General features: G+C 61.3%; 13 protein-coding genes and 2 long non-coding RNA genes across 25 annotated transcripts; 4 read left to right on the top strand and 11 right to left on the bottom strand.

Annotated features, from left to right (window-relative positions):
• Positions 1-5127: 5127 nt before the first annotated feature.
• On the top strand, positions 5128-7297 carry LOC103166595 (keratinocyte differentiation associated protein). 2 transcript variants are annotated; one of them, XM_029065350.2, is made up of 6 exons: positions 5128-5255; positions 5996-6034; positions 6284-6325; positions 6669-6713; positions 6970-7017; positions 7198-7297. In XM_029065350.2, exons 1-6 carry the CDS (start codon positions 5160-5162, stop codon positions 7234-7236), a joined length of 309 nt encoding a protein of 102 aa, XP_028921183.1. In that variant the 5' UTR covers positions 5128-5159; the 3' UTR covers positions 7237-7297. The 2 variants fall into 2 exon arrangements, with proteins under 2 accessions (XP_028921183.1, XP_028921184.1); XM_029065351.2 differs by having other exon boundaries at positions 7105-7297.
• Positions 7298-14049: 6752 nt separating this feature from the next.
• FFAR2 (free fatty acid receptor 2) lies at positions 14050-16371 on the bottom strand. The gene is made up of 2 exons (XM_029065294.2): positions 15914-16371; positions 14050-15302 (listed from the first exon to the last, which is right to left on the bottom strand). Exon 2 carries the CDS (start codon positions 15299-15301, stop codon positions 14066-14068), a length of 1236 nt encoding a protein of 411 aa, XP_028921127.1. The 5' UTR covers position 15302; positions 15914-16371; the 3' UTR covers positions 14050-14065.
• A 1958-nt stretch (positions 16372-18329) lies between these two features.
• LOC107547526 (free fatty acid receptor 3-like) lies at positions 18330-19283 on the bottom strand. The gene has a single exon (XM_029064922.1). The coding sequence runs from the start codon at positions 19281-19283 to the stop codon at positions 18330-18332; it is 954 nt and encodes a 317-aa protein (XP_028920755.1).
• Positions 19284-21939: 2656 nt separating this feature from the next.
• Positions 21940-37819, bottom strand: CD22 (CD22 molecule). 2 transcript variants are annotated; one of them, XM_029065208.2, is made up of 14 exons: positions 37637-37819; positions 29252-29660; positions 28541-28927; positions 27995-28300; positions 27108-27374; positions 26545-26808; positions 26182-26445; positions 25692-25955; positions 25089-25352; positions 24494-24590; positions 24303-24384; positions 24088-24212; positions 23886-23985; positions 21940-23796 (listed from the first exon to the last, which is right to left on the bottom strand). In XM_029065208.2, exons 2-14 carry the CDS (start codon positions 29283-29285, stop codon positions 23656-23658), a joined length of 2595 nt encoding a protein of 864 aa, XP_028921041.1. In that variant the 5' UTR covers positions 29286-29660; positions 37637-37819; the 3' UTR covers positions 21940-23655. The 2 variants fall into 2 exon arrangements, with proteins under 2 accessions (XP_028921041.1, XP_028921042.1); XM_029065209.1 differs by lacking the exon at positions 37637-37819 and having other exon boundaries at positions 29252-30147.
• A 130-nt stretch (positions 37820-37949) lies between these two features.
• MAG (myelin associated glycoprotein) lies at positions 37950-43713 on the bottom strand. Of its 4 annotated transcripts, none has more exons than XM_029065249.2 (12): positions 43627-43713; positions 42571-42608; positions 42375-42473; positions 41795-42163; positions 41213-41509; positions 40793-41050; positions 40063-40323; positions 39533-39850; positions 39277-39373; positions 39074-39170; positions 38618-38657; positions 37950-38451 (listed from the first exon to the last, which is right to left on the bottom strand). In XM_029065249.2, exons 3-11 carry the CDS (start codon positions 42418-42420, stop codon positions 38625-38627), a joined length of 1776 nt encoding a protein of 591 aa, XP_028921082.1. In that variant the 5' UTR covers positions 42421-42473; positions 42571-42608; positions 43627-43713; the 3' UTR covers positions 37950-38451; positions 38618-38624. The 4 variants fall into 4 exon arrangements, with proteins under 4 accessions (XP_028921082.1, XP_028921081.1, XP_028921085.1 ...); XM_029065248.2 differs by having other exon boundaries at positions 42375-42446; XM_029065252.2 differs by having other exon boundaries at positions 38618-38633; positions 42375-42446.
• A 930-nt stretch (positions 43714-44643) lies between these two features.
• On the bottom strand, positions 44644-45465 carry LOC114812134 (hepcidin antimicrobial peptide). The gene is made up of 3 exons (XM_029065354.2): positions 45276-45465; positions 45126-45191; positions 44644-44913 (listed from the first exon to the last, which is right to left on the bottom strand). Exons 1-3 carry the CDS (start codon positions 45387-45389, stop codon positions 44803-44805), a joined length of 291 nt encoding a protein of 96 aa, XP_028921187.1. The 5' UTR covers positions 45390-45465; the 3' UTR covers positions 44644-44802.
• Positions 45466-48253: 2788 nt separating this feature from the next.
• USF2 (upstream transcription factor 2, c-fos interacting) lies at positions 48254-54347 on the bottom strand. The gene is given in 11 exon segments (XM_029065311.2): positions 48254-48476; positions 48591-48719; positions 52086-52180; positions 52399-52457; positions 52701-52788; positions 52883-53033; positions 53130-53153; positions 53155-53250; positions 53402-53520; positions 53785-53831; positions 54272-54347. Coding segments are annotated over 11 exon segments (963 nt in total). The 5' UTR covers positions 54337-54347; the 3' UTR covers positions 48254-48386.
• A 1227-nt stretch (positions 54348-55574) lies between these two features.
• LSR (lipolysis stimulated lipoprotein receptor) lies at positions 55575-60427 on the bottom strand. Of its 2 annotated transcripts, XM_029065246.2 has the most exons (10): positions 60005-60427; positions 58973-59317; positions 58408-58527; positions 58038-58097; positions 57557-57703; positions 57182-57361; positions 56887-56943; positions 56639-56767; positions 55936-56519; positions 55575-55697 (listed from the first exon to the last, which is right to left on the bottom strand). In XM_029065246.2, exons 1-10 carry the CDS (start codon positions 60126-60128, stop codon positions 55662-55664), a joined length of 1782 nt encoding a protein of 593 aa, XP_028921079.1. In that variant the 5' UTR covers positions 60129-60427; the 3' UTR covers positions 55575-55661. The 2 variants fall into 2 exon arrangements, with proteins under 2 accessions (XP_028921079.1, XP_028921080.1); XM_029065247.2 differs by lacking the exon at positions 58038-58097 and having other exon boundaries at positions 60005-60425.
• Positions 60428-60811: 384 nt separating this feature from the next.
• Positions 60812-72238, top strand: LOC120638409. Its single transcript, XR_005660061.1, has 3 exons — positions 60812-60946; positions 63765-63859; positions 72198-72238. It is a non-coding gene; the product is annotated as an uncharacterized LOC120638409 (long non-coding RNA).
• Positions 70039-71708, top strand: FAM187B (family with sequence similarity 187 member B). The gene is made up of 2 exons (XM_029064918.2): positions 70039-70817; positions 71340-71708. The coding sequence occupies exons 1-2, from the start codon at positions 70057-70059 to the stop codon at positions 71689-71691; spliced, it is 1113 nt and encodes a 370-aa protein (XP_028920751.2). The 5' UTR covers positions 70039-70056; the 3' UTR covers positions 71692-71708.
• A 138-nt stretch (positions 72239-72376) lies between the features above and the next one.
• LOC114812135 (FXYD domain-containing ion transport regulator 5-like) lies at positions 72377-79415 on the bottom strand. Of its 2 annotated transcripts, XM_029065356.1 has the most exons (6): positions 79383-79415; positions 78903-78996; positions 73627-73662; positions 73084-73158; positions 72617-72662; positions 72377-72521 (listed from the first exon to the last, which is right to left on the bottom strand). In XM_029065356.1, the coding sequence occupies exons 1-6, from the start codon at positions 79392-79394 to the stop codon at positions 72515-72517; spliced, it is 270 nt and encodes an 89-aa protein (XP_028921189.1). In that variant the 5' UTR covers positions 79395-79415; the 3' UTR covers positions 72377-72514. The 2 variants fall into 2 exon arrangements, with proteins under 2 accessions (XP_028921189.1, XP_039768169.1); XM_039912235.1 differs by lacking the exon at positions 72617-72662.
• A 483-nt stretch (positions 79416-79898) lies between these two features.
• LOC103165600 lies at positions 79899-83437 on the bottom strand. Of its 2 annotated transcripts, XR_005660058.1 has the most exons (6): positions 83421-83437; positions 81042-81077; positions 80804-80878; positions 80528-80561; positions 80289-80323; positions 79899-80015 (listed from the first exon to the last, which is right to left on the bottom strand). It is a non-coding gene; the product is annotated as an uncharacterized LOC103165600 (long non-coding RNA). The 2 variants fall into 2 exon arrangements; XR_003759768.2 differs by lacking the exon at positions 83421-83437 and having other exon boundaries at positions 81042-81164.
• Positions 83438-84044: 607 nt separating this feature from the next.
• FXYD1 (FXYD domain containing ion transport regulator 1) lies at positions 84045-88816 on the bottom strand. The gene is made up of 8 exons (XM_029065349.1): positions 88725-88816; positions 87020-87095; positions 86128-86181; positions 85725-85799; positions 85298-85334; positions 84522-84571; positions 84354-84411; positions 84045-84176 (listed from the first exon to the last, which is right to left on the bottom strand). The coding sequence occupies exons 2-7, from the start codon at positions 87090-87092 to the stop codon at positions 84389-84391; spliced, it is 312 nt and encodes a 103-aa protein (XP_028921182.1). The 5' UTR covers positions 87093-87095; positions 88725-88816; the 3' UTR covers positions 84045-84176; positions 84354-84388.
• Positions 88817-90259: 1443 nt separating this feature from the next.
• LGI4 (leucine rich repeat LGI family member 4) lies at positions 90260-107557 on the top strand. Of its 3 annotated transcripts, XM_029065253.1 has the most exons (9): positions 90260-90938; positions 91409-91480; positions 93101-93172; positions 94045-94116; positions 94424-94495; positions 94614-94783; positions 95251-95415; positions 105844-106364; positions 106618-107557. In XM_029065253.1, exons 1-9 carry the CDS (start codon positions 90772-90774, stop codon positions 106930-106932), a joined length of 1626 nt encoding a protein of 541 aa, XP_028921086.1. In that variant the 5' UTR covers positions 90260-90771; the 3' UTR covers positions 106933-107557. The 3 variants fall into 3 exon arrangements, with proteins under 3 accessions (XP_028921086.1, XP_028921087.1, XP_028921088.1); XM_029065254.1 differs by lacking the exon at positions 91409-91480; XM_029065255.1 differs by lacking the exon at positions 94424-94495.
• A 358-nt stretch (positions 107558-107915) lies between these two features.
• On the bottom strand, positions 107916-111492 carry LOC103166966 (FXYD domain-containing ion transport regulator 3-like). The gene is made up of 8 exons (XM_029065358.2): positions 111379-111492; positions 109075-109146; positions 108919-108951; positions 108791-108814; positions 108598-108672; positions 108475-108511; positions 108200-108240; positions 107916-108056 (listed from the first exon to the last, which is right to left on the bottom strand). The coding sequence occupies exons 2-8, from the start codon at positions 109130-109132 to the stop codon at positions 108037-108039; spliced, it is 288 nt and encodes a 95-aa protein (XP_028921191.1). The 5' UTR covers positions 109133-109146; positions 111379-111492; the 3' UTR covers positions 107916-108036.
• Positions 111493-119253: the final 7761 nt, after the last annotated feature.

The following is a 119253-nucleotide window of genomic DNA, read 5'->3' as shown; positions in this document are numbered from 1 at the left end:
CTAATGTGTGAGCTGAATGAAAGAGATGAGTCGAGGAAAAAGGCAATTCTTTCTTTCCTTCTTGCTTGCTTGCTTGCTTGTGAGACTGAGGATGTGGTGCTTTCAACAGTGATGGGAAAGTCGGCGGGAGTCGGTGTCAGGGTTAGAGTTGGAAAATGAGTTCTGTTTGGGGAATGTTAAGTTTAAGGTGTCTGCAGGAAATCCGTGTAGAGATGCCCTGAAGGCAAGGCGAAATCCGATGCTATAGGGGAGAGAGATCAGGGCCGGAGACGTGGATTTGGGGACCAACTGCACAGAGATAGTAGTTGAAGATGTGGGAGAGAATGAGTTCTCCAAGGGCGTGGGTGTAGATGGCCCTTCAAAGCCTTATTGAAGACACATCTCCTCCAAGAGGCCTTCCCTGACTAAGCCTTCCTTTCCTTTTCTTCCAGTCCTTTCTGCATCGCCCTGATCACCCACCCTCCCACGCCCCGCCCCGCCCCGGTACACACCCAGTCCCACACTTACGTACATATCTGTAATTAATTAATTAATTAATTAATTTATTTATTTATTTATTTATTTATTTATTTATTTATTTATATTGTCTGTCTTTCCCTCTAGACTGTAAACTCGCTGTGGGCAGGGAATGTGTCTGCTTCGTGGCTCAGTGGAAAGAGCACGGGCTTGGGAGTCAGAGGTCATGAGTTCGAATCCCAGCTCTGCCACTTGTCAGCTGTGTGACTGTGGGCAAGTCACTTAACTTCTCTGTGCCTCAGTTACCTCATCTGTAAAATGGGATTAACTGTGAGCCTCACATGGGACAACCTGATTACCCTGTATCTACCCCAGCGCTTAGAACAGTGCTCGGCACATAGTAAGTGCTTAATAAATACCAACATTATTATTATTATTAGTGTACTCTCCCAAGCGCTTAGTGCAGTGTTTCACATTCATTCAATCGTATTCATTGAGCGCTTAATGAGTGCGGAGCACTGTACCAAGCGCTTAGTAATAACACTATTTGTTAAGCGCTTACTATATGCCGTGCACTGTTCTAAGAGCTGAGGTAGATACAAGGTAATCAGGTTATCTCACGTGGAGCTCACAGTCTTAATCCCCATTTTCCAGATGAGGTAACTGAGGCACAGAGAAGTGAAATGACTTGCCCAGGTCACACAGCGGACAAGCGGCAGAGCCGAAATTAGAATCCACGTTCTCTGACTCCCAGCCCTGTTCTCTTGCCACTAGACCATGCTGCTTCTCCATAAGCACTCAATAAAGACGATTGAATGAACGAATAATTTCAATATTTTCGATGAAATAGGTGGCAAGATCATTAGCCCATTTTGATCGAGTGCCCACTGGGGTTGGGAGAGTACAGCGGACTCAGTAGACACAATCCCTGCCCTTAAGGAGTTGGCAGTTCTGGCGCGGGAGTAACGAATCCCATATGAGGAATTGTTCTTCCGAGGGAAGGCGGCGCGGCCGCCCCGCCGACAGACAGCCGACGCCAGGGAGGGTCAGCGTCAGTGTGAGGATCTGGTTGGCGCTGATGCCCGGTGCCACCGGCCCCGGGGCGGGCCCACCCTGGTGAACCCCCCACCCTCACCCCGGCGGAGCCCCTGCTGGCTCCCTGCCGCTGGGGTCAGGCCTGCTCAGCCTCAGCACCGGATGGCGAAGACGGGGAGGTGTTGTCCTCCCTTCCCCTCCCCTCCGCCAGCAGGACCGACCAGCGCTCCACTTGGGATGGCAGCAGTGGGGAGGGTTCTCACAGAGCCACCCACACTCCCGCCGTGCCCAGAAGCCGCCCCACGAGGCAGGAGCCAGGGGGAATGGGAGGGGTGTCAGGCCCGAAGGGCCAGGACCTCAACAGCAGAAGGCGCCTCTAATACCTTCTTGAGAAGCAGTGTGGCCTAGTAGCTAGACCCCGGGCCTGGGAATCGGAAGGGCTGGGAGTTAGGACAGTTCTAACCCCGCTCAGCTCCTTGTCTGCTATGTGACCTCGGGCGAATTACTTCGCTTCTCTGGTTTGCAGTGACCTCATCTGTGAATTGGGGATTAAGACTGTGAGCCCCATATGGGACATGGACTGTGTCCAACCTAGTTAGCGAGTATCTATCTCAGCTCTTAGTACAGTGCCAGGCACAAAGTAAGCCCTTAACAAATAGCATTAAGCAAAACAAACAAAAACCACCTTCTCTGAACCACTGCTGAGTGTGATGCTCGCAGGGGCTTAACGATAAAGAAGCAGCATGGTGTAGTGGATAGAGCACGGGCCTTCAAGTCAGAGGTCATGGGTTCTAATCCTGGCTCCACCATCCAGCTCCACCACTTCCCCCTCTAGACTATGAGCTTAACGTGGGCAGGAATGTGTCTGTTGTTATAATGTACTCTTCCAAGAGCTTAGTGCAGTGCTTTGCACACGGTAAGTGCTCCGTAAATGCTATTGAATAAATGGATGCTGTGTGGCCTGGACCAAGTCACTTCACTTCTCTGTGCCTCAATTACCTCATCTGTAAAATGGGGACTGAGACTGTGAGCCCCACACTGGACAGGGACTGTGCCCAATCCTAATTGCTTGTGTCGACCCCAGCGCTTAGTACAGAGGCGGGCACATAGTAAGCACTTAATGAATACCACAGTTATTATTATTATTATTATTATTATCATCACCAGGTAGTCACTTCCTCCTCTGGGACAGCGTTTTGCATAAGGGAGGCTCCCAGACGGTGCTCTGCCCCCAACAGGGCACCGGTCCAGGACTCTGCCCTCAGCATTCAAATACAATTGAAATGAGTGAATGAATGAAAGAATGAATGAATGAAGACAGTGTCTGGCACATAGTTGGTACTTAAGAAATATTACAATTATGAACATGTCGTGGCTGGTGCAGATGGTCTGTAGGTGAACTGGCCGCTGGTAGGTTAACCAGGCCTGGTACTCTGTCCTGAGTCAGTTCCCTCTAATAATAATAATGTTGGTACTTGTTAAGCGCTTACTATGTGCAAAGCACTGTTCTAAGCGCTGGGGTAGATACAGGGTAATCAGGTTGTCCCACGTGAGGCTCACAGTCTTCATCCCCATTTTAATAATAATAATAATGTTGGTATTTGTTAAGCGCTTACTATGTGCAGAGCACTGTTCTAAGCGCTGGGGTAGACACAGGGGAATCAGGTTGTCCCACGTGGGGCTCACAGTCTTAATCCCCATTTTATTCATTCATTCATTCATTCAATAGTATTTATTGAGCGCTTACAGATGAGGGAACTGAGGCACAGAGAAGTGAAGTGACTTGCCCACAGTCACACAGCTGACAAGTGGCAGAGCTGGGATTCGAACTCATGAGCCCTGACTCCAAAGCCCGTGCTCTTTCCACTGCGCCACGCTGCTTCTCTGCAGATGAGGAAACTGAGGCCCAGAGAAGTGAAGTGACTTGCCCACAGTCACACAGCTGACAAGTAGCTCTAGACTCTAAGCTCACTGTGGGCAGGGAATGTGACTGTTTATTGTTATATTGTACTCTCCCAGGCACTTATTATAGTGCTCTGCACATAGTATGCACTCAATAAATACGATTGACTGACTTATTGGCAGGCTCCCGGCCCAGGGCCCTGCCCACAGGTGACGACCAGTCAAGTTGGGCAGATTTGAAGGCCTGCTCGGAGCATTTATCTGACTGCCATCTGGCCCGCCCCACCATACCACCTCATCAGCTACTGCTCGGAGAAGGTAAAGCCACTGAGAAAGTCCCCCGGGGCCTGTGGACTCCGACTCCATGAACCGCCGCTGTCCCTCATCCCCTTGGCCAGGCCAAGCCAGGCCGCCTGGCACCCCGTGCCCAGGGCGGAGACACATCGCCGGCCGTGCTACAGTTGATCCTGCACGTTAGGACTGATGAATGAATGTTCTTGGGCAGGCTGGTCCATGGACAGAGGAGGTCCCGCGTGGAAATGTCACTGGTGGCGTGCGCACACCTTAGCCAGGAGATGAGCAGTCCCCAGCTCCCCCCGCGAGAACGTCTGAGCCTTCGCGGGGCCGCCAGGTTCCTGGGTTCCTTCGTGGGGCGGGAGCGGTGCGCGCCCTCACCCCCAAACTCTCAAAACTCTTCCCTCCGCCTCAGTGGCCTCCCTCCGCCCAGGAATCTACCCGGGAAAACCCGGGGGCCGGGGCGGCCGCGGGCTGGGGGCGCGTCTCCCAGATAAGGCTGGACCAGGCCCGCCTCCGCTCCCTCCGCGCCCCAAACCGGTCCGGCCGGGAGAGGGGATCATAAACAGGGATAGGGACGGGCGGGAGAATGAGGTAAAGGGGACATGGGAGGGCGGGCCCTGGCCCCTGGGGTTGGGGGGGGCGGACCCCTGCAGCCCGTCCCGCCTCAATACCAGGCCATGGCATCGGAAAGAGGTCAGGAGGTCCCAGGGCTATGGGCCGGCCGACAAACCGGTCCAGTCCCTCGTGTCGCCCCTCTGTGTTCGGCGGTCCCTCCCCTGTCCCTCGGGGTCGCCCCTCTGTGTTTCGCGGCCCCTCCCTCGTCTTTCGGGACGAGGAGGTCCCTTCTGCCCCAGCATCGCTACCGCTTTCCCTCGGCGCTCTCATCCGCCGCCAAGCAATCTCCCTTCCTCCGTTCCTCAGTTTCTCCCGTCCCTGCCCCGTGGCCACCTCTTCGTCCCTCGGCCTCCCTCACGCAGCCTCCTCCCCCGGTCCTCAATTTCCCCCCTCGCCCCCAAGATGCCCCTAGATCTTCCCCCGGTTTTCGGGTTCCTCGACTGGTGGAGCCACCCCCTTCCCCTCCAGTTCCTTCCTTCCTTCCTGCCTCCCTGCCTCCGGGACTAGTGGAGACGGGACTGGGGTCGAGGGTCTCCTGTGGCTCAATCGCCGACCCCGCCCCTCGGCCCTCCCGCCCCGGCTCCCTTCCCCCCCCCCCCCCCACCCCGTCCCCTGCTCGTCCCCGATCCCGGGGGTCGGGCCCCACGGCTCCCCGCGCCCAGTTGGGAAAGCGCCCCAGCGGGTGTAACGCGGGCCGGCCCCCGCTCCCCCGCCCGCTGCGCCCCGGGGAGGAGGCGTGTTGGGGTCCGGGTGAGTCAGCGGGGCGGCCCCTCCCGAACGGCCCCCACGTCGTGAGCGCGGAGAATAAAGCGGCGGGGCGGCGGTCGCCGCTCACACCATCCCCACCCGCCAGCATGAAACTGTCGCTGCTGCCCGCCGCCCTGCTGCTGGCGCTCAGCCTGCTCTGCCTGCCCCGAGCCCGGGCGGCCACCCTGGGGAAGCCAGCGCAGGTCAGTCCGGCCGGCCGGCCGGCTGGCCGCCGCGGGGAGGGGGAGGGCCGCCCCGGGGAGCCATCCCTGCCCTGTGGGACCCACCCCCACCCCATCTCCCCACAGATCCTCGGGGCCTTTCCTGGCACGGAGCCCGCACGCGGGGCCGGGGACGCGGGGCCCGGGACGCGGGGCCCGGCGGGGCCGGCGGTGGGGGGAGTCAGCGAGAGGGGAGCGGGTCGGGAGAAGGGGTCGGGGAGGCGGCGGGGAGGGGTGGCGGGCCGGGGGAGGATAGGGGAGGGGGGGGATGCTACTCCCTCTCTCGGAGCTGAGCTGGACAGGTGCGGGCGCCCGCAACCCTGCAGCCTCGTTGCCTCGGGCAAGACGGAGGAACCCGAGTTTCTGTCACTTCTGCGGCGAGTTAATCCCCCGAAGAGTTGACGCTATCGGTCCGGCCCGATGCTCCCCTGTCTGCCCCGTGTAGCTCGAAGCAGCAGGCGGGAGTGGCAGACTGGGAGTAGGGAAGCCCGGGCCCTTCCCCTCGTCCGAGACCACGGTCTCGGGACTCGCTTCCCCCTCAGGACTGGGGCACAGAGTCGGCTATGAACCGCTCTCAAGCCCGCAGCCTGCTCGGGGTAAAGAATGGGGAGGGGGCTTTTATCGAAGCCCCGATCCCAGGAGCCTCGGCCCGGCGCCGGCCGGGCGAGAGAGGAGAGAGGGCGAGAAAGGAGAATCTTCTCTGATCACTCTGTCATTCTCAGGGAGAGACCACTTTGGCCAACTACGCTGACGGACCGCAGGTATCCCCTCCTCCCTCCTCACTCCCCCCGGGCTCGCTGCCTTTCCCAGCCTTGCTCCCCTCGGCTCCGCTCTCCCCACCTTCAAGCCCCGCCGTCCCCGGGCCCGCTGCTCCTCTCGTCCTCGTTGCTCCCCTCATCCTCGCTGCCCCCGGGCCCGCTCTCCCCCCACCCCACCAGCTGCGTCCCCCGAGCCTCCGGCCACTCTTCTCCAGCGGATTCCACTCACCCTATCTCCCTATCTCTATCCAGGACTCGGACCTCCAGTTCCTGAACGTGGACAGGCTGCGGGCGGTAAACTCTCCCCGCTCCGCGACTCGCGGGATACACAATTAACCGCGACCTGTCAGCCCCACTCTCTTCATGAAGATCCGCTCCCCATCCCAGTCAGCTCCTCCATCTTCATGAATATTCAAGTACCTAGGCGACGGTTCCTCATGCCCCTTTCCCTCTCCCCCTTTGCTTCCTCTGGGCCACACCGCCCCCCGTCGCGGGCTCCCACGCTCGCTGACTTCCTGCCGCCTCCTTGCCCCCCTCCCTCCACGCCCCCCTGTTCCCCTTTGCTGCCCTCCCCAGGGGGGTCGCGGCGGGGGGGAAGGGGCGGATTTCCGCCCTGACCGACAGTCCTCTCCTGCAGGCCATTCAACCGAATGAGTTCTTCAACTGGCACGCGCTTTTCGAGGTGAGCGCCCCCGGCCCCGCCTCGCACCAGGCCCTACTTTGCTTATTAGCCCCCGCCCCCCGGCCACCGTCCCGGCCCCGTTTTCGGTCTCCGCCCCCTGACCCCGCCAGGCCCCGCCCCCTACCCCTGCCCACTTTCGGACTCCACCCCTGGCCCCGGCCCCGGCCCCGCTCCTTGCCCCGAGTGCAGCCTCGGGAGGGGGCCGTGGTTCGTCATGCACTTCTCCTCCTTCCTCTCTTTCCCCTGTCCTTTCCAGGCCATCAAGAGGAAACTTTACTTCCTGAACTGGGATGCCTTTCCCAAGGTACAGGGCTGGGGAGAGGGTGGGGGCGGGGCGGGGCGGGCATGGCTCTGGGGTGGGGACTGAGGAAGGGACGAACTCTTCCTCTAGTCACCCTGAGCCCCTGGGACTCTGCCCTCGCGAACGGAGGGGAGGCCGCGGCCCAGATTTCCGGCTCCCTCTCGGCTCTCCTTGTCTCCGCAGCTGAAGGGTCTGAGGAGCGCGATTCCCGATGCCCAGTGAAACCTAGTGACCCCCCCCCCCCGGACCTCAATAAAGGGGGTGTCCCCCTCCGAACCGAATACATCTGGCTGTCCGTCCGTCCGTATGTCCTTGCAGACCTGCCGCCGGTCCGTAGGGAAGTCGGGGCGCGGGGAATGGAGGGACGGCGAGAGACATAGAGACAGAAGAAGTCAGTGAGGCAGACTCAGTGCCACTGAGAGAGATGCAAAGAGACTCAGAGACAGAGCCATGAAGAGAGATAGAGACCCAAGGAGACGAAGAGGCAACCCTCCCCCCTCCCCAGCCCGCCCCCGAGACTGACTGCGCTGACCTGCTGCGGTCCGGCGCTGTCAAGGCCAGGGGTGTTCTCTCTGCCGGCCGCTAGTTCCCCGCTACCATCGCCGCTGTCATCATCCTCAGTGGTATTTAGTGAGCGCTTGTTGTGTGCACAGGACTGTACTAAGCCCTTGGGAACTTGGGAGAGTTGGTAGACACAGTCACTGTCCACAAGGAGCTTACGAAACTTCCTTCCCTCCGCCCTAACTGGCGTGACTTGGGGAACTTGAGTCCCACATGGGGGAGGTGCGTCCGGGGGCGGAGACCAGTCGAGACCCCCGTAGACCTCTAGACCGGAAGCTCGTTGTGGGCAGGGAACGTATCTGCTAACCCTGTTGTAGTGTGCTCTTCCAAGCGCCTAGTATAGTGCTTGCACACAACGAGTGCTCAATAAATATCATTGATTGATTGATTGATTGACTGACTGACTGAAAGATCAGGCACCAGAAAGCGGGGAGCCGTTGCTGGGCCAGGTCTGTCTGCAGCGGGGAGGGCGGGAGAAGAGGGAAGGGGATGAGAGCTGGGCCAGAGACCCCAGGGACACCCGCGGGGCCAAAGGCGCAGATTCCTTCGGCGGTCTGAGAAGGGGTTTCGGTCAGAGTCCCGCCAGCCCAGGACGCCGAGGGGCTATCGCTCGGCGCTGGCGGGTCGCCGCCCTCGGGGGACGCGGGTCGGGCCGGGGCGCCCCGCTCAGGCGCAGTCTCGCTCTGCGCCCAGCAGGGGGCGACCGAGAGCAGAGGCAGCGTGGCTCAGAGGCGAGAGCATGGACTGGGGAGTCGGAGGTCTTGGGTTCAAATCCCGATTCCGCCGCTTGTCAGCTGTGTGACTTTGGGCAAGTCACTTGACTTCTCTGGGCCTCAGTTACCGCAACTGTAAAATGGGAATGAAGACTGTGAGCCCCAAGTGGGACAACCTGATCACCTTATATCCCCCCCCCCAGAGCTTAGAACAGTGCTTTGCACATAGTAAGCGCTTAACAGATGCCATTATTATTTCCCCGATTAGACTGTGAACCCGTAATTGGGCAGGGATTGTCTCTATCTGTTGTCGAATTGTACATTCCAAGCGCTTAGTACAGTGCTCTGCACATAGTAAACGCTCAATAAATACTATTGAATGAATGAATGAGAGCGCCTCCCCAGCGCCAGCGGAGAGGGCCGCCGCCTGGCCGCCGGGCCGGGAGTCGCAGAAGAGCCGGACCAGTCAATCAATCGATCGATCAATCGGGCCAACACCCGGACAGCTCTCCGCAGGGAGCCGGGCTGCACCTGTCCCGGGCCGGCCGCACGAGCCCGAGCTTGTGGCGCCCCGAGCAGGATCCACCCTCCCCGCGTCTTCCCAGATCGCTTCCCTGTCCCATCCTAGTTGTCCGCATGGCGCCTCGGAGCTGCAGGAAGCTTTCCCAGCTGCTCCGATATGGGCCCCGGGGGGGCAGAACCCCTCCCTCCCTGCTTGCTCCTCCCCCCCCCCCTCCCCGGCTAGCATCCCCTCACCGGCCCGGCCCCGCCCCCGCGCCGGCCTTGGTGCGGCTTCAGGGTTGGCGCCAGAGGTGTCCCTCGCCCCTGCCCGTCTCCTGTCTATCAGGAAGAAAATAAGATAACAGCCGAAGCCGGACCTACGTTCTCGGCCTTGCAGAACTTTATTATATAAAGGGGGAAACAGACAAAAATTATTTGCAAACAGTGGGAGCAGAAGAATGAAGGAGAGAACCGAGAAGCAGGGTGGCTCAGTGGAAAGACCACGGGCTTGGAGTCAAAGGTCGTTGGTTCTACTCCAGGCTCCTCCACTTGTCAGCTGTGTGACTTTGAGTAAGTCACTTCACTTCTCTGTGCCGCAGTTACCTCATCTGGAAAATGGGGATTAAGACTGTGAGCCCCACGTGTGACAATCTGATTACCTTGTATCTCCCCCAGCGTTTAGAACAGTGCTTGGCACATAGTAAGCGCTTAACAGACACCATCATCATTATTATTATTGTCGTAGCCCGCATGACGGAGTGAAATAGCTGCGCAAAGAACTGAGTGTACAGAAATCAGTGCAAGGGCGTACACGGTGTGGCTCAAGCATCACGGCGCTTCGAGACCTGGACCCTGCTGCCGCCAGGACGAGGTCTCGTGCAGAGGCAGCGAGCGGCCAGCGGGGGGCAGCCGAGCGCCCAGACCGGCCGGGGCGAGGTCACGTTGCAGTGGCAGCGAGCGACCAGAGGGGGGCAGCGGAGCGCGCAGATCAGCCGGGGCTCGGCTCGGCCTCCCGGCCAGCTGAGCTAAACCTTCGGCGAGGCCCAGCTGCCGCTCCCTCCCCTCCGCCGCCGCCTCCCGCTGTCGACTCGAGGAGTTTCCCAGTCCCCGAGGGGACAACGGTATATCTCTTCCCGGTTATCAGCCAATCATCAGCACGTTTTGAGCCCGGCCTATTCCCACGTGCCAGGCTCCTTGGCAGAGGTAGAACCAGGCACTGCCCGGGAGGCAGGCGCCTCGGGCCCGGGAGGAGCGGCCCCGAGGAAAGGGGGAGGAAAGGGGGATAAAAGGGGGAAGGCAGGAGCGGGAGGAGAGGGCCAGTGCAGCCTTCGGCTTCCCCTCCGTCTCCGGGCACTGGGAGTGGCCGCGGAGCTCGGGGCGCCCGGGGCACGTGGTCTGAGAGCGTTGGAGCGGGGCGAGCCACGCCACCAACGGCCCGCGCCGCCAACAGAGCCCGTCCTCCCCTCGGTGCCGGCCGGGACCCGCCAAACGGTAAGGACTGTTTCTCCGTTAGAGTGGGGCCCCGTCGTCGAGGGGAGATGGCTGGTGGGGCCGGAGAAGGGAGGGGGAGACGGGGAGGCCGAGCTGGCGGAAAGCGGGGCCGTCGCTCCGTCTGGGCTTAGGGGCCCGAGTCGCGGGCGAGGGGCGGGGCCCGGGGCGAGGGGTGGAGCCCTGGGTGAGCCTTGGCGTAGTGGATAGAGACCGGGCCTGGGAGGCAGAAGGCAAGCGGTTCTAACCCCGGCTCCGCCACTCCGTCTGCTCTATGACCTTGGTTAAGTCACTTCACTTCTCTGGGCCTCAGGTACTTCGTCTCTAAAATGAAGATCGGGATTGCAAACCTCCCGTGGGACAGACACTGTGTCCAACCTGATTTGCTTGCATCCACCCCAGAGCCTAGTAGAGTGCCTGGCACATAGCGTTTGACAAATGCCATTATTATTATTATTATTATTATGAGGCGCCGGCCCGGGGCAAGGGGCGGGGCCTTAGAATGAGGCAGGAGCCCAGGATGAGGGACCAGGAGCGAGGCTCAGGGCGAGGCGAGGGGCGCCGGAAGACACATGCGGCTTCTTGGGGTGGCCCAACCAATCTTCTCCGCACCTCTCGCGTGACCCCCTCTTCCAGCCAGACCCTTTTCAGAAGTCTCAACCCTGGCTTGCGGGGGCTGCTCCAGGCGACAGTGGACGCCCCCATGCCCACGGTCCGAGAAGCAATTCACAATCCCCTCTCCCGGCCCCCATCGCTGTCACCCCGATGCCTTTTGACATGCTAGGACCCCGGGGCCCCACCCGGTCCTGACCACAAGCCCACAGAAATCGTACTCTGTGCTTTGGCCACAGCTTCCTTCTCGGTCGCCCTGGAGCAAGAGCCGCCAGAAGAGAGCCTGGGGAGGCCTGCGGAGGGGGCAGCGACAGGCACGGCCAGCCCCAGGCCAGGCGGTTCCTTCTTTTAGCTCAAAACGTGTGAAGGTCTGACCTGAGCCCGGCCGCGCCCCACCGGCCGCGCCCGGGCCACCTCGGTGGGGTGGGGGAGGGCGGGCGGGTGCGAGGCGCCTCCTCCAGCCTCGGGGACCGGCGGGGTCTGGGCCCGGGAAAGGGTATCTAGGGGACAGAATTTGGGTTTAGCCGGTTTAGCCTAATGCTGATGCTGGTTTAGAAGCAGACGAAGCCCGGTGGCCTATCAGCGTTTGGGGATATAAAGCGGAAAGAAAGGGGGACCTCCCCGGCGGGCACAGGAGGTGCAGCGTGGCCTAGTGATTAGAACCTGGACCTGAGAGTCGGAGGACCTGGTTTCTAATCCCAGCTCCGCCACTTGTCCTCTGTGTGGCCCTGGGCAAGTCACTTTACTTGTCTGTGCTTCATCTGGAAAATGGGGCATAAAACTGGGAGTCCCATGTGGGACATGGACTGGGTCCAACCTGATGAGCCTTTGTCTACTCCAGTACTTAGTACAGTGCTTGGCACATAGTAAACGCTGAACAAATACCACAAAAAAAGAAGCCCTCGCGCCTCCGGGGCCAAAGAACTGCGGGTCGCAGGGGGTCGGGTTCTCAATGCCCCAGATGTCCTCAGCGGCCGAGTCTGGGGACCACTCCCCGCCCGCCACGGAAGCGGGGGCTCGGAACCCCGAAGGTGTGGTAGACTCCGATCGTTTGAGTGGGAGACAGTTTCCTGGTGGCTGCCGGCCACCACAGGTGTCAGCACAGGGTAGTGAAGGAAACCCCGGGACAGAGCCCAGACCGACTGTGCGACGCCCCTCCCCCCTCCAACCCCCAGTCCTCCTGTACAGTGACATTTTCGAGGTGTCCTGCTGCTCTCTGAAATTTCCAAATACTCTACCCACCCCCACTCCTACCCCCATTTCCTGGATGAGGGACAGATAAATATGGTCAGTTCCCGTCCGGGAGAAGGAACTAGGTGGGGCAGGGGGTGGGTGAGGAAGGCGGGGAGACAAGACACAGAGAGATGAATCCAGAAACATGAAGTTTGTGGTGGGCCCGTCGAACCTCCGAAGGTTGACATTCTGTCTCTTGATTTGTCTACAAATCCCCGGAAACCCCCGGCGCTGAACTGCTTTAGGTCTAACCAGGGTTGGTGCTACTAACTCTATTGTAAGCTCCCAGGCGCTCTGCCCAGAGGAAGCTCTCAGTAAACACTCTTGATGACTATGACCGGCAGACTGGCCCACCAACCCCTTAGAACGGCAAAAGAGCCACCTGCGAGAAGAGGGGTGGGTGCACGCCGTGAAGGGGGAGGGGAAGGCATATGCACACTCCCAGTCCGTCGTCCGTCCGTTCCCCCCGCCCCCATCTGACAGGAAATAGGACGGTTGGAGAGGAGACCCCCCACGCTGTTGTGGGGAGGTCTGGAGCAGACGGGGTGTGGAGAGGAGATGCAACCAGCCCATAAATGGCTACGGAGCGGTTAGAGGCTTGGATTCCTGCTCCGGAAGACGTATGGGACCCGAGAGCGATTGGCGTTGGGAACCGAAGTGTGTCTGTCTCTCGTTTGACCGTGTCCTGGGGCAGTCTGATTACTGGCTGGCTGTTCGACCAGCCCCGATCGCTAATTTACGTGGTCACTGAGGTACCCCTCAGTGGCCTCAGTTCGAACGGCTGCTGCTTCTCTCTCTCTCTCTCTCTCTCTCTCTCTCTCCTGGTGGCCTGAAGCGGAAAGCCTGGGGGTCCTCGGCTGCTGGGCTGGCTGGCCCTCCCAAACGAAAGGCCCCCGCCCTGCCCTCCCGTGCCCTCCCCTGCCCTGCTGAGGTGGGAGCGGGAGACAGAGGGGGCAGAACAGAACTGGCCTCCGGGCCGGCCCTCGGCCTAGCTGGTCCCCGGGCTGGGCCTGAGGAAATCCTGAACCCTGGCTCATTCCCCGGCTCAGCGGGCAGAAGTGGGGAATTCCGGGGAGGCACCCGGGGGGTGCTCGAGCCGGGAAACATTCCCTCAGCGTATGGAAGCCCGGGGTCTCGAGATCGGCGTCAGCCCCTCCCGGGTGGGGACAGGCCAAGCTTGGCCAGGGGGAACCAGAATGAGGTTCCTCACGGCCCCTCACGGCTCTACCCCCTTCCCACTGTTATCCATTAACGCGCCCCGCGCCGGTTCCCTCTCTGCCCATCTGTCTGCCCGTTCCCCCTCGGCCGGCATTTCCAGTAAACAAGGCTGGCCCTCCCCATTTCCTGCCCTCCCCCGTTTCCCTCCACTTCCGGCCCTCCCTACTAAGCCCCGTCTCTCCCCCCGCCTCTCCCCCCCCACCGCCTCCCTCCTGCTTCCTGCCCCCGAGCCCACTTCTTCCCCTTCACTTCCCCCACCATTCCCCCTCCGAGCTCTGCTCCTTCCTTCCCCCTACCTGCGCCCACTGAACCCTCCACGCTCCCTCCCGCAATGTCCCTGGTTGTCTGTCCCTCCCCCCTCCACCCCCCCGACCGTCTGCCCGGGGCTGGAGAGCCCCCCGGAGCGCCCCTCGGGCCCCGCCGTTCGCGGAGCCAACGGCCTCTCCTCGTCCCGCGCCCAGGCTCCAGAGGAGGGCCTGGGAAACTGCAAGAAAGGGGGCACGAGGGTTCTTCCCGCTGGCCCGCGTGGGCCTCGGGACGTTTATTGGAAGCCTCCCTGCCCCACCCGTGTCCACCCTCCGCGGTGCCCAACCCTCGAGGGCCGGCGCCTCCTCCGTCCCGCGCCGGCGGGGCGGCGGCTGCCGGTGACTCCCGTCTTCCCCCCGTCCGCCCCCCGTCGGCCCCCCGTCGGCCCCCCGTCGGCCCCCCGTCCTCCCCCGACGGGCTCAGGTGGTCGAGGTGTCCTCGGACGGGCCCAGCGACACCGCGGGCGGCTGCGGCGGCTGGGGCATGGCCCGGCCCAGCAGGGAGGCCCCCCGGCGGCGCAGAGCGCGCAGTCCGTCCCCAAAGGCCCGGCGCACGACCGCCGAGGAGAAGTAGAAGAGCAGCGGGTCGAAGCTGGCGTTGAGGGTGCTGAGCAGCAGCGCGTAGACCCGCCAGGTCGGGCTGCGGCCGGTGTGGAAGCCCACCACGTGCGACACGTTGTACGGGCCGAAGCAGACGAGGAAATTGAAGAGGGTGACGACGGCCAGGCCCACGGCGCGCCAGCGGCGCGGAGCCCCGACCTGCGTCTGCGCCAGCATCAGCTGCACGAAGCGCCAGTAGCAGAAGACGGTGACGACCAGCGGCAGGCAGAACAGGACGAGGAACAGCTCCAGCCGCACGCGCAGCACCACCTTCAGCTGCTGCTCCGTGAAGTTCTCGTAGCAGAAGATGCTCTGGGGGCAAGTGCCGGTCAACTGAGCGCAGTCGTCCAGTTTGGAGGCGACCTCGACCACGATGGACTCCGAGCAGGTGTCTCTGAGCTCCTGGGCTAAGGCCTTCAGCCGGGCGGCCACGGTCACGCTGGCGTTGAAGGAACAATTGGCGGCGATGGTCAGGTTGCTGGTGAAGGTGTTCACGTCAGAGCAGAAGGTGGGCTTGTTCGAGCTTGCGGAGCAGGACGTGGCGGCCAGACCATTTTGGAGGACTGTGGGGCAGACCTCCTTCTCGAACTTGCAGCCGTCCTCGGGCAGGTACTGGACGATGACCACGAGGGTGCAGTGGCCGAAGGACAGAAGCCAGGCGACGAAGGCGGCGGCCACGCCGTGGGCCGGGCGGCGGGCCATCTTGTAGCGGACGGGGTAGGCCACCCCCAGATAGCGCTCCACGCTGATCCCGGCCAGCAGCCAGGTGCTCATGTAGATGCTGCTGTAGAAGCCGAAGCCGGTGATGGCGCACATGTACTCGGGCAGGATCCAGAGCTGACCGGACGCCTCCTCCACCATCTTGAAGGGCAGCAGCAGCAGCAGCAGCAGGTCGGCCAGCGTCAGGCTGAGCAGCAGGATGTGCACGGGCGCCGGGCGCGGCTGCCGGACGCGGCCCACGAACGCCTTCAGGGCCAGCAGGTTGGCCGGCAGGCCGACCACGAAGGTCAGCACGTAGATGGACAGGACCAGGGCGTTGGAGACCGAGAGGCTCATCCTGCAGGGGGTGAAGGGGCGGGGGCCGGGCTCAGGGCCCGCGGTGCCCAACGCCCCCGCCCCCGCCCGCTCCCCGTCTCTCTCCCTCCCTTCCCACCGCAGCCACAAATCAGGCCCGCGGTCTCCCCTCCCCTCCGCCCCCCGCGCCGCTCCCGGCCGCCCCACTCCGGACCTAGGCCCCCAAGGCCCCCAGCACCTGTCGTCGCCCTCCCGCAGGGTAATTATTGACTAGCCGAGGGCGGGAAAGCCACCTCCGCGGCCGCCGCCGCCGCCTTTGGCCATTTACATCTGCAACTGGGAGCTGGCCCCGGCCCCGGCCCCGGCCCCGCTCCCCGCCCCGGCCCTCCTCCAGGCCCCCGCCCCGCCCCGGCCCTGGCCGTGCTCCCGCCCCCGCCATCCCGGCCCCTGCCATCCCCTCCCGCCTTCCTCCCCTCGGGGGCCAGGAAGGGCGGTCAGCTGCCTTCCCCCCCCCCCCTTTCCCCTCCCCCCTCTCCACCCGAAGGGAGGGAAGGCCAAGGATCCGAGGGAACAGGCATCAGGATGGTGTGGAGCTGAGATGCTCCAGGCGCCCCCTCCCCTCTCCCCTCTCCCCTCTTCTCTGGCTTGTCTCACCCTGGTTGCCTGCGTCCCGCCGGGTGCGGCCCGAGTTTGCAGCCCCTAAATCCGTTAGGTCGAAGAGCGAACAGGGGAACGCGCGCCTGCCGGTGGCCCAGCTCCCTCCTGGCCGGCCTCGTCTGGCCCTTCAGGCCCCCGAGACGGCCCGCCTGGACGCCCGCGGACTGGTTTCAGCCCCCCGTCCGGGGCTTGTTCTTGCAGGGGCCGGGGCAGGTCAGGGGGGCCGGGCCGGGGGCTGAGTTATGGGTTTGCGGCTGGCAGAGGCGGCTGGGCCGCCTGCGGCTTTATACCGGGGCCGCCGGTCACGTGCTCCGAGAGGGGCTGATCCCCAACCGGGCTCGGGGGCCCCAACTCTGGCCCCGGCCCCCCCAGTCCCGGCTCAGGGCTACCTGCGAGTGTCCGCGCTGGGCCGCTGACCACTTCCCCGGCCGGCCTGCGGGAACCCACGGGGCCGTAGAGCCCCGCCCACCCGTCGGGGAAAAGGAGAAGGGCCGGCGACCAGAGGAAAGACGTGGTTGCGTCAGGTGGGGCTGGCCCACTGGGCAGAGCCCACCGCCAGACAGGCGTCCTAGGGGGGACGAAGCGGACCAGGAAATTGAGCATCGTGGCCGCCGCTAGCCCCGTGACCCGCCTGAGCGTCTCCCGGCGGCGGCAGGGCCCCCGGCTCCGGGGCCAGACCAGTCGGGCGTAGCGGTAGTCGCTCGGGGCCAGGGGCAGGCCGAACGGCTTCGCGGCCGTCTCCAGCCGCATGGCCGGCCAGCAGGGCGGCCAGCTGCTCCAGGCCAAAGTGCGTGTAGCGGGGCCCTTTGGCTCCCGAGAAGGCGCCGGCTGCGGTCTCGGTGGCGCAGACTACGCCGCAATGGGCGCCGGCCGGCAGCCAGCACAGCGCGCTGACCGCCACGGCCTGGCCGGACCTCAGGCGGGTGCCGTACCACACGGGGTGGGCGGCCCCCAGCCGCCGCTCCATGCCCTCCGCCGACAGGAACAGGGTGGACAGGTAGATGATGGTGAAGAACGGGAAGATGGGGAGAGAGCACAGGAAGGGGGGCAGAAGCCAGAGTAGGCCGCTGGCGGCCTCCACCGTGCGGAAGGGCAGGAAGAGCAGCAGCAGCAGCACCAGCAGAGCGGACATGGCCGGGCTGAGCCGCAGCGGGTGGTCAAGCGCTGCCGCAGCCCGGGGCCGGACAGTTTCGGGGGAGGAGGCCAGGAGAAACCAGGTGAGAGTCTTCTGCAGCCCAGCCCCCCAGGGCCCGCCCTCGCCGCATCCCGGCTGCTGCTCCCCAGCCCTCGTGGCCGCACTCGTGAGCTTGGGATGACCTGACCTCAAGGGGGAAATATGCAAATAGGAATCAAATCGGGAAGCCGGAACCAGACTCCCCCGTCCTGTCCCCAACCTCGAGCCCCGCCCGTCCCAAGCCGGGAGCCGCGCGCGGCAAGAGGTCGGGCCAAGCTGGGGAGGCAGACTGGGAGGGCCAGATGGAGGAGGTGGCAGAGGACGGGAGTGGGCGCGGGGACCCAGTTGTAGGCGTAGGCCTAGGCCACCGGGCAAAACCAAGGAAGCTGGCGAGGTCCCGGGGGTGGGGGCCAGAACGGCGGCTCGCAGCGGCGAGGCTCCGGGGATCCGCTCTCGGTAGCATCCAGTGCCCCCGGCCCGCCCCGGAGCGCTGGACCTCTCCGGCCTCAGGTCTCGCCGGCAGGAACAATGGCAGGGTGGGGAGAGGGGCGGTTGGCTTCCCGCCTCCCGCCCCTACCCCGACCCTCATGCTATCACCGGGGAGCCGGGTCTGCCGGGCCCCCGGGGACAACACATGCCCACGGCGACGTCCGTTGTGATTTTCATTGCAAGGTTCACCGATGTTCATGAGGTTCCGATTCCGAAGATCACTGGACGGTTATCGGGACCTTGTCGGAGGGGGCTCAGGGAGGTCTCACCCTGCCTCCGCCCCGACCTGATCCCCTAATTCCCTGACCCAGATCTGACCCCAAGGTCAGATGTTCCCGGCCTGCAGGCTCGGCTCAAAGCTCAGCTCCAGGGGTGGAGGCGGCTCCTGGGATGCGGTGGCTGGAACTTGCCCTCTCCCCCACTTCCTTCCCTCCCCCCAGCCCCCGCCCAGCTCTGACTTCTCCGACGGTCCTTTCCCTGGAGGTGCCGGACGAGACTCTCCGCCCCGCAGGGCTCAGCTTTCGGAAAATTTCCAGGCTTCCCAAACCCGTTGTGGCTCCCCAGCCCTTCCCCAACCCCTTTACGAGCTTCCCTCTCTTTCCCCACCCCCCGCATCCCTCAGCCTCTCCTCGACACCGTCCCCCCCCCCCCCCCCCCAGCCTCCACCCCCACCCCTGGACCTCCCCAGGTCTTCGTGGTCGGGTCCCTGTCCGGTCTGGTTTCCCTCCTCCGCCAAGTGGACGGGGCCTTTCACTGCCGGGGCCCCTCTCCGGTCCCCTCCCCGTGGCTGCTCTCCCCCCGCCGAGGACACCAGCGAGATCGCATCCGCGCCAGCAGGTCCCGGCAGCTGGTCTGGAAGCCCGCTGAGGAGAAATAGAAGACCAGCGGGTCGACGCAGGTGTTGAGGGTGCTCAGCTGGAAGGCGTAGTTGCGCCAGGTGGGGCTGGCCCACTGCACGTAGCCCACCACGTGGGAGGCGTTGTAGGGGCCGAAGCAGACCAGGAAGTTGAGCATCGTGGCCACCACCAGCCCCGTGACCCGCTTGCGCGTCCGCCGGCGGCAGGGCCCCCGGCTCAGGATCCAGACCAGCCGGGCGTAGCAGAAGCCGCTGATGGCCAGGGGCAGGCCAAACAGCACCACGGCCATCTCCAGCCGCACGGGCAGCAGGACGGTCAGCTGCTCCTGGCGGAAGTGCATGTAGCAGGTCTCGTTGGCGCCCGAGAAGGCGCCGGCCGCGAACTCGGTGATGTAGACCACGCTGCAGTGGGAGCCGGCCAGCAGCCAGCACAGCGCGCTGACCGCCACGGCCTGGCCGGATCGCCGGCGGGTGCGGTACCACACGGGGTGGGCGGCCCCCAGCAGGCGCTCCACGCTGACCGCCGACAGGAACAGGGTGGACAGGTAGATGGTGGTGAAGAACAGGAAGAAGGAGAGCGGGCACAGAAAGGGGGGCAGAGGCCAGCGCAGGCCGCTGGCGGCCTCCACCATGCGGAAGGGCAGGAAGAGCAGCAGCAGCAGGTCGGACAGGGTCAGGTTGAGGAGCAGGATGTCCACGGCCGCCGGGCGCTGCCGCAGCCTGGCCACGAAGATAACCAGCGCGGTCAGGTTGAGGGGGAGCCCGACCAGGAAGGTGAACAGGTAGATGCAGAAGAGCAACCAGTGGCTATCCTCGGGGTCGCTCGGGCCGGCCCGGGCAGCGTCCATGGCGGCAGGAGGGGGCGTGCACCGCCCCCACTCTGGCTCCGGCCTCGGCCCCGGCTCCGACTCCGGCCCCGGCCTCTGCCCCTGACGTCCCGCCGCGGGACCGCTCCTCGGGTCTGCCGGAGCCCCCGCCGCCAGCCGGACCTCGACAGCCTGCCCGCCGGCTCGGCTGGGCCCAGCCTACTGTTCGGCGAGGTTCGAGCGTTCCCTCTCTCCTGGCGTCACGGAGCCCAGAATGGCTCTAGCCACAACTGGCCGGTATGCAAACAGGAATCAAATTCCTGCCCCTGGCCACCCCCACTAGCTCAGGGTGACCCGTCCCGCTCGCCCCGCGGCTCCCCCTCCTTCCCGGCTCCCTCTCCACCCCACCCCAGCCTTCCCCCCACCCTCGGCCTTCCCCCCACCCCCGGCCTTCCCCCTCTCCCCCGGCCTTCTCCCCACCCCCAGCCTTGCCCTGTGGCCTGGGGCGGGAGAGGACGGGGACGGAAAGCTCTGGGCCGCCCGAGCCCCTAGGCCACCCGCGCTGGGCAGCGCCACCTGGTGGCCACGTGGCCGGTGACTTGCTCGGGGCGGGGGCCGGGGCCAGGGCCAGCGACCCCCGCCCCCCCGGGAGCCACCGGTTCTCGGAGCGGCCCCCACCCCCACCCCCATCCCCGCTCTTATCGTCTTTACGCACCGATTGCACCCCGACCCTCTGCCGAGCGCCGACCTGCACTCGGGGGATGAGGCAGGACAACCCCATCGGCAAAGCTCTGGCCCACGAAGAGTTCACAATCCGATACTAATAATGGGGGTGGTATTCGTTAAGACCTTCCTTACTATGGTGCCGAGCAATGGACTAAACGCTAAGTACAAGATAATCAGGTCAGACACACGGGGAGGGCAGGGATCTTCTCCCCCTTTTACAGAGGAGGAAGCTGAGGCCCAATGAGCTTCGGTGACTCGCCCAAGGTCTTAGAGCGGAGCCGGGACTCGAATCCCGTTTTCCTGACAAGCAGCCCCAGCCTCTTGGGGCACCTTCTCCTTCTGGGCCAGAGCCGGAGCGGAAGCTCGGTTTGCCCCTCGATCTTCACCCCGAGGCTGCCCTCTGGACGGGGTAGGTTGCAGGGCGCGAGGCGGGGGATGATGACCACGACCACGACGACCACGGCCACCACCACGACGGGAGGGGCCGAGCCGTCCCGGCTCCTCTAGCCGCTATCGTCTCTCGCCTATGGGGACCGGGATTCGAACCGTGTCTCCTGCAAACAGGGCTGGGTCCCGCGCTCAGCCGGTCTGGCGGACAGAACCGGGTCGAGGGGCAGAGGGAAAACTGTTTGCATAGGCCAAGCCCAGGCCGTTGCCTGGTTGCAGTGGGGCTTTGGGAACAGGCGTCTGCAGGACGGCAGGGTCCTGGGAACGCGGCGACATCGCTGGGGCCCAGCCAGGAGTTGTTCGGGGCCTGGATCGGAGCTGGACACAGGGGAGTGCTTCAGTGGCTCAGGGGCCCGGCCGCGATGCTCTTCCCTGAAGGGGGTGTGCCAGTGGGAGCCGGGGAGAGGGGAACGCATCGTAGGTGGGAGGCAGAGTCCGGCTGCCCAGCGCAGCCCGGGAGATCAGGGGCCCTATCTGGAGGCAGCTCAGACCCGGGGCACCCTCGAAGCGGTCGAGGACGCGTTGGACGACCTCACGGAGTTTGGAGTTGTCCGGCTCCGATTGCGGGCGCCGGGTTTACAGAATAACTGAACTCACACTTGCCTCAGTTAACTGCACTGCTCTTTATTTATTTTTTCCTCTCTCTCTCCCCACCCACCCCCACCCCACCCCGAAGGGGAAAACCTGGGGGCAGATGCTGCCTGCTGGGCCGCCCAACCGAATGGCCCCCACCCTGCCGAAGGAGGGGCAGAACATGCGTTCGTCTAAGCTCACCCATTGCCCGGTTGGGGGAGAGTGGCTGAGGGGGGGCCAATTTTTTATATTGAGTGTGGGGGCGGGGCACGCAGTGTGGCGCCCCGCGCCGAGGGGGCTCCTGGCCCTACCAGCTGCCCCTAACCGGCGCTCAGGAAATGCTGTTGAAGAGGAGGCCAGGTGGGTTGGAATCCCTTTCAAAAGGGACGGGGGCAGGAGGAGCGGGGGAGACGTATCTCTGGTGAGAAAGCTTGCGCTCTCGTTGGAAAACGTGCCCCAAACAGTGTGGAGGGCAGGGGCCTTTGCCGTGACCACGTTGCCGCCCGGCTGAGGCAGACAGAGTTAGGTTTATCTTGGAGGAAGCAGAGGGCGGTAATGGAAAGGGTAGGGCTGATATGAATGTGGGGACCCACCCCCCCTCCCACACACACAACTGCCTCCCGGCCACTCAGCCTAAAGCCATCTACTGGATTGCTTGGGTCCGGCGGAAAGGAACGATGCAGGGAGAAGGAGGACCTCCGGAGGCGAGTTGGGGGGAAGGGGGTGAGGGGGGAAGGGAAGTCGGGGGGAAAGGCGGGGAGGCGCGAAGGCCGAGGGAGGGGCAGTGTTTGTTAAACACTTACTCTATGCCAGGCAATGTATTAAACGCTGGGGTGGACACAAGTAAATAGGGTTGGACACAGTCCCTGAGCCACATGAGGCTCACCATCTCAATCCCCATTTTACAAATGAGGTAACTGAGGCACAGAGAAATCAAGTGACTTGCCTAAGGTCACACAGTGGCAGAGTCGGGATTAGAACCCGTGACCTTCCGACTCCCAGGCCTGTGCTCTATCCACTCCCCCAGGCTGCTGCTTTTGACTGACCGGGACCCCTGAGGGGGACCCGGGCACTGCGGCCCAGGGAGTCCTTGGCACCTTGGCAAAGCTGTGATCCGAAAGTCTGTCTAGGGCCCGGCCGGCCTCAGAGGAGTGTCGCCTACCGGCGTTCGGCAGTGAAGTTTCTGCGCGGGGAACCCGGACCTCAGATGGCGGGAGAGCGGGGAAGCGGAGGGCGGATCAAACTCGGGTTTTCGGGAGGCCTGTGGCCAGCCCCCAGGGCTCGCAGGAAAGGGGGGGCCGGACCTCGGTCGGAATGGCCTGGCGGGGCCTGGAGAGGAAGCGGGGCGGGCGGGGCCTGGCCTCTCGCTGGCCGCGAAGGCCGCAATCCTCGCTTGCAGGGGCTGCCGGGCCGGATCGATTCCGGACCCTTGCTTCACCTCGGCGGCTGAGGCTGCTCGAGGAGGGAAGGAGCAGGGAAAAGAGCCGGGACTTGCAGACCCGGGTGGCGCGTGGGGAAGGATTAGGCGTGGTCGCGCTTTGAGCGCACACAGCTCGGCTTCCACCGCTGGATAGCGGGCCGGCCGGCCTCTTCCTGCGGGGTCGGGGTTGGGGGACGGTGGGCCGGAGGAGGCGTCCAGACACCCACCCCACCGTGAAGACCCTGGGGCAGGCAGCTCCCGCTGACAGCCGCGGTGCGGGAATCGGGGGCCGGGGTGAGGGCGGGGAATTTGCAGATCCAGTGGCCCCTAACACCCGCCTTTCGGTTGGCGCCCGTGGGACAGAGGCCCCTGGAAAAGACCCCAGTTTCTGTCCAGACAAGCGGCTCTCGCCCCACTCCTCGCCGTCTACGCTCATCCCCTCGAAGTCCTCCCCAAACCTCGATCTCACGGGCTTCGGCTCTCCCGGAGGACCCAGCTCCCCGAGCACTGGGAGCGGGGGATGGGCGATGGGTGTGGGGGTTGTCCCCCAGACCCCGCTGTCCTGCACTGATACACAAGGCCCAGGGTGGTTTACTGCTCTCCAGGTTGGGGTGAGGTGGGGGGCGGCGGCAGCAGCAGCAGCACGGGGCTGGGGTGATGACCCAGTGTGGAAAAGAAGCGAGCCCTCTTGACCTGCCCCCACAGGGAGCTGGGCAGCCGGGGCCAGCAGCAGGGAACCAGAAGGGATCGGACACGTTCAGGGACGACAATATGAGTCGAGTCACTGGGGGAAGGGTCCGGGGTGGGGGATCACTTGTGCTGGGTCACTGCAGGGAGTCAAGGATGGAGCGAGGAGAGTCCGGAGTGTGAAACAACCTGTGCCGGGTCACTGGGGGGATCAGGGCTGTTGGATAGCCCTTGGTGGATCCTTTAGGGAGAGCCCGGTGGTGTTGGCCGGCTTGCGCTGGGTCACTGAGGAAAAATTAGAGATGGAGCAGAGAGAGGCCCGCTGTGGGATGACCTGTGCTGGGTCACTGTGGAGTCAGTTTGGAGCGAGGAGAGGCCAGGCTGTGGAATGACCTGGGTCACTGCGGGGAGTCAGCGGAGGATGGAGGAGAGTCACAGGTTTTGGATGACCAGTGCTGGGTCACTGGGGGGAGTCAGGAATGGACGGGGGAGAGTCAGGGGTTTGTGATAACCTGTGCTGGGGCGGAGCGGGGCTAAACTGGACGTTGTCTCCACGAGCGGTTAGTGGCGCAGGGCAGCATACTCCACATGATCTTGGGCTGGGGGCCGCGGGCCGCCCCGAAACTGCAGCAGCTCTGAGTAGTGTAAACCCTCGTCGGGCGGCGGCGGTGCGGAGGGCCCAGTTACGTTCTCGTAATCGTCCTAGGGATGGGAAGAGGGGAAGGACACAGAAAGAGTCCCTGGCCCGAGGCCCTGGTCATCACCCCAGGCCTCCCGCGCCCCTCACTTACCACTGGGCGCCGGGCTCCAGGGGGAATCTGTAGAACAGAGTAGGTGACGCAATCGCCTGGGAGCTGCAGGCGGATGGCGGCGGCCGCGTCCTCCACGGTCCTGGGAGAGAAGCAAGATGAGGAAAGGCCCAGGAAACCCGCAGCCCCTCCCCCAACACCTCCCCCTCCTCCCTCCACCCCCCGCCATCCGCCGTCCTCGTACCCAAGTGGCTGCCCCGCGGAGCTCCCGGTGGGGAAGCGCAGGGTCGCATAGCTGATGGTGTCCTCCAGTCCGGGGTTGGAACAACCCAACGAACGTGGGGCTTCTGGGCGGCGCGGGCCCCGGCTCTGAAATATGACTCCAGCGGTCCATCCCGCCCCCACCCTGTCCCCACCCGTCTCCGGGACCCCAGCATCCCGGCCGCCAGCCCTGCTCACCTTATTCCCTACGAAGAAAGACGCGTGGCCTCGGGGGGGTCCCTGAGCCTGCACCTCTCCCCAGGAGGACCGCTTCACCCATCTAGAGAGAGAGGAGAGAGAGAATGAGGAGGGGAGAGGGTTGGGCCGGGGGAGGGGAGGGTAGAAGAGGGGATCTTGGAGGTGGAGCCGGCGCTCGACGCTCGCCTCACCGCTGCACTAGCCGAACACCCAGCACGCTCAGCACGAAGACAGCCAGGCTGGCACAGATTCCCATTGCCGCTCTCTTGGCGATGGTCTGGGGACTATCTAGAAAACGGGGGGATGGGGGTCGAGGTCACTGGGGCTGCAAGGTCTTCTTGGTCCTGTGATGTGGCACCCGCACCCAGACGCCCCCTTTTACCCTTTAGCTTGTCCTGCCCTCTCTGACTACCACGCACAGCTTCACACAACTGGAAGTGGGGCCGGCTGTGGGCGACCGAGGCCCCCATCCTCAGCACCGTGCGGTAGTAATGAAAATAGTAATAATGTTGGTACTTGTTAAGCGCTTACTATGTGTCAAGCACTGTTCTAAGCGCTGGGGTAGATGCAAGTTTATCAGGTTGAACACAGTCCCTATCCCACATGGGGCTCACACTCTTAATCCCCATTTTACAGAAGAGGTAACCGAGACTCAGAGAAGTGAAGTGATTCGCCCAAGGTCATACAGCAGACATGGGGCGGAGCCGCGATTAGAACCCAGGACCTTCTGCCTCCCAGTCTCGGGGGTGGGGGTGAGCGCCGGGAGAGCGGGCTGGGGACACTCACAATACACGGTGAGGGTGCTGGGGGGCGACTGCCCCGTGCCCAGCCCGTTGGTTCCCTGGCACCAGTAGGCCCCGGAGTGGCCGGCCCTGGCGGCCGCCAACGTCAGCTTCCGACCTGAGTAGGGCAGCTCCTGGCCCCGCTCATCGAACCAGCTGTAGCGGAACACGCCGGGGTTGGCGTCCGCCTCACACGTCAGAGCCACCGCCGTCCGCTCGATGACCGTGTCGTCCGGGGAGATGGACACGCGGAGCCGTCGTGGGGGATCTGGGAACGCAGCGGGGGTTCAGAGAGCCGGGCAAACGGACAGGCCGCCCCCTTCACGGCCCCGCCCTCACCCCCCCGGCCCCTGACCAAGCACGGCCCCGCCCTGACCCCCCGGTCCTGGCCCCGCCTCCCGACCCCTGACCGAGCGCGGCCCCGCCGTGACCCCCCTGGTCCAGGCCCCGCCTCCCGACCCCTGACCGAGCACGGCCCCGCCCTGACCCCCTGGTCCTGGCCCCGCCCCCCGGCCCCTGACCGAGCACTGGCCCTCCGTGACCCTCCGGGCCTTGGTCCTGGCCCCGCCCCCCGGCCCCTGACCAAGCACGGCCCCGCCCCGCTCACAATGCACCACCAGATGCAACTCCTGGGAGCGGCTGGAGCCGGCGGTGTTGGTCACCGAGCAGGTGTAGCGGCCGGCCTCCTCGGGCTCTATGGCGGCGAAGTCCAGGTTTTCCCCGGCAGCCAGGGCCCGCTCGCCGCGGCTCCAACCGTAGGACACCTCCGAGGGCCGGCTGGACGAAAACTCGCATCGCAGACGGACGCGGTCCCCGGCCCGCACATGGGGCTGCGGGGGGTCGAGCACCACTCTGACGTTTTGGGGAGCGTCTGGGGGCGGGAACGAAAGGTGAGACGGGCTGGCTGAGACGCCCGAGCGCGCAGACAGCCAGGCTGGGCGCGGGGCAAGAGGGAGGGGGTGCCGGGGCAGGAAGGAGGGGAGGGGTCTTAGTCGGGCCGGGAATCCGAGACCCGGGAGGCCCAGAGCCCGGCCCCGCCGCCGCCGGCGGCCTCCCTCCCGGCCCCGGGGTCCCCCTTCCCGTCCAACCCCACTCACACTGCACATCCAGGTGGAGCGGCTGGGAGGAGGTGGAGCCGCGGGGGTTGCTGACGGTGCAGGTTACCGGCTCCGGGTTCCAGGGGACCCGGAAGATGTACAGGACGCCCTCGGACGAGCTGGTGTGCGGCAGCGAGCCGACGTCCCACGCGTAGCTGGACACGGGCGGATTGCTGCGGTTGTAGGAACAGGCCAGCGTCACCGCGTCTCCCTCGCGGATTGGGTTTGCCTTCTGGGGCCGCACCTCCACCCCGACGGGGGGGTCTGCAGGTAGGAAGGGCACTCAGCCCGAGGAGTCGTCCCCCCCACCCAACTCGCCACGCCCTCGTTCCCTCCCTCCCCCCGGACTCCTGGCGCCCTCACACTGAACGTCCAGCTGGGCCCCCTTCTGCGAACCCCCCCAGCCCAGACTGTTTTGGCCGCTGCAGGTGTATAGGCCGGAGTGGTGCGGTCGGAGATCCTTGAGCGTCAGGGTTCGATTCATCTCTTGAAGCACCGTCTGTCCGTCGTGATACCACTGATACTGGAATACGGCTGGGTTGGCCACGGTCTCGCAGGTCAGCGTCACGGTGGAGCCTTCGGCCACCACCGTCTGCGGAACTTGTACCTGAGCTGGGTCGGGGAGGTCTGGGGAGAGGGAGAGAGACAGCGACAGAGAGAGACACTGAGGCCTAGTGGGAGCCACGGACAAGAGGGGCCGTCAGAGAGCACCGTCCCATGCCCTCCCTCTCCTCCCCTCCGCCCCCCACCTTCCACCCCTCTTCCCGTCTCTCGTCCTTGACTCCTCTAGCCAGGTCCTGCTTTCCACCCCTCTCCCCAACCCCTGCCTTCCACCCCGTCCTCTTTTCATCCTCTCCCCTCCCCCACATCATCTCTCGGCCCTGCACCGCCCCCCCACCTCTCCCTTCCCCTCCCCTGCCACTCACGTGGAATCTGCAGTTGGACCTTCTCCGACTCATTCTCCCCAAGGTTGTTCTGGGCGCGACAGCTGTAAGCACCGTTGTCATCCTTGCCCACGTGGACCAGGGTCAGGGTATCTCCCGTGGACCCCAGAACCTTCCCTTCGTCCCGCAGCCAGGAGAAGTGCCAGGGTGGAGGGTGGCTGCTGCCCACCAAGCACTTCAACGTCACATTGCTGCCCGCGGACAATGTGAGGCCTGGCGTGGCCATCACGCTGAGGTTCCTGGGGCTGTCTGCGTGGGGAAAGGCAGGGATGGAGCTGGCAGTTCAGCGGAGCCGGGGTGGGCGTTCCAGTGGGGAGGACAATATACTGGGGTGGGATGAATCACAGGGAAGGCAGGGGGAGGGACAGGGCGTGCAGATGAAACATGTAGTTTGTCAGGGCGGGGCACAGCCAGGATGGACCCGGAAGGGAGGTTTGGTGGACGGAAGCACGGCTGGGATTGACAGGGAAGGGCAGTTCAGATGAAGCGGGCGGTTTGGTGGGGCAGGGCATGTTTGAGGTGGACCGGATCAGAGGGTGCAATCAAAGCGGATGTTGAGCAGGTCAGGGCCTGGCCGGGATGAACCGGGCAGGGGGGTGCAGGTGAAGCGGACAGTTCAGTGGGTCAGGGCACAGCCAGGATGGACTGGGCAAGGGGGTTCAGATAAAGCAGGCGGTTCAGTGGTCAGGGCCCGGCCGAGGTGGACTGGGCAGGGGGTGCAGTGAAGCAGATGTTTGGCGGGCCAGGGCATGGCCAGGATGTCCCGGACAGGGGGGCGTAGTTGAAGCAGGCCTTTTGTCATGGCCGAGATAGACCAAGCAGGGCAGTTCAGATGAAACGGGCTAGACATATCACCTCCAAACACTCACGTTGTACATTCAGAAACACCTGGGTCTCAGTTAGTCTCTGGTGGTTGTGGTCGTACATCCTGCAGTGTAGACAACGCCTGTGATCTTTCCAGGTCGGGTGCAGTCTGAGTGAGAGGCTGGTTTTCCAGGTGCTGGGATCAGTGGGCGGAGGTGTCCTCGAGACCAGATTGGTCCTTTCCAGGTCGTTAGTGTCCCACTCCAAGTGGACAGGATACGAGGGGCAGGTATAGGGCAGTGAGCATGTGATAGACGCCTCCTGGTTTTCTTGGAGTTCAGGAACTGTGACCTGGGGCTTCGGGGCTGTCGCTGCAGCAGAGAGAGCTGTGATTAGAGAAGGGCTGGGGGGGGGGCTGTAGGGGGGAAGAGTGGGAGATGGGGAAGGGGGCCCCCAGGGCCCAGGAGTGCAGAGGGCAGGAGGTGGGGAGGAACGGTCCCATTCCCTCTGTGTTGTCAGCCAGCCTGGGGGCGGAGGGAGGGAGGGAGGGAGGGAGGGAGGGAGGGAGGGTGAGTGTACTGGGTAGGGTCACCCGTACCGCAGCATCTCACCAGTGATGTTAACTTGTACTTTTTCAAACCATTTGAAGTTGGGCACGCCCACCAGCCTCAGCCCGTACTGGCCACCATCAGCCTCCTGCACATCCTCCAGGATCAGAGAGCAGTTTCCTTGGTCTTGAGAGCCCCATCCGTGGCCCCGAAGGCGTGTGCCTGGGGGTGTCCCCTGGCCCCACCCCCACTTGTACAGCACCAAGCCTTCGAACTCCTTCAGTGTATCATTGAACCGTGGCTTGTGGAGCCAGGTCAGGGAGTTGGTGGTGTGGCCTCGGGGAGCCGTGTAGCTACACGGGATCCACACGCAGGTGCCGCGCCAAGCCCACACCTCCTGTGGGAGGATGAACTTCCACTTGAGTTGATGTACTGTGGCGGCCTGGTGCCCTGTGGGTCGGAAAGGTCAGGCGGGGTCAGCAGGGCAGAATGGCCACCCAGCGGAGACACCCGGATAGACAGTGAGCCCGGAAGAGAAAGAGAGAGTCCACTGTGTGGATTTGCACATGAATGAGTGTGCCCACGTGCGGGGGTGAGTCCCCGGAGTTTCAGATGAAGACGTGGAGAGAGGCAGAGTGGGAGGGACAGAGAGATGGGCATGGAGCTGGGCGGATTGTCCAGGCCTGTCGGGCTGCTCCTTCCCTAAAAGGCTCCAACCTCCCTCTCCATCCCTCCCCTGCTTCTCAATGTCCCAGCCCCCTCCTGGGTCCTTACCGAGGAACAGGAGTATGAGGGCGAGGGGCCTCATGGAGTGGGGGTCGGTGTGGCCCACCGCCGCCGTATGGCCTGGAGCTGCTGTCTGTGAGGCTGCTGATCGCCGTATGGCCTGGAGTTGGGGGTCCCGCCGGCTACTGTACCGCCTGGAGTTAGCAGTCTGCGTGGCTCACTGGCCGCCTTACAGCCTGGAATCGAGGGTCTGCGTAGCCCGCCAGTCACTGTACAACCTGGAGTTGGTGTTCTGCGAGGCCCACTAGCCACTACATGGCCTAGTTTTGGGGCTCTGGGTGGCCTGCAAGCCACTATGTGGCCTGGAATCGGAGTCTGTGAGGCCCACCGGCGCCGTATGGCCTTGAGTCAGGGGTCTGTGTGGTTTCTGTATGGCCTGAAGTCGGGGGTCAGAGAGCTGAGAGGCAGCAAGAGAGTGATCGATCAGTCAGACGTCCAGTCAGCCAGTCAGCCTGGCAGCCGGCCACTCAATGGTATGAATGGAGGTGAAGTGGTTGGGAGAGCGCCACAGCAGCGAGAGCCACAGTCCCTGCCCCCAGGAGCGCCCAGCTCAGCCCAGAAGGGGAGGCGACTGGCCAGAAATGATGTCCGTACAGTGGGAGTGGCTTGGCCCAGCTGGTCCCGCACACTGTCCTACTCCCTATCACATCTGCTTCATTCCTCTCCAGTCAACCTACTCACTGCGATGATCATGATGATGATGGTATTTGTTAAGCACTTACTATGTGCCAACCACTGTTCTAAGCATTGCGATAGATACAACTGTGCCTTGCTTGCATCTCTCTCACTGTCAAGCTCTTGCTCATGCCCTCCCTCCCAAAACTTCCTAGCCCCTCACGTTTAACAGGCCACTGCTCTCCCCATCTTCAAAACCCTCCTGAAATCCCATCTCCTCCAAGAGTCCTTCCCCGACTGAGCTCTCATTTCCTCTTCTCCCACTCCCTTCTGTGTCACCTTCGCACTTGGACTTGCACCCTTTATTCAACTCATATTCAGGCCCGTAGCACATATCCATAATTGATTTGTTTATATTAATGTCAGTCTTCCCCTTTAGGCTGCAAGGTGTTTGTGGGCAGGGCACGTGTCTACCATCTCTGTTATATCGTATTTTCCCAAGCTCTTAGTTCAGTGCTCTGCACACAGTAAGCACTCAGTAAATATGATTAATTGTTTAATTGAGATCATTTCTTTTGGGTACTTGTTACAAGCTTACTGTGTGGCAAGCACTGTACTCATTGCTGGGGTAGAGACAAGATAATCAGGTGATATATCCCATTATATCCTTCAACTTCCATTTCAGTACTCTCAATCAGTTGTATTTACTGACTGCTTAACTGTGTGCAGGGCACTGAACTAAGCATTTGGGAGAGTACAATATCTCAGAGCTGGTAAACACATGCCTCCCCTCAAGGAGTTTATAGTCTAGAGCAGGAGACAGACATTAAAATAAATTATGGATGGACACAAAAGTGTTTCGGGGCTGACGGTGGGGTGAATAAAGGACACAAATCCAAATGCAATGGTGACAGAAAGGAGAATGGAGTTGGGAAAATGAGGGCCTAATCAGGGAAGACCTTTTGGAGATATGCTTTTAATAAGAATTTGAAGGTGGGGAAAGTGATGGTTTGTCAGAAATGAAGGGGGAGGGAGTCCCAGGACACAGGCAGGACATGGGCAAGGAGTCAGTGACTAGGTAGATGAGATTGAGGTACAGTGAGTTAGTAGCTTGGTGTTAGAAGAGTGAAGCATATGGGCTGGGCTGTAGTACCGAAGCAGCATGGCGTAATGGATAGAGCAAGGGCCTAGGAGTCAGAAGGTTATGGGTTCATTTATTCATTCAGTCGTATTTATTGAGTGCTTACTGTGCGCAGAGCACTGTACTAAGTGCTTGAAAAGTACAATTCAGCAACAAAGACAGTTCCTGCTCACAACGTGCTCACAGTCTAGAGGCAGGGAGACAGACATCAAAACAAGGAAATGGGCCTCAGTAGCTAATCCCGGCTCCGCCACTTGTCTGCCATGTGACCTTAGGCAAATCACTTCACTTCTCTGTGCCTCAGTTACCTCATCTGTAAAATGGGGAATAAGACTGTGAGCCCTTTGTGAGACAGGGACTGTGTCCAACCCAGTTTGCTTGCATCCACCCCAGCGCTTAGTTCAGTGTCTGGCACATAGTAAGTGCTTAACAAATACCATAATAATAATAATAGTTAATAATAATAATCGTTATTATTATTATTACTAGATCAGTGAGGTAACGTAGGACGGGGCAGGGTGATGGAGTGCTTGAAAGCCAATGGTAAGGAGTTTCTGTTTGATGTGGAGGTCGATGGGCAACCACTGGAGGTTCTTGAGGAGTGGGGAAACATGGACTGAATGATCTTTTAGAAAAATGATCCAGGCAGTAGAATGAAGTATGGACTAGAGTGGGGAGAGTCAAGAGACAGGGAGGTCAGCAGGGAGGCTGAAGCAAAGTAGGATAACTGCTAGATCAACGTGGTAGCAGTTTGGTTGGGGAGAGAAAGGCGGATTTTAGCGATGTTGTGACAGTAGAACCGACAGGATTTGGTGACAGATTGAATATGTGTGTTGAATGAGAGCGATGAGTCAAGGGTAATGCCAAGGTTATTGCCTTATGAGACTGGGAGGATGGTGATGCTGTCTACAGTGATGGGAAAGTTGGAAAGTTGGGCAGGATGGGGGACAGGGTTTGGATGGGAAGATGAGGAGTTTCTGTTTTGGACATGTTAGGTAGAGGTGTCGAGCAGGATATCTGAATACAGGAAATGCGAGACTGCAGAGAAGGAGTGAGATCAGGTCTGGAGATATAGATTAGGCAATCATCCACATAGGGATGGTAATTGAAGCCATGGGAGCAAAGGATTTCTTCGAGTGAGTGTAGATGGAGAATAGAAGGGGATGCAGAACCAAGTCCTGAGGGACTCCCATGGTTAGAGGGTAGAAAACAGAGAAGAAACCTGTGAAAGAGACTGAGAATGACTGGCCAGAGAGATAGGAGGAGAATCAGGAGAGGACATTGTCTGGGTACTTAAAGGTTCATAGCCCTGGAGCGCTTAGGCACATATCTTAGGTACCCTATTACTTACTCTTATCTGTAATTTATTTTTGTGCCAGTCATCCCTGCTAGATTATAGACCCCTTGGAGGCAGGGATCATCTCTACCAACTCTATTTTACTCTCCCAAGTGCTTGGCCAGTGCTCTGCACAGAGTGGATAATCAATAAATATTATTGATTAATTGACTGAAGAGAGGAGAGGTGTAGGATGGAGTAAGCTGGTAGTGAGCCTAGAAGCTGCTGGGCAGGAGTTTCCCCTTGACACCTGGGGAGAGGGAAAGCCACCGGTGGTTTCGAGGAGTGGGGAGATGTGTGCTGAGGGGCACTTCAGGAAGGTGATCTAAGCAGTGTGTGTGGAGCCTACACCGGGCGGGAGGAAGAGCTGGAGTGGAGAGACCCGTGAGGAGGGCGAAACAGTGCTAGCAGTGGGCTAGGGACCAGGGTTGGGGAGAGGAAGGGGCGGAACCGGGAAATTTTGTGTAAGAAAAACTGACACGATTTAACAGGTGCAGGGAAGTGAGAGCCAAAAGATGGGGAGATGTCACCGATGACCCCAAGACTGAGGCCTTCGGGCCCCGGGAGGATGAAGGTGTCATCTGCCGAGATGGGGTCGGGGGAGTGGAGCAGGCCTAGGGCCCAGTGGGGGAAGACTTCAGTTTGGGCAAGGTGAATTGGAGTTGCCTCCTCGACTCATCTCTCTCATTCAACCCACATATTTGATCGGTCACTATAGCCTTTTGATTCAACCTTCTCAAATCACTAAAATCCACCCTTCCTGTCCATCCAAACTGCTACTACGTCAATCCAAGAACTTATTCCTATCCTGACTTGATTACCACATCAGTCTCCTTGCTCACCTCCCTCCCTGCCTCCTGTCTCTCCTCACTCCAGTCCTTACTTCACTCTGCTTCCCAGATCACTTTCTATAAAAACATTCAGGCCATGTTTCCCCACTCCTCAAGAACCCCCAGTGGTTGCCCATTAATTCCTGCATCAAATAGAAACTCCTTACCATGGACTTTAAAGAATTCAATCCCCTTGCCTCTTCTACCTCACCTACCTACTCTCCTTCTACAACCCAGCTTGCGCACTTCACTCCTTTAATGCCAACCTTCTTACTGTATCTTGATCTCATCTGTCTTGCTGCCAACCTTTCATTCATTCATTCAATAGTATTTATTGAGCGCTTACTATGTGCAGAGCACTGTACTAAGCGCTTGGGATGAACAAGTCGGCAACAGATAGAGACGGTCCCTGCCGTTTGACGGGCTTACAGTCTAATCGGGGGAGACGGACAGACAAGAACGATGGCACTAAACAGCGTCAAGGGGAAGAACATCTCGTAAAAACAATGGCAACTAAATAGAATCAAGGTGATGTACAATTCATTAACAAAATAAATAGGGTAACGAAAATATATACAGTTGAGCGGACAAGTACAGTGCTGTGGGGATGGGAAGGGAGAGGTGGAGGAGCAGAGGGAAAAGGGGAAAATGAGGCTTTAGCTGCGGAGAGGTAAAGGGGGGATGGCAGAGGGAGTAGAGGGGGACGAGGAGCTCAGTCTGGGAATGCCTCTTGGAGGAGGTGATTTTTAAGTAGGGTTTTGAAGAGGGAAAGAGAATCGGTTTGGCGGAGGTGAGGAGGGAGGGCGTTCCAGGACCGCGGGAGGACGTGACCCAGGGGTCGACGGCGGGATAGGCGAGACCGAGGGACGGTGAGGAGGTGGGCGGCGGAGGAGCGGAGCATGCGGGGTGGGCGGTAGAAAGAGAGAAGGGAGGAGAGGTAGGAAGGGGCAAGGTGATGGAGAGCCTCGAAGCCTAGAGTGAGGAGTTTTTGTTTGGAGCGGAGGTCGATAGGCAACCACTGGAGTTGTTTAAGAAGGGGAGTGACATGCCCAGATCGTTTCTGCAGGAAGATGAGCCGGGCAGCGGAGTGAAGAATAGACCGGAGTGGGGCGAGAGAGGAGGAAGGGAGGTCAGAGAGAAGGCTGACACAGTAGTCTAGCCGGGATATAACGAGAGCCCGTAATAGTAAGGTAGCCGTTTGGGTGGATCTTGGCGATATTGTAGAGGTGAAACCGGCAGGTCTTGGTAACGGATAGGATGTGTGGGGTGAACGAGAGGGACGAGTCAAGGATGACACCGAGATTGCGGGCCTGCGGGACGGGAAGGATGGTCGTGCCATCCACGGTAATAGAGAAGTCTGGGAGAGGACCGGGTTTGGGAGGGAAGATGAGGAGCTCAGTCTCGCTCATGTTGAGTTTTAGGTGGCGGGCCGACATCCAGGTGGAGACGTCCCGGAGGCAGGAGGAGATGCGAGCCTGAAGGGAGGGGGAGAGGACAGGGGCGGAGATGTAGATCTGCGTGTCATCTGCGTAGAGATGGTAGTCAAAGCCGTGAGAGCGGATGAGTTCACCGAGGGAGTGAGTGTAAATGGAGAACAGAAGAGGGCCAAGAACTGACCCTTGAGGAACTCCAACAGTTAAAGGATGGGAGGGGGAGGAGGCTCCGGCGTAGGAGACCGAGAATGATCGGCCAGAGAGGTAAGAGGAGAACCAGGAGAGGACAGAGTCCGTGAAGCCAAGGTGAGATAAGGTATGGAGGAGGAGGGGATGGTCGACAGTGTCAAAGGCAGCAGAGAGGTCAAGGAGGATCAGAATGGAGTAGGAGCCATTGGATTTGGCAAGAAGGAGGTCTTGTCCTGTCTCTAACCTGCAGTGCCCTCCCTCGTCATTCCCAACAGACAATCAAAACTTATTGAAGGCACAACTTCCCTGACTAGGCCCTCCTTTCCTCTTCTCTCGCACCTTTCTGTGTTGCCTTTTTGGACTTGGATTTGCTCTCTTACATCACTCCTCCCTCAGCCCCACAGCACTTACATATCTATAATTCACTTATTTCTATTAATGTTTGCCTTCCCGTCTAGGCTGTAAACTCACTGTGGGCAGGGAATCTGTCTACCAACTCTGTTTTATTGTTCTCTCCCACGTGCATGGTAGTGTTCTGCACACAGTAAATACTCAATAAATACAATTGATTAAGAGGAGCCGGCGATAGAAGCAGAGGGGGAAGAGCCCTCATCTTCTCCTGCAAATTCAGTCCTGACCCCGAACCTGGCCTTCTGCTGGTCCCCCAAAATCAGTCCTCACCCCACCTTGCCCTCAGTCTCTCCCCTGAAGTCAGTCCTTACCCCTACCCTGTCCTCAGCCTCTCCCCCAAATTCAGCCCTCACCTCCCAGTGACCTCTGATCCCACTCCACCTGTTCTAGACTATCTCTCCCCTTCCAGACTCTCTTCCCTGCCACAATGACCAAATCTTTGCTGTCCATGCTGTCCTGCCACCAAAGCACTCGACCCCATCTCCCTGGCATCTGCCCATCCTTCCGTGGTTCTCACCCCACCCCCCAATCCCTGGATCACACTTCAGGTCGCTCCCTCGGCTCCGGCACCCCTGCAGCTGAACACGGCCGCCGGGATCCTGGCGCCGGCCCCACTTCTATCACCACAACCTCTCTCTGTTTTGCTAGAATTTGGCCTTCTCTTCCGCTCACCTGCTCCTCCATCCTGCCCTCGTGGACTCCCTCGTCCGTGACCCTTGCCCGCCGACCATTCTGATCCTTTAATTTCCAATTCCTCTGATGTGTTGTCTACATCCGCTGTCTCCACTGCTTCTCCAGCTCTTGTCTCGACTCACTAGACCCTTCCCTCCTCTAAGACAGCTCCCTGCAACATCACGGAAGACCACCTCATAACCACTTCCAGTGGGCTCCGCTCTGACTCAATCCCTGCTCAGACCCCCTTCAGCCCAGGAGCTCCCTCTTCTGCCGGAACGCCATCAGACTTTGGTTTCCTCCATGCGGTTGCTGCTTGGCTCCCCTCCCACCACTCAAACCATTCTTCCTCATTTGTTTCTTTTGCCGGCTCCTTTAATGTCTCTCCCCGCTAACTGAGGGGGTCCCGCAGGGCTCTGTCCTTAGTCTCCTACTCCTTGCAGTTGACTCCCATGCTCTCAGGAAGTTCACCTCCCACAGCTTCGGCTACCATGTCTGTGAGATGACTTACCTCTCTAGCCTTGACTTCTCAACCTAACCTAAAATCCTTCATTTCCTTTAGCTTTCAGGACTTGTCCATCAAGCTGTTACCGCGTCCCTGCCATGTGCAGAGCCCTGTCTAGATGCTTGGGAGAGTACAATTAAGTTGGAAGACAGTCACACTCACACTATCCTTGAGAAGTTTACAGTCAAGCGGAGGAAACAGACTTAGAAATGGGGAACTGGACATGTGTATCAGGTTGGTGGTTCAGTAGTTGGATCTGTGAGTCAGTGTACATCAACGTGTACCAAATGCCAGGGCAGTCGTGACTGTGCTACTGTGGAGTCGGCATCCAAAGCACTAAGGAAGTATTGGTCAGATGTGACCTGAGCGTACCTGGGAACAGTCGACATCTGTGGGCCTCACTGGTTGGACCGGAAGTAAGTTCCTGGGGGGCAGGCGCTGGGTCTCCTCCTCCAGCGAACACCCTCCCCAAACGCTCAACACTGTGCTCTGCCCGCAGTAGACGTTCAGTAAATACCACCCTTGCCCTGCTGCGGTCAATTGTTAACCGACTAAGTTTCGCTGTGGGGTAGTTTTAGCTGGGGTCCTGCCATGATGATTAGCAACCACTTCCCTTTCTAGGTCCTGCAACACCCCCCCCCCCCCCCCACACACACCTACGCACCCATGCTCGAAGACTGGAACTGATTTGCCTAGCTGCACCGGGGCAGCCCCGGGGGACAGGGACAGACATAGATGAGAAAACCTGCCAAGTGTGTCTCCTGACTCCCACCCGCACCACCCTCGCTTCTCCCCACACCAACTCATCAGTGGAGGTGAGGGGGGCAATTCGGGAGGACTTGGTGTGCGGTGGGCTCGAGAGATATGATGGGCACTGAGGTGGGGGGGAGCCAGTGGACCTGGGCATCGAGGAGCAAGGGGGACCGTGGACAAAGGGGTTGGACCACAGAATGGGTGATAGACTGTAAGAAGCAGGCAAGCCGGGGGGGGGGGGGCAATGAGCAGGGGCTGTTGATGCTGAGTGTATGGGGAGGAGGGGGCCGGGGCTGGAGCATGGAGGGGGCAGCAGGCAGTGAGCCAGGGGCCTGGGGAATACGGTGGGTAGCAGAGTACCAGGGTTCGGGATCTGGGGAGCAAAAAGAGGGCAGGGGGTTCTGGGGAGTGGACTGAGAGGGCAGCGGGCCGGGCGAGGGAAGTGGGGGGGGGGGTTGGGGGAGGGGGTTCCGGGAAGCGGGTTTTACCTGCAGCTCCGGTCCTGGCCGCGTCTGAAGGGGAAAAGGGTCCTGGACTCGGCAGGGTAGGGAAGGGCGCCAGGGAACTGCTAAAAGGGGCGGGGTTCGGAAACGGGGGGGCGGAGCTGATTCTGGGTGTATGGGTGATTGCGAACCACTCTGGATTACTGGGTCTACCGTGATTGTGTTTGCACATCTCTATGTGGATGCCGCGTGTCGTGTGTGTTAGTGTGTGTGTACCCAGAGGCGCGCGCGCGCGCGCGTTAAATGCCCCCATCTCCCCGCCCGCCCCTTCCCCCGCGGTGCGGCGGGACCACACGGAACCGAGCCGCCTCGGACGCCTTTACTGTCGAACGGACTCCATCCTGCCGCGCGGGGGGTGGGGGGCGGGGGACACGGCGGACACGGAGGGAGGGGCGGGGGCGGGGCCAATAAATATCGCGGAGCCCGCTGCCGGCGGGACGGACAGTCGGGGCTGGGAAGGGCGGGCTGGGCTGGGCCGGTGGGTAGGTGGGTCGGCAGGCAGGCAGGCAGGCAGGCAGGGACGGTCCAGGGAGGCGGCGGAGAGGCCGAGGGACAGGCTGCCTGGGGCCCTGCCTAAACCCAGCGCCCCGCCGCCGGGGGTCGCGGCCGGAGCTAGGGGCTCTGCTGCCTCGGCGCTGAGAAATGGGGCGGCGGCGACCTGAATCTCCGCGGGCTTGACCACGGCGAGGGGGTTTGGGCACAGAGCAGCCCGAGGTCCCCGGCGCCGTCGTTCCGGTCCCGGTCCGGGGGCTCCTCCCGCCGTTCTGGCTCCGCCTCTTCGGACCCTGGCTCCAGCCGGCCTGCGGGAAGGGAGGGAGACGAGCGGGGCGTCGCGACCCGCCTCCCGAGCCCCTCCCCATCGCCCCCCATGACGGCCGGGGTCCGGCTCCCGCCCCGCAGCCCGGCTCCCGCCCCGCCGACCCCCAGTCCCGCAGACCCTCGCGCCCCCCGCGCCCCGGGACCCACCTGCCGTTTAGTGGGTCTGCAAGGGAGAGATGTGCTGAGGCTGACGGAGAAGGAGGTGGAGTCACGGGGGCAGGGGGCCGGAGTTGCGGGGAGGGGAGGGGGCGAGGGGGGGCGACGGGGACGGGACTGGCCTAGACACTGTTTGTACGGTAATGACCGATTGATCAGTTTCCCCAGAGTAACAGGGGCTTGCGTTGGTCAGCCCGAGGTCACCATAGCCTCACGGAATTAATAATCGGGATCCTGGGGCCATGTAATAACGGGGAGGGCCCTGCTCCCGGCTCCTCTTCCCGCTTCCCCCCACTCCGCATCCCGCATCCCCTGCCCCTCGTCCCTCTTCCCTCTCCTCCCCCCACCCTCCGAACTGTCCCGAACTGTCTCCCGGCCTCCCCCTCCCCAAGGTCTCTTCCCATTCCCCTCCCCTCCCCAAACCCACCCACACCCATCCCCGCTGACCTCGCCCTTGCCCCGTCCCGGGACGCGGAAGTCACTGCTACACAGAACCGGCGGGAGCTCGGTGGGGCCGAAGCTGGGACTTTCCGGTAAATTTTTCCTTGGGAAGGGAGGAGGGATGGCCGGGGTCAGCCGGCGGCCCTCTCCCCTCCGGAAGCCCGCGCCCAGCCCGCCCGCCGGCCGCCCGCCCGCGCCCGGGTCTTCACCTCCGGCGGGTCTGGGTGATGTAGCAGACGACGGCGATGAGGATAGCGAAAGCGACCACTGCCCCCACGGGCCCGATCTTGGCCCACATCAGCCGGTCTGTGGCGGAGAGCGCGGGACTGGGGCGGGGGGCGAGGGCTCGGTGGGGTCCGTGCCGAGCCCGAGGGCCGCCGGGGGTGCTGGACAGGGCCGGACGCCCCCTCCTCCTCCTCCTCCTCCCGCTGCCCGCCCCCGGCCTCGCCCCCGGCCCCCGCTCACTGGCTCCCTGCAGGGGCAGCTCCAGGGTTTGCGTGCCCAGGCGGTTGTGTGCGGAGCAGATGACCCGTGGCGGCTGGGCCAGGCCGCGCAGGGTGAGGACGCTGGTCAGCAGCAGCCCCGCACGCTCCGCGTAGACGAACTCCCGCTCCGTCTCGTTCATCGTCACGTTGCGCAGCGGCAGCTCGAAGGCCACGGCGGCGGGCGGGTTGGCCCGCACCGAGCAGACACAGCGGAGCGCGTCGCCCCCCGCCGCCGCCCCCCCCGCCGCCGCCGCCGCCGCCGCCGCGCAGTGCGAGTCCGGCTCGATCACGGGCGCGACTGCGGACGGGCGGGAACGGTCAGGCCAGGCCCCGCGCGGGGACGGGGACGGGGACGGGGACGGGGACGGGGCGGCCAGGCGCCGGGGGCACCGGGCGTCAAGGGCGCGGGGGCAGGGAAAGGGCGCGGGGGCACGAGGCGGGAGGGGGCGTGTCGCGGAGGCCCGGGGCCGTGCGGGAGCGGAGCTGCGGAGAGCCAGGCGCCGTACTCACACTCCACGGAGATGTTGAAGGCGCTGGCCCTGCGGCCGAACTGGTTCTCGGCCACGCACCAGTACAGGCCTCCGTCCTCAGCCGTGACGGCCGGCAGCTCCAGCAACAGGTGGCTCTCGTAGATGCCGGTGGCCAACACCTGGTCCTCGCGGACGATACTCAGGATGGGGTCCGGATTGCTCTGGGTGGAGCACAGGACCGACACGGACTCCCCCTCCGCAGCCACCACCGACCCGTTCACCACCGGCGTCCAGGGCGCGTCTGAGGGTTGGGGGTGTTGGGGGGGGAGGGGGCGGCGGGGTGGAGGAGGGGTCGGGACGGGGAGATGGGAGGAGGGCGGTGGAGATTAGGGAAAAGGGACTCCTTTACACGCCACCGCCGCTTCCCTCCTGCCAGCCCCCTAATAATAATAATGATAACATTTATAATTGTGTGTGGTATTTGTTAAGCGGTTACTAGGCACCGGGCACTGTTCCAAGAGCTGGGGTGGATCCAAGCAAAGCGGGTTGGGCACAGCCCCTGTCCCCCACATGGGGCTCACAGTCTTAATCCCCGTTTTACAGCTGAGGAAACCGAGACCCAGAGAAGTGAAGGCACTGGCCCAAGGTCACGCAGCAGACAAGTGGCAGAGCCAGGATTAGGACCCAGGTCCCTCTGACTCCCAGGCCTGTGCTGTACCCCCTAGGCCACGCCGCAGACCCTCTCCCCCCCCCCCCCCGCCCCAACGTACACATGACCGTGAGCTCGAGGGTCTGGTTGGCGTGGCCGAAGGCGTTCTCCGCCAGGCAGGAATAGAGGCCGTCGTGCTCCGGGGTCACCTCGCCCAGCTCCAGGGCCAGGCTGGCCGTGACGGCCTCGCTCAGCACGGTCTCCTCCCGCAGCCACGTGAGCAGCGCGGGCGGGTTGCTGTCCGCCGCGCACAGCAGCGTCACGCGGGAGCCCTCCGTGGCCTCGACGGACGAGTTCATCTCCACGATCTGCGGCGGGTCTGGGGGCGGGGGTGGAGGAGTCGAGGGGGCGGCCCCGACTCCACCCAACCGTCCCTCCACGGCTCCCCTCCGGCCCTGGCCCCGGCCCCGGCCCTGGCCCCGGCCCCGGCCCCGGCCCCGGCCCCGCCGCCCACCCCGGCCTCGTCGTCGGCCCCACTCACACTTGACGTCCAGGCTGGCGTAGCCCTCGAACTGGAGGGTCGTGTTGGGGTAGGAGACTTGGCAGCCAAGGCGGTAGCCGTTCTCCGCCCGGCTGGGCACGAAGCGGAGCAGGGAGGTCTGCAGCCACGTCCCCGCGTCTTCCCGGACCCGCGCCAGCACGGCGGGGGTCTCCAGTCCGTCCTGCCCCAGCCAGGTCAGCGAGGGCCGCATCTCCGGGCAGTTGTCGGGCACGACGCAGCTCACCTCCACCGCGCTGCCCTCCACCACCTCCGCGGGGACCACGATGCTGGGCGTGTCTGCGGGGGCAGACGCACGTCCTCGCACTCACGGCAAGCCCCCGCCCCGGGCCGGGCGATGGCAGGGGCGAGGCCGGGGGGCGCCCTAACTCGCCCTCGGCCCCTGGGGTCCGCGCCTCCGGGACCCGCCCCTCTCGCTCTCCAGACCCGCCCCCGCGCAACCGGGCCCCGCCCCCGCGCAACCGGGCCCCGCCTCCGCCATCTCCAGACCCGTCCCCGCGCCCCCGGGCCCCGCCCCCGCGCTCTCCAGACCCGCCCCCCGCGGTCCCGGGCCCCGGCCCTCACCGATGACGGCCAGCGTGCTGTGCTCCGAGAAGCTGTACTGGTTGTAGCCGCCCAGGTCCCCGCGGAAGTAGTACTTGCCCCCGAGCTCCGGCGTCAGGCGGCTGAGGTGCAGCGTGCAGTCGCGGAGGCCCAGCTCGCCCAACAGGCGGCTGCGGCCCTGGAAGCTCTCGTGCACCACGTGGGTGCGCGACTTGAAGACCACGGGCGGGTAGTTTTTGGGGTACGGGCTGTTGAAGTACCAGACGCCGTGCACGACGGCCGGCCGCAGTTCGTCCGGGAAGTCGAAGCGGCAGGGGATGGTCACGCAGGTGCCCTCGAAGGCGGCGATGGACGCGGGCATCCAGGCCCCCCACTGGCCGCCGCGAGAGGCTGGGGGCGGGGCCGGCCCGGCGCGCTCGAGGGGGGCGGCGCGGGACACCCCCGCACCTGCCTGCCCCCCGCCCCGGCCCCCGCCCCCGCCCCCTCCCCGCGCGCCCGTTCGCCCCTCGCTCTCGCCGACGCGGGCCTCCCCCCTCCCGCGCCCCCCCAGCCCTGCGCCCCCCAGCCCTGCGCCCCCCAAGCCCCAACCGCCCCCGGCTACCGGCGATGATGATCCAGAAGAGCGGCAGGGTGGTCAGGTACATCATGGTGGCGGCCGAGGGCGGGGGGCAGGCTGGGGAGGAAGGGCGTTGGGGAGATTCTGGAGGGATGGGAGGTGCGCCTGACAAACGCCTCCAGACTCGGACCCCGACCCCCGACCCCCGGCCCCCGGCCCGGCCCAGTCCCCGACCCCTCACCTGTGGCTTTTGAACTGCGGTTCCCTAAAGCCTCCAGCCTGGAGAAGCCGATAGAACGGGGGTCTGGAGAGGAGCGCCCCCCGCCCTCCGCCCCGCCCCGGCCCGCCCCAGCTCCGGGGCCCAGGCGCCGGGGAAGCCGCCCACGGGGCCCGGCCCGGCCCGGCCCGGCCCGGCTGCGGGCCTGTCCGCCCGCCCGCCTGCCTGACCGCCTGAGGCTCCGGCCGGGCCGGACCGGGGCCGGGCCTGGGCGGCCGCGACCGTCTCCTCAATGGGACCGTTTCACGGGGCGAAATTCCCCGCGTGCCGAGGGCATTGTTACCGACTCCTCCCCTCCCCCCCGGACCCTCGGGGCCCGCACAAAGGAGGCCTGTTCCCCGAAGTCCGCGGGCAGGGCCGGCGGTCGGGAGTCGGGGAGAGAATCCGCCGCGGGGCGGCCGTCGGGGGGGCGGGGAGGGGGGTGGGGGAGCAATGCGAGTCCGCGGTGGAGGGGAGAGCGGGGCGCGTCCGCGGCCGTCGGGGGTTGGAGGGCGCTGCGCGTCCGCGGTGGAGGGGGGGGCGGGGCGCGGCCACCTGGCCGTCGAGGGCTGCTGTAGTGCGCGTCCGCGGCCTTCCGGCCGTCGGGGGGGGGGGGTGCAGTGCGCGTCCGCGGCGCGGGGGGGTGGACGGGTGCATTGCGCGTCCGCGGCTGGGGGGGAAGGGGGGCGGTGCGCGTCCGCGGCCTCTGGCCGTCGGGGATGTGTGTGCAGTGCGCGTCCGTGGCTAGGGAGCGGGTGTGCGGTGCGTGTCCGTGTCCGTCGGGTCTCGCATGGAGTCGGACCACGGGCCCGGGCCCAGCCGCTCCGGGCGGAGGTCGGAGGTTAGAGGGCAGAGCTGCTCATCCCGGGAGGGCTCCCCGCCCTCCCCTCCCCCAGCCGTCCAGAAGCCCCTCGGGGAGGCCGCGTGCTGCTGGCCCCGGGGAGCCGCTCAGCACCCGGCTAACGGGAACCAACCCGTCGGACTCCTCCTGCCGCTCGCTCCGGCCCGCACCCCGGCCCGGTCCGGCCCGGGCCCACTTACCGCGCCGACTCGCAGGCTGCTCGGTCCCCGGCTCCGGCTGCGCCGACCTCGGGGTCTAACGGTGCTGCTGCCCCTCCCCTCCCCTGCCCTCCCTCCCGGGGTACCAGGGGCCGCCTGCCTCCGGCACGGCTCCTCCTCTGCCCCGGGGGAGCACAAAGGGGCCCTTGTGCCATCCTGAGACTGGACAGCCGGACGCCTGGGTCCCACCGCCCGCCCCTCCCCGCCCCCCCACCGGCCGCAGGATGAACACGGGCCTAGAGGAGTCGTTCTGGGTCGGGGGCCTTGGACCCTCTCATGCCGCAGCCCCTGCCCCGCTCCACTCCCGGCAGCCGCCATTCAGCAGAACGCTGGCCCGGGTGCCTGGCCCGGCTCCTATCCTGAGCATAACCCGGATAACATCTCATCTTCTCACCCGTCATCCCCCTCACACACGCACACAAACCCGCGCCCTGACTCCCACCCAACCACTTGTGGGCACTAGTGCTTTGTGTGTGTTGTGGTAGGGGTCCGGGGGAGACGTTGCGATTACCCATCCCTGTTCTCTGGTACCTTCTCCTGCCCCAGCACTCCTCCACGGCAGCAGTCCCTGCCCGGAACTACTGTCCTATTCCCAGCAAGTGCTCAGTACGGGTTCCTGTGCACACCCAAGGTGCTTCCTCAGTCCTGTTGCCTGACTGACCAGCTGACAGACTGGACCGGGCCCTCAGGAGAGGTCCATCAAAGTAAAAGATACCATCTTTCCTGAGACCCTTTGGTCCCGGGCCCCTTCTGGGCTCCGTCCGGTCCGAGTCGGGGCCGTTTCTAGGCTGAAGCGGTTTCGGGAGACAGGCAGGCCGCGGGGCTCCAGAACACTCACTGGGTCTCGGCGATGACCTCACTGCTCTTGCCATCGCCTCTCTCGGCGCAGACTCCTCCCACTCCCCGAGCTTGGCACTGTGCCCCATTCCTCCCCTCCTCACCCCCCAACCCTCCGCCCGACTCTACCGCCATCAGGGTGTGAGGGGAAACGAGACGAAGCATCTGGAAAAATCTTTATTGCTGAGGCTGGGCTGGACATATAAATATGGACTGGGACGGGACAGGGCGGGAAGGGCAGCGGGGGCCCGGGTTCGGTCCAGGCCGTGTCGGGGTCGATATGTGTTCGGTCTGCATCTGGTTCTGTTCTGTCCCGTCCGGTCAGGTTCGGCAGCAAAAGCCACAGTCTCGGTTCCGGCAACAGCCGCAGCAGAAAGAGCAGATGGGGAAGTGGGAATTGTGTCTCCGGGTTCTCTGGAGCCGGGCCTGGGGCTGGGAACAGTGGAAGGGGTGATTGGGGGGTGGGCGGGGACAGTCAGCCCCCTACCCCAACCCCTGCCCCCGCCACATCCTTGCCCGGGCTGCCGGGGGGTCCTCTCTGCGCCTCTCGCCCCCACCTTATTCAGACCCCGTCTCCACGTCTGCCCCTGCCCATCGGGCCACGGGGGTCGCGGATCATGTCCCGGGCCCGGTTCGGGACTCACCATGAAGTCTTGTGGGACTCCTGGCGTCTCTGAGATTGGGGCCGGCCTGTCTGCGGTCTCCTGCGCCTGAGTAGGGAGCAGCAGAGTGAGGACCCCCGGTCCCCCAAGACGCGGTCCCCCCTCAGCCCCATCTTCCCGGCACCCCCTTACCTGCTCGCTAGAGGTGGGTGCGAAGCCAGAGCACAGTGGGAGCAGGAGCAGCAGGAACAGGAGGAAGAGGAGGAAGGGGCGGCCGTGGGCGAAGGGTCTCGTGGGTTGAGCCATCGTAGTTGTCGTATCTGTCTCGCCGGGTCTCTGTGCCTGACTCTGGGTCTCCTCCAGCAGCGAAGTCCCCTTTTATGAGCCCCAAGCGGTAGCCCCCCCCCCCCGACTCCCCCTGTTTCCAAGAAGGCCAGGGCACCAGGGCAGATAAGCGAGAACCAGAGACCACGTCACCCCCGGGGGCGGGAGTGACCCAGAGTCACACACAGACACCCGCGCACATGCCGTCATGTCTGTCCCTCGAGCCCTGATAGTGCCGTGGGCTGGAGGGTGGCTGGGGGGGTGGGCACAAGTAGGGCACAGACCCAGGTGTTTTGTTGACTGGATGCTGGAACATTTGGGGAGAGGGTGAGGCTGTCCCCTGCTCCACAACTGTTGGCCCATGTGCTGTTGCCACCTTCCACCCCCTGTGCGCCCTGGGAGATCTGGGAACTGACCCCCTGCTCCCAACCCCCCCGTCCTGGCCCAGGGCCCTGTAGACAGACAGGCGGCAAGGTGGGGGCAGAGGGATGGACAGGTGAGGGGACGGGCAGCCAGGATCTGGGAAATGGATAAACACGGGGTGGGGGGAGTGGGGTCAGATGGACAGGGAGGCCCCTAGGTTTCCAGTCAATTTCACAACTCCCAGGACCGGGGTCAGGGGTCGTAGCCAGAGGCGCCAGGCCTGAAGCTCGAGGCGTCAGGCAGGCGGGCCAAACCTGCCCGGTCCTTCCCCACCCCAGACTCGGGGTCACGGTCCAGCGACAGGGGGCGGGCCGAGTGTGTGTGTGTGTGTATGTGTGTGTATTGGGGGTCTGGGTATGCAGCCCTCCCCACCACTACAGCCCTGACTCCGGGACTCAGAATGGGCACAGTGGTGAGTGGAGAGGGGATGGGGATGGAGCTCCCTCCCTTCCAGCTAACTCCATGACTGACCAATTCATAGCTGGGAAATTGTAGGGGTGGGGAGGAAGAGAGACACCAGGGGTAGAAACCCTCTCTCCTTGTGACTGTAGGACTCAAGGCTGGAAGACTGGAGTGGGTTAGGAGGGGAGTGGCAGGGAGGGGAGGTGGAGACTTGAGGATACAACCACCCCTCTCTCCCTTTCCCCACCCTATCACTGCAGGATTTAAAGGGGGCACAGAGAGGGTCACAGAGAGGACACGGTTCCCTCCCGATGCATGCAGGATGGGATGGGCGGGGGGGGGGGGGGGGTTAGTGGGTGTCACAGTGAATGGGGAGGGAATGGGCAAATTGAGACTCTCCTATTTTTCCCATCACTGTAGACACCACCACCAACCTCCCTGTCTCACAAGCCCATAAATTTAGGATTGTCCTCAATTTATCAATCTCATTCATACCCCCATATTCAGTCTGTCACAAATCCTGTCCTTTCTACCTTCACAGCATCATTAAAACCCACCCTTTCCTCTCCACCCAAACTGCTACTATGCTGATCCAAGCACTTATCCCATCCTGCTTTGACTATTGCATCAGCCTCCTTTCTGACCTCCCTACCGCCTGTCTCTCCTAACTGCAGTACTTACTCCACTCCGCTGCCCTGATTTTTCTAAAAAAGTTCACGTCTCCCCACTCAAGAACCTCCAGTGGTTGTCCATCCACCTCTGCATCCAATAGAAACTCCTCACGATGGATTTTAAAGCACTCAAATAGCCCGCCCACCTGCCCCTTCAATCTTAACTCACTGATCTACTATGGCCCAGCCCGCGTACTCTGCTCCTCTAACACCAACCTACTCACTGAATCTCAGTCTCATCTATCTCACCACCAACCCCTTGCCCACATCCTGCTCCTGGCTTGGCATTCCCTCCCTCTTTCTAATAGCCAACAAACCACCACTCTCCCCACCTTCAAAATCCTCGTCAAGTCCCATTTCCTCCAAGAGGCCTTTCTTTATCTAATATCTAAGTCTTCCTTTCCCCTATCCCTTCTCCCTTCTGCATCACCTATGTACTTGGATCTGTACCCTTTTAAGGACTTGATATTCACCCTAACCTTAGCCCCACAGCATTTATGTACGGATCTGTAGTTTATATTAATGTCTGTCTCCCCCCAGCTAGACGGTAAGCTCTTTGGGGACAGGAATCATGTCAACCAACTCTGTTGTATTGTACTCTCCCAAGCGCTTTGCCCCTTGCTCTGCAAAATAAGTGTTCAATAAGTACAACTGGCTGATGTATTGATCAGACCCAGCTCCTCCTCCTGTCCCATAAGTGTATGGCTTGGTGGGGGTGGGGAGAGGTCTACAGCTGCAGGGCTCATAGGGGCCAGGACCACCCCCCACAGGACCAAGTCCCCCCCAGAGTGGGCAGGCAGGCGGGTTGGCAGACAGACACGTGGATAGAGGGGGGGGCTGTGTGGAGACCAGTTTATTGCAGTTTAAATACCTTTCTCTCTCTCACTCACTCACTCTCTCTCATTCATAAGGAAACACACATACATACACACACACACACACACACACACACACACAGGTGGGTGGGAGGAGGCTGGGGAGGTGCAGGCCGGACTTCCCCATTCCCTCCCCGGGTCCCTCAGCCCCACCCCCACCCCAGGCCAAGACGATGGAAAGGGAAAAGGGAGCAGCCCCCAGCTCTTTGACCCCTCTCCCTCCGGAGTCCCATGGCCTTACCACCCCCCAACCCCGTTCAGCTGGATGGAGGTTTGCTTCCCCTGCCTGATGTGTTGGGGGCGGGGAGGGAAGCAGGGGGAGGCTCCGAATGCACAGAATCCGGCAGGCCTCTCACGCCTCCCTTCCCCTGCTGAGGGATCAGGGAGAGGATGGGAGCAGTGGGGCGCATGGGAGAGGTGGCAGACAGAGATGGACGGACAGATGGACGGACGGACAGACAGATGGAGGCAGAGGCTGAATCCACAGACATGCTCTCTCCCAGATTTTGTTAAAAATCTACTATAAAAAATGCAGGGGCCTGGGGAAGGGGGGGGCCACACCCCCTCCCTCTCAGGGTAGGTGCAGGGGGTCTCAGCGGGGTCAGGGGTCACTGGCGGGGCGTCTCCCCCACAATGTCCAGTCCGTGCTGCTGCAGCTGAGCCCGGAGCAGCGAGTTCTCGTTCTTCAGCTCCTCGATCTGGGGGAACAGCAGGGTCACTACTGGGAGTGGGTGGGGGGAGAGAGGGCGCTGCCGGCTTGGGAGCTGCTGGGGGGCAGGCAGGGACCTCTGCCCAACCCCCAGGGGCCTCACCTGCTGCCTTAGGAGGTCGTTGTCCACCTGCAGCCTCTCGGCCTCCTTAAATGTGTCCTGCAGGCGCTGGCTGGTCTGGCGAAGCTCCCGGATGTAGTCACAGGCTTTCGACAAGATCCCGCCCTTGCTCTGTGGGAAGAGGCCGGGGGCTGACCTAAGTGTGAGGGTGGGAGACCGGGCCAGGCCCTGAAGGTGTGAGGGGTGCGGGGATGGGCAGGGCCGGGGCTAGAGCACGGGGCTGCTCCAGACCAGGAGTCGGGGAGGTGTGGCTGCAGGGGCATTGGGGGGTGGATGTTGGGGTGTGGGAGCAGGAGACAGGCCGAGCCACTGGTGTGTGGGGAGCACGGGGATGGGCCGGGCCATAGGGGTGTGGGAGGCATTCATTTAATAGTATTTATTGAGCGCTTACTATGTGCAGAGCACTGTACTAAGTACTTGGAGCGTACAATTCGGCAGCAGATAGAGACAATCCCTGCCCAGTAACAGGCTCACAGTCTAAATGATGGGGCATGGGGAGGGGCTGGGCTCTTGGCTTCAAAGCTCTCCATCACCTCGCCGCCTCCTACCTCCCCTCTCTCCTTCTACTGCCCACCCCGTATACTCCGCTCTTCTTCCGCTCACCTCCTCACGGTCCCTCGTTTGCACCCTTCCTGCCGTCGACCTCTGGCCCACGTCCTACCGCTGTCCTAGAATGCCCTCCCTCCTCACGTCCACCAAACTCTCTTCCCCTCTTCAAAGCCCTACTGAGTGCTCACCTCCTCCAGTAGGCCTTCCCAGACTGAGCCCCCCCCCACTTTCCCTCTGCTCCTCCTCCCCATTCCCCCTTCTCCTGCCCTCTGCTCTTCCCCTCCCCACAGCACTGTATTTACATATATGTATAGACCTTATTACTCTATTTACTTTGTTAATGGTGTGTATATATCTCTGATTCTATCTTGATATTTACGCCCGACTACTTGTTTTGTTTCGTTCTGTCTCGTTTTGTTTATCTCCCCCGTTTAGACTGTGAGCCCGTTGTTGGGCAGGGATCGTCTCTGTTGCCGAACTGTACATTCATTCAATCGTATTTATTGAGTGCTTACTATGTACAAGCGCTTACTACAGTGCTCTGTACACAGTAAGCGCTCAATAAATACGACTGAATGAATGAGTGTAGGGAGGGGCTGGGCCGGGGTGGGGCGGCATGGGGATGGGCCAGGCCAGGGATGGGTAGGCAGGGGTGAGGGGTGTGAGGATGGACTGGGCCAGGAGGATGTATAGGGAATGGGGGGGGTGAGGGGGGCAGGGACAGACCAGGCCAGAAGGGTATAGGGGGCGTCAGGCCAGGCCAAGGTGGTGGTATGACAGGGGGAATAAGCCCCCATCCCATCCCATCCCCTTCACTTCACAGAAACCACCCTCTCAAAGGTAACCGTTGATCTCCTTGCCAAATCGAACGGCCTCTACTCCTTCCTAATCCTCCCCAACCTTTCAGCTGCCTTAGACGCTGTCAACCATCCCCTTCTCCTGGAAACGTTTTCCAACCTTGGCTTCACCGATGCTGTCCTCTTCTGGTTATCCTCCTATAGCTGTCTGCTTATTCTCAGTTTCTTTCGCGGGCTCCTCCCCTGCCTCCCACCCCCTAACTGTGGTGGTCCCTCAAGGTTCCGTTCTGGGTCCCCTTCTATTCTCCATCTACACCCACTCCCTTGGAGAACTGATCTGGTCCCACGGCTTCAACTACCACCTCTATGCGGATCTACATTTCCAGTCCTGATCTCTCCCTCCCTATGGTCTCGGTTTTCCTCCTGCCTACGAGGCATCTCTAGTTGGATGTCTTCCCGTCACCTCAAACTTAATATGTCTAAAACTGAACTTTTCTTCCCTCCCAAACCCTGTTCTCCCCCTACTATTCCCACCACTGTAGACCACACCACTATCCTTCCTATCTCAAAAGCCCATAACCTAGGTGTTATCTTTGACTCCTCCCTCTCATTCCACCCACATATTCAATCCATCGCCAAATCCTGTCGATTCCATCTCCACAACATTGCTAAAACCCATCCTTTCCTCTCCATCCAAACTGCTACCACATTAATCAAATCACTTATCCTATCCCATCTTGGTTACTGTATCAGCCTCCCTGCTGTCCTCCCAGCCTCCTATCTCTCCCCACTCCAGTCCACATCTGCTGCGCAGGTCATTTTTCTACGGAAATGTTCAGGACCCGTTTCCCCACTCAAGAACCTCCAGTGGTTGCCCATCCACCTCCGCATCAAACAAAAACTACTCACTGTTGCCCTTTAAAGCACTCTATCACCTTGCCCCCTCCTACCTCACCTCGCTACTCTCCTACTACAACCTGGCCCGCACACTTTGCTCCTCTAATGCTACCCTTCTCACTGTGCCTTGATTCTGTCTATCTCATCACCGACCTTTCACCCACATCCTTCCTCTGGCCTGGAAAGCCCTCCCTCCTCAAATCCAACCGATAATTACTCTCTTCCCCTTCAAAGCCTTATTGAAGGCATATCTCCAAAAAGTCTTCCCTAAGCCCTCCTTTCCTCTTCTCCCTCTCTCTACATTGCCCTGATTTGTTCCCTTCATCCAACCCCCCAGCTCCCCACTCCCATTCCCACAGCACTTATGTACATATCTGTACTTTGACTGTTTATGTTAATGTCTGTCTCCTCCTCTACACTGTTAAGTCTACTGGGGGCAGGGAACGTGTTGGCTTACTGTTATATTGTACTCCCCCAAGCGCTTAGTACAGTACTCTGCCCCTGGTAAGCTCTCAATAAATGCAATAAAATAAATAGGTAAATGAATGAATGAGCTGGGCTGAGTCAGGCCTGGAGAGCATAGGTGGTGTGGGGATGAGACAGGCCAGGGATAAGGGGGTGTGGGGATGGAGTGGAGTGGACTGGGAGTGTGTGGGGACATGGGGCTAGGAGGCCAGGCCAGGGAGGGAGAAGGTGGGAGGGGGTAGAGGATGTGGGGTTGGGCCAGGCTGGGGAGGGAGCAGGCTGGGAGGGAGCAGGGGGCATGGATTGGGCGGGAGGGTGTAGGGGGTGCGGGGCCAGGCCAGACCAGGGATGGAGCAGGCTGGGAGGGCGTGTGGGGATTGGCCAGGATGGGGTAGGGTGGGGCAGGGCGTGGGGTTGGACCGGTGTAGCAACGGGTCGAGTCAGGACTGGACAGGCGCAGGGACAAGCCGGGCCAGTTGAGTAGGGGGGGAGGAGGAGTGGCACAGAGACTAGACATGGTGTGGGGGTGGGTTAAACCCCCAGGGGTTGGGGGGTGAGGAGACGACAGGGCCAGAAGGGTGGGAGGGTGTGGGACTGGGCCAGACGAGGAGTCGGGGGGAGGGTGGGTCCAGCTGGCCCAGGAGGGTGAGAGGACCTGGGGATAATAAAGGGCAGGCGGGGCTGAGGGGTGCGGGCAAGCCGGGACGGGGTGGTGGGACAAGGGGGAGGGCCGGGGGCAAGGCCGGGGGCAGAGCGGGGGAGGTCTCACTGCTCCGGTCTTGCTGTTGTCCGTGTTGCAGTCTGGAATGATCTTTGACAGCTGCACGATCCAGTTGTTGATCTTGTCTCGCCGCCGCCGCTCCACTGTGAACAGAGGTCCCGGGGCCGCGTGAGGGGATGGGCAGGGGTGAGAGGGAGAACTTCCCTATGCTCGGGACCTGTGGGTGACCCATAGGTGGATCTCACAGGACCACAGCCCAGAAGGGAAGCTGGACACTGAGGTGGTCTCAAAGGGCCAAAGCCCGGGGAGCATATAGACGCCAGGTGGTCGCGGGGCCCGAGTGGGTGGATGGGGCCATCACCTTCGTTGTGCTGGGCTCGTCTCCTCTCATCCCGAGGCGTCCGGGTCCCGTCCATCTTCCTAGAGGATGAGTCACCGTGAGCCCCCTTGGGAAGAGTGGCCCCTAGGCCCTGCTCCCACCGGCCCCCAGCCCCGGCTCCGCTCTCACCAGCCCCCAGCTCCCCCTGGCCCCGGCCCCACTCCCACCGGCCCCCGGCTCCCCCCGGCCCCGGCCCCACTCCCACCGGCCCCCGGCTCCCCCCGGCCCCGGCCCCACTCCCACCGGCTCCCACTGGCCCCGGCCCCGCTCCCCCCAGTTCTCACGGGGAATAAGGGTGGGTACGGGGGGCTATGGTGCGCTGCGTCCCCGTCTGCAGGACGTCTTGTGGCGTCATCATCACGTAGAACTGACCTGAGGGGAGGCGAGTCAGATCCTCCCTCAGCCCCTGCCCCTGCCCACCTCCCCCGGGGCCCCAGCTCCCCCCCCCAGGCCCCTCTGCCCCCACCTCCGGCCTGCAGGTTCTGGTCCGTGGTCTGCACCGACACGGCCGTGGCGTCAGCCACACTGGACGCCGGGAAGTACGCAAACCTGGTCTCTCCACTGACGGCCTCAGCTGCAGGACTGCCCCCATTGCTGAACGGATTCTGAATGACGGCCTGGAGACGGGGAAAGGGGAGGGAGGCGGCGGGTGAGGAGGGGGGGTGGGGATCGGAAGCGGCGAACTCTGCGGCCCGCGGGCCCTCCGGACCCACCTGAGCCACGGCCTGCTGCCCCCCCGGTAAACGCCGCCGTGGAGACCACGCTGACCGCCCCCGTGGCATCCCCCTGCCCGTCCAGCTGACCGTCCGTCACCTGGACCACGCGATACGTCACCTGCAGGGGGCAACGCACAGTGGGTGAGTGAAGGGGGACGGGGCCGCCGGGCGGGTGTTGGGGTCAGTCCCGCGGGGCCCCCCTCCTGCCCCCCCAACCCCTGGACCCCTGCCCCCCGCCCCCCCCACCTCCTTCCCCTCCCCTCCTTGACCTGTCCGCCATTGTTCTCTGTGCGGAACTGGTACTGGATGTTGTGGTCGGCGAACGCGGTCTGCTGGACGCTGGCGATGGCCACTGCCGTCTGCTCCTCGGGTCCGGGGCCTTCCCCGGCTGTGGGGTTGTGGTGGGGGGGGAATGGGGGTAGAGGTGAAGGGGAATGGGGGTAGGGGTGGACGGAGAATGGGGATGGGGTGGACGGAGAATGGGGATAGGGGTGAAGAGGGGAATGGGGGTAAGGGTGGGGTGGGTCCAAGTGTCAGGGCCGACCAGCTGGCCCCCCCCTCCTCCCCGCCCCCCCGGCACGGGCAGGGTGGGGGCTCCGGGCCCCTTTCTCCGCCCCCCCCCCCCCCCCCCCCGCCCAGACGCCCCCCTCACCTTCCTGCAGCTCCACTCCCTCCTCCGCCTCCGGTCCTTTCTCGTGGCTGCAGGAGTGGACGGGGGACGGATTGTGACTGACAGACGGCCCGATGGAGGGGTGACGGTCGGGAGCCTCCCCCTCCCGCCTTCTCCCTGCCTAACCCCGGGGCGGCGGGCCCAGTTGTCCGGAGCAGCTCCGGCTCAGCCCCGCCGGAGGGGCCCCGGGGAGCCCGGGGGGGCGCGGAGGGCCGGATGTCTTTCCGACGGACGGCAGGGCTCCTCCCCGCCGTCCCAGGCCCCGGTCCCCGCGGCGACCGCTCCCCCCGCCCCGGCTCCGCCTGGTGCCCCCCGGTGCTCGGGTCCCCCCGGGTCCGGCCCCGCTCCCCGCCCCGGTCCCCCGCCCCCGTCCCCGTCCCCGGCGGCGGCCGCGCGGCCTCCATTTTGTGTCCCGGGCTCCCGGCCGGATCATGGCCGCCCCGGCGGGAGCCCCGCGGGCCGCGCTTACCTGGCGGCGGCGGCGGCGACGGTGGCCGAGGCTGCGGGGTCCAGACCCGGATCCAGCATGTCCATGGGGGGGGCGGGGGCGGGGGGGGCGCGGGCCCGGGGGGAGGGGCGGGGAAGGGGGGGAGGGGAGCGGGGCGGCCGGGGGGCGGGGGGGGGCCGGGGGGCCCGGGGGCCCGGGCCGCCGCTCAGGCCGCGCGGCAGGAGGGGACGGAGGAGACGCGGGAGCCGCTCGCGCTGATCACGGGGACAAACACTCGGGTCATGTGAGGGGGAGATGCCGCCGCCGCCGCCGCCGCCGCCCTCCTCCTCGCCCGAGCTGCCGCCGCCGCCGCCGCCGCCGCTCCCCTGCTCCCCGGCTCCTCGGGCGGCGGCTCCGGGGCCCCGGGCGCGGACCGCCCGCTCCTCCCGCTCCCGCTCCCCGGCGCGGTGGGCCCGGGCCTCGGCTCGCTCCGGAGCTGGATCTCGGGGTCCGATCGCCGGCCGCCGCCTTCCCGCCTCCTCCCTCTCGCCCCCGTCCCCGTCCCCGTCCCTCTCCGGCGGGGCTTCGGCCTCGGCCCGGCGGCGGATCGCGCTGCTGCTGCTGCTGCTGCCGCCGCCCCCGCCCCCGCCGCCGCCGCTTTCGATTTTTTCTTTCCTCCCTTTTTTTTTTTTTTTTTCTCTTTTGCTAAAGCTGCGCGCGCGCAGCGACCGAGGCGCGAGCCCTGGGCCGACGCGGGGCGGGCGGGGGCGCGGGCGCGCGCGCGCGCGGGAGCTCTCCGGGGCGCGCGCTCCGCCTCCTACGGCGCTCTGAGCTCGGGCGCGCGCGGCGCCGGCTCGCTCCGGCGCGCGCGGGAGGAACCCTCCCCGCCCCCCCCCCCCCACACACACGGGACCGGGGAGGGGAGATGGTGCGGGGAGGGGAGAGGTCGGGGTGGCGGGGCCGAGGAGCTGCTGAATGGGGGGGGGGAGGGGTGAAGGACGCATGCGCGCCCATGGCGGCCGGGGAGAATGGGAGGCCTCCCGGGAGAAACCGCGGGACCGGGCGCATGCGCGCGACAGGGAGGAGCCTGGGCCGCGCACGTCGCGGGCGCGGCCCGCCGCCGCCGCCGCCGCCGCCGCCGCAGGACGACTCGGTTCCGGCTCCGCCCGGTGCGGGCGGGGGAATCGCCGACCGCCGAAATCTCCTTCCCGCGCGCCGCCGCCGCCCCAAGAATAGGACGCGGGCTGCGCTTCCCCCGCTGCCCACGAGGCGGCGTCGTGAGCGCTCTCTCTGGCGGCCCGCCCCCCCCGCCCCCGCGGCCATCCTAGGCGGAGGATGCTCAGCGTCAGGTCTGCAAACTTTATTAGGATAGTCTCCCCCCTCCCTCCCCCCCACTTAGAAAACGGACAAAAATCAGCGGCGCTCGCGCGGCTCACACCACGAGACTCTCTCGACTCAGCGTCAGGGTCTGGAGGAGGAAAAGAGCCGTCGGCAACGGAGGGGTGGGGGTCCGGCCTCCCGCTCTCATCCCACCGACGGGGCCCGGCCTTTAACGTGTGGGTCACCCTGCCTCCCCCTCCCCACACCGGCAGCCCCTCGGGACCAGGAACCGCACCGGATCCCACCTCTGTGCCTCTGGGTTTACGTGCACGCACCCGTCTGCGTGTGCGCGCGCACGCACCCCCCACCCTGGAGCCACCCCGCACCTTCAGCCTCCGTTCCCTGGACGACTGTGACTCCGTCTCGCAGTACGGGGGAGGAGGAGGGGGGAAGGCGGCGGCAGGATCCTCGTCCTCGACCTCGTCGTCTTCCTCCTGCTCCCCCCTCCTCGGCCTCCTCCGGTCCCTGTCCCCCTTCCTCCTCAGGGCCTCCTCCAGATGCTGCCCGTCGTAGTGGGGCTCCCGGGAGCGCGCCCGGGGGTGTTGGTAGGAGTAGGGGTCGTGATGGGGTCGTGGGCGGTCGCCCCGGGGCTCGGCCTCCTGGATGAATCGCAGGTCGTCGCGGCTGTGACTGCGCGGGGCGTAGGCTCCCTCCTGGGCCCGGCCCCTGGCCGGACGCCTCCGGCCCTCCGACTCGGCGGAACCGGGGCGGAGGTCCAGGTCGTCCAGGGCATCCAACGAGTGGGCCCGTCCCCGGGGCCGACCGGCCCCCCGTTCCCACGCTGGCTCCCGGCCCCGGCCCCCGGCCCCCCAGCCCCGGTCCTCGTCCGTGTCGCGGAGGGGGCTGAGGGGGCGGGGCCTGGAGTGGGGGCGGCTCTCTGTTTCGTGGAGCGAGGTCACTTCACTCATGGCTGGGGGGGCAGAGGAGGTGAGGGTCAGCGGAGTGGGGGAGGGGCGGGGGGAAACTCTTCCCACCCCACCCCCACCCCCCCAGGAACCCACCCCACTCGCGGGACTCGGGGCCGCCTACCTCTGTCCACACGCCCGTTGGCCAGGCCCGGGCGTGCGGGGTCAAAGTTGGCCAGCTCCTTCTCCATGTAGTAGAGAACACGCATAGAGTCGTCCTGGTTGGCCTGGATCCGGTAGCCACTGCGGATGTCTGTATGGGTACACGCACGGATGGTGGACGTCACGGCCACCTCCTTGCCCCCCACCCTTAGACAACTGCTCCCCCTCCACGACCCGCCCTGGGAGACCCCGGGGCGACCCGGTCCTTACCGGACCCGACGCTGCTATCTGTGTCCCTCAGCAATGGCACCTGCGAGTCGTGGCCCACTGAGGACAAAGGGTAAGCCAGGTCATCAACTTCGGGGGTCCTCCTCCTCTCTGGGCAGCCCCTTACTTTGCGGATCCTCCCCACCTCTGGACACCTCCCCTCTTGGCCCTTCCCCCACGTCCTTGGACAACCCCTCCACTCCTGGGAAACACCCCAAGCCCTCCCCTCAGCCCCCGGGGGGGGTCCTTCCTCCGCTTTTCCCCCAAGCCCACCCCACCGTCCTCCCATCAGGCTCACGGGAGCTCTGCTGGTCGACGTTGTTGGTGTAGCCAGTGTAGATGGGCCCCATGGGGATCATGGCGGCAGGGGGAGGGGCCCTGGCTGGCGGCAGGTGGGTGTAGGCGCTGGGGGCAGCGTACACGCTTGGGGCGTAAATGCTGGGGACCCCAGAGGTGGCAGCCTTCCCTGCGGCGTACACTGCGGGAACAGAGAAGGAGCGTCACCAGAGCCGGGAGGTCCCCGCCGGTCCCGGTTGAGGGAGCACCCGAACGGAAACCGAACCTTGGGGGACCTGGGGTGGAAGTGGGGGTGCTAGGTCCAGGCCCCAGGGAAGCAGGCAGTGGGACGGGCCCGCGGGGGGGACGGACGGACGGACGGCGGAACGTCACTCACGAGCTTCGGGGCAGCAGCAGCGCTGGGGGCAGCACGGGCAGCGCACGTAGCAGCAGCAGCTGTGTGGGCAGCACTGGCACCAGCACACGCCCAGGAGGATGATCACCAGGAGGGCGGCCAGCACCACCACGACCACGAACAACCAGTCTGTGGGGGCGCACGGTGCGTGAGGGCAAGGGCGCGGCCGCGGACGGGAGGGCGGGCTCAGGGAAAGGCACGGCCACGGACGGGCAGGACACATGGGGGACTCGACGGGACACGCACGCACACACAGAGAGCACCAACCCCCGGGGCGGGGCCTCCGACTGACTACCCTGCAGGACCAAGCGGGGGGGTGGGGGGGGGGACACCAGGTTGGGGGGCCGGGGGCGGGGAGAGAGAGGTAGGGACACAAAGGTTAGGGTGACAGGCCGAGAAGACGGGGTGAGAGGTGGGGGGGGGGGGAGCTGCCCGCCTCGTCCCCTGCCCGCCCCCCCCATACCTGGCATGACCCCTATCTCAAACCCGGGAAGGAGCTGGGCCCCGCCCGCCCGCGTCCTGCCTGGAGGGACAGAGAAACAGGATTACAGGGAGGAAGGGGGCCGGGCCCTCCGCTCCATCAGGCCATCACCAGGAGGGAGCCGATGGGGCAGCCCCCTGCCCCCAGCCCCTCCGTCTGTCCGACTCGGTGTATGTTTTGTGTGTGTGTGTGTGTGTGTGTGTGTGTTGAGGGGAACGGGGAGGGCACGTCCCATTGGCTCCGGGACAGACAGAGCGAAGCGTGGTCGGACGGACAGACGGACAGACAGACAGACACGGGAGGAGGGGTGGGAGGAGGCAGCCGGGGGTGCCCGGTGGCTCCTGGCCCTCACCCAGGACGATGAGCTCAGCGTACGCCTCGTTGTTCCCCTGCAGGTCCTGGGCTGACACCACGGAGCAGTAATAGACCCCGCTGTCACCCCAGGCCGTCTGCTCAAACACCAGGTCGGCATCTGCAAGGGAAGGGGCAGGCTGGGGGACCGAGGGGCCCAGGGATGATGTGCCTCGCCCCCCCCGCCCCCAAACCTGCCTCTCCCCCAACCCCGGCCTTCTCCCCCCCGCCTCCCATCCATCCTCACCACCTGCCCCACCCTCCCACCGCCTCCAGGACTCTTGGGCTTGGGGGAAAGCCCAACTAATGAGTGGTGGGAAACAGCCCAGCCGGCACATCCTGTTTCCTCTTCTCCGCGGGCGCCAATTAGCGAAACCCCTCAGTTGTCCCCAGCGGGGAGGATCGCTGGTGCTCATTAAGCACCGACTGTGTGCAAAGTCCTGTGCCGAGTGCAGGAAAGGGAATCCCGTGGGGTCCCCGGCCCACAGCGGGCTCGGGCTCACGGGCCGGGGAGGGAAATCGGATCCCGAGGGGAAACCCGGCCCCGCTCCCTCCGCCCCACGTACTGCCGGTGATGGTGACTCGCCGGCCCTGATAGTAGTCGCCCAGGGTGACCGAGTTGCCCTGCTTGGTGGCCACCACGCGGACGGTGCGGACGCCGTCCTGACACTCCACGTAGGGATTGTAGCCGGGGTTCCCCGCGGCCAGCTGGGCGTTGAGCTGGCTGTCGGCGCTGGCCGGCGAGAAGGCGTCAGCGATGCGGTCGCGGCAGAAGGACTTGAACTTCCAGGTGACGATGGGGGCGTTGGGGTTCCCCGAGAACTGGTAGGTGCAGGGCAGCGTCACGGGCTGGAACAGGATCACCACGTGGAAGGGGTCCGACACGGTCACCTGGATGGAATCGGCCGGGGCTGCCACAATGGAGACACGGGGTCGGGGGGAGGGTCAGCGAGGGCTGGAACCCCCCCCCCCCAGCGGGTGCAGGGGGTCAAAGGGGGCGGGGGATTTCCAGGGACCCCATCTCCCAACACCGGCCCTTAGCCCAGGAGGGGGTTCAGTTCGGGGCAAAGCTGAGATGGAGGGATGGAGGTTGAGGGCCACTCCCAGCCTCCAACCCGAGCCGCCTCCCCCACCCCCCACCGTCCCTTCGATCAATCAGTAGTAGTTTTTGAGTGCTTACTGTGTGCAGGGCAGTGTGCTAAACCTCTGGGAAAGGACAATGAATTGAGTTGGTAGACACGACGCCTGCCCCCAAAGGGCTTCCAATCTCTCCCCGCCCTGTGGCCCTCAGCCCGCTGTCCGCCCCCCCCCTTCCCCACACATCTCACCCAACCCATCAGTGGCATCTACTGAGCGCCTGCTCTATGCAGAGCACTGTACTAAGCGCTCGGGAGAGTACCCTGTAGCAGAGTGGGTCGACACGTTCTCTGCTCACAAAGGGTTTCCCGCCCAGAGGACCCGCCCCGGACGACGGCACGGCCCGCCCCCTCCCCGGGACCGAGCCCCGGCGCCGCCCCACCCCCCGCCAGGATCCAGCGGCTCCGGTGAGTCCCGGTGGGGGGCGGAGGGGGGGAGGAGGAGGCCCCGGGCCGTCCTACCTGAGCACCAGGGGGTCAGCAGCAGCAGCAGGAGGCCCAGCAGCGGGGCCGGGGAGCCCGGGGCGAGACGGGGTGCGCCCCATCGGGAGCCCGGCAACGGACGGGACGCCGCCGCCGGAGCCATAGGCGCTCCCGTTCCGCTCTGCGCTCCGTCCCGTCCCGTCCCGTCCCGTCCCGCCGCTCCCAGGTAGGCGGGGGCGAAGGGCAGGAGGCGGAGCGGCCCACCGCGTCGGGGAGAGGGAACCCACCTTCGGCCGGACCCCTCCCTGGACTTAGTTCCCACATTTCCCTTCCCCCCCAGTCTTCGGGACAACGGGACCGAAGTTGGTCCCAAGTTCCGTGGCGTCCCGATCCTCCTCCACCTTCTGGGAATCCCGTCCGTAATCCCTAGCCTTCCCTCCCCCCCCGCCCCGGAATGGATCCTCCCAGGTAGATGGAGGAGGAGGACGGCCCGGTCCAAGGGGTGGGGCGCGGGGGGTTGACCCTTCCCCTCCCTCCCTGGAGCCCCGGAAATGGACGGGCCCAGCTGCGGACGGGCAGGGGGAGGGCGACAACGAGGAATCGAGGGGAGGGCGGCCCTCTCCCCGCCCCCCCCCCCCCGTCGCGGCTCGGTGGGCCGGCCCAGGTGAGCGACGCGGAAGCGAGAAAAGGGAGCCCGGAGCGTTCCACCTGTCCGGAGGCGGGGCCGCCCCCCTCCGCCCACGTGACCCCCGCCTCGCTCGGCGTCTCCCCCTCGGTCGATGGGCCGGCCCGGGGATTCAGAGGGAAAAGAGCGGGAGGGAGATTCCAACTCGGCCCCCCGAGGGGACGCCGAGGAGGCCCCGCTCTCCTCCCGCAACTTTGCCGGCAGAGTGGGCCGGCCGCCGCGCGGGAGGGCTCTGCCGTTACGGGGAGGACGGAGGGAGGGTCGGCTCGGTCCCGGACCCCGAACCCAATCCGTCGGTAAGAGTTGGCGCTTACACTCCGCAGAGCCCCTTGTACTCGGGGCTTGGGAGTCCATCAATCAGTCGATGGTAATGTTGGTATTTGCTAAGCGCTTACTATGTGCAGAGCGCTGTTCTAAGTGCTAGGGTAGATACAGGGTCATCAGGTGGCCCCACGTGAAGCTCACAGTTAATCCCCATTTCACAGATGAGGGAACGGAGGCCCAGAGAAGTGAAGTGACTTGCCCACAGCCACCCAGCTGACAAGTGGCAAAGCCGGGATTCGAACCCATGACCTCTGACTCCCAAGCCCGGGCTCTTTGCACTGAGCCACGCTGGTATTTACTGAGAGCTTCCTGTGGACAGTGTGAGGTGGGGAGGATGGCGATGACACTGGGAGTGTCTCCCTTTGTTGCCGAATTGAACTGTCCAAGCGCTCAGTTCAGTGCTTCGCACACAGTAGGCGCTCGAGAAATACGAATGAATGAATGTGGGCGAGTTACGGGAAAGACGGGGCTTGGGTGGGAAGGTGAAGGAATTCCATTTTGAACATGTTAGGTTCCAAGTATGTGATGGTGGGACATCCAAGCAGAGATGTTTTGAAAGCAGAAGTGGGACTGTAGACTAGACTCTAGACTGTAAACTTGTCGCGGGCAGGGAATGTGTCTGCTTACTGTGCTATTGTACTCCCCCAAGCGCTTAGTACAGTGCTCTCACACAGCACGCGCCCCATAAATGCGATTGAATAGTAATAATGGTGGCATTTGTTAAGCGCTTACTATGTGCAAAGCACTGTTCTAAGCACTGGGGGGATACAAGGTGATCAGGTTGTCCCACGTGGGGCTCACAGTTTTAATCCCCATTTTACAGATGAGGGAGCTGAGGCACAGAGAAGTGAAATGACTTGCCCAAAGTCACACAACTGGCAAGGGCGGAGCTGGGATTAGAACCCATGACCTCTGACTCCCAAGCCCGGGCTCTTTCCACTGAGTCACACTGCTTCTCTAGGGGACTGCAGAGAAGGAGAGAGGTAAGGGCTGGAGAGGTAGATTTGGGAATCGTCCATGTCGAGGTGATAGTTGAAGCTGTGGGAGTGAGTGTAGGTGGAAAATAGATGTGGACCCGAAAATGAGTCCTGAGGGGCCTTCACAGTTAGAAGCTGGGAAGCAGAGGAGGTAGCCCGTGAAAGAGAGTGAGAAGGAGCCAGCTGGAGCCATCAGAGGGATAAAAGAAGAGGAAAGGACAGTGTCAGTGAAGCGAAGCCTAGGTGATATTTCGCAGAATAATAATAATGTTGGTATTTGTTAAGCGCTTACTATATGCAGAGCACTGTTCTAAGCGCTATGGTAGATACAGGGTAATCAGATTGTTCCACATGAGGCTCACAGTCTTAATCCCCATTTTACAGATGAGGGAACTGAGGCACAGAGAAGTTAAGTGACTTGCCCACAGCCACACAGCTGACAAGTGGCAGAGCTGGGATTCAAACCCATGACCGCCGACTCCCAAGCCCGTGCTCTTTCCACTGAGCCACGCTGCTTCTCTAATAAGGGGTGGTTTGTCGTATGAAAGGCAGTTGAGGGGTCGAGGAGGATGAGGATGGAGTATAGATTTGGCAAGAAGAAGTTCATTCATGACCTTTGAGAGGGCGGTTTACGAGGATTGAAGGGGGTGGAAGCCAGAATGGAGGGGGCCAAGGAGAGAATTGGAGGAGAGGAGATGGAGACGGTGGGTGTTGACAACTTGCTCAAGGAGCTGGGAGAGGAATGGTAGGAGGGAGATGAGGTGATAACTGGAGGGAGCTGTGGGGTCAAAGGGAGGGGGTTTTAGGATGGGGGGACATGAGTGTATTTGAAAGCCATGGAAAAGAAACCATTGGAAAGTGAGCAGTTGAAGATGGTGAACAGAGTAGGAAGAGAGGAGCGGTCAAGTGTTTTGATGAGGTGTGAAGAGGTGGCTTCAGAGGCGCAGATGGAGGGGGTGGCTTTTGAGAAATGGCGGAACATCTTCTCCTGAAATACTGCTGGGAAAGATGAGAGAGTCAAAAGGGGGGCAGGCGGAGGGAGGAACTGGAGAGCAGGGGAGATTTTAGGGAGATCATGCCTGATGGTTTCAACTTTTTCAAAGTATACGGCCAAATCATTAGAGGCAAGGGCTTGGGGAAAAGTCGGTTTAAGGAAATACTTAAAAGTTTATACTTAAAAGTCAGAAACAACTAGCCAGGGAGGTGGGCATGGGAGTAAATCAGGTTGGAAAAATGATGTTGCTAGAAGAGGACAAAGTTAAAGTAGATGAGGATGAAATGAAGATGAAAGAGTGTGGCAAGAGGAAAGAGCATGGACCTACTTTCTAATTCTGGCTCTGCATGACTGCTGTGTAACCTTGGGCAAGTCACTTAATTTATCTGCCTCAGTTACCTCATCTGTAAAATGGAGATAAAATCCTATTCTCTCCTACTTAATAATAGTAATAATAATAATAATGATATTTAAGTGCTTACAATGTGCCAAGCACTGTTCTAAGCACTGGAGTAGATACAAGGCAATCAGGTTGTCCCACTTGGGGCTCATAGTCTTAATCCCCATTTTACGGATGAGGTAACCGAGGCACAGAGAAGTTAAGTGATTTGCCCAAAGTCACACAGCTGACAAGTGGCAGAGCCGGGATTAGAACCCACGTCCTCTGACTCTCAAGCCTTTCCCATGAGCCACACCCCCATGTGGGATATGGACTATTTCCAACCTGATTAACTTGTATCTACCCCAGTGGTTAGAACAGTGCTTGGTGCATGGTAAGCGCTTAAAAACCCTATTATTATTATCATTATTATTATTTAGATGGACTTGGATGACCTGGTGTCTGGATTTCCACCAACAGCACTTCAAACACAGGAGCCGAGAAAGTGGACTGTGGAGATGATCCAAGGATGCAGGTTAGTGGTACCGGATCGATGAAGGGACAGGGAAGCGAGGGAGTCACGTTCAGTGGGGAGGGTAGTGTGGAGGGCCAGAGTTTTTGCATCTAAGGAAGGTAGTTTGGGTGTGGAGGTCAATTGGAGCATGGTGGGAAAACAATAGCATTAATAGATACTATCCCTGCCCTCAGCGAGCTTGCAGTCTAGCCAGGAAGACAGATACTAGAATAAATTGCAGGCAGTGGGAAGAAATGGAATTTTAAAATATGCACATAAATTCAATCGAGGGAGGGGGTTAGGGGCTGGTGTGCATGCAAGTGCTTAGTTGATGCAGAAGTGCTGAAGTGACAGTTAAGGGGGTGAGGAGGGTAGGGAGATGTACCTCCATCTCATCTATCCATAGAGAAGCAGCGTGGCTCAGTGGAAAGAGCATGGGCTTGGGAGTCAGAGATAGTGGATTCTAATCCCGGCTCTGCCACTTGTCAGCTGTGTGACTTTGGGCAAGTCACTTAACTTCTCTGTGCCTCAGTTACCTCATCTGTAAAATGGGGATTAAGACTGTGAGCCCCATGTGGTACAACCTAATTACCTTGAATCTACCCCAGCGCTTAGAACAGGGCTTGGCACATAGTAAGCGCTTAACAAATACCATTATTATTATTATCTATCGCCACCGATCTCTCGCCCACACCCTGCCTCCTCATATCAGACAGGTAATTGCCCTCCCCCACTTCAAAGCCTTATTGAAGGCACATCTCCTCCAAGAAGTCTTCCCTGCCTAAACCCTCCTTTCCTCTTCTCCCACTCCCTTCTGCGTCGCCTTGACTTGCTCTCTTCGTTCATCTTCCCTCTCATCCCCACAGGACAAATGTATATATGTGTATATCTCTAATTCTACTTATAATTAATGTTGGTATTTGTTAAGCGCTTACTATGTGCCGAGCACTGTTCTAAGCGCTGGGGTAGACACAGGGGAATCAGGTTGTCCCACCTGGGGCTCACAGTCTTAATCCCCATTTTACAGATGAGGGAACTGAGGCACAGAGAAGTTAAGTGACTTGCCCACAGTCACACATCTGACAAGTGGCCGAGCTGGGATTCGAACTCATGAGCCCTGACTCCAAAGCCCGTGCTCTTTCCACTGAGCCACGCTGCTTCTCATATAGAGAGACATATAGAGTCTCTCATATAAAGAGACACTTATATTGGTGTCTCTTTACTTGTATTAATGTCTGTCTCCCCCCGCCACCCCTAGGCTGTGAATCTGTTGCGGGCAGGGATTTTCCGTCTATTTGCTGTATTGTACTTTCCAAGTGCTTAGTACAGTGCACTGCCCACAGTCATCACTCAAAAAATACGATTGAATGAATGAATGAAAGTCTCACCGACACTGTCCTCTCCCGGTTTTCCTCCTATCTCTCTGGCTGCTCCTTCTCAGTTTCTTTCACAGGCTTTTCCTGCTTCCCACCCTCTAACTGTGGAGGTGCCTCAAAGCTCTGGGTCCCTTTCTATTCTCCGTCAACACCCACTCCCTCGGAGAACTCAGTGGCACTCCTGGCTTCAGCTACCCCCTCTAAGCCGATGATACTCAGATCTCCCTCTCCAGCTCTGACCTCCCTCCTTTTCTGCAGTCTCACATTTCCTCCTACTTTTGGAGCATCTCTACTTGGCTGCTTCACCAGCATCTCCACCTTAATATGTCCAAACAGAACTCCTCTTCGTCTCATCCAAACCCCGTCCTCCTCCAGACTTTCCCATCCCTGTAGATAGCACCACCATCCTCCCTGTCTCACAAGCCTGAAACCTTAACGTTATCCTCGACTCATCTCTCATTCAACCCACGTGTTCAACCTGTCACCAAATCCTGCCAGTCCTACCTGCACAACAGGTCTAAAAATCCACCCTTTCCTCTCCATCCTAACTACTACCCTGTTTGGCCAAACACTTATCATGTCCCACCTTGACTACTGCATCAGCCTCCTCGCCAACCTCCCTGCCTCCAATCTCTCTTCTCTCCAGTCTCTGTTGCACTCTTCTTGCCGGGATCATTTTCCTTAAAAAAGTTGAGGCCATGTTTTCCCTCTCCTCAAGAACCTTCAGTGGTTCCCCAGACACCTCTGCCACAAACAGAAACTCCTTACCATCAGCTTTAAGGCACTCAGCTCAACCCCTCCTCCCTTATCTTGCTGATCTCCTACTACAATCCAGCCCTTATGCTTTGCTCCTTTAATGCCAACCTACTCACTGTACCCCAGTCTCATCTTTCTCTCCTCCAACTCCTTGGGTCGGTCCTCTCTATGGCCTGGAATTCCCTCCTCCCAGCATATGAGCCAGACCACCACGGCCCCAACTTCATTCACATCTCCGCCCAGAGTCCTTCCCTTTGCTTTCACTTCTCCTATTAGCCCTCAGTTCTGCGTCACTTCCCTTATGTGCCCTCTTCTCTCTTTTTTTTTATGGTATTTGTTAAGTGCTCACTATGTGCCAGGTATCGTACTAAGCGACTACTGGGGCAGATACAAGGAAGGTACTCAAGTTGGGCGTAGTCCATATCTCACATGGGACTCACAGTCTTAATCACCATTTTACAGATGAGGTGCCTGAGGCTCAGAGAAGTGAAGTGACTTGCCCAAGGTCATACAGGAGACCAGTGGCAGAGCTGGGATTAGAACCCAGGTCCTTCTGACTCCCTGGCCCAGGCTCTAGCCACTAGATCATTCTGCTTCTCTAAGGGACTTGCATAAGGTCACACAGGAGGAGTGTAGCAGAGTTGGGATTAGAACTCAGGTCCTCTGGCTCCCAGGCCCAGATTCTCTCCACTAAGCCACGCTACTTCAATGTGCCATCAACTTTAAGCGCTTAGTACAGTGCTCTGCAAACAGTAAGTGCTCAATAAATACAACTGAAATACGATTGAATGCTCACACCCTCCTTCCTGCCTGGAACTCCTTCCCCTTTTGCATGCAACAGACCACTGCTCTCCCCATCTTTTTGGTGTCTGTGTGGTATCGGTTAAGTGCTAGCTATGGGTCAAGCATTGTTCCAAGTTCCGGGGTAGATACAAGATAATCAGGTTGGACTCAGTCCTTGTCCCCCCTAGGGCTCACAGTCTTAATCCCCAATTTTCAGATGATGTAATTGAGGCACAGAGAAGTTCTAAGCATCTTGCCCAAGATCCCACAGCAGACAAGCGGCAGGGCCCGGGTTAGAACCCAGGTCCTCTGACTCCTAGGCTCTTTCCTCTAGGCCACACCGCTTCTCATTTTTAATAGCGGTTCTTCATATCCCTACTAACAATGCATCTCTGCCCGGAAGTCTTTCCTGACTAACCTCTCAGATCCTAATCCTATTTTCCCTCCCTATTGTTTCACCATGCACTTGAGCGTCTAATTACAAACACGTAAGTATTCACCCAACCCCCAAACCCACAGCACTATTTACCTCTCCTTATACTATTGATTTTTAATGTCTGTCTCCACCACTAGATTGGTAAACTCCTTGAGGGCAGGGATGTGTCTGCTTACTTCACTGTACACACCCAAGTGCTCAGTACAGTGCTCCTGCACACAGTAAGTGATCCATAAATACCACTGGTTGTTCAACTGACTGAGCTTCTGATTCACCTAAGCACTTAAGTACTCAGAACTCCCCATAGCACCTCTGCACATATCTTTTCGCTTGATCACTTCCTCCTATCCGTAATTTATTTTAGTGTCTGTCTCCCACTAGATGGTAACTTCCTTGAGGGCGGGGACAGTGCCTTCTAATGCTGATACTCCTCAAACATTCAGAACAGTGCTCTGCACCCAGTAGGTGCTCAAATAGTCCTGCAAGCCAGAGTTCAGGGACAAAGAAGATGCATGAATGGCCAAGAGGAATTATAATAATTATGGCAGCCTAATATAATCAACAAATCCCATTTATTAGGCTGCTATAATTATAATAATTCCTTTCTATTATCCTTTCTCCTTATAATGAGTGTGGTATTTATCAAGCATTTACTCTGTGCCAAGCCCTGTACTAAGTGCTGGGGGAGATACAAGATAATCAATAAATCAGTCATAGTTATTGAGTGCTTACTATGTGCAGAGCACTGTACCAAGCCCTTGGGAGAGTACAGTACAACTGAATTAACAGACACATTCCCTGCCCATAGTGAGTTTATAGTCTAGAGGGGGAGACAACCAGGTCCCCCAAGGGGCTCACAGTCTAAGTAAGAGGGAGAACAGGTAATGAATCCTCCTTTTGCAGCTGAGAGAACTGAGGCACAGAGAAGTGAAGTGACCTGCCCAGGATTTGAACCCAGATCCTCTGACTCCTAGGCCCGAGCTCTTTCCACTAAGCACACTAACCTCTTCCACTAAGCTGGGGAAGAGGCGCGGTGAGGGGGAATGGTGGTTTTCCTCTGTGCCCGCCCGGAGAAGCCACTGCGCATGGTGAGATTCACCCATGGGTGCTTGTGGGACTCACAAGGCTGATCCGGGGGCCTCGGTCCCAGCAACGCACGCTACCCCCCCGCCGCCACCACTCCCACCGCTCTGCTAGGAAGCCACTTTGTGATTCTGGGAGCCTTTGGTCAGTGACCATATGTACATGTCCCATTCTCCTTCTTCATCCTGGCTGCCACTCACTGGAATAGCCGCTCCTCTGCTATTGTTGGCTCCTCAAGAGCGGGGATCACGTCTGCTCATTCTCTTGCTCTCATTACATTGCTCTGCACACTGCCAGTGCCAGCTAATACTGCTGATTGAAGGCTACTCTCTGATAGGAGGCCTAGGAGTATTCTCTAGCTAGGATCCTCCTGGCAGCGGGCGTAATGAGATGCCTCGCTAATTGTCACAATCTGGAATCTCTCACTTTTCTTCTTGGGCACAGGGGCATCTTTGAGACCCTGCAGCAGCTCCTCAGTGGCCCTTATGTTGAGGAAGACCTGATGTATCTGTTGGGGCGTGGCGGGGTAGAGTGGGGCGCCTCCTCCCTGCTTGTGAAGGACGAGGGGGGCAGGTCTGGGAACTTGGCCATTTCTCACGACTCTGACTGTTGCCCCCGCCCCTCCCCGCCCTCCCACTCGATGGGATGATGTGCACATCTTGGCATGTCGGGGGTGTTGGTACCTTGGGCGGTGGAAGGCGGGCTGAAGAGAACGTGGTCCCGCTGTCACCCTAACCAACTGTCTGCCACTTTCCCTCCGTGTCTGGACTGAGGCCGGACCTGTCATCCCTCTCCAGAGGCGCCACGATGGCACGAACCGGGCCGTGCTGGGGCTCTGGTCGACGCGTGGGAGTTCTCGGGGTGGGGGCGAACTGCCAGGCTTGGGTCTCTCCCGCCACCCGTCACACACGGTCCTTGACTTGGGGCCAGGTGGCGAGATCCAGGGCTGTGCCAGCCTCATGGCGGGTCAGGCCCCAGGCCGCCGCAATGGCCCACCACCATCCCCATTCCGCCAGACTCTTTCTGAGGTGGTGTTAATGAACCAAGTTCAGCTGCCCATGCAGCCGTGCCCAGTGGTGTGCCCAGTGGTGTGCCCAGGCTGCCAGATGACCAGCGTACAGAGAAATGTCCCTTTGTGCATGCGCGGGGGTGTCAGTTTCGTATCCCGTCCCGCCTGGCTGCTGTGATGTCCCAGCAAGGCTGCATGCGGCAGGGCCGTTCTCTGGAAGCTGAGCATTCAGCCGCCTCGGTAGTTGGAACCACTTTAAACCCACGGGAACTGCAATGCCAGGCTCAGGCTCCCGCCCAGCACCGGGCAGATCCTCTGGCCCGGCCTCCTGCCCCTCCGTGCACTGGGCAGACCCTCCAGCACAAGCCTAGGCTCCTGGCAGGGGAGACTTCTGGGCCTCAGTGCAGCCAGGCAATCGGTGTTCGGCCGCGCTTCTGTGGAAGGACTTTTCCGTCTGTCGGGTATGGGGTGCCCGCCCCAACCCCACCGCCAGCGGGACTCGGGATCGAGTTGTGTGTGCAGCTGTGGTGCTGACTTGCGCCGCACCATCCGCGGTCCCCTGGCCAGCTCCCCGTCGCCCATGGCATGCTGGACAGAGGGGCCGGGGCTGCGAGGGGTGGGGAGAGGGGCAGGCAGGGCCCACGCCGGGTCTCGGGGAGACCGGGCCCTTTGGGAGGGGCAGCGGGGCGGGACCCCCAGTTCCAGGGCGCGGGTGGAGCAGGGTTCCACGCTGATGTCACAGTGAGTCCGGCTCTTCTCTCCCCGCCGGGTCCCTATGGCGCTGGCTGTGGCCATGGCCGCCACCACCCGGCTCCTGCTCCTCCTGGTTTTGGGGTCCCATGGGTGCCGGTCCATCTTGTGCCCCGGTGGCGGGGAGCCCTGCCGCCTGGCCTTCGTGTCGCACAACCCCGCCATGCTCCCTTGCGCCGCCGCCCCCCGGGCTGCCTGGGCCTTCCGCCCCCTGACCCCAGGCCTCGGGGCGCCGTCGGGCCTCCTCCCGCCCGGGGCCGCCGTGGTGGCGTCTGGCGCCCTCCGCCTCGACCGGCCCACGCCCAATGCATCTGGCCTCTACCGCTGCCGGGACCGAGACGGACACACGCGCGCGCTCTACGAGGTGGACTTCCAGCCGGCCGAGGCCCTGCGGCTCAGCCACGCGGGGCTGGGCCAGCGGGCCCTGGGCCCCGAGCCGGTGCGGGGGCAGGAGTCGGCCGGGGTCGGGGCTGCGGGGTCAGGGGTCGGGGCGGCGCTGTTGACACGCTGGGGGCCGTGGCAGCGGTGTAGCCGGTGTGGGGCCCCGGGCGAGCGGAAGCGGCTGGGCCTCTGCTTCGCGTTGCGTCCCCCTGGCGGCCCGCGGCCATGCGGCCTGGCCCAGCCTCCGGGGCGCGGCCGGGGGCCCGAGCTCAGGATCGAGCCCTGCTGGGAGCCCTGCGATGCCGCCGGACCCGCACCCGGACCCCTGCTGGTCGCAGGCCGCTACGAGGTCCCCCAGGGCGGCGGGGCCATCTGGCTGACCTGTCCCTCGGGCTCCATTTACAGGTGGGAGCGGGACCCGGGTTCTAATCCCCACTGACTCCGATTCGTAACTGCTGCGTGACCCAGGGCGAATCACGTCACCTTTCTGGGCCTCCGCTACTTCATCTGCAAAATGGGGATAATAATAATAATAATGTTATTTGTTAAGTGCTTACTATGTGCAAAGCACTGTTCTAAGCGCTGGGGGGGGGCACAAGGTGATCGGATTGTCCCTCATGGGGCTCACAGTCTTAATCCCCATTTTACAAATGAGGGAACTGAGGCACAGAGAAGGGAAGTGACACAGCTGACAGGTGGTGGAGTGGGGATTAGAACTCATGACCTCTGACACATAGTAAGCGCTTAACAAATACCAACGTTATTATTAACAGTGCTTGGCGTACAGTAAGCGCTTACCAACTACCACAGTTATTCCTTATTATTCGGTGGGGGTCCGGAGGTGGGGCGGAAGAGTGGGGAGGGGAGGGATGGGGGGCCCGGGGGCGGCTCCTGATGTGAACGTTTCCCCCGCACTGGACCCCGCAGGCCTGTGGCCTGGCTGGGCGAGTCCCGAGCCCTGACGTGGCTGGAACAGCTGCAGCCCAACGCGTCGGACTCGCCGGGCCCCGTCCTGGACCCGGCCACGGGCGGCAGCCGCCTCCGCGTCTCCTCCCCCGGCCTCTACCGCTGCTTCGTGGGCCAGAGGCTGGCGGGTCGCTTCGTGCTGGCGCGGCCCGGGCCCCCGCCGCCGGACCCGGCCGAGCTGCGCCGGGCGCAGGCCGCGGTAGAGGCGCTGCTGGCCGCCAGCGGGGCGGCTCTGCTGGCCCTTCTGGCCCTGAGTGCGGGGGCCGCCTGCGGAGGGGGCGGCGGGGGCGGCGGGGGCCCCCACAGGAAATAAACGGCCTACGGACTCACGCGAGGCCTCTACTGTACTCCTCTGTCTGGGGCAGGGGGCGGTTAATAATAATAATGTGGGTATTTGTTAAGCACCCACTATAATAACGTTGGTATTTGTTAAGCACTTACTATGTGCAGAGCACTGTTCTAAGCGCTGGGGTAGATACAGGGTAATCAGGTTGTCCCACATGAGGCTCACAGTTAATCCCCATTTTACAGATGAGGTAACTGAGGCACAGAGAAGTGAAGTGACTTGCCCACAATCACACAGCTGACAAGTGGCAGAGCCGGGAGTCGAACTCATGATCTCTGACTCCGAAGCCCAGGCTCTTTCCACCGAGTGACGCTGCTTCCCAGGCACTGTTCCAAGCGCTGGGGTAATAATAATAATAATGATGGTATTCTTTAAGCGCTTACTATGTGCAAAGCACCGTTCTAAGCGCTGGGGGATACAAGGTGATCAGGTTGTCCCACGTGGGGCTCACAGTTTTCATCCCCATTTTACAGGTGAGGCAACTGAGGCCCCGGAGAAGTGAAGTGACTTGCCCAAAGTCACACAGCTGGCAAGCGGCAGAGCCGGGATTAGAACCCACGACCTCTGACTCCCAAGCCCGGGCTCTTGCCACCGAGCCACGCTGCTTCTCCCAGCCGCGGTTCGGTCCCGTTCAGCCCAGCCCCGCGCTAACTCGGTTTCGGACACTTTAATTTTGGCTGCAACGAGTGGAGGTGGAAGAAGGGCCGGAGATGGGCGCCGGGGCCCGGGGGGCAGGGCTGGGCTCCGTCCCCACGCCGGCCAGCCGCGGGGGCGTCACTCGTGGGCGACTCTAGGCACTGCGGAAGCACAGAGGAGAGGAGTGAGTGGGGTGAGCACCGGGGGGGGGGGGGAGCTGGAAGGGCCTCCCTCCTCCCCCTCGTCCCCCTCTCACCTCTGATGCTGCCGGCGGCAGGGGGACCCCCTGGGGCAGCGATCACCTGGACCGGAAACAAAGGTCGAGGCGCAGCCGGACAGTCCCCGGCCCCGGCTTCCCTCCTTCTCCCCAGAGCCCGACCAACCCCTCGGTCCAGGCCCCGCCCGCTCTCTGCCCAGGCCCCACCCGCCCCCTCTTCCCAGACCTCGCCCACCTTCTCCCTAGGCCCCGCCTATCCTCTCTGTCCAGACCCTGCCTGTCCTCTGTGCCCAGGCCCCGCCCGCCCCCTCTGCCCAGGCTCCGCCCGCCCTCTGTGCCCAGGCCCCGCCCGCCCCCTCTGCCCAGGCTCCGCCCGCCCTCTGTGCCCAGGCCCCGCCTGCCCCCTCTGCCCAGGCTCCGTCCACCGCCCCGCCTTTCCCCTCTGTCCAGGCTTCGCCCACCGCCCCCCCCGGCCCCGCCCGCCCTCTTCCCAGTCCCCGCCCTACTGGTGAGGATGAGGATTCCTGTGATGAACAGCACGGCTGCGGCCACCAGCCCCCACATCCTGAGCGTCCGCACGTCTAAGGGGAGGGCAAAGGGAGGGAGAGAGTGGGTGAGCCCCAGGCCTGGTGCGGAGGGACACGGGAGTGGGAGGCGCACACTGCTGAGGCCCTGCCCCGGTTCAGCCCTCTAGATTGTAAACTCCCTTGAAACTGTAACCTCGTTATGATCAGGGAACGTGTCTGCTAATTCTGTCGTATTGTACTCTCCCACGCGCTTAGTGCAGCGCTCTGTGCATAGTGAATGCTCAATAGATACCATTGGTTGGTTGATTACGTGCCAAGCACTGTGCTAAATGCTGGGGTTGACCCAAGATAATCCAGTCCCATACTAGCTTTACAGTCTTATTTGGAGCAAGACCAGACGCTCGATCCCCATTTTAGAGAGGAGGAAACTGCAGGCATAGAGGAAGTGAAGTGAGTTGCCCGAGTTCACACTGCACCCCACCCCGCCCCAGGTTTCCATTTTCGTCTCTCTTCCCGACTCACCGTAGTGGAAAGGGTCATCTGTGTCAGTGCTGGAGCCTGCAAGAGACGGGGAGAATGATATGGGGACTTGCCCTGTCGATGTTATTGTCTCTGTGTTGGGGGCTGGAGTTTGGAACAAAGTTTGGAACAAGAGTTCGTAATCCTCCAGGTCGGATGCCAACTCTGGAAAGGAAGAAGAGGATCAGCAAGGGTGGAAGTGGCAGTGTGGGGGGCAGGGAGAGGAAACATCTACAAGTCACCTCAGACTCAGTTTCCCCTTATCTCCTCCTCCTGCCCCCAACCTGGTCTGGTGGGAGGGAGAGGGGCACAACTCACAGGAGTGGTTATATGTCGGGGGGCGGGGAGGAGTCGTACTCTGATTTTTGCCCATAGCGACCACCCCATCTCTCTGCCTGAGATAAAACTGGAGACCAGTTCCAGACCCCCCTCCATGATCTCTGGAGACCCTACCCCAGCTATGGAAACCTCCCCGCCCCCCAAGATCTCCAGGGACCCCCATCTCTGATTCTCTCCCCTGGAAATCATTTTTCTAAAAAAAAGTTTAGTTTATGCCTCCCCACTCTTCAAGAACCTCCAGTGGTTGCCCATCCAACTCTGCACCAAACACCAACCTACTGACTCATCATGACTCGTTCTCATCTCTCCCACCCCCAGATCCCTGGTTCAGGCCCTTCCTCCTGTCTGGAACTCCCTTCTCCTTCATATCCTGGTCTCCTCATCTTCAAGGCCCTTCTGAAATCATCTCCTCCAGGATTATCATCATTTTTATTGTCAATAACAATCATAATAATAGTATTTGTTAAGTGCTTACTAAAAGCCAAGCTAGGCAGAGAGGCTTAGTGGAAAGAGCACAGGCTTGGGAGTCAGAGGATGTGGGTTCTAATGCCGGCTCCACCACTTGTCTGCTGTGTGACCGTGGGCAAATCACTTAAGTTTTCTGTGCCTCAGTTCCCTCGTCTGGGGATTAAGACTGTGAGCCCCAAGTGGGACAACCTGATTACCTTGTATCCACCCCAGTGCTTAGAACAGTGCTTGTCACAAAGTAAGTGCTTAACAAAAGGCTATTATACACGAAAGAGAAGCAGCCTAGCCTAGTGGATAAAGAGTGGTCCTGGGAGTCAGAAGGACCTGGGTTCTAATCCTGAGTCTGCCACTTGTCTGCTTGGTGACCTTAGTCAAGTCACTTCACTTCTCTGTGCTTCACTCACCTCATCTGTAAAATGGGGATTAAGATTGTGAGCTCCATGGGGGACAGGGACTGTGTCCAATTCAATTTGCTTGTATCTACCCCGGTGCTTAGTTCAGTGCCTGGCACATAGTAAGCACTTAACAAGTACACTATTATTATTATTATCCTTATTGTTATGATCAGGTTAGATATAGTCTCTGTCCCATAAAGGGCTCCCAGTCTAAGTAGGAGAGAGAACAGGTACTGAATCTGTATTTGACAGATGAGGAAACTGAGGCACAGAAAAGTTAAATGACTTGCCCAAGGCCTTGCAGCAGGCAAGTAATAATGTTGGTATTTGTTAAGCGCGTACTACGTGCACAGCACTGTTCTAAGCGCTGGGGTAGATACGAGGTAATCAGGTTGTCCTACATGAGGCTCACAGTTAATCCCCATTTTACAGATGAGGTAACTGAGGCACAGAGAAGTGAAGTGACTTGCCCACAGTCACACAGCTGACAAGTGGTCGAGCCGGGAGTCGAACCCATGACCTCTGACTCCGAAGCCCAGGCTCTTTCCACTGAGCCAAGCTGCTTCCCAAGTGGCAGTCATGCATTCATTCATTCATTCATTCATTTGTATTTATTGAGCACTTACTGTGTGCAAAGCACTGTACTAAAATCTTGGAAAATACAATTCAACAATAAAGAGAATAAAGAGTCAAAATTAGGGCATCCGTTCCCTAATTCCAAGGGCCAGGCCCTTTCCATTAGAAGGCCTGGCTTGATTAATCTCTCGACACCCTTAATGGTATTTATTGAGTGCTTAATGTGTGCAGAGCACTGTGCTAAACACTTAGAGTACAGAGTATGCTAATCACTGTATAATCTCTACCCTCACCAGCTTTGAAATCCCTCTATCTGACCACAACCTCCTCACTCGCCCTCTGTCCCACACACCTCCTCCCCACAAGTTTGTTTTGTTCCTCCACAGAGACCTCCCATCTTTTCATCTCACCCAATGTTCTCAAGTCATCATTAACCATTTAGCCTCCATACCCAAACTACCTTCTCTCGACCAAATTGACATCCTCAACACCACCCCCCTCCATTGAACTCCACTCCCTCGCTCCCCATCCCTTCGTTGAACCCATCCCATTAACCCACAGCCCTAGATCACCTCCACAGTCCTCTTCCTTTACTCCTGTGCACGAGATGCAGAAAGCTGCTGGTGGAAATCTAGATATCAGGCCAACCTCGTCCACCGCACGTTCATCCTCACATGCTTTAACGCTGCCCTCTTCTAATAATAATAATGTTGGTATTTGTTAAGCGCTTACTATGTGCCGAACACTGTTCTAAGCGCTGGGGTGGACACAGGGGAATCAGGTTGTCCCACTTGGGGCTCAGTCTTAATCCCCATTTTACAGATGAGGGAACTGAGGCACTGAGAAGTGGAGTGACTTGCCCACAGTCACACAGCTGACAAGTGGCAAAGGCGGGATTCGAACCCATGACCTCTGGCTCCCAAGCCTGGGCTCTTTCCACTGAGCCACACTCTTCTCTGCCTGGCAGTGTAATTTCTCCATTCTTATTGACACCCATGCCCACTGCCTTTGCCAGTTGTTCCAGAAATTAAACTCCCTCCTCAAACCCCCTGTCCCCCATCTACCACTGCTGTCTCAAGTTTCATTCCTCCAATTTTCTCCTAGATCCCCTCCAATCTGGCTTCCTTCCCTGTCACTCCACAGAAGCCACCCTCTCAAAGGTCACCAGTGATCTCCTTGCCAACTCCAACGGCCTCTACTCCATCCTAATCCTCCTCCTCCTCCCCTCAGCTGCCTTCGACATCGTTGACCACCCCCTTCTCCTGAAAACATTATCCTATCTCGGCTTCACTGACACTGTCCTCTCCTGGTTCTCTTAACTGTCTGGCTGCTTATTCTCAGTTTATTTCATGGGCGGCTCCTCTGCCTTCCACGCCCTAACTGAATTTCCCTCAAGGTTCAGTTCTGGGTTCCCATCTATTCTCCATGTACACCCACTCCCTTGGAGAACTCATCGGCTTCCATGGCTTCAACTACTATCTCTAAGTGGATGATCGCCAGATCTACATCTCTAGCCCTGATCTCTCTCCCCTGCAGTGTCACATTTCCTTCTGCCTCAGGACATCCCTGTTTGAATTTCCTGCCGTCACTTTAAACTTAACACGTCCACAATATAACTCTTTATCTTCCCACCCAAACCCTGTCCTTTCCCTGACTTTCCCATCGCTGTAAACAGCACCACCAGTAAGCCCTCGAGAAGCAGCGGGGCTCAGTGGGATAGAGCCTGGGCTTGGGAGTCAGAGATCATGAGTTCTAATCCCAGCTCTGCCGCTTGTCAGCGGTGTGACTTTGGGCAAGTCACTTAACTTCTCTGTGCCTCACTTGCCTCATCTGTAAAATGGGGATGAAGACTGTGAGCCCCATGTGGGACAACCTGATCACCTTGTATCTACCCCAGCGCTTAAAACAACGCTTTGCACATAGTAAGTGCTTAACAGATACCATCATTATTATCTTTCCTGTCTCACAAGCCCTTAACCTTGGGGTTATCCTGGACTCCTCTGTCTCGTTCAGCCCACATATTCAATCTATCCTAAATCCTGTCGGTTTAACCTTCACGACATCGCTGAAATTCACCCTCCTCCATCCAAACTGCTACCATGTTAATCCAAGCATTTCTCCTATCCCTCCTTGATTACCGTATCAGCCTCATTCATTCATTCATATTTATTGAGCGCTTACTATATGCAGACCACTGTACTAAGCGCTTGGAATGTACAATTCGGCAACAGATAGAGATAATCCCTGCCCATTGACGGGTTTACAGTCTAATCAGCCTCCTTGCTGACTTCCCTGCCTCCTGTCTCTCCCCACTCCAGCCCATACTGCACTCTGCTGCCCGGAAAATGATCCGGGCAGCAGATCATTTTCCCTCCCCACGAAGAGCTCGCAGTCCGAAGGGTAAGGTGGGCAGGGACCGTGCCTACCAACTCTGCTGTATTGTACTATCCCGAGCACTTAGGACAGTACTCTTTGTACAGTAAGCGCTCAATAAATACCACTGCTTGATAAATTATGGATGACTACATAAATTCTCTGGGGCTGAGGGTAGCATGAATATCAAGGTCCTAGAGGATACAGATCCAAGTGCACAGGGGTTGCAGAGGGGAGAACGAGTCGGGGAAATGAGGCTTTAATCGACACAGGCCTCTTGGAGGAGATGTGATTTTAATAGGGCTTGGAAGGTGGGGAGGGTGGTGGTCCCCCACTTCTGCCACTTCAGCACTTCCACCGGAGCACTCCGTTCCTTTTATTTATTCATTCATTCATTCGTATTTATTGAACGCTTACTATGTGCAGAGCACTGTACTAAGTGCTTGGAATATACAATTCGGCAACAGATAGAGAGAATCCCTGCCCATTTAACGGGCTCACAGTCTAAACAGTCTTACGGTTCCCACCCCCGTTGCACTTTTGTCCACATCTTTGTACTGCAATTCTTCCTTCTCCCCGTAAATTCTTACAGTGTCTGTCTCCTGAGCTAGTTTTAAACTCTCTGAGAGCAAGGACTGTGACTTGACTCTATTGCCCTGTCCCAAGTACAATGCTCTGACCAGAGTAAGCACATAATAAACACTATTGCCTGACTGAGGTTCCCTTAGTTAGGCCCATATTCTGGTTATTCTGGCCCATGCCTCTCCCCATCTTTAAAACTTCCTTAAATTCCACTTCCTCCTGCAGGGATTCTGACCCACCCCCAGCTAGTCCCGGTCGTCGCTCATTCATATCCGGCTACTTTGCACCTGGTCAGTCCGCGCAGCACTCCGCACACGGCAGGCATCCAGTATCGTGCCAGGCTCGAACCAGGCGCCCAGCCCAGGGACCAGTGCAAAGCAGGTGCCCAATCTGGCGCCCGGCCCAGTGCTCTGCCCACCGGTAAATTCCCTTGACTGGCATCCTGCGGCTTCTGGCCCGAGCCCGTCCCCCATCCCGTCCTCCCACGAAACATCCGTCCCTCCCATTCCTGGCCGGTGTGGGGGGAGCCGGGGCGGGGACACTCACCTGGAGTGGGTGTGGGGAAGGCCAGGCCCGACCCCGGACGCAGGAATAGGAGCAGGAGCAGGTGGAGCGGGATGCGCCGCTGTGGAGGAGCCATCTGCGGAGGGGTGCGGGCCGAAGCGGGCCGGTGGGAGGAGTATTACTCCTGTCCCCGGCCGCCTCCCGCCCCGCCCCACCCCATCCCGTCCCGCCCCCGGGCAGCGGACCGCAAAGAGGGAAACCGCAAACCGTTAGTGTCCGCTTGTATCTAGGCTTCCACATGGGGCACGGGCGGGGTCCGAGGAGGAGGCAGGGGCTGGAGCTGGGGCCTGGCCCGGGCAGCTGGGCCTCCCACACAGGGAGGGGCCGGGGCAGAACCTGAGGGGCAGGGGGCAGGGGGTAGGGCCGGAGCGGGACCCTTACCTCGGAGCTTAGGGTCTGTCCGGAGCCTGCGTGGGAGGGGCAGAGCGGGGAGCAGGGAGTGGGGGGACCAGTCTTACTCACAGTAACAGTCATTTCCTCTCCGGTTTCCGGGCATCAAAGCCCGGAGGGAGGAGCCGGCGGGGGGCACCTCGGGGCGGGGCAGAGCCGGGGGAGATCCCGGGGGGAGACCCCCTGGGGGCGGGGGGGAGCCCGGGGGCGGCGGAAGGAGGGGACGCAGAGTCGGGGTCCGTGGGGCCGGGGAGGAGGAAAGACACGAAGCACGGAAGGAAAACCTGTCCACGTTTATTGAGCTCAGCGGCGGTACAGAGAGTGGGGGCGGGGGCGGGGGGCGCCCGGAGGCCACGGGGCGCGGCGGGCGCGGGGGTCCGCGGCGAGCGCGGGGTCGGCGGGCGCGGGGGTCCCCGGGCGTGGGCGGCTCCTCGGTCTCTCGGGGCGCTGAGCGGGAGAGGACTGGCGGGGCGGGCGGCCCGGTGACGAGACCTCCGACGCGCGGGGACGGAACACGGGGAAGCGGGGGAGCCGGCGGCCTCGCCCCCTTCCCCCGGCCCCCACCCCGGCCCCCACCCCGGCCCCTCCTCCCCCCGGCTCCCCTGGCCCGGCCCGGCCCGGCCCGGCCCGGCCCAGACCGGCCCGGGGTCGGTGGAGGAGCCGGGTTTGCTGGGCGGAACAGTGAGTCGGTCTACATGGCCGGAGCTGCCGGGGGAAGGGACGAGGGGGGCGGGGAGGGGGGAGAGGGCGGAGGGAAGGAGGGGGGGGTCAGCCCCGCCCTCCCCCTCTTAGGATCCGCTCCGGCCCCCTCCACTTCCCGGTTCCGCCCCCCGCCCCCTCCCCGATCCCCCTTCCTGCGGAGCCCGCCCCTTCCCCTTCCCGGGATCCGGCCCCCGCGCTCTCCCCGTCTTGGGGGTCTCCGCTGGCCCCTTCCCTCCCCTTCCTGGGCTTGGCCCCTCACTCTCCGCCCACACTTACTTGGAGTTTTGATGGGTCGCAGGTCGGATTTACTGCTGCAGGAGGCATGGATAGACAGACAGTGTTGAGGACCGATCGATGGACATTAATAGCCTCTCCCGGCCCGCCCTTCCTCTCCTGCACCCTCCAGCCTCTCCTTCTCCCCTTCAGCCTCTGTCCCCGCTCCCCCTCTTCCGACCCTCCTTCCTCCGCACGCACACACACACACACACTCTCACTCACTCACTCTTCCTCCTCACCTCGAGTCCGATTTCCTGCATTTCACCTTCTTGCCTGGTTGGGGACGGGAGAGGTGGGAGTCAGAGAGAAGGGAGGAAAGGCGGCCGGACTGGGGTCTAGGATGGGGGCAGGTAGGCTGGGAGGAGGGACGGGGCCAGGGCCGTGTTGGGGTGGGGTCGGTTGAGGTGGAGGTTGGTTGGGGTGGGGCTGGGGTGGGGGCGGGGCTACTGGGGAGGGGCGTGGCCAAGGCCTGGGCCGGGGGCTGGGCCAGCGGCTGGGCTGGAGTGGATACTCACTGAGGACAATGATAATTCCTACCACGAACATGATCGTGGCCAGGGTGAGGCCGATGGTGCGGACCGTGTCGTAGTCTGGGGGACAGGAGAGAGGGAGGCGTCAGGGAGTCCGCGGGGGCCTAGTCCTGCCCGTCGTCCACCCCCGCCTCTACCCCCGGCCCTGCACGCCCCCCGGCCCGACCTGGCTCCACCGGGCCCGGCTCCGACCCCACCCTCCCCTCCCCCGCCCTGGACGCACCATATTCAAAGCGGTCCGGACGGTCCTGAGTCGGGGCTGCGGAGAGACAGACGGTGACGGTCCGAGGAGCCCAGACCCCCGCCCCCCTCGCTGCCCCTCACAGCCCAGGGAGGGGCCTGGGCGGGGGGCCGGGCCGGCGGGAGCCAGGGGAGGGGGGGACCGAAGGGGCCGGGGCTGTTGCCAGGAGACACTGGGGAAAGAGGAGGTTGACATGGCAACGGGGCATCAGCAGGAGCGGGAGGCCGGAAGCTAGGGCAAGATGGGGAGGGAGAGGAAGAGAAGAAGAGGCGGAGAGGGAAGGGGACGCGTGACCTCCTGTCTCCGTGGTCGCGAGTGCCACTTTCGGGGTCCCGGACCCCCAGGACCTGGGGAGGGGGGGTTGGGGTTGGGCGCGGTCCCCGCAGTGTGACGCAGCTTCGGCTCTGGACCCTGGACCAGAGCCGGGGTTGGGGGCGGGGCTGGGCGGGCTGGGCCACGGCCTGGCAGGCAGCGGGGTGGACAGGGCTGGACCATGGCCAGGCGTAGGGGGTGGGGGGACAGGAGAGGTTGGCAGGGTTGGACTACGGCCTTGCGTTGATTGGGCGAGGAGGAGTTGGCTGGCGGGACCACAGCCGGGTGGGGGGTGGGGTTAGTAGGTCCGGACCACGGCCTGGCGGGGCCAGGGGTTAGAAGGACCGGACCACGGCCCGGCGTTGGAGAGGGGTTGGTAGGGGTGGGCCACCGCCTGGCGAGGAGGGCGGCGAAGGGCTGGCGGGGCCTAGCGTTGGAGGGAGGGTTGGCAGGGCCGGGCGGAGCGGAGGGGGTTGGACAGGATTGGACCGCTGCCCGACGGTGGGATGAGGCGGGGCTGGCGGGGCTGGATGACTGCCGGGGAGTCGGGAGCCGGGCTAGTACGGTTGGACCAGGGCCCGGCGGGGGAGGGGTGGCGGTGGGCCGGGCCGGGCCACAGGCTGTCCGGGGAGGGGAGCTGGACGGCTAGCGGGGCTGGACGACTGCCAGGGGCTGGGGCGGGGCCGGCAAGGCTGTACCGTGGCCGGCGGGGAGAGGGCGGGGTTGACCAGGCCGTCCCCCGCCCCGCCGCCCTCCCCCTCCATGGCCCATCCCTCACCGTGTCTCCCCATCGATTAGCGGCTCCGCAGCGAGGACTCCGGGCCGTTGGGTCCACTGCCGCCCGCCCGCTCCGCTTCACCCCGCCTCACCCCGCCTCTACCCCGCCCCGCCGGCCCTCGCCTGCCCAGCTCGCGCTTCTCGGAAGACCCGAGACATTACCCGCGTTGCCCTGTCCACCCCCCGGGGGAGGGGGGGGTCTCCAGCCCCGGCCGCGTTGCCCGGAGGCCTTAGCGAGGAGTTGGGGGGGGTCAGCCTGGTGAGGGTGGGTGGTCTGGAGACAGCGCTGGGGACAGCGCCCGGGCATCTCTATGTGTAGCGGTGGGATGGGGTGGGTGAGCGCATGTGACTGGGTCTGGGGGTGGGGGTGGGGGTGGGGGAGGGGGAGGGTGTGTGTGTGTGTGTGCGCGGCCGGCCGGGCCTGGCCCCCCCAGTGGGCCGTGAGAGGGTTCAGGAGGCCGGGGCGAGGCGCAGTGACATCCCCCTGTTGGCATGGGCGGCAGAGGGGCGTGCGCAGGCGCACAGAGTCTCGCTCCCTGGGTGCGGTCGCTGCGGCTTCTCCGGCCGCCCCCGCCCCGCCCCGCCCCTCCCCGACCCAACCCACTCCGCCCTGACCCCCCCCCCATCCCCCATCCCGGGAATGACCCCGCAACGCGGGGCGACGTGGAGACCAGCCGAGGCACCCAGATACTGGCCGGGCCGGAAAGAGACCCCCCCCCCCCAAGACGGGCAGAGATGAGCAGAGACAGGCAGTCCCCCCCAGAGATGGGACAGAGATGAGCAGAGACGCGCGGAGTGACCGAGGAAGACACGCAGGCAGAGATCTCTCTCTCTATCTCTGTGTTCCTCTCTCTCTCTCTCTAACACACACACACAGGCGAAGAAGCCGGCAGGCGGTAGAGACCGTCAGGCGGACGCGCAGCCCCGGCAGGAGCCGTCCGTTACCATGGCGACGGGGCTGAGCATTTTGTCCGTCTCCCCGTCTGCCCCTTCCCCCGGAGCCTCGCATTCCCCCCCCCCGGGAGGCGCGTGTTCCGCCGCGTGCGGAGGCGGTGGCCGGGATGTCGCGGGACGGGAGAGGGGGCGCGCCCGTGCCGGGCCTGTGCAACGCGCGTGCAACCCGGGCCGGAGCCCGCGGGGCGTGTAAGCCGGCCGAGGGCGTGCAGCGGGGCTGCCCGGGCCGTGGGGCGCCCCCCGGGCCCCCGGACCCCGGACCCCGGTCCCCGGACCCCGGACCCCGGACCCCCGGCTCCGGGCCGGCCCCGCACTCACGCGGTGTGGTGACCCCCATAGCGGCGGCTGGAAGAGATGGAGATGGAGGCGGCGACGGCGACGGCGGCGGCGGCGGCGGCGGCGGCAGGGTCCGACTGGTAGCGACTGCGCTCAGGCTGAGGCTCGGCTCGGGGAGCGTGTGTGGGGGGCAGGGGCGGCAGCCAATGCGGGGAGAGAATCGGGGACTGAGCCCGCCCCCAGCGTCCCCCCCGTCAACCCTCTCCCCCCAACGCCCCCGCCCCCCTCGCCCCCAGCGCCTCCCCCTCGGCCTACCCCCTCCGTCCCCTGCCCCCTTCCTCCCCTGCTCCCTCCCTCCCCTGCCCCCTCTCTCCCCTGCCCCCTCCCTCCCCTGCCCCTTTCCTCCCTTGTCCCCTCCCTCCCCTACCCTCTCTTTCCCCCGCTCCCCACCTGCCCTCTCCGCTCCCTACCTGCCCTCTTCTCCCCCTCCTTTCCCCCTAAACCGTCTGCTCCCACCCCCGCAGTCCCGTTTCCCGCATCCTCGAACGGATATTTCCCAGATTTTGGGTCACGAGAGCTGGGGGAGGGTGAAGAGGGGGCCTCGGGGAATCCCGGAGCCCTGCGATCCTCCGACTCCCTCGGCGGACGGACAGACGGACTCTCCTAGTCAAGGAACTGCGTTTATTATAAGGCTGGGGGTTCAGAGCTCGGGGAGGGGGACAGCGCCGCACCCTGCCCTGTATCCCTTCGCAGCCCCCACCTCGAGCTGGGCCAAGAGGGTATCGGGGCGGGGAGGACCTGGAAGGAAAAAGGATGGTTAGAGGAGATTGAAGCCTTGGGGGAGGGGTGACCTGAAGTTACCAGCGCCCCACCTTCGACCCCCCCCCCCCACAATTCCCTTCCCTTCCAGCGACATAATCTTAAAAGGCGAGGGCCCCCTCCTCTCCCCCTCCGACCCAAGACGGACTCACTAACCTGCAGGGAGGGTCGGGTGGCGAGGGGAGAGGCGCCTATCTCCTCCGGCTGGACAGGCCTGGGAAACAGAGATTTGGGTGTCCGCGGGGGGGGGGGGGGTGTCCTGCTGCTCCGCCCTCCTCCCTTCCTCCCCCATCTTCGGTCTTCCCTTTAACTCCCCCAACTCACGGCGGATGGAACTGCGGAAAGCACCTTCCTCTTCGTCGGGTTCCCCCGTCCTCGGGAAGGAGAGACAGAAAGACAGTCAGAGATGAAGAGACAGAGAGAGAGGAGAGGAAGAGACATCCAGAGGTAGAGGTGGAAGATGGAGATGGAAAGATGGAGAGACAGAAAGAAGAGAGAAACAGAGGTGGAGAGGTAGATGCAACCCGAGATAGAGAGATAAGCCAGAGATAAAGAGACAGAGACGAAGATGGAATAATCGTAGTCGTCGTAGTACGACTACGTCATAGTAATAGATGATGATATTTGTTAAGCGCTTACTATGTGCCAAGCACTCTTCTAAGCCCTGGAGGGGATACCAGGTAGGCTGTCCCACGTGGGGCTCACAGTCTCAATCCCCCTTTTACAGATGAGGTAACTGAGGCCCAGAGAAGTTGTGACTTGCCCAAAGTCACACAGCTGACAAGTGGCGGAGCCGGGATTAGAACCCATGACCTCTGACTCCCAAGCCCGTGCTCTTGCAACTGAGCCACTCTGCTTCTCAATGTGATTGAGCGCCCACTTGATGGCGTGCACCGCACTGGACAAAGTGTTTGGGCAGCAGAGAAAAACAACATTCCCTGTCCGCAGGATGTTGGCACTATAACTGGGGTGAGAGAGGGGTCGTGAGACGGACAGTCCGAGCTGGAGAGACAAGTAGAGACTGAGAGGTGGACAGATAGTCCGAGGCGGTTGGGAAAGTCCAAGGCCGGACGGATGGACTGACGGACAGCTCCTCTCACCTCTGTTGCTGATTGAATTTGCAGCGACACCTCCGGCCTGAAGGGTGGAAATGAAAGCACTGCAAGCCAGGCTTCTCGTGGTGGTGGCTCGCTCTGCTCCCCGACCCTCTCCCGTGGCTCGGCCCCCTCCCGCCCCCTTGTCTCTTCTCCCCCGCCCCCTCTCGCCTCTCTGCTTCCCCCGCCCCCTTGTCTCCGCTCCCCCGCCCCTTCTCATCTCTCTGTTCCCCTGCCCCCTTAGATGTTTCTACTTCTCCATCCCCTCTCGTGTCTCTGTTCCCTCCGCTCCCCATCCCGTGTCTCAGTTTGCCCCTCCCCGTCCCGTGTCTCTGCTCCCCCCACCACCCCGTGTATGTCTGCTTCTCCTCCCCTTATGGCTGTATCCCTGTCCCCCTCCCTTCCCTCCTGTGCCCTCGCCCAACACACGTACTGAGGATGATGAGAATTCCCAAGATGAAGAGGATCCCTGCGATGACCAGCCCCCCAATCCTCAGAGACTGGTAATCTGGGCAGAGGGAGACACAGAGCTGAGGCCCTCACACCCCCCAGGGTGAAGAGACAGAAGCAGGGAGGTGCAGGGACAGAGAGAGGCACGGAGACACAGAGGGATGCAAAAAGATTCAGAGAGACCTGGAAACATTGGCACGGAGACGCGGGGGAGTATGGAGGGAGGCAGAGAGGTGCAGAGACATAGAGAAATGTGGGCAGAGACATAGGAACACAGAGATGCCCAGACCTAGGGACCCAGCCACTGGTGCAGAGACCCAAGCCCCAGCCAGCCCGCCCACGCTGCGGGCTCTGGGGCAGCGGGTGGTCCCGTAAACACATCTCACCATAGCTGAAGGGGTCTCGATCCTCTGGAAGAGGCCCAGCTTGTTCTCGGGGGTCTGGGCAGAGAGGGGACAGCAGTCTGAGTGATAGGGGCCAGAGGCAGGGAGTGGCCTAATGGACTGGATGAACTCCTTGCCCCCAGACTGATCCCCAAGACAGTCCCCCTGAGCTCCCCGGCTGATTTCCCAAGAACTCCATTGAGCCCCAGAGTGATTCTCCTCAAGACAGACCCTTTACCCCCTCCCTGGTGGATCCCTTTGACCCCCAAATCTGTCTTCTCTCTTTCCCTTATTTGCCCTCCCTTCTGCATCTCCTCTACATTTGGGTCTGTAACCCTAAAGCCTTTTCCATTTCACTCCACCCCCACTGCAGATGAGTACATACCCGTCTGTTATCCGGTGTCTGTCTCCCCTTCTAATCTGTAAACTCTTTTCGGGCAGGGATCCTGGTTACCTACTCTATTGTATTGGACTCTCCCAACCACTTGGGTCAGTGGCTCTGCATACAGTAAGAGCTTAATAAATACCATCTATGATGAAGATGGTAATGATTAAGCACTTACTGTGTTCACAGCACTGTACTAAGCGCTTGGGAGAGTCCAGTATAACAGAGTTGGTAGACATGCTTCCTGCCCTCAAGGAGTTTAATAAATGCTATGGATTTATTTATCCCCTTTGACTGCCAGACTGATCCTTGCCTCCACCGACCCCTCCGTACTGGTCCCCTACGACCTACTCCATTACCAGCCGGGCCAAACTGGGCTCTAGACTGTCCCGATTAACCCACTCAGGCTGACCCCTATTGACTCCAGACGGCCCCCCACTGACCTCAGATTGACACCCCCCCGGCCTGACCTCTGACCCCAGGCTGACCGCCATCGATCCCCAAACTCACTGCCGTGGGCGGCGTAGGCCAGGCCGTGGGTCAGCAGGGCCCCAAGAAGCAGGGCCGGGGTCCAAGGCTCCATGTCCTGGGGACACACGGGGCCAGTCAGCCCCGCCCACCCCCCTCCTCCCTCCGGCCCGACCCCAGCCTGATGGGCCTCACTAAAATCCTCTGGGCGCCAACGGCTCGTCCTGTCGCTGACAGATGGAACCACAGGGGGGCGTGGGGGGCTTAGCGCCGCCAGGGGGCAGTGTGGGCGAGAAGGGGCAAGCGGGGGCGTGGGGGGCTTAGCGCTGCCAGGGAGCAGCTTGGGGACTCTTCTATGGTGAGAGTGTAGCTTGGGCAAGGGGGGGTATGGAGGGCTTAGATCGGTGAGGGGGCAAGGAGGGGCGAGGGGGGCCTAACCAGCAAGGGTGCAGCGTTGGAAGTGAAGCTTAGGGCGGTGAGGGTGCAGGGTGGGAAAGGAGGGTGTGGGGAGGCAGGGCACGGCGAGGGCACCAGGTGGGCATGGGGGGCATGGGGCAGTTGGGCACGGTGAGGGCGCGGGATAGGTATGGGGGGGCTTAGCGAGGTGAGAGTGCAGAGTGGGCAAAGGGGGGACGAGAGGGGCCTAGTCCAGCGAAGGTGCAACGTGGTCAGTGGGGGGCTCAGTGCGGTGAGCATGCCGGGTGGGCAAGGAGGGCGTGGGGAATCCGGGCATGGCGAAGGCACCAGGTGGGCATGGGGGGCTGCTTATGGCGAGGGCGCAGGGTGGGTAGGGGGGTCGTGAAGAGGGTACCGCCAGGGCAGAGGGTGAGCACATGGGGACATGGGGTGGTGGGCGAGACAGGGCCCAGCCACGGGCCGCCGTCACCAAGGTCAGTAGGCCCGTCCTGCCCCCGGTTGTTTCTCCAGGCTCCGACCCCGCGGTAGAAATAACTGTGCGTCACCCCGCAGGCATCCGTTCCCTCCCCCAACCCCATTACACCCCCTGCCGCACGCGTGCGTACACACACACACACACACACACAAACACACACACACACTCTCTCTCTCTCTCTCTCTCTCTCTCTCTCTCTCTCGATTTGGGCACAGCCCCGACAGGCCACAGAGGAAACAGGAAACACCGGGCAGGAGTGTTGGAAGACGTTCTACCCACCCTGGCATACACACACACACACACACACACACGCAGTTAAAATCTCACACAACCGCGGAGAAAACGACCGACACATCCTGACGTTCCGTTAAACTCTCATGCAACCACTGAAATAACGACACACACGCACACCCCGACACACAGTTGGACTTTCACACAACCCCAGGGATAACGACACCCACGCACATAACCCAACACACAGGTAGAGACTCCGGTTGGAGTTCCCCGCCTCCCGGACAAGGACAGTCAGTCAGTCACACGCCAGTGGCACAGTCAATCGGTCACACAGTCGTCAGACATCTGGATCTCCAGGTCCAGCCTCAGTCGGACACCCACGGCTTCACACGTTCCCACGGGACACAGCCCAGAAACAAGAGGCCCCGGCGGCCGTCAGGCCCAGAGATCGGCGGTGCGGGAGCCCCCCTCGCCCCGATCGGAAAGACAGAGCCGTGCGCGCACAACCGCACCCACGGGACCCGCGGGAGGGGACCGGGACTCCCCGCCCTCCGCACCCCCTCCCCCCACCCCCCATCCAGGACGTGTCCGAAATTGGCGGCCTCGGCGGGGGTTGCTCACGATCTCCGCTGACTGGCCGCCGCCTGGGGTCCTGCCGTGAGCCCGGGGGTCCGGTTCGCTCTGACTCCCCCGGCCCGCCCCGCACAGACCCGCCCCCCGCCCCCCGCACCGCCCCCGCCGCCCCCGCCGCCCCCGCCGCCCGGGCCGGTCCTGTAACCGGAGCCCGGGCTGGAAGCGGGCCAGGGCCGGGGGCCGGGGGCCGGGGGAGGGGCCGGGGGCCGGGGGATCGGGGGAGGGGTCCTGGCCGGGAGAAGGGCCGGGGCCGCGGGAGAGTCCCAGCGGCTCCTCATTCCGTTAGTTTAACTCCTGGCGCGCCCTGGGCGGCCCGCGGGGCCCTGGCAGCTGCAGCCGGGGCCGAGGGGCGCGGGGAGAGGCGGGGGAGGCCTCTCCCGTTCGGTGCGGGAGGCAAGCGACGGGCAGAGGGGCAGGGGGCTGGGGGGCGAACAGACAGGAGGAGCCCGGCGCCCCGCGCCTCCCCACCCCCTTGCCCTACGCTGGCCGTGGCCCCAGGGGTCGGGGGTGTGTAGTGGGGGTCACAGGTCATTCAGGTCGGAAGCCGCACAGTCTCCCACCTCCACCCCGCACCCGCCCGCTCCGGGGTCACTGAACGGAGATTAATGATCAACCGCGTGTTTGCGCTGCGGGGCCGCGGGGAGCGGGGAGCCGGGGGGCGGGAGGCGGGAGGCGGGGGGCGGGGGGCGGGGGGCGGGGGGCGGGGGGCGGGACTGCGATTCCCAACAGCCGCCACAAGGGGGGACTGTTGCCTCGCCTGGAGCCGGGGCTTCGGGCCGCGGGGACCTCGGGCCGCGGGGACCTCGGGCCGCGGGGACCTCGGGCCTCCGGGGGCCCAGTGCCCGCTCACACCGCCGCCGCCCCGCCCCTCTCCCCTCTCCTTTCTCTCCTCTCCCTTCTCCTTCGGCTCTACCCGGGAAGACTTCGCCTGGGTCCTCCCTCCCCTGACCCTGTCTAGGACTCGAAGTCCCATGTGTCCCCTTCCCCCCTTCCCCCGACTCAGAGTCCCGTGTGTCTCCCTCCCCCGGACTCAGGGTGGGAGGGAGGCGGGGGGGGGGGAGTAGCAGTAGCAATAATAATAATAATGGCATTTGTTAAGCACTTACTATGTGCCAAGCACTGATCTAAACGCTGGGGTAGATACGAGACGATCAGGTTGTCCCCCGTGGGGCTCACAGTCTTCATCCCCATTTTCCAGAGGAGGTTGGGGTTAGGGCTGAGGCACAGAGAAGTCAAACGACTTGCCCAAAGTCACACAGCGGAGAAGCGGCGGAGTCGGGATTAGAACCCCCGACCTCTGACTCCCAAACCCGGGCTCTGGCCACTGAACCACGCTGCCTCTCGTCGAAGCGGCACTAATAGCCGCAGTGCCAGCGATAGTATTACTATTACTAATGATGCTAGTAGTGTATTTATTTATACTGATGTCTGTTTACTTGTATCGATGTCTGCCGCCCCCGCAGGCTGTGAACTCGTTGTGGGCTGGGATTATCTCTCTTTATTGCTGTACTGTACTTCCCCACGTGCTTAGTACAGTGCTCTGCACAGAGTAAGCCCTCAATAAATACGATTGAATGAGCGAATGAATAATACCGTATTAGTAGCTGTTGTAACGGTGGTGGTAATAGTATTTATTGATCTCTCTCTTGTTGCAGTGTCCTCTGTTAGGCCCTGGTGTCCCGTCCCCTCACAACCTCTCTCGCCCGGCCCCTCATCCCGACCTCAGCGTGTAGCCCCTCCCCACTCCCTGGCATGAAGGAGGCGGGGGGTGGGGGGGAGGGGATCCTGTCCACCCGGACCTTCGCTGCCCCCGTTGTTCCAGATTCGGTCCCCTATGGGAGGGGCGGAGCGGGGCGGGTCCGGGTCCGGGGGAGCCTCAGCCACAGTCGGAGAGACGAGTGGACAGAGGTCCAGAAGGAGAGAGGAAAGGGGGGACGGACGGACGGACGGACGGCGTGGGTCTCAAGGCGCAACTGGACGTTGACACCCCGGGGATCCCAGCGCCCCCTTCCCTCCCCCGCAGAGGGGGACGGACATGGCCGGCCTGGGGGCCACCGTCTTCCTGCTGCTGTTGACGGGGGCCGCGGCCTGGAGACCCCCGAAGGGGAAATGTCCGCCCACGTGCTCCTGCAGCAAAGATTCGGCGCTGTGTGAGGGGTCCGCGGGGATCCCCGGCGGCTTCGCTCCCAGTCTGCTGGCCCTGTGAGTAAGGAAGGTTGGGAGAGCGGGGGTCGGGATGTGTGTGGTCAGGAGATGTGTGGTCGGAGGGGACCGGGGGCCGTGTGTGGGGGGTGGGAAATAGGAGTCTGGGGGAACGGGACCGGGGGCTGGGGGATAGGAATTGGGGGGGTGTTCGTTTGGGGGGATAGGGGAGCCTGGGGGGACCGGGCGGGGCGGGGGCGAGGGGGAAAGGACGGAGGGGACAGGGACCGTGGAAACCTGAACTGGGGGTGCGGGGTCGGGGACGAGGGGAGGGGAGTCCGGGTGAACCGGGGGTGGAGGGGAACGGCCCGACAGGACAGGGGCCGGGAAAACCCGGGCTGGGGGTGCGCGGTCTGGGGGAACCGGCTCAGGGTATTAGGGGAATAGGCCTCGGCGGGAGAGGGGTCGGGAAAAGAAGGGGCGGGGGGCGAAGTTGAGCCCGTCTCCCGCTCGCGGCTTCCCTCCCCCAGGTCTCTGGTGCGATCCGAGGTGTCCCGGCTCACGGAGCGGGCGTTCATGAAGACCCCGTCTCTGCATCTCTTGTGCGTGCGGGGGCGGGGAAGGGGAAAAGGAAGGGGAAAGGGAAGGGGAAAGAGAAGGGGAAGAGGGCTGGGGGAGAAGGAGAGAGGAGCTAAGGAGATAGGGTCGGGGAGTCGGGGCCCGGGGGCTGGACAGGGGGCCGTAGCTACCTCCTCCATCCCACCCTTCCATCTTCATCTAGGCACTGGAGTCCTCATCCCCTAAATTCTTGGGAACATCCTTCCCCCCTCCCCCCCCAGTTCTCTCCTCACCACAGCACTAATATGCATGTCTTTAAACTCTGTTGCTTCCTCCTACCTGTAAATTGAGGGCAGGGATCGTGTCTACTTAGTCTACTGTACTCTCCCAAGCGCTTAGTGTAGAATAAATGTTCAATAAATACTTCTGATTAGCCGTTTGAGAGTTAGGAGTTAGGGGCAACGGATTGGAGACTATAGGCGGCGCTAATCCGAACCTCTGGGATGATCAATCCGTCAATCAATAGAATCGATTGAGCATTTACTGTCTACTAAGCGCTGGGGAAAGTACAACAGAGTTAGTAGACACAGTCTAGAAGGGTAGATAGATATTAATAGAAATATAAAAATTACAGATGTATACAGAGTGGTTTAGTGGCAGGAACACGGGCTTGGGAGTTGGAGGATGTGGGTTCTAATCCCGGCACCGCCACTTATCAGCTGTGTGACTTTTGGCTAGTCACTTAACTTTTCTGTGCCTCAGTTACCTACTCTGTAAAATGGGGATTAAGACTGTAAATCCCTCGTGGGACAACCTGATTACCTTGTATCTACCCTGTGCTTAGAACAGTGCTTGGCACATAGTAAGCGCTTAACAAAATACCATTATTATTATTATTACTACACATAAATGCTCTGGGGCTGAGGGTGGGGTAAATATCAATTGCTTTCAGGTTACAGATCCGAATACAAGGACGATACAGAGGGGAGAGGGAGTAGGAGAAATGAGGGCTTAGTAGGGGAAGGCCTCTTGGAGGAGATGTGCCTTTAATAAGGCTTTGAAGGTGGGGAAAGCAATGGTCTGTCCTATATGAAGGGGGAAGTGGTTCCAGGCCAGAGGTAGGATGTGGGCAAGGGATCAGCAGCGAGATAGGTGAGATCGAGGTGCAATCGGATTCTATCATTCAAAGATATTTGTTGCCGTCCTACTGCGAGCAGAGCGACCTTACTAAGCGGTCATGAACCTGCTCTCGGAGAGTTTACAGTCTGGCGGGAGAGAAGGCAGACGTTACAACACATGATCGGTAGAAGGAAGTCGTACTTATTGAGCGTTTACTGTGTACGGAGCACTGTACTAAAAGCGCTTGGGAGAGGTACAGTATGACAATATATATAACAGACACATCCCCTGTCCACAACTGGCTTCCAGTCTAGAGTCCCGCGGTGCATAGCCCAGGGCAGCTGGCGCTGAGGTGTTCAAGTGACAGCTGCGGGAGAATATGGGGTGGGGGACGAGAGATTGAATTGGAAATTCTGGGCGGGACGAGGAGGGGGCCGTGAAGGCGGGAAGGGAAGCGGGGCCGGGGTGCGGGTCCTCGGCCCCAGGCTCCCGGGGAGGACTCGTCATCGAACCCAACCGCGTCCCCGTCTCTCCCCCGCCCCCAGGCTCTTGACGTCCAACGTTTTTGCGGTGATCGGAGATGATGCGTTTGCAGGACTCGTCCACCTGCGCTACCTGTGAGCGGGGCCGGGACACGGGAGGAGCGGGGAGCCGGGCCGGGGGGGGCGGGGACCTGGGGGCGGGGCCTCATTCCGGGGGAGGAGCCTGGGAGGAGCAGAGGGCGGGATCTGGGGCGAGTGAGGTAATAATAACGTTGGTATTTGTTAAGCTCTTACTATGTGCAGAGCACTGTTCTAAGCGCTGAGGTAAATACAGGGTAATCAGGTTGTCCCACGTGAGGCTCACAGTCTTAATCCCCATTTTGCAGATGAGTTAACTGAGGCACAGAGAAGTGAAGTGACTTGCCCACAGTCACACAGCTGACGAGTGGCAGAGCCGGGATCTCTGACTCCCAAGCCCGTGCTCTTTTCACTGAGCCAGGCTGCTTCTCGGGGAGGAGCAGAGGGCGGGGGCGGGGAAATGTGTGGGCGAGGCCTCGTTCCATGGGGGGTCTGGGAGGAGTCTGGGCGGAGCGGAGGGCGGGGCCCGGGAAAGGGAAAGGTGTGGACGTTCATTCATTCAGTCGTATTTATGGATCGCTTACTATGTGCACAGCACTGTACTGAGCGCTTGGAATGTACAATTCGGCCCAGATAGAGACCATCCCTGCCCAATGACGGGCTCCCAGTCTAAACGGGGGAGACGGACGGCAGAGCAAAACAAAAACAAAACAATATCATCAAGATAAATAGAATCAAGGAGATAATAAGGAGACGTGTCTCCAGGGTGTCTTTTGAGCGGCGCCTGGGGGCGGGGGTGTCTCCGTCTCTGCCGCCTAAGAGAAACTGGAGCGGCGAGAATCCGGCGGGGCGAGAAGCAAGGGCAGGGACGGGGGCGGGGGGCAGAGAGGCGGGGGCGGGCTTTGGGGGAACCTTTGGTCCCGCGGCAGGTTCATCGAGGGGAACCGGGTGACGTCCATCTCCAAGAACGCGCTGAGGGGTCTGCGCTCCCTCACGCACCTGTAAGTTCCGTGGGGAGCGCGGTGCGGGGCCTCCCCCTGACCTTGCCTCCCCCCGACCTCCTCCCCTCCCCCTGTCCTCCTCCTTTCCCCCGACTTCCCCTCCCCTAGACCTTCCCTCCCCCGACCTCCTTACCTTCCCCCTGACCTCCTCCTCCCCCCAGACTTCCCTCCCCCTGACTTCCTCCCCTCCCCCAGACTTCCCTCCCCCTGACCTCCTCCCCTCCCCAGACCTTCCCTCCCCCTGACCTCCTTCCCTCCCTTTGACCTCGCCTCCCCCTGACCTCCTCCCGTCCCCCGCCGCCCGCAGGAGCCTGGCCAATAACGGGCTCGAGACGCTTCCGAAGCAGCTTTTCCGCGGCCTCCGGACCCTGAGCCACGTGTGAGTGGGTGTGGGCGCGCGGGGCCCACGGACGGGCTCTACCACCCGGTTCCCTCCCTCGCCCCCCCAACTTTCCGCCAGCCCCGCCCCCAAGTTCTGCCCCGTTCCGCCCCCCCAGAGACCTGCGTGGGAACCCGTTGGTGTGTGACTGCCGCCTGCTCTGGCTGCTGCTCTGGCTGCCCCGAGGCAACGCCAGCGTGGGCGCCGGGACGTGCGTGGGGCCGCCCCCGTGGAACCAGACTCAGCTCAGCGCTCTGGATCCGTTGTCTTTCCGCTGCCACGTGGCCGGTGAGTGCTGAGCCCCCGCCACACATCCTCCTCTCCATGCTGACCCCGCCCCACCGCCCCCCCTCCCCGTGCACGCACACCATCCCCTCCATGCTGGTCCTCCTTCTCCCCACTCCCAGCCCCTACCTGTGCACACACACACACCATCCGCTCCGTGCCGACTTTCCCTGCCCCCCCCATGCTGACCATCCCCGCCTCACACACAGCATCCCTTCCATGCTGACCTTCCCCCCCCCCCCACATACACATCATTCCCTCCAAGCTGACCCTCTTCCCCACCATGTCCTTTCCTCACTGACCCTCCGACTGCCGTGTCCCCTCCGTTGACCCTCCTCTGCCTGTCTTTGCTGCCCCACCCACATGGACCCCGTGACCCGTCCCTCTCCCTGGCCGCTGCCCCCTTGGACCCCTGTTGCGCTCTGTGCCGGCACCCCACCCCCGTGCCCGTGCGCGGTGTCCCCCGGCAGAGCTGTCGTGGGCGCAGGCGCTGGGGGAGCCCGCCCTGGGGGCTGAGACCTTCTCCTACCTCGGGGAGACCCACGTGCTGCTGACCCAGCCGTTCGCCGGCCGCTGCCTCTTCCTCCGCTGGGACTACACCCTGCAGCGCTTCCAGCCCGATGGCCACATTCCCGGTAAATCCTTGACCTCTGACCCCCCGCCTCACATCCCTTCCTTTCCGTGTCCGGGCACGGACCGTTCCTCCGCTCCTAGCCTCTGCCCGTTCCCCTGGTCCTGATCCTGGGTCCTGCTACCTACATCCAGGCACACATTTACATGCACATACATGAACTGTTTATATTCGTCTTTCGTGCACTCACCGTAAAGTCAATCAATCAATCATTCACATTTGCTGAATGCTTACTCTCTGCAGAGCACTATACTAGGCATTTGGAAGAGTACATTAGGGAGTAGTCATGATCCTACCCTTAAGGAGCTTACACGCTAGCAAAGGAGGCAGAGACTAAAATAAATTGCAGGTGTGGGAGAACCAAACTAGTTTAAAGTTCTGTACATATATGCTGTGGGGGTGAGAGGGTAGGGTGAGTATTTAAATGTGAGGTGGGAGAACTCAACTGCATGGGTGACACAGGAGAGAGAGAGCTAAGGAGGGGAGATGAGAGATTGTCAGGAAGGACTTACTACAGGAGGTATGATTTTAGAAGGACTTTGAAGATGGAGAGAATAGTGGTCTGTCAGATATGGAATGGAGAGGGAGTTCCAGGCAGGAGGGAGGCCTGAACTTGAGGTCAATAATGTGAGAGACAAGAGCAAGGCACAGTGAGAAAATTGACATGAGAGGGGTGAAGCTTGTGATCGAAGGTGTAGAGGGAAAGGAGTGAGGGTACCTAATGATAATACTAAGAATTCTTGTTATAAAGAGAGATGTGAGCTGATTGAGTGCCTTTAAGCCGAGGGCCAGTTCTTTCTGCTTGTTACGAAGAGAGATGCACAACTATTGGAGTCTTTGGAGTTGTGAGGCACATCGACAGAATGATTTTTTTAGATAATTACGGTATTTGTTAAGAGCTTGCTATATGCCAAGCACTGTTCTAAGCACCGGAGTAGATACAAGGTAATCAGGTTGGACACAGTCCCTGGCCCACATAAGGGTCACAGTCTTAATCCCCATTTTACAGATGAGGGAACTGAGGCACAGAGAAGTGAAGTGACTTGCCCAGTGTCAGACAGCAGACAGGTGGTGGACCCAGGATTAGATCCAAGTCCTTCTGATTCCCAGGCCCCTGCTCTATCCACTAAGCCATGCTGCTCCTCAGTGGAAATTGTACTTCCCAAGCGCTTAGTACAGTGCTCTGCACAGAGTAAATGCTCAATAAATACAATGAAATAATAATGTCGGTATTTGTTAAGCACTTAGTATGTGCAAAACACTGTTCTAAGCGCTGGGGGGATACAAGGTGATCAGCTTGTCCCACGTGGGGCTCACAGTCTTCATCCCCATTTTACACATGAGGAAACTGAGGTCCAGAGAAGTTAAGTGACTTGCCCAAAGTCACACGGCTGACAAATGGCGGAGCTGGGATTAGAACCCATGACCTCTGACTCCCAAGCCCGTGCTCTTGCAACTGAGCCACGCTGCTTCTCTAAATTAAATGAATGAATGAAGAAAGGACTGGTATGGGGAGAGACAGGAGGCAGGGAGGTCAGCGAGGAGGCTGATGCAGGAGTTGAGTTGGGAAGTGACAAATGCCAGGGCCAGCGAGGTGGCTGTTTGAATGGAGAGGAAGGGTTGGATTCTGGAGATGTTGTGGAGGAAGAATCGACAAGATGTGGCAATAGAATGAACAGTGGGGGTTGAAAGAAAGAGGAAGTTAAGAATGATGCCAATGTTGCAGGCTTCTGAGTTGAGAATGGTAGTGTTGTCCACAGTGAGTGGAAAGTCAGGGGGATGAAAGGGTTTGGAAGAGAAAATGAGGAGCTCACTTTTGGGCATGCTGAGAATGAGGTACCAGAGGGACATCCAAGTATAGATGTCTTGGAGGCAGGAGGATTTACCAAATTACATCGGAGAGAGGCTGGGGCTAGTGAGATAGATTTGAGAGCCATCCACGTAGAAATGATATTTGAAGCTGTGGGAGTAGGTGAGTTCCCCAAGAGCCTGGAAGCAGATGGAGAATAGAAGGGGACCCACAAGAGAGCTTTGTGGGATCCCTTAGTTAGAAGTTGGCAGTTAGGGAGTGGCACCGCTAGGCAGAGGAGGAGTCTGCCAAAGACACCGAGAAAGAGTCGCCAGAGAGATAAAAGGAGAACCAGAAGAGGACAGTGTCAGAGAAACCAAGGCTAGACAGTGTTTCCAGGGGAAGAGGCTGGTTCCCAGTGTCTAAGGCAGCCAAGAGATAAAGGAGGATTAGGATGGAGCAGAGGCCATCGGATTGGGCAAGAAGGAGGTCAGTGGGGACTTTGGAGGGGGAAGTTCAATGGAGTGGATGAAGCCAGATTACACAGAGTCAAGAAGGGGGTTGGAGGGGAGGAAGGGGACGGAGCCCGACCCTGGGAGTCAGAAGACCTGGTTTTTAATCCTGGCTCTGCCACCTGTCTGCTTTGTGACCTTGGGCAAGTCACTTCACTTCTCTGTGTCTCAGTTCCCTCAGCTGCAAAAGGGGATTCAATACCTGTTCTCCCTCCAACTTAGAGTGTGAGCTCCATGTGGAACCTGATCATCTTGTATTTGCCCCAGTGCTTAGTACAGTACTTGGCACATAGTAAGCACTTAACAAATGCCAACAAATAATGTTGTTGTTGTTATTATTATTAAGTAGAGGCAGCAGATGTACACCTATTCCAAGTGTTTGGACAGAAATGATGGGTGGGAGATGTGGCAGTGTCTGGAAGGTGCCGCACGGGTCAGCCCCACGCAGCTCTGGCGCGGTGAGCGTCGCTTGGAGGCTCGGAGGAGGAGGAAGGTTGACCTCAGCCCCAGGACTGCATGATACTGCCCTGCCACTCTGCGCCGAATCCGGCCTGTAATCGACACCGGAGGCAGTGGTCGAGGAGGCACGGGGGCTGCTGGCGAGAGGTCCGGGTCCCTCTGCGGTGGAGGAGCTGGGGCACCCTCAGGCTCCGACACACACCTTTAGTTCATCTGGAGCTCACACAGCCCCCTCCCCTGCCCCTCAAAACACTACTGCCTCTGCCTCCGCCACACTTGGCCTCCCGCTCCCCCAGAAGATATGCTGGCCTTCTTAACTCAGTGTTCTATCAATCCATTAATCAATCAAGCATATTTAATGAGCGCTTATTGTGTACAGAGCATTGTACTAAGCGCTTGGGAGAGTACAATATAATAGAGTTGGTAGACTGATTCCCTGCCCATGAGACCTTACAGTCTAGAGGGGGAGACACATTAATATGAATAAAAAATGACAGATTTGTACTTAAGTGCTGTGGGGCTGAGGAAGGAGCGAATAAAGGGAGCAAATCCAAGAGCAAGGAAGACGCTGAAGGGAATGGGAGAACAGGAAATGAGGGCTTAGTTGGGGAAGACCGCTTGGAGGAGATGTGAGTTTAATAAGGCTTTGAAGTAGGAGAGAGTAATTGTCTGTCAGATATGAAAATGGAGAGCATTCCATCACAACAGGGGCCTACCTAGGTTCCAGAATTCTATGATAGTGCTTAGCTCCAGGTTGTCAAGATAGATTTTTGCAAAGCTTTCCTGGTGCAGGCTGATTAAATCACCTGCTTTCTTCAGACTTATCGTTTGCCCTTTACTCCTGGCCAATTCAGTGAAGCAGTTTACATTTCTTTGCCTGTCTTCTTAGGGGTGGGCCCCTAGGGTGCAGTGATCTATGTTGTCATTCTTGCATGACTTTTTCTAAGACTTTAGCTGATACTCACAGTCTGTTGAGTTGGAAGAGTTTCCGAGAGGTGCAGAAGTGGATTCTATCACCTGCATTCAGGTCTCTTGTTGAATCTTCCTAATATATACATTAAGTGAGAAGAGCTTTGATGCTTGGAGTCCAGTGATATTCCAGAACTTCATTATTCGTGACCTTGTCTTGCCATTTGCTATTGAGTCTGGCCCATAAATGATGTTGAAGAAACTCCTTGAGGCACATGGTTGGAGTTCCACTCTCACAGGTGGGGAGAAGGTTGGACAACCCTACAGTTACCTAGATTTTTAGATTGGTCTGGAGCTTGACTCCACATTGTCATTATTGAAATTAATTTGACAGTCCCCCACAGGTTATGCTTGGCTTCTTGATTCAGTTTTCTTAACTCTCTTACTTATCGTTTCATCCTTGGTGATGTTCTGCCTAGTTAAAAGAATTCTGTGACAGTGTTTAGCTGAATCAATCAAGCAGGGGTATTTACTGAGAGCCTGCGGTGTCCAGAGCATTGTACTAAGTAAGCGCTTGGGAGAGTATGAAATTCTTTCTCCATCCTTACTCTCATGCCCATTGCCCATGCCAACTGTTTCAGACATTTAACAACCTCCTCAAACCCCCTTCCCCACTCTCTCCACATCTCTTTTCCCTAAAGATCTGGCCACATTCTTTATTGAGAAAATTTAAACCATAAGGCGTGAGCTCCCAAAAATCTCCTGAGCTCCTCTCCAGTCTTTCCCTCCTCCTGCCCCTTTCTCCACTCTCCGACCTTTCACAGCAGTATCTCAAGAGCAGCTCTTTCACCTCCTCTCAAAATCTTCCCCCCTGCCTGCACCCCTGACCCCAGCCCTTTGCACCTTATCGAAACACTTGTTCCTCCCTTCCTCCCTCCTTAATCACCATCTTCAACTGTTCACTTGCAAATGGCTTCTTCCCTACTGCTTCCAAACATGTTCACATATTCCCTAGCCCCTCGACCCCACGGCTCCCTCCAGTTATCACCCCAACTTCTTCCTACCAATTCTCTCCAAACTCTTAGAACAAGTTATTTACACCTGCTGCCTCCACTTCCTCTCCTCCAGTTCTCTCCCTGACACTCTCCAATCTGGCTTCTGTTCCTCCACTGCACCAAAACTGCCTGCTCCAAGGTTACCGATTACCTCATTCTTGCCAAATCCAACTGCCTCTACTCCATCTTAATCTATCTTGACCTCTTAGCTGTCTTGGATGTTGTGGACCACCCCTTCTCCTAGAAACATTATCCATTCATTCATTCATTCAATTGTATTTATTGAGTGCTTACTGTATGCAGAACACTGTACTAAGAGCTTGGAAAGTACAATTCAGCAACAGATAGAGACAATCCCTACCCAACAACGGGCTCACAGGCTTGGGCCAGACAACGCACGTATTCAATCTATCACCAAATCCTGTCAGTTCTACTACCTTCACCACATCACTAAAATCTGCCCTTTCCTCTCCATCCAAATTGCTTCTGCACTGATCCAAGCACTTACTGTATCCTTGGCTTCACTGACACTCCTCTCTCCTGGTTCTCCTCCTATCTCTCTGGCCACTCCAGGACTCCCACAATTAGGGGTTGGGAAGCAGAAGAAGAGTCGGAAACAGACTCTTCTTCTGCCTCCCAACCCCTAATTGTGGGAGTCCCTCAAGACTCAGTTCTGGGTCTCTTTCTATTCTCCATCTACACCCACTCCTTTGAAGAATTCATTAGTTCCCACAGCTTCAACTACCATCTTTACACAGATCATTCCCAAATCTATTTCTCCAGCCCAACCTCTCTCCTTCTCTGCAATCTTGCCTTTCCTCCTGCCTTCAGGACATCTCTACTTGGATGTCCCACCAACACCTAAAACTCCACATGTCCAAAAAAGAATTAACCTTCTCACTAAGCCCCGTCTTCCCCCTGTCTTTCCCTTCACTGTAGACAATACTGCTACCCTCCCAATCCCACAAGCCCATAACCAATCAATCATATTTATTGACGCTATGTGCAGAGCACTGCACTAAGCACTTAGGAGAGAACAATACAACAGAATTAGCAGACATGTTCCCTGCCCATAACAAGCTTACAGTCTAGAGGGGGAGACACATTAATATAAATAAATAGGTAATTTATAATAATTCAAAGACATGTACATAAATGCTGTGGGATTAGGGATGAGGAGATATCAAATATCCAAAGGTCACAGATTGAAATGCATCGAGGACGCAGAAGGGATAGAGAGCCAGGGAAGGCCTCTTGGAGGAGATGTGAATTTAGTAATGCTTTGAAGGTGAAGAGAACAGTGGCCTGGTGTTCTTTGGAAAGTACAATTGAGTACAACAGTGGAGGGGGAAGGGGTTCGAGGCAAGGGGGAATGATGTGAGAAAGGGATCAGCGGTGAGATAGATAAGATCAGAGCAAGGCATAACCTTGGCATTATCCTCTGACTCATCTCTCTCATTCATTCATTCAATCGTATTTATTGAGTGCTTACTTTGCGCAGAGCACTGTACTAAGTGTTTGGAAAGTACAACTCAGCAGGAGAGACAATCCCTACCCAACAACGGGTTCACAGTCTTGGGCCCAACAGTGGGAAGCAGGGTGGCTTAGTGGAAAGAGCACGGGCTTGGGAGCCAGAAGACATGGGTTCTAATTCCAGCTCTGCCACTGGTCTGCTGTGTGACCTTGGGCAAGTCACTTAACTTCTCTGAGCCTCAGTTACCTCATCTTTAAAAAATAAATGGGGATTAATATATGTGAGCCCCACATGGGACAATCTGATTATCCTGTATCTACCCCAGTGCTTAGAACAGTGCTCAGCATATAGTAAGTGCTTAAACAATACCATAATTATTATTCTTATTATATATTCAATCTGTCACCAAATTCTGTAGTTCTACTACCTTCACAACATCACTAAAATCTGCTCTTTCCTTTCCATCCGAATTGCTACTACACTGATCTGAGCACTTACCGTATTTTGCTTTGACTACTACATCAGCCTCCTCGCTGACCTCCCTGCCTCCGGTCTCTCCCCAAATCAGTCCTTACTTCACTTGACTGCCTAGATCATTTTTCTAAAACAATGTTCAGTCCCCTTCTCCCAATTCCTCAGGAATCTCCAGTGGTTGCCCACCCACCTCCACATAGAACAGAAACTTCTTACCATTGACTTTCAAGCACTCAATTGCCTTTGCCCTCCCTATCTTACCCCTCGCTCTCCTTCTACAACCCAGCCCACGTGCTTAGCTCTTTTAACACCAACCTACTCACTGTACCTCAAATTCATCTATGCCACTGCCAACCCTTACTCACATCCTCCCTCTGGCCTCGAACTCCCTCCCTGTCTGTATCTGACAGATCACCAATCCTCACCTTCAAAGCCTTATTAAAATCACATCTCCAAGAGTTCTTCCCTGACTAACCCCTCATTCTTCCCTACTCCCTCTCCCTTCTGGTTCATCTATGGACTTGGATCTGTACCCCTTAAACACCTGATACTCAACCCATCTTCAGCCACACAGAACATGTCCATAACTGTTGTTTATTTTCAAATGCCTGTCGGCCCCTCTACACAGTCAACTCATTGTGGCAGAGAATGTGTCTACCAATTCTACTGTATTCTTCCCTGTGCTTAGTACAGTGGTCTGCACATAGTAAGCTCTTAGTACCATTGATTCACTGATGCAATAGAGTCGGTAGACACAATTCCTGACCTGGATGTTGCCAGTAAGAATTTTTGGCTTGTGTGTATAGCTTCCCCGATGTAGGCGGATATATCCCTTGAGTTTTCTTTAGTCTTATCATCAGCCCATAGCACCTGGTTGACTCGGTAAGGTGCTTTTACATGCATTTGCATGGGCTTTTGGGATGTGTGGTCCTCTAGAGCGTAGTCCTCTGCACACAGTCATTCCTTCATGACTTTTTCTTGGACTTTGAATGCTGCCCAGCACTCAGGACAGTGTTTGACACATAGTAAGCACTTAACAAGTACCATACAATGAATACAGAGTCCTGGCCCACAGCAAGCTTAGCGTCTAGAAGGGGACAGGCATTAACATAAATAAATAATTTACAAATATGTATGTAAATGCCATGGGCTGAGGGTGGGGTGAATACCAAATGCTTTAAGGGTACAGATCCAAAGACATAGATGACACAGAGTGAGAGGGATCTGGGGAAAAGAGAGCTTAATCGGGGGACGTCTTTTTTTTGAGGTGGGGAGAGTAGTGGTCTGGCATAGATGGAGGAGGAGGGAGCTTCAGGCCAGAGGAAGGATGTGGGAAAAGGGTCGGTGGTGAGATAGGTGAGATCGGGGCACAGGGAGCAAGCTGTGCTAGGGGAATGAAATGTATGGGCTGGTCTGTAGGAGGAGATTGGTGAGGGGAAGTAAGAGGGGGCGAGCCGAGTAATGGCTTAGAAGGGTTAAAGCTGCTCCCTGTACTTTTCCTGTATCTGACTCCCAGCCAAGGTTTAGTCCACTGGGCCCCTCTGTGTTCCTAAGCCACAGTGAGAGTCCAGGAGTGTTCTTTAGTAGCCCATCCAGGAGTATTCATTCATTCATTCATTCATTTATTCAATAGTATTTATTGAGCGCTTACTAGGTGCAGAGCACTGTACTAAGCGCTTGGAATGTACAATTCGGCAACAGATAGAGACAATCCCTGCCCAGCGATGGGCTCAAAGTCTAATTGGGGGAGACAGACGGCAGAGCAAAACAGAGCGAAACAAAAACAAGACAACACTATCACAATAAATAGAATCAAGGGGACGTACACCTCATTAACAAAACAAATAGGGTAATAAAAATATATATATATAAATGAGCACAGTGCTGAGAGGAGGGAAAGGGGAAAGGGGAGAGGGAGGACAGAGGGAAAGGGGGCTTAGCTGAGGGGAGGGGAAGGGGGAGGAGCAGAGGGTGGAGGGGGAGCAGAGGGGGAGCAGAGGGACCAGAGGGAAAAGGGGGTAGCTCAATCTGGGAAGGCCTCTTGGAGGAGGTGAGCTCTCAGTAGGAACTTCAGGGAAGATCTTGCTGGCCCTGGGGTGTAATCAGATGCCTTGATAATAGTTGCTATTTGTTCTTGCTGGTGGCAGCTCCTCAGTGGCCTGTACATTGAGGAAGGCCTGGTGCGTCAGTGGTGTGGCGGGGTGGGATGGAGCAGGGCCCCCCCTCCCTGCTTGTGGATCTCAGTGGCGGGGAGGGCGGGGAGCCGATCCGGGGACTTGGCCGTTTCTCAAGGTCTTTTGCCCCCCGGCCCTCCCCACTCTCCCAAAGACGGGATGAGGTGCACATCTTCAGGCACTAGGGGTTTGGAACACTGGGCGGGTCCCCGGCACCGGTGGTGGAAGGTGGGATGAAGAGAATGTGGTCCCGCTGTCGCCCTAACCTACTGTCCACCACGTTCCCTCTGTGGGCTGAGGCCGGACCTGTCATCCCTCCTCAGAGGTGCCACAATGGCACAAACCAGGCCGTACTGGGGCTCTGGTCAACATGTGGGAGTTCTTAGGCTGGGGCCGGCCTGCCAGGCCCTGGGTCTTTCCCACCGCCCATCACACACATTCTTTAACTCGGTGCCAGGTGATGAGATGCAGGGCTGTGGAGAGACGCAGGGCTGTGCCAGCCTCGCCCCTGCCTGGTTCCCGGGCTGCCGCTGCAGTCGTTTATTTTGCCACAAGCAGACATTGTATCACCCCGGTGGGGGAGCGGAAGGGGTATGACCTTCCAGAAAGAGGGGAATGTCTCGCATATGCACTTAGATCTAGTAGGAAGAATACAGGTTTGGGAGTTAAAGGACCTGCGTTCTAATCCTGGCCCCACCACTTGCCTGCTGGGTGACATTGAGCAGGTCATTTCATTTCTCTGTGCCTCAGTTTCCTCATCTGTAAAATGTGGATGAAATATTTGTTCTCCCTCTTAGACCGAGAGCCCCATATGGGACAGGGACCGTGTTTGATCCTGTGCTGACCACTGTACTCAGTGCTTGGGAGAGAATGATACTGCTGGTAGACACAACCGCTATTGTCAAGGAGCTTACAGTCTAACGGGGGAGACAACATTAAACTAAGTTACGGGTAAAGGCAGCAACGGAATGTAAGGATATGTTCATAAGTGTGGTGGGGATGGGAGGAGTGATTTTGATATCGACCCCAGCACCTAGAACAGTGCTTAGCACCTAGTAGCACCTAAGAAATATCCCAGTAATTGTTAATCACACAGGTACTCAATCACAGGCTTGCAAACACCTGCACACTTGCACAGAACTATCCACACAAGTGCATAGGCAGGCATGCACTCAGAAAGGTATGAGAGCACCCACACTTAGGAAAACCTACAGGTGTTTTTCTGAGCATATGCTCAGGTTTACACAGGCGCACATATTCACACACGCACGTGCACACACACACACACACACACAAATACACGCATCCCAGCTCTGCCACCTGTCAGCTCTGTGACTGTGGGCAAGTCACTTAACTTCTCTGTACCTCAGTTACCTCATCTGTAAAAGGGGGATGAAGACTGTGAGCCTCACGTGGGACAACCTAATTACCCTGTATCCACCTCAGTGCTTAGAATGGTGCTCTGCACATAGTAAGCGCTTAACAAATACCAACATTATTATTATTATTATTGTTATGCACGCATAGACCGGCGTATGCCCACCCCCGGGCCCGCCCTTACACTGGCCCCGTGTCTTGTCCCCCAGCCCGTTCCGTGGTGTCCTGCAAGCCGCTGGTGCTGGGCTCCCGGCTATATGTTCTGGCTGCCCGGCTGTGGGGGGGCTCGGAGCTGTGGCTGCGCCCCTCACCTGGCCTGCGCCTCGCCCCGTCCCAGCCTGTGGCCCCCGAGCGGCTGCGCAAGCCCAACGACGCTGAGGTCTTGTGGCTGGACCAGGCCGCCTGCTTCCTGGTGGTGGATGCCAGCAAGGCTGGGCGGACGACGCTGCTGTGCACCGGGTCTGGCCCCCGCGCGGGGCCCGGCTTCTACCCGCGCCAGAGCCTGCACGCGTGGCACCGGGACACGGACGCCGAGCCGCTGCTGCTGGCGGGCGAGCCGCACCTGCTCCTGGCCTCGGCCGCCCAGCGCCCCGTGCTCTACCGCTGGCGCGCCGGGGCCTTCGAGCGCCACACCGACCTGCCTGGGGCCGAGGACGTGTACGCCGCCCGACACTTCCGCGCGGGGCCCGACCTGGTGCTCTGCCTCACCCGCGTCATCGGAGACTCCATGGTGAGGACCGGGGACCCCCATCGCCCCACTCCCTTCTCGTCCCCTCCTCCACCGCCTGCCCCATTCCACCCCCAAGCTCCTCTGATTCCATCCCCTCCCCTCCTCTCCCTGTTCCCTCATGACCGCTCTTCCCGGCCTGGCCCATCCCCAAGTCCCTCTCACTCTGCCCCCACCTAGTCCCGTCCCATGCCATCCCCTCCCCCCTCTGCCCCCAGCAGCGGCTTCCGCCGGCCACGCCCCATTGTGCCCACAGGTGATGCGTTGGGACGGCGCCATGTTCCGGCTGCTGCAGGCCCTGCCCTCCCGCGGCTCCTTGGTGTTCCAGCCTCTGCGCGTACGCGGGGAGCAGCTAGCCATTCTGGGCAGTGACTTTGCCTACAGCCGTGTGTTCCGCTTCGCTCCGGACCCTGGAGTCCTGGAGCCGCTGCAGGAGCTGGGGCCCCCAGCCCTGGCCGCCCCCCGAGCCTTCACCCTGGTCCCGGTGGCTGGACGACACTTCCTCTTTGCCGCCTGCTTCAAGGGGCCCACCCAGGTGTACGAGCACCACCTTAGGGACCTTGGTGCCTGAACTGGTGGGGGCACATGAAGGTGTGGGGCTGGTGCAGAGGCTCAGGTGGCCCCGTCAAATAGGGGCCCATTTCTTGGCTTTCCATCCCGCCCCTCCTAAACACTGCTCATTTCCTGGCCTCCCCTACACCTCCCCTACACCCCGAGCCCGGCAGAGAGCAAAGCCCGGCCTGCCTGGAGCAGAGAACCCGAGCTGGAACTAGACTGAGAGGCGGAAAAGGTCACTCTCTGAGGGAGGAGGCAGAGTGAGCCGTTTCCCTCCCCCAGGGCCCAGGCAGCTGGGATGAGCTGGGCAGTCTGCCCAGAGCCCAAAGCTGTGGGTTGGTCCCGCTTGGCAAGGGCCTTGCTGACACTGCCTCCAGTGCCCACGGGAGAGCCGGGGGCCCTTGAGCAGGAACCACCTGTCCCGGCCGAGACCGGCGAGAAATATGGAGGCGTGGACTTGTTCTGGACAGGGATGGGGACACCAGAGGACACCAGGAGGGCTGGATATGTGGCTACACCTGGTTTGAGGGGGCAGCCCTGGACTGGAGGTGATGGAGCTGGGACCCTCGAGAGCCCCTTCCGTGCCTGGGTTATGACCCAGTGGGTGCTAGTTGGAACAGTAAAGACTTGGGAAACAGTCATTGACCGCCCCCGGCTCTGTGGGTCTTTAGCCGGCGTGGGAATCTCTGGGCAGGACGCCGGGTGCCACTGGCCCATCTGGGCGGTTCTAGGCATCTCTGGACCACATAGGGGGTTCTGTGGGTTTCTCTGGTATACCCAAGAGTCTCTGGACATTTGTGGCGCATAAGATCTCTGGGAGTTGTAGCCTGCATGGCAGTCTCAGAGCATCTCTGGCCCTTGCCCCCACCTTGTCTGGATCATATCCTCTAAGGTCAGGGCACGGAGTCTGGCTTCTGGGGGACTGAGTAGGGCTTTGTGAGAAGACTGACCTCCCCCCCACCAGTGCCCTGTTCCCCCAGCAGCCTCAGGCCTGCAGGCTCATTGGTGTGGAGACGCTTTATTAACGGGGACAAGCAGAACAGAGGCTATAGGGGGCTGGAGGTGGGGAGTCCAGGTGGTCAGAGGCTGGGGTCGGGAGCGTCGTCCACCTTCTCCGGACTCAGCAGTTACTGGAAGAGCCTGCAGGATCCCAGAGAAGTCACACGCCACCACCTGCAACGTGTCCTCTGCCCATCCCCTCCTGTGCTACCACCCCCACCCCACCAATTGTCCCCCAACTTCCAGCTCCAGCCTTCTTTCCCTCCCCCCTCAACAGCTCCTACCTGGGCCCATGAGAGGGGTGGGGACGTTCCCACCGCGGGGGCTGTGGAAGGATCGGAGAACCAGATCAGGATCTCACCAGTGGCTTCTTGCCCTCCCTGCCCCCCGCCTCCCCCTTGCCTTCCTTAAGCAGAGAGAGAGGGAAGTGGTGGGGGGGGGGCGTCATTGAAGGAGAGGGGAGCTGGGGGGAATCGGTAAGGGAAAGGGAACGGGTAAATCAAGGGAGAGGTGCGGTTCAGAGAAGGGGGAGAGGGGAGATACAAGGCAATGGTCTCACTTGTGTTTCTGGCTGAACCTGCATTTACACCTGCCGCCTATGGGGAGATATTGAAGGGGTTATGGGGGGGCAGGCCCCTCTTCAGCCCCATGCCCCCCCAATTGGCCACGCCCCCACACTCACTCATGAGAACAATGATGCCGATGGCACACAGGATCGCAGCACAGATCAGGCCACCCACTCGCAGGTTGTGCCAGTCTGGAGGGCAGCAGAGTGGACAGGGGTCAGGCCCTGGTCGGGTCCTGGGCAGCCCATCTGCATCCCCGCCTCACCTCCCCCCAACCAATGATCTGGACAGTTGGGCCGTCGCTCTTACCATAGTAGAAGGGATTGTCTGCATCTGGGAGGGAAAGAGCAAGGCATTGGTGGGGAGAAGTGGTCAATAAAACTGGGGTGCGTGTCTTGAGGGATGGGGTCAGAGAGATGGGTACTCCCCCAACTCACCTGCAGGGTCATTGGCTGCTGAAACAGGTAGAACTGCAGGAGAAAATGAAGCCAAATCAGAAAGTCTCCGTAGCGAGGGAGGGATGGGGCAGCATGAGGGGGAGGGGTGCCGAGTGCCCACCGACTCGCCCGCCCTCTGACCCTGGGCTCACTTGCCTGACGGCAGCAACAGCAGAAGCAGCAATGGGAGCCCAGCCTGGAGTCCCGGCTTCATCGTTGCAGTCAGACCTGCCGGACACAGCACCATCAACGGGACTGGCAGACAGATGGACAAACACGCCTTTCTCTCAGAAAGTCACATGGAGACATGCATGCGGTCAAAGGCTGAGACGTGGTCACCGACAGCCACACACAGACAGGTGGATCCAGACGGCCACAGGCAGACACGAGGTCACAGGTGGTTACAGACACTTATGTGTGGTCACAGGCTGCCGCACAGGCACAGAAAAGCCCAAGTGGTCATCGGCAGGCACATGGTCACGTCGGCATTCATAGATGGTCAATCTCGGGTGGTCGCAGGCTGCCACATGGTCACAGACCATCACTTGTGGCCATAGACAGACAGGCAGTCACAGAAGGTCCCAAGCAGACATGCAGTGACAAGCAGTGTCCCTTAGAGCTGCATTCACTGGAGTAGGAGAGAGGGAGGGTGGTGGGGCTGGCGGGTGGAGCGAGCCCAGGGCTAAGACACGGGTGGGTGGAGCTAAGGCCGGGACCCCCGGGGGCCGAGGGCGGGGCCGGGAGCGGGGGAGGGGGAAGGATCCCCAGAGAGCGGAGTTAAGGCCGGTGGGGAGTGGGGGCAGGACCCCAGTGGGTGGGGCTAAGACCGGTGGGGGCAGTGACTGTTCCGTCCTGTTCTGTGTCCCAGACCGAGCGGAGCCTGGGGCCCGGCTGGGCCACGTTGGGACGGGCTGGGCTGCGGAGGGAGGGAGGGAGGGAGGGAGCAGCAGAGGGAACAGTGCGGCCCCACAGACTTGGCTCTACCGGGAAATGCTGGAAGAGGTTGCGGTTATTTCACCTCGCTCTCCAGCCCTCCCCCGCCCGCGGCGCCATTGTCGGGGCCGTGGGGATCTTGGGAGCGCGGAAGGAGGAGGTGGGGGACGGGACGGGACGGGACGGGACGGGACAGGACGGGACAGGACTCTTTCCCCACGTCTGGCCGCGGCCCAGGCTCCTGCCCCGCGGTCCCAGCCGGGAAAAGCTGCCCCCGGGCGCAGTCTGTGCCCTCTACGGTAATAAGAATAATAATAATTGTGGTATTTTTTAAGCGCTTACTATGTGCAGATCACTGTTCTAAGCGCTGGGGGAGATACAGGGTCATCAGATTGCCCCTCGTAGGGCTCACATTTTTTAATTCCCATTTTTGCAGATGAGGTAACTGAGGCCCAGAGAAGTGAAGTGATTTGCCCAAGGTCACCCAGCAGACAAGTGGCGGAGCCGGGATTAGAAGCCCCGCGCCCACAGCTGCGCCCCCCTGCGCCCCCCTCCATCCCCTGCAGCGCCCCCCTCCGCCACCAAGGGCGCCGAGGCCCGGGCTCCGCAGCGCCCCGCCGCGGCCGACTGCCAGCACTACCCACTAAGCCCGCTGACTCCGCTAATGGCGTTTCCAGCTTCCTTCTCCCCTCCCGGCCCCCCGCCATGGCTCCAGGTCCCTGCCCCTTCCCAGTCCGCCTCCATGGGTCCAGGGGTTACCGCCAGCGGCCCCCCTCCCCCATTCATTCAACCCAGCCCCCTGCAGCAGCTCCGTAGGCTCTGCAGTTTCCTACAGATTTGTCCTTCTCAATCTCCGAATTCTCCTGTCTCTACCTCTCTCCGTCTCTCCCCGTCCCTTCCCCACGAATGCAGAAAAGCAACACTTCTCAGCCCCGGCCCACTCTGCGGAACACAGCACTCAGTCTACACCCCTGCAGGTTCAGTGTCCCCGTCGACACGCCCGCAGGGCACAGGGTCCCCAGTTTCCCTCCACAGTGTCCGTCTACACTCCCTCAGGGTACAATTGTCCCTACCTACACCCCACGGTGTCCCGCCTGTACTTCCTCAGGGTACGGAGTCTCTGTCTTCGCCCCACAGCTTTCTGCTGTAGTCCTGCAGAGGCAGTTTCTGTCCCCGGTCCCCTACTACACTCCCACAGGGCACAGGATGCCCGAGGGGGGCCCTCGCCGGACCTTGTCTTGGGCACCATTCGGTCAGTGTCCACAGACCCCGACGTTTAGCGACCCTAACGCTAATTTTTGTCCCTGTCTCTCCGTGTTTCATGTCACTCTCTCTGTCCTTCTCTATGTCTCCCGGTCCCCGCGGCCCTCGGGAGGCGCCCCGCAGGCCACAGTAGTTCATGCCGCCCAGCCCCCACCAAGTCCATCTCCCTCATCCGGAGAAGTCCCCAGCCCGGTGGGGACTGTGGGCCGGGGGTTGGGGGTCGGGAGTCGGGGGTCGGGGGCCGGGGGCCGAGGCCTCGCTCACCGTGCAGTAACCAAGGCAGCAGAGGCGGCGGAGGAGGCGGCAGCGGCGGGAGTCGCTAGGCAGTGGCGGGGATCCGCCTGTTTGTGCCTCCTGCCGCGCCCTGGGCAAACCTAGGCAGGTATGAACAGGCCCGGCCCCACCCACCCCCACCTAAGGCCCTCTCCTCCCTCCTCTCCCCGCCGGGGCTTAAAGACACAGCCCCGCCCGCCCCGTCTTTCCGGCCGCAGCCACGGGGAGGTGAGGGGGGAGATGCGGGGAGAGGTGCGGGAGGAGGGCTGTGCGGCGGGTGGGGGGGCGAGGGGAGAGGAGAGAGGGGGCCGCTGCCGCCGGGACTCGCGGGGGCCAGAATCCGACCCGTCCCCAGTTGGAAGATGCGAGGGTGGAGTGAGGGACCGGTTTGGGGACGGAGCGGGGGCCCGGGCGGGGAGGGTCCGCGCTGTTCCACATTTGACCTGCAACTGCCAGTGTCGCCCAGCTCTGGCGCCCGCTAAAAGGCCTAAATTGTGGGGTCGGCCCGAAGCCAGTCGTGCCTCTGACCGTTCCCCGGACCTTGCCCCTGCCCCTGCCCATCCCTAGCCGCCCAAGAGCCCCAACCCTCTCCCCATCCGCAGAAGTTGTCCCCGCCCCCGCACTCATCCCCGGCTCCTATTTCCGCTCGCCTCAAGCCCAGCCCCCACTCCCACCCCCACCTTATCCCCTGTTCCCTCCCCAGCCCTGTCCTTGTCCTGCCACTGTCACTGTCCTGGGGCCCGGCGCCGGAGGCCTGGGATAATAATAATAATAATAATAATGATATTTGTTAAGCGCTTACTCTGTGCCAAGAACTATTCTAACTATTCTGGGGTAGAGACAAGGTCAACAGGTTGTCCCAGCTGGGGCTCACAGTCTTAATCCCCATTTTGCAGGTGAATTAAATGAGGCACAGAGAAGTGAAGTGGTTAGCCCAGGGTCACACACCAGTCAAGTGGCAGAGTCGGCCTTAGAACCCACATCCTCCGACTTCCAAGTCCGTGCTCTTTCCACTAAGCCACGCTAAACGCAGCGAGGTGGCTCGGAGGGCCGGGGGTGGCTCGGACCGTGAGTACTTCCCCTCCCCCCACTTTCCTCGGACCGGACCGGGGGCCTGAGCGCTGGGAAGACGCCGCCCGCCCCCCTCCCCTTCACAGAAGAGCCTTTGTCTACGGCTGGACGGGGAACAACGGCCCATTGAGGGGTGGGGGTGGGGGGAAGGGAAACACAGCCTAATTCCTTATGGTCAGCGGCTGCAGCCGGGGTGGGGGGCAGAGAGGAGAATGTGGGGTTCCCGCCTCCCAACTCCTTCACTCCAGCTCCCTCCCCTCGCGGACTCCCTCCGCTCCCCGCTCCCACCCCCCGAGGCCGGGGCCGACCCCACAGCGTGCAGTTGCCTCGGTGGAAGGCGCTGGACCCCTCGAGCTCGGCCCGGACACCGGAGGGGAGGGATCCAGCCTCCAATCCTCAGCCTCCACCCCCGAAATGCCCAGCCTCCACCCCCCAAACCCAGCCTCCACCCCGAGCCCGCTTCCCCAGAGCCGACCTAAGGTCCGTGCGCCCTCTGCTGGCGCTCCGCCGCGATGCCGCTCCGCCGCTGCTTCCCGCCGGCCCACGCCTACAGCGCCCTCCCCGTTCACTGTCGGGAATGTCACCCTCCCCTTTCACTGTCGGGAGTGTCGCCCAACTCCTTCACTGTCGGGAATGTCGCCCAACCCGTTCACAGTCTGCAGTGTCGCCCTCCCCGTTCACTGTCTGCAGTGTCTTCCCAGCTCCTTGTCCTCAAACCCCATTTCCTTCAGGACCTCCCCCCGGCTTGCCCATCCTCTCCATCCCAGGCGTTGGAATCAGCTGGGACTCGGCCTGGTTTATCCGTTTATTGTCTCCGTTGTCCGGAGGTTCGGGAAGGGTGTCGGGAACGGGCGGACTAACCATCCGACGATGGTCCCTCCGGGTTGCCCACTCCCTACGGGCCTGGGGGCTGGGAACAACATGTCCCGGTGGGCTCCGGCCGCGGGTCCCGGGTTAGGACTGGGGTTGGGGAGGGGGGGGGGGGGGGGAGAGAAAGAGGAGAGAAAGAGGGCTTAGAGATTCCCAAACTGGGTGGATGGATCGATCCAAAGAGTAAGGGGTGCCCATCTAGAAGCCGTGTCAGGTAGAGGAAAGGGGTTGTGGGGACCAGGGAAGGAAGCCTAGGTCATGGGGGGGGCGGGAATGATCACACCCTCACCTGCAACAGTAACTCCTCTCCCGGGACAGAGGGCCCAGACTAAGTGTCCAAGCGCTTAGTGCAGTGCTCTGCACATAGTAAGCGCTCAATAAATACGATTGAATGAATGGATGGGGAAGATGGGCTGGACACTCACCGTACAGGGGCGAGCGGGAGAGGGGCCTGGATGAGAGAACAGAAGGTCATGGCCTGGGCTGATGGCTGCGCAGACCTCATTCCCACAGGCCGAGGACGGGCCCTCTGGGTCCCGGGTCTGACAGAGAAGAGTGTGGGTACCTGCGAGCCTGGAAGAGACCGCATGGCGCCCATAGGGCGGGCTTCCCTCCAGCACGGGTGGAAGAGGGAAACAGGGTCTGTCGGGAGGTGGCAGGGCTGCCGTCACCGGGTCCGGGCACGTCTGAAAGGGAGAAACCGCACTGAAGCACTCCTCGCCTCCCTCTGTGAAACGCCCGACCTCCGGTTTACATTCCCACCGGGGACACGGGAACTGCTTTTGCCCCACGCAGCAGTGAGACTTTCACCTCACTGAAAAGCTCCTCGCCTCTGCCCTGAAATACGCAGACAGGGCGGAACAGGTCCGTACAATGCCACCCCAGGATTTGGGGATTTGTTTTTTTATATGGTATTCGTTAAGCTCTTATTACGTGCCAGGCACTGTACTAAGCGCCGGCTCCAGGGATGAACACCAAATCGGTGGCTTCCCGGCGCTTTTCTGGAAAGGGTGGGGGAGGTAGGAGGGGCTGTAACCGGGTAAAGGGCGGGGGGGGGGGCTGGCTGCGGTTTTGCCAATTCGATAGGGAGATGATAAAGAGGGAACCTCTGGAGGCCTCCGTCCCCTCAACGCCAGGACCCCGCCCGGACCTCGCCATGGAGGGGCGGGAGTGGAAGCTACCTGAGCCCCGATCCCGCTGACCGAAGCCAAGTCCTTCAAGAGCCCTGAACAGGGCGCGTCGGACAGGGGGCGCCTCTTTAGACCCGGGTGTCTGGGGGAGGCCACGAGCTGAGGGTGGCAGCCGAGGACGCCCCGCACCATCCCGCACCGCTCCCCGGTCCGGCAGCCGGCGGCGGCGCAGATCACGGTGTGGGAAGCGGGATCGCAGCGGCAGCGGCGCAGGCAGGACGGCCCCGCCCAGAAGGTCTCTCCGGCCACGTAGTAGCGGCCCCCGGAGCTGCAGCCGCACCGCGCCGGGCGCACGCAGCCAGTGCCGCTCAGCACGAAGCCGGGGTCGCACTGGCATCCTTCCTGGCACGGCGTCGGGCAGCGGGCGGGGCCCGGCCCCGGGCCCAGGCCCGGGACGGGGCCGGCGCAGGAAGCGGGGCAGGAGGAGCCGCAGAGCTCGTAGTGGCTGTGCGCCGGACACGGCGGGTCTGGGGAGAGCGGGGAGAGCGGTGCGTTTTGGTGAGACTCTGGGTGTATGTATGTGTGTGTGTGTGTGCGCGCGTTTTCCATGACCAGCCTCCTTCACCCCCCCACCCCCTTGTCTCCCAACTTAACTGAGCAGTGCCACAAGGGCAAGTGACTGCAATTCCCACCTTCCCTTTACCTCCCCCAGGAATGAGTGTGTGTGAGTGTGTGTGCATCCTGTCTCGCCCACTAGCCTGGCAGCCCCCAGGGTTACAAGGGTGAGGGGGGAAGGAAGTCGGGCCGCCCCCGCCCCCTCACCGCAGCCCGCCCGTTCCCTCCACGGTAGGATGGGCAGTCCGTGGAGCTGGCACTGCCTCGCGTGGCTGCCCAGCAGGGCGCAGAGCGTGTCCCGGGTCCCGCCGGTGGCGCACAGGTCGTGGACGCAGTTTTCTAGGTGGAGCCGAGCTTCGTCCGGCCGGTGGCAGGCGCCGAAGGGCCCGTCCCGGGCGGCCAGGAGTCCGCAGGCGCCCCCGCCGCGGAATCGGGCCTCGGCTTCGCGGCCGCAGCGCGGCGTGGGGCGCAGGGTGAGGCACGGAGCCGCGCCCGGCGCGTCCGGCTCCCGCCAGCTGGCGGCGAAGGCGGCGGCGTCGGACAGCGGCGAGCCGTCGGGGGCCCGGAAGTCGTCGCGGGGGTCCCCGTTGAAGTCGCCCCCGAGCCCGCACAGGGCCCCGGCGTAGGTCTCCGGCACCGTCACCGAGACGTGGTGCGACCAGTCGAAGGACACGAACAGACCCGCGTCGGTCCGGACCACGGCCGTCGAGCCGCTGTAGTACACGAGGACGCGTCCCCCGGCCAGGACCACGGGTAAGTTCGCCCGGGACCCGTTCACCTGCGGGGTCGGAGGGTGCGGGGCGGGAATCACCGATGAGGCGGGAGGTGACGGGCTACTGCCGGAGGAGGCAGAGGGACGGGGGGGGGCCTATCTCTCCGCCGACCTCTCGCTCACGTCTTGCTTCTGATCTGGAACGCCCTCCCTCTTCATTGCTGACGGACGATCACTTTCCCCACTTTCAAAGCCCTATTAGAAGTACATCTCCTCCAAGTATCCGTAATTACTTGTTTATGTTAATATCTGGCTCGGACCGTGAGCTCGTCGTGGGCCGCTGTACTGTCCACTCCCGAGCGGTAATACAGCGCTTTGCGCACGGTAATCGCGAAAGAAATCCGATCGGTCGATCGATCGACATCGATTGAAAAGGGCAAGGGTGGGTGGGGGCGCGGGGCTCGGGGCCGGGGCCGCCTACCTCCACCGACCCGGGTCGCCACGCCAGCAGACTGAGCCTCGCCCCGGCCACGTGCACATCCAAGCGTCGCGCCCAGGCGGCCGCCCCGGGCCCGCGGCCCACGGTGAGGGCGATGGCGAAGGGCGGGAGGCGGCGGGTGCGGCAGGAGCGGCTGAGGGTGAAGCGGCGGGGCTCGTGCAGGCCGAGCGCCGCCCCGTCGAACGTCTGCACGTGCGGGTCCCCATAGAGCCACAGGGTCCCGAGGCGCAGCGGGTGGCAGCCCCGCTGGCCCCCGCGCAGGCCGCAACGCTCCCCGGGCTTGCAGGCGTGGGGCGCGCACTGCAGGGCGCCCGGAGCCCGGCACACGCAGCGCCGGCTGCAGTCGTCGTGCAGCAGCGCGGCGCCCCCTAGCGGCAGGTAGCGTCCGGCGGGCAGGGCGCAGCCGCAGTGGGCGCGGGGCACGCAGGCGCCCCCCTCCAGCGCGAAGCCGTCGCGGCAGAAGCAGCCCGCGGTGCACGGGCCGCCGCAGGCGGCGCCGCTGGCGTTGACGCCCCCGCAGGTGGGCGGGCAGGGCGGCCCGCAGAAGTCGTAGTAGCTGTTGGGCGGGCAGGTCACACCTGCGGGCCGGCGGGGGCTCAGGCCGGGGGCCCGGCCCGGCCCGGCCCTTTCCCCCCTCCTATCCCCGGCTCCCACCTGCCCCGCCGCGGCCCTCGCCTGCGCCTCCCCGGACCCGGTCGTGGGGCAGGGGGCGGGGGCGATTTGGGGGGCGAGGGGGAGGCGACGGCTATCGCGGCCCAGCCCAAACACTTCGCTCCTCTGACACCAACCTACTCGCTCTACCTGGATCTTGTCTCTCTCGCCGGTTATCGCTCGCCTACGTCCCGCCTCTGGCCTGCAACTCCCTTCCCCTTAGTAGCCGACAGGCGATCGCTTATCCCACCTTCCAAGCCTTATTAAGATCACATCTCTTCCAAGAGACCTTCCCCGACTAAGGCCTCATTTCTCCTACGTCGTCCGCCCTCTTTGTCATCCTTGCACTTAGATTTGAGCCCTTATTCACTCCCTCCCTCGGCCCCACAGCACTTATGTAACCTACCATAATGTATTTGAATGTCTGTCCCCGACCCCCCAGACTGTAAGCTCCTTTGAGTGTAGGGAACATGTGTCTATCGACTCTGTTATACTGTGCTCTCCCAAGCGCTTAGTTAAGTGCTCTGCACACATGAAGCCCTCGAGGAATACCATCGACCGATTGGGGGCGAGGTCGGCGCCGTGCTCACCACAACCCAGCTCCGCCCTCCAGTCCGGTAGGTGGAGGCCGTGCAGGGAGCACAGTTCGGCGTACGGTTCCAGCGCGGCGCACTGCATTCGGTTCCCGGTGCCGTAGCGGCAGAGGTCGTAGATGCAAGCTTGGGCGTAGGGGCCGGGACTTTCATGCCAATGGCACTCGGCGAAGGGGCCGGAGCGATTGACAAGGATGAAGCAGAGCTGCTGCGCCTGCGCCAGGTCCGGGCATTGCTCGCCTTCCCCAGAATCCTTATGACACCTGCGGGGGCGATGCCCTCGGGTCAAGGTTTGGCTGGGGGGGGGGGGAGGGCAGCAGGGCCCGAGCACGGATGGGTGGGGCTTCGGGATATGTGGGGGGAGGGGGCGGGTTCAGGGTTCTCAGGGACCCGAGGGTCTCGACTGGGAGGGAATCAGGGCCTTGGGGTGTTCGGGCGAGGGAGTGGCGGGGGAGGTCACGTCTTGAAGGAAGCGGGGTCGGGCCCCCGGGATCAAGTCCGGCGAGAGGAGTTCCAAATGGAGGCGCACCCGGCGGGGCTGGGGTCCGCCTGCCAAGCGTTCCCGAAGGCGGCATCGCTGGGGGCCGGGGCGCCGCTGGGCAGGAGCTTGTCGTCGGTCTGATCTCCGTTGAAGTTCCCGCACATCCCACAGAGGCGGCCACGGTACCTCGACGCCACCCGGACCACCACGGCACCGCGTCCGTTAAACCGCACCTCCAATTCCTCCTCCACCTGCACCGCCACGGCGCCCTGCCGCCCCTCCGTTAGGCGAGCGCGGAGGCCCAGCTGCACCGGCGGCGTCGCGGCCCGGCCGTCAACCTGGGAGCGGGGTGGGTGGAGGGGGTCGGCCTCAGCGCGGGCGGCGTTTGGGGGTCGGGGGTTCGGAGTGGCTACGGGGGCGGGGGAGGGGGCGCGGGGAGGCACGGCACCGGGAGACGACGGGAGTCCACGGGGCCGATCCCGGTCCGGCCCCGCCCCGGGGTCGCCCCCGCCCACCTGCACGGCGCGGCCGCGGCCCAGAACGACGTGCGCGCCCAGGCCCGGCCCTCGCAGCCAGACTTCCACGCGGTTGACGAAGGAGACGCGGCGGCCGCGGAAGTGCCTGTTGGCGGCCACGACGCGGAAGGAGAGGCCGCCGGGGCCCGGGCCGGGGCCGCAGGAGTGCGCCAGCTCGTAGCTGCAAGTGCCCTGGAAGTGGGTGACGGCGCCGTCGAAGGAGTAGTAGTGCGGGTCCCCCGAGGCCGAGCAGGTGCCCATGGGGCCGTGGCAGCCTCGGCGGCCGTCGCGCACGGTGCAGCGCTCCCCGGCGGGGCAGCGGGCCGCCGAGCAGCGGAACCGGCCGCCCGCTTCGCAGCTGCAGCGTCTGGAGCAGCCGGGGAGCCACACTAGCGTTCCCACCTGGCCAGGGAGAGGGGTCGTCAGCCGCCTCGGCCAGGGCAGGCGGGGCGGGGCGGGGCGGGGCAGGGCGGGGCGGGACGGGGTCGGGAGGCGGACCGGCCGGTTGGCGAGCCGACACGGCGGAGGCCGCCCCCGCCCCCTGGGTCCGCGGGCTCTGCCGGGGTCCCGAGCTGGAGGGGCCCCGGGCTGGGCCCCATCCAACCTGGATTTCATCGACCCTCTGTCTCCTCCTTCCGCCCCTTCTTTTCCTTCTCTCCCTTGGGCTGGCTCCTCTTCCGCCTTCCTAACCGTCGGTGGCCCTCACACCTCTGTGCTGGAGTCACCCTC

The sequence above is a fragment of the Ornithorhynchus anatinus genome, chromosome 5, assembly GCF_004115215.2.
Source record: "Ornithorhynchus anatinus isolate Pmale09 chromosome 5, mOrnAna1.pri.v4, whole genome shotgun sequence".
In the NCBI taxonomy this organism is placed as follows: Eukaryota; Metazoa; Chordata; class Mammalia; order Monotremata; family Ornithorhynchidae; genus Ornithorhynchus; species Ornithorhynchus anatinus.
This window is presented reverse-complemented; position numbering and strand designations above follow the sequence as displayed.

Excerpts from the sequence above, each read along its gene's own strand:
- LOC107547526 (XM_029064922.1), bottom strand. The coding sequence starts at position 19,283 with ATGGACGCTGCCCGGGCCGGCCCGAGCGACCCCGAGGATAGCCACTGG.
- FFAR2 (XM_029065294.2), bottom strand. The coding sequence starts at position 15,301 with ATGAGCCTCTCGGTCTCCAACGCCCTGGTCCTGTCCATCTACGTGCTG.
- LOC103166966 (XM_029065358.2), bottom strand. The coding sequence starts at position 109,132 with ATGAAGCCGGGACTCCAGGCTGGGCTCCCATTGCTGCTTCTGCTGTTG. Across the intron at positions 108,512-108,597 it reads CGGCATCATTGTTCTCATGA|GCGGCAGGTGTAAATGCAGG; the intron begins GTGAGTGTGGGG and ends ATCTCCCCATAG. Across the intron at positions 108,241-108,474 it reads AGGTTCAGCCAGAAACACAA|CCCCCGCGGTGGGAACGTCC; the intron begins GTGAGACCATTG and ends ATCCTTCCACAG.
- LGI4 (XM_029065253.1), top strand. The coding sequence starts at position 90,772 with ATGGCCGGCCTGGGGGCCACCGTCTTCCTGCTGCTGTTGACGGGGGCC. Across the intron at positions 94,117-94,423 it reads CTGCGCTCCCTCACGCACCT|GAGCCTGGCCAATAACGGGC; the intron begins GTAAGTTCCGTG and ends CGCCGCCCGCAG. Across the intron at positions 95,416-105,843 it reads GCCCGATGGCCACATTCCCG|CCCGTTCCGTGGTGTCCTGC; the intron begins GTAAATCCTTGA and ends CTTGTCCCCCAG.
- MAG (XM_029065249.2), bottom strand. The coding sequence starts at position 42,420 with ATGATGTACCTGACCACCCTGCCGCTCTTCTGGATCATCATCGCCG. Across the intron at positions 39,374-39,532 it reads GCTGCCCCTGCAGGGAGCCA|ACCGGCTGATGTGGGCCAAG; the intron begins GTGAGCGGGGGC and ends TCTCCGCCACAG. Across the intron at positions 39,171-39,276 it reads ATCACCCAGACCCGCCGGAG|GAAAAATTTACCGGAAAGTC; the intron begins GTGAAGACCCGG and ends TCCCTTCCCAAG.
- FAM187B (XM_029064918.2), top strand. The coding sequence starts at position 70,057 with ATGGCGCTGGCTGTGGCCATGGCCGCCACCACCCGGCTCCTGCTCCTC. Across the intron at positions 70,818-71,339 it reads CCCTCGGGCTCCATTTACAG|GCCTGTGGCCTGGCTGGGCG; the intron begins GTGGGAGCGGGA and ends TGGACCCCGCAG.
- CD22 (XM_029065208.2), bottom strand. The coding sequence starts at position 29,285 with ATGAGGCCCCTCGCCCTCATACTCCTGTTCCTCG. Across the intron at positions 26,809-27,107 it reads GGTCCAACTGCAGATTCCAC|ACCTCCCCGACCCAGCTCAG; the intron begins GTGAGTGGCAGG and ends CCCTCTCCCCAG. Across the intron at positions 24,213-24,302 it reads CTTTCTTCGTAGGGAATAAG|AGCCGGGGCCCGCGCCGCCC; the intron begins GTGAGCAGGGCT and ends GTCATATTTCAG.
- FXYD1 (XM_029065349.1), bottom strand. The coding sequence starts at position 87,092 with ATGGAGCCTTGGACCCCGGCCCTGCTTCTTGGGGCCCTGCTGACCCAC. Across the intron at positions 85,800-86,127 it reads TCGAGACCCCTTCAGCTATG|ATTACCAGTCTCTGAGGATT; the intron begins GTGAGATGTGTT and ends CCCTCTGCCCAG. Across the intron at positions 84,412-84,521 it reads TTTCCGCAGTTCCATCCGCC|GCCTGTCCAGCCGGAGGAGA; the intron begins GTGAGTTGGGGG and ends TCTGTTTCCCAG.
- LSR (XM_029065246.2), bottom strand. The coding sequence starts at position 60,128 with ATGGCTCCGGCGGCGGCGTCCCGTCCGTTGCCGGGCTCCCGATGGGGC. Across the intron at positions 58,098-58,407 it reads CGCTGAGCTCATCGTCCTGG|GCAGGACGCGGGCGGGCGGG; the intron begins GTGAGGGCCAGG and ends CTGTCCCTCCAG. Across the intron at positions 56,944-57,181 it reads CGTCGACCAGCAGAGCTCCC|TGGGCCACGACTCGCAGGTG; the intron begins GTGAGCCTGATG and ends CTTTGTCCTCAG.
- LOC114812134 (XM_029065354.2), bottom strand. The coding sequence starts at position 45,389 with ATGGCTCAACCCACGAGACCCTTCGCCCACGGCCGCCCCTTCCTCCTC. Across the intron at positions 45,192-45,275 it reads CACCCACCTCTAGCGAGCAG|GCGCAGGAGACCGCAGACAG; the intron begins GTAAGGGGGTGC and ends CTCCCTACTCAG. Across the intron at positions 44,914-45,125 it reads GAGTCCCACAAGACTTCATG|CCCCAGGCCCGGCTCCAGAG; the intron begins GTGAGTCCCGAA and ends CACTGTTCCCAG.
- LOC114812135 (XM_029065356.1), bottom strand. Across the intron at positions 73,663-78,902 it reads CTTCCCCACACCCACTCCAG|GCTCCAGCACTGACACAGAT; the intron begins GTGAGTGTCCCC and ends CGTCTCTTGCAG. Across the intron at positions 72,663-73,083 it reads AGGAATCCTCATCCTCACCA|GTGATCGCTGCCCCAGGGGG; the intron begins GTAGGGCGGGGA and ends TTTCCGGTCCAG.
- LOC103166595 (XM_029065350.2), top strand. The coding sequence starts at position 5,160 with ATGAAACTGTCGCTGCTGCCCGCCGCCCTGCTGCTGGCGCTCAGCCTG. Across the intron at positions 6,326-6,668 it reads ACGTGGACAGGCTGCGGGCG|GCCATTCAACCGAATGAGTT; the intron begins GTAAACTCTCCC and ends CCTCTCCTGCAG. Across the intron at positions 7,018-7,197 it reads ACTGGGATGCCTTTCCCAAG|CTGAAGGGTCTGAGGAGCGC; the intron begins GTACAGGGCTGG and ends TTGTCTCCGCAG.